Below are 144,179 nucleotides of genomic sequence, written 5' to 3'. Positions count from 1 at the left end.
CAAAAACGCGCAAAAACCGCACCAAAAAGCATCAAAACCTGCATCAAAACAGCACCAAAAACTGCATCAAAACTGCGCAAAAAATTCACCAAAAACTTAATCAAAACAGCACCAAAAACTGCATCAAAAAGGCATCAAAACTGCACAAACAGCGCACCAAAAACTGGACCAAAAACTGCATAAAAACGCATTAAAAACTGAATCAAAAACGCGCAAAATACCGCACCAAATACTGCAACAAAAACTGAATCAGGATATGTGCACACGTTGCAGATTTCCTGCAAATCTGCAGTTTTTTTTTCTGCGCAGAAACGCTGCAGATCTGCAAGTGATTTACAATGTAAATCAATGGCAAAAAAAATGCTGTGCTGATGGTGCGGAAAAAGCTGCACGGAAAACGCAGCAGATTCAAAAAAGGACCATGTCAATTCTTTTGTGCAGATCTGCTGCGTTTCTGCACCCACTCCATAATAGAAATCTGCAGGGGTAAAAAAAGGAAGAAATCTGCACAAAAATCTGCAACGTGTGCACATACCAAAAAATGGCGCAGATTCTGACCTGGCTTTTCTGCCAAGAAATGCAAAATCTGCACTGAAAATTCCACAGTCAAATCTGCAACGTGTGCACATAACCGCAAAACCGCACCAAAAACGCATCAAAACCACTAAAAACGTTGCAGATTTTGTGCAGAAAATTCTGCACCCAAATCTGCAGCATGTGCACACAGCCTAAAACTGACCTGCCAGTATGATTCTCCAGGTCATTACGAGTTCATAGACACCAAACATGTCTAGGTTATTTTTTATCTAAGTAGTGAAAAAAAATTCCAAACTTTGCTAAAAAAATAAATAAAATAATTGCGCCATTTTCCGATACCCGTAGCGTCTATATTTTCTGAGATATCGGGTTGGGTGAGGGCTAATTTTTTGCGTGCCGAGCTGACGTTTTTAATGATACCATTTTTGTGCAGATACGTTCTTTTGATCGCCCGTTATTGTATTTTAATGCAACGTCGTGGTGACCAAAAAAACATAATTTTGGCTTTTGAATTTTTCTTTCTCGCTACGTCGTTTAGCGATCATGTAAAAATTTTTTTATTGAAAACAAGCGGGGGGGGGGGGGGATACTGCCAGCTGACGCACGGTGGCGCAGTGGTTAGCACAGCAGCCTTGCAGCGCTGGGGTCCTGGGTTCTAATCCCACCCAGGACAACATCTGCAAAGAGCTTGTATGTTCTCTCCGTGTTTGCGTGGGTTTCCTCCAGGTACTCCAGTTTCCTCCCACATTCCAAAGACATACTGATAGGGATTCTAGATTGTGAGCCGCAATGGGGACAGTGATGATAATGTGTGCAAAACTGTAAAGCGCTGCGGAATATGTTAGCGCTATATAAAAATAAAGATTATTATTCTGTCAGCTGGCAGAAAGGGGTTAATGAACAATATGTTTCAGTTAAAAAAATGAAGAAAAAAAAATAGCGTTAGCTCCCACACTATTTTCTGTGCCAGAGGGGGAAAGCCGACAGCCGGGGGCCAATATTTGTGGCCTGGGAAGACTTTACTGGCTATTAAAATAGGAGACCCCCCAAAAAATGACATGGGGTCACCCTATATTTTATAGCCAGAAAGGCTACGCAGACAGCTGCGGGCTGATTTTCATAGCCTAGAGAGAGGCCATGGATATTGACCCCCCAGCTATAAAATACCAGCCCGCAGCCGCCCCAGAAATGGCGCATCTGTTAGATGCGCCAACTCCAGCACTTAGCCCCTCTCTTCCCACCCCTGAGTATTGGTGGGATATGGGGTAATAAGGGGTTAATCTCACCTTGCTATTATAAGGTGACATTAAGCCGGGTTAATAATGGAGAGGCGTCAATAAGACACCTATCCATTATTAATTCTAGAGTAGTGAAAGGGCTAAAAAAAGACACAGCCAGAAAAAAGTATTTTAATATTCTTAATTACCATACTCGATCACCTGCAAAAATTTTAAAATAATAATCCGTATACTACCTGTCCGCCGTAGTCCAATTAATAACGAGTGTCCCATGATGATCTCCCCTATAGAACAGTGACATCGGGTGATGTCACTGCTCTATAAGACCTTCAGTGACACACTGACAGGGGACAATGGCTCCTGCAGTGCATCACTGCGAGGTTACTGTAGTCCATTGGTCTCACTTTATGGCAATTGCTGCGTGGGAACTTTCTCACACAGCAATACCAAAAGTGAGACTAGGGACTATTTTCTCACAGGGGCGTAGGAATACATTGTGGGGAATACATTGTGGAAGAATACCTTCCATCATTGTATTCCTGGAGCCCCTGGAGAGTGGTCGCATCAGCTGATGCTGCTGCTCTCCATGGGAGATCGTCGTGGGACACTCATTTTAATTGGATATCTGTGGATCAGGGAGTATAGAGTTTGTTTATTATTTTAATATTTTTTACAGATGACAATGGCTTCGGGAATTTCAAAGTAACAAGTGATGGTGAGTATGTACTCTATGTTTAATGTACTGTATGTCTATATGTATGTTGTATGTATGTACTGTATGTATGTACTGTATGTTGCATGTTGCCTGTTGCCTGTTGCATGTCACATGCTGCATGTCACATTTTGTCACATGTCACATGGTGTCTCATGTCGCATGCTGCATGTTGCATGCTGCATATCGCATGTCGCCTGTCACATGTCGCATGTAGCATGTCGCATGCTGCATATCGCATGTCGCATGTCACATTTCGCATGCTGCATGTCGCATGCTGCATGTCACATGTCACATGTAGCATGTAGCATGCTGCATATCGCATGTTGCATGTCGCATATCACATGTCACATGTCGCATGTAGCATGTCGCATGCTGCATATCGCATGTCGCCGCATTTGTCGCATGCTGCATGGCGCATGTTGTCACATATCGCATGTTGTCAAATGTTGCATGCTGCATGCCGCATGTTGTTACATGTCGCATGATGCATGTCGCATGTTATCACATGTCGCATGTCACATGTTGTCACATGTCGCCTGCTGCATGTCGCCTGCTGCATGTCGCATGCTGCATATCGCATGTCGCATGATGTCACATGTCACATGTTGCATTGTTGCATGCTGCATATCGCATGTCGCCGCATGTCGCATGTCGTCACATGTCGCATGTTGTCAAATGTCACATGTCGCAAGTCGCATGTTGTCACATGTTGCATGTCGCATGATGTTGCATGCTGCATGTCGCATGTTGCATGATGTCACATGTTGCATGTCACATGTCGCATGCTGCATATCGCATGTTGTCGCATGTCGCATGCTGCATGTTGTCGCATGTCACATGCTGCATATCGCATATCGCATGATGTCGCATGTCACATGTTGTCACATGTTGCATGCTGCATGTCACATGTCGTCACATGTTGCATGCTGCATGTCGCATGATGTCACATGTCGCATGCTTCATGTCGCATATCACATGTCTCATGCTGCGTGTTGCACGACGCATGTTGCATGTCACATGTCACATGTTGCATGTCGCATGGTGTATGTTGCATGTCGCATGGTTTATGTTGTATGTCTGTATGTATGTATGTTGTATGTAATGTATATGTGTGTATGTGTTTTTTTTACATTCAACACATTAGCCGGATGATGGGACTACTACTGTCCCATCATTCGCTAATGTGTCACTCACTGCCACTGTAGCAGGCATAACCCAATGGGACTTGTAGTCCCATCAGACAATGCCAGCACAAAGAGACACACACACCAATGACACCCCCCGCCCGAAGCAGACTCCAGCACGGCCAGCAGACCCACCGCACACACCCGCAGACCCCAGCACCGCCCGGCACCCGCACATCCCAGCGCAGCCGCACCACCCAGCGCCCATACTGCCCGGCACCGCCCAGCGCAGCCATGCAGACCCGCGTGCCCGCACATCACAGCACAGCCCCACCCATCCATTACAGCCAGCACAGCCGCACGCGCCCCCAGCACAGCCCAGCAGCACCCAGCCCAGTCATTCTTGATGAGTGACTGATGTCTGTGGCAGCTGGTCACGCCTGCTGCTGACGTCACATCAATTTCCAGAGTCTGGAAATTGACGTGACGTCGGCGGAAATTCGCGGCGGCTGCAGCCTGAGGGTCACGTGACCCGGACTCAGCCGCCGGAATAGCGCCGTTCACAGGCAAAAACGGCAACGGAAGGTATTTACACAATTCATTAGGGGTCCCGGGGGATACATTGGGTGGTTAATTGACAGTAGTGGACAACCCCCTTAACTGCTTGTATTTCTCAAGAAATAATATCACATGCCAAAGTTATTTTTTCATTGCATCTAACATTTATCATATTCAGCTTTCAAAATGTGCTCATGGTTCCATTTCACATGTTTATTTGGGTCACATGTAAAGATAAGCCAAAAAATGTGAGCGGAATTTCTCAAATTTGACAAAAATCCGCATTCCTTAAAATGCTAAATTTTTATAATTCACCTACTCGTGGATTCAACAAAATGGCGGCTGCTGACCACCATTTTACTAAATAATAATAGTCCATCAGAATGTTAAAAAATAGTAAAAACAAATATTCACCTTACCACTCATCTCATCCACTGCTCCTCACTGTCACCCATATGGTTCTCGTTGCATCTTCTAGTTCTTGTTGTAAGTGCTGAAATCCCTGTGCTTCTCACACTGAGCCAGGACTTCTGGCTGTTATGAGACCCAGGACATTTTTCAAGATCATGGTGCAGGTTGTGGCATCTTGATGCCATGACATTACTTGCACTTTCGCAAAACCCTTCTGAGACTCATCAGAGCCGGAAGTCCCTGCACAATGTGAGGGGTTCAGAGATTTCAGTGCTCATAATTTGACAAGGACTGGACGTTGGGGATCAGAGGAACCGGAGAGATGAGCAGTGAGGTGAGCATATATATTTTTTTATTTTTTACATCTAAGGGTTTGTTTCCACGTGCAGGAAACGCTGTGTGTCTGACGCTGCATAGAGCCGCAGCGTCAGACACGCAGCGTCCAGATGTTACAGCATAGTGGAGGGGATTGAATGAAATCCCGTCTCCACTATGCGTGGTAACACGCACGCGGCGGCCCTGCGACTCCGGACATGCTGCGCGTCTTTTCAGATCGCAGCATGTCCGTATAAAGCTCAGGGCCCTATGCGATGGGTGCGATGATGTCGGATGTGTGCTGTGAACACATCCAGCATCATCGCGTCCCAGAAGGGGGCGGGGCTTACCGCAGAGCTGCAAAGGCGCTCCGACGATACCGCCGGCCATCCTGAAAGTGGACACATACCCTTATGCTTCTTATGCTCTGCCATCTGATGTAATACAAATCCCTATATGACCTTTTGTTGACAAATTGTAAATGAGTTTGATCATCCCATCGTTTACATTTCAGTCTGCCTGATTGTATAATTTCCAGTATTGGGGTTAGTATTTAATATAACTTTGTAAATATAGCATTCTAAAGTTCTTAATAATGAAGAGTGTCATTAATGTACATTTTATTCTATGAAATTTGAAATAAAAAAAAATCCTGGAGATACTCAAAATAGATTTATATAAATATCTGAAGGTTTGAATGTATAAATAGTAATACAAATAATAATAACTAACATTAGTGTTAGAATCCCACTTTTGTTAGTTATTATAATAATATTGTATCTTATCTGTAATAAAGCAATGTTTAAAAATTGAAAAAAAAAAAAAAAATTTTCTGAAGTTTATTGAAAAATCATGTAAAAAAGATAAAGCACAATAATTTGTGACAAATACATTTTTTTCTTTTGTTCTTTTCAGTTTTGCTTATGTCTGTAATCTAGGTCCATTTTCCTTTTTCGTTTCCTATCTATATTTAGGTTGAGAGAAAACATCTTACTTGAACTTTTAACCCCTTTTTGCTTGAATCTTTTTCTTCCGCTATTTTAATAGTACAATATTTAGATTTGCCCAATGATTAATAATATTGAGATGTATGACTTGCCATGCACAGGGTCACAGAAAATGTACACAAAGGTTGCACTTGTTATCCCTAGAGAGGACATTTCATTAGGAAAGAAAATCTACTTTTCAGAATTATAATTCTTTGCTTCCTTTCATCATCAGAAACAAAAGTAAATTTCACCGTTTCGTGTATGGAAGAGAAACTGACACATTTGCTGCAGGATCTTCCATTTCCCCCACCTCCCCACTTACCAAATGAAACTAATTGAAAGCAATAGCAAAAGCCACATCTGCAGGCTGCCTTTCACTTTAGGCTCTAGTAGCTGTTTTCATTCCATTGATCCCTGAATAGTCATGCCTGTCAGGAAGCCATATCAACCATTATCATTCTAATTTTACTGGCTTTCTTGGTCCCTAATCTAATTTGCAATGATGCTTAAGTATTTCGCAAGGCCACAGCACTTTCTTCAGAATTTCAACAAGAGCATTAAACCCCCCAATTTACATTAATGAAGTGCACATTTAGTTAGGGAAGAGGGTAAATGGAGGGTCGTTCAGATATAGTTTTGTTTCATAGACCAGTTGTGAGTGTGTGCTTATTTTTTATGTGTCTTTGCCACTAAATACACACATACACCTGCACTCTATATAATACTCACACACTTTATAAGTCTATTGAACTAAATATATACATATACCGGTATGTGCACACACACATATATACACAATATAACTCACTTTATAAATCCATGCCACTACATACACATGCACATCAGCACACACACACACAACATAATACACACTCTTTATAAAACTATTGCACTAAATACACACAGATCGGCACACACACATACACACAATATAGCACACTTTATAATTCCATGCCACTACATACACATGCACATCAGCACACACACACAACATAATACACACTCTTTATAAAACTATTGCACTAAATACACACAGATCTGCACATACACACGTGTACACACACAAACACACACATACTATATAAATCCATGCCACTGTATACACACGCACACTGCACACACACTTTATAAATCTATTACACTAAAGATACATACTTTATAAATCCATTCCACTACATACACATGCACATGCACATGCACACATATCATATAGCACACACACATTTTATAAATCTTTTGCACTAAATATACACGCATACATACACAGGCACTCACATGAGCTCACATACACACATTATAACACACATTTTATAGATCCTTGCCAAGACATACACACGCACACATACATGCACACTTTATAGACCTACGCCACTTCATATACACAGACATCTCCACATCCACACCTATACACACATGCTATATAAAACAAACCATGTAATTGTATAATTGTGTCAACTGTATTCTCTTTATGTGTTGGCATCATCATCATATGAGACTCCATTTGTAATTTACTTTGGGCATACTCTGCAGATGTAAAAATGATCGCCTTTATTTGATCTATGCTTGTTCGTACTTTCCATTTCTTGTTATTAGCTTTAGTTTTAGCTATAAAAGTCCATTTTTTACAGCACGATTACCAGGGAATGGTCATTTTAATCAGGCAGTGTGACCAGATGAACAAAGCAAACGCTTGTTCTTTAGGTTGAAATGTTTAACCCCTTAGGCTACTTTCACACTTCCGTCTTTTCAGATCCGTTGCAATGCGTCGTTTTGGGAAAAAAACGGATCCTGCAAATGTGCCCGCAGGATCCGTTTTTTTCCCATAGACTTGTATTAGCGACGGATCGCGTCGTGTTTTGGCGGACTGTCGTCTGGAAAAAACGTTCAATGTAACGTTTTTTGTTTGCGTCGAAAAAATGTACATCGACGGATCCTGCGGAGTCCGTCTTTGGCTAGAATGGAAGCCTATGGTTGCAGGATCCGTTGCTGTCCGTCAAATGACCATTTGTAAAATGTTATTTTATTTTGTTAGCATTTTAGGAGGTTTAAAAATGTAGCAGTAATTTTTGATTTTTTCATGGAAATGCACAAAATTATTTTTTTTAGGGACCTATCCAGGTTTGAAGTGACTTTAGGGGTCCTATATACTGGAAGACCCCCAAAAGTAATACCATTTTAAAAACAGCACCCCTCAGCATATTAAAATTTGCTGTCACATAGTTTATTAACCCTTCAGGTGATTTTCAGGAATTAATGCAAAGTTTCATGACAGAATTAAAAAATCTATTTGTCGCTAACTTCTGAACAGGCCACTGTAGCCGGAAGACTCTAAAGGCCCCTTCACATTTAGCGACGCTGCAGCGATACCGACAACGATCCGAATCGCTGCAGCGTCGCTGTTTGGTCGCTGGAGAGCTGTCACACAGACCGCTCTCCAGCGACCAACGATGCCGGTAACCAGGGTAAACATCGGGTAACTAAGCGCAGGGCCGCGCTTAGTAACCCGATGTTTACCCTGGTTACCATGCTAAAAGTAAAAAAAAAACAAACAGTACATACTTACCTACAGCTGTCTGTCCTCCAGCGCTGCGCTCTGCTTCTCTGCTCTCCTCCTGTACTGTCTGTGAGCCGGAAAGCAGAGCGGTGACGTCACCGCTCTGCTTTCCGGCTCACAGCCAGTACAGGAGGAGAGCAGAGCGCAGCGCTGGAGGACAGACAGCTGTAGGTAAGTATGTACTGTTTGTTTTTTTTTACTTTTAGCATGGTAACCAGGGTAAACATCGGGTTACTAAGTGCGGCCCTGCGCTTAGTTACCCGATGTTTACCCTGGTTACCAGTGAAGACATCGCTGGATCGGTGTCACACACGCCGATCCAGCGATGTCTCCAGGGAGTCCAGCGACGAAATAAAGTTCTGGACTTTATTCAGCGACCAACGATCTCCCAGCAGGGGCCTGATCGTTGGTCGCTGTCACACATAACGATTTCATTAACGATATCGTTGCTACGTCACAAATAGCAACGATATCGTTAACAATATCGTTATGTGTGAAGGTACCTTAAGACCGCTATTTGCTTGTGAATTGCCATGGCAAACATCAGGACCACACAATCATGATCTCAGCGTGCCCATGGGGATAAAGAGGGAGAAGCCATACTCTTTTAAACATTTTTGTGACATAGTCATTAGTAACAGCAGCATCTATGGGGTTAAACAGATATGGACGGTGGCAACACTGATTGTGGCTGATGCAGCAAGTTGTCAGCTATACTGTACAGCCGACCGCTGCTGGATTGTCACCTGTATGAAGATGCTAGTCTCTTATATCTCAGGTCAGATAAAAGACATTTTGACGGTCATTTATGGGTTAAAAATCATCTTTCTAGGCAGCACTTGTACAACAGTTAACAGGACAGATGCTGCCGAGAACAATGACAGCCTATTTGCACATAAAGATCTATTAATGATCGTTCGGTGCACATCAGAAGTACGGTTGGCCTATCTAAACTGTTTTCTGATATTGGTTGCATCTTTTCTTGCCTCCACTCCGGTTGCTGTTTTTGTTTTTATGCGGTTTTGCATTCTTTAATGGAGAATTTTTTCTATATGTGTAATTAATTTTGTGAACTATTTTTTTCATCAATTATATGTTTTTATTAGAACTCAGGTTATATGTAACCTAAATTTAAATTAAAACAATTTATAAAGCTACGTTCAATTAAGTTGAAGTATGCAAAAAAAGGGGCCTACCAAGAAGGGGACAGTAATATTTTGTCTTTTTTTATTCAGATGTTAACTAATGAAATGTATGTATTATATGAATTTGGTACACATCTTCTACATCTATGAAAACTACAAAGTTTACATCTTATACCTAATTGTTTGCTACTGTATTTTAAAATGTGGTAGGAAGGCTAGGTTCACGTTAATACAGTGCTCTGAGCAAAGCACGATGTCTGGATTTCTGTCAGAATCCGACAAAAACAGGGTCACGACGTGAACCCCAACAGAGCTCCGACAGAGCCATTCACTTCAATAAAGCCGATAGAGTCACTATGAACAATCCTTGGCACACCACGTTTTTGTGCACGTTTGAAAAAGATGAACTCTTCTAAGAGATTTTTCCAGCATACACCCAAAGCATAGGTCCATCTTAAGGTGAAGTTGCCTGTAACTGGTATAAAAAGAGCTTGAAATAAGATTTCAATTGTATCTTGTTTCATCAGCTTAGAGATATATTATGGATTAACAAAAAAACATTTCCTCTCTTCCCATTGTATTTTGCTTCCTGAAGCTTGGAGAAATTAGGTAGTCACAAGTGGTGTGTGCTCTGAATACAACTGAACTGAATAGCATTTACATACAAATGTAAATGATATGTATATTGAAAGGCCTCTCATGCGTTCCCTCTTAAAAAGTATTTACATGCTCACGTGCATAGGACAATCAATATGGAGCATTACGGTGAAGCATATGCAAAAGTCAGTGAATTGGATCTCATTTGCTAAAAGAGCCAAATATGTTCATATTAGACAGATGATTACAAATTGGATATTGCTTTCGCTTTCTTAGAGAATATTTAATGGCTATTTAATTCAGAAGTGCTTACCGATCTTTGGGGTTCTATTATTAAAGCTTTATTCTAATGCGGATGGATTTAATCAATGATCAGGTTTTTTTTTTTTTAATTTCCTAAGTGCAAAACCTGCCACCCAGACCATTTATTAACATTTGCATAATAGCTTATACTACATTGCAGTGGCACCGTTTTACATTAACTGCGTTATTAGGATCCATAACTCTGATTATTCATAAATGACGTTGTGCAGCAGGCAACAGAGGAAACAATGGAATATTTTAGTGTATTTTTATGTATTTTATGAAGCTCGACTATTATGAATTATGTAATGAAACGCTGGCATATTTCTTCTCAATTCAGGTTCATTATGTGAAGATTCACCTTGCCCTATATTGATATATTAAAAGTTGTCAAAAGGGTAATTCCCTAATGTATATATTTTATTCAAACTATAAGAATTCAACTTTTCTACACATCTCTACACAATAGGTAGAATTGCAAAAAAGTTTAAATAAGGTGAAGAAATTAATTTTGGACGCCAGCAATATTCGTATGTAAGGCCACTTCCAATGGAATTACTTTTCAGGGTGATCACTGGTTCGAAAAGTAGTGCATGAGGATCAATCCAGATTATTACTCTTTTAAAGGGAACCTGTCACCCCCAAAATCGCGGGTGAGGTAAGCCCACCGGCATCAGGGGCTTATCTACATCATTCTGGAATGCTGTAGATAAGCCCCCGATGTATCCTAAAAGATGAGAAAAAGACGTTAGATTATACTCACCCAAGGGCGGTCCCGCTGTTGGTCCGGGTCCGGCACCTCCCATCTTCATCAGACGACGTCCTCTTCTGGTCTTCACGCTGCAGTTCCAGCGCAGTCATACTTTGTCTGCCCTGTTGAGGGCAGAGCAAAGTACTGCAGTGCGCAGGCGCCAGGCCTCTCTGACCTTTCCCGGAGCCTGCGCACTGCAGTACTTTGCTCTGCCCTCAACAGGGCAGACAAAGTATGCCTGCGCTGGAGCCGCAGTGTGAAGGCCAGAAGAGGACGTCATCTGATGAAGATGGGAGGCACCAGACCCGGACCAACAGCGGGACCGCCCCTGGGTGAGTATAATCTAACGTCTTTTTCTCATCTTTTAGGATACATCGGGGGCTTATCTACAGCATTACAGAATGCTGTAGACAAGCCCCTGATGCTGGTGAGCTTACCTCACCTGCGATTTTGGGGGTGACAGGTTCCCTTTAATCTATCCCATATCTATCTATCCCATATTTATCTATCTATCTATCTATCTATCTATCTATCTATCTATCTATCTATCTATCTATCTATCTATCCCATATCTATCTTTCTTATGAAACTGAACTTGTTTATTCTCTTATGGACTTTTCTTTATCTTTGGATGATCTGGTCTTTTGCAGGCTTCCGTGCTCCTGAAGAAACTGAAAAATTGCAAGTGTAGAGAGCTGGCTTATTTTTTTCTTTCCATGCTGAAAAATATATGTACAATGCATACACACACTTTTATAATCACTTTCGGGCCTACTGCTGGGACCTTCACCGATCCCTATTACTGGTTTCAGCAGCCCCCATTTTTAAATGTAAGAATATGGATGTGCACCACAGATCCATAAATTGTCTCTGGGAGTGACAGCGGGGCTGTAGCTGTACATGGACAACTCCGTCAGCTACATGGACAAAAAATAGAGCTGTATTGTGCATGATCTATCAGACACAGGACTCCAAAGCCTCCTTCTCAGAATTATGGGGGTCCGACTACTCAATTAGCAACTTCATAAATTACATGATTAGATGTTGTTATGCTTGTCCAATCCCCAAAAAAAGAGCAGCAATAGATGAATGTCTTTCTCCATAGCACGATTATTACTTTGTAGTATACAGTGTGTAGACATAGTACAGAGACGGTGGTTCTCTTTTCTGCTGTTTTGTTTGCTGAAAGTCATAAGGATATGCTGCTTTTTTCTCTTACTATTTTACTGTAAAGATGCAATTACATTGCAATGTAATCATGAAGTGTTGTTAAAAATGTGCACTCAACTTTTATCTTGCCATGCAAACAAGCTGCCGATCTCCCTATAAACGAGCAAAATGCTCGTTCATCGGGTGAAAGGATCTTTTGAGCAGCGCAAAAAAAAATCATCATTCTCAGCAGAGCATCGTTCTGTGTAAACATAACTATCATTGCCGAGAACAATGGCATTCGTTTTCTGCACACAGCATAGATCACTCAGCACTCATTGATTACTTTGGTTTGGCTGTGTAAACAGGCATTTAAAGAACCACCAACTGGTAAAAGTTTACGGTGGTTGCATCATGTCCCCGGTCGGTCCATGTAATCGGAATCTTACAGTACATAATGAACTGGTTAGGGCCAAGTAAAAAAATTATACATTTTTTCCTACTGTTGTGCTTTAATGCCATCACACCAAAAAATCTTAAAACAGGTGGCTCAAGCTTGTGTCAGGGTGAAAAGATATATCTTTATACACTTTTTGTACTTTTATATTCTTATGCTGTGAAACAATAAGTTTTCTCCTTTGCTTGCTGATGGAGATGTAACTGTATTTAAAATGGCTGCCAGTATTCACCTATGCCCTAGTTTCGTTTCTGAGAAGCTAAGTATCATTTCTGCTGAAGTCGAGACTTGAGATATGTGGAGAGAGGAGGATCCACCAGATGACGTCAGGACTAACCAGAAAGACCGGATACCAGACATATATTGCTTAAACCCCGCCTAACCCCGCCTATTGCACACCTTCCCTTAATACACTACATAATGCTGTGTATCAGGAAATAAAGTTCAGTTGCTGTGACCGTTGCAAATACTTGTAGAAGCACGAGCATGCACTGAGATTGAACCAGCTCTTTGTCTGACTCATTCTTACCCGATACCAATGCTCATAGTCTAATTTGGGATGACTGGTGAATGAAGGGTATTGTCGTGACGACCCCGACACTTGTACCATGACAAAATAAATGTTAAAGATAATACACTGCTTTAAATTATTCTTTTTTATTCTATTTTTAATAGACTTTTTCTTAATATATACTTTTTTTTACTTTATTGACAGATGATCAAGAAGCTTATATGGAATAGTCTGAATTCTGCCCTAAAGTTATCCGTCGCTCTGACAGCACGCCACATTTTAGCTTAACAAACGCCACCCACATCAATGAAAATAAATACTAAAGTGTAAAAGCGGGGATTACATAAAATGTGCTGCTTTAGTGGCACAAATTGCTTTAATTATTTTAATTATTGATCAGACTTCAATATGTAGAGTGGCAGCAGGAGGTTAATTAATCACTGTCTGAACTGTACATCTCAAAGAGTGAATGATTTAATGAAATGAAGATGAGAATGGATAATGACAATAGTAGATAGATTGCAAGCGCTGCTCTACACAAGGGATGCTGATAAGAATCTGGAGAGAATAAGATAGATTATTAGCAGATGACGGTCGCGTGGATGAACAGACTGAACATTGGCCCACATGAGACTCCATTTTTTTTATCTAATCTATGTATATGCTAAACAATGGAAAGCATAATGAGGGAGTTAATTTCTAGTTATTACTAATTATACTATTAGTACTCTTAGTATTAGAAAAGACACACACATGTCTGTATAATATGTATATGCATTTATTATGAACGCTACACTTAGTCATGGATATATTTAAAAATCTATGCCATTTTCTGGCTAAAGATTGTTGGCCATGCTCTTTTCTGATACACCACTCCCACTTTTTCAACTTTTCCTTCTTTATCTAATTGATCATTTTTAAGGCTCAGTTTACATCAGTTACTATGACCAGTATGATTTGGAGCCCTATTCTTGCACTTCCAGAATGCCCTTGATAGTCTAGACAATTGTAGTTAGGATCACAAGAACAACTTATATTGCTTGTAATATGCAAATAGCCTAGTATCATGCATCTGTGAGAGGGGCCAGGGCCATAGTTGTGACCCAAAATGATAGCTGCTGGAGAGCACCCTGGCCACCCGACACATACATACACTGTCCCATTTCCAGTTCAGTTACAACAACTTCACAGGGAACATCACAGTACACATCCTTGTCTATTCCTATGCTTTTCCCTATTTCTTCTAGAATGCTCACGGGTCGTTCTGTTTCGTCCGGTACCACAGCACTCCTTCTGTCCAGCTTTACTATCTTTAGGATTCCCCTGTCCATTTCACACCAGACATAAGGGCGTCTGCCAATGTAGTAAGCTGCCACATTTAGGTGCTGCCCCGCATTCCACTGTTGCTGTTTTCCTTCAGTACCCAAGCCCTGGATGTCTGGGCTCCGAACTTCAAACGTTACAGGGCCCACTGTGTTGCCCAGGCTCTCAGGCCCTACTGGACTCTCTGGGCTCCCTGGTCCCACTGATTAAAAACCAAGAAGCTTACTATCTTATCCCACAGTTGGCCCCTCCTAAATTTGACTAGTTCCTATAACTCGGTCTTATCCTGTACTATTCTAATATGCCCCCCTCTAGTGGCTAACCTGCATACCACACTTTCCCTATACAATAACATATGTACATTGTCATTACACAGCTTACGGTTATATACATATTGTGCAACAATATACAAAAACAACATTAATTGTGAAAGAGGGGTGAGGTACAATTCAGTCCTGGTACACCCCTTACACATCATCCCCCCTCTCGCACTGCCTCCAGCTCACTTTCTGTCTTTGAACCAGTTAGAGAAGAAAAAGTTAACTGGTTCTTTGCATCTTCTCACCCTACTACTTGCAACAGTGACCCTATTCCCTCACATCTATTCAGTCCCATTCCCCAACTGTCACCACTCACCTAACTAAAATAATTAATCTCTCTCTCATATAGTATCTTTTAGTGATGAGCAAATATGCTCGCATGAGGTGTAATTTGACCATGCTCATTTGCTAACCCGTGTCTTCGACGTGCTTGAAAAATATGTTTTAGTCACCGCAGCTGCATGGCTCCGGACCTCACCCCTGTATTACTGTAAAATACCGGTGATTGTCTTTCTGCTGTCTCTAACATTATGTCCTCACTGTATATAAAACTGAATCTGTCAAAAACTGAACACCTTGTATTTCCTCCCTCCACTAACCTAACTATGCTACTGCTCCCCAGCAACATGCCCGCTGCCTTGGGTCATATTTGATTCAGATTTTTCATTTACTCCCTACATCCAATCAATCATACACTTATGTCTCCTACACCTCAAAAACATCTCTAGAATTCAACATTTTCTTACCTTTGACTTTGCAAAAACTGTTAATCCTGCTCTTATGCAATCTCATCTGGACTATTGCAACCCTGTACTAATCAGCCTCCCTCCTACTGAACTCTCCACTCTCCAATCTGTCCTTAATGTAGCAGCCAGGATCATATTCCTTTCCAAACGCTACACCGATGCCTCTACCCTGTGCCAGTCATTGTATTAGTTGCCCCTCCACCACAGAGTCCAATATAATCTTCTCACTCTCACTCACAAAGCTCTGCATGGTTCAGCACCACTCTACATCTCCTCCCTTGTCTCAGTCTGCTACCCTACCCATGCCCTAACGTCTTCAATAATCCCAATCCCACACATCTCTCTTCAAGACTTCTTCAGTTCTTCACCAATTTTTTTGGAATGCACTTCCCAAAACTGTTTTATTTGTTCCCAAACCACACAGCTTGAAGCTTGGACTACAAATTCCTTTCTTTAGACTGGCCTATTGCCTCACCTCACTTATGTAATGTTCCCTGTTTTGCTCATACAAAACTTTCTCCGAAATCAGAACCCTTGTAGCATATGTTCACACACCCTCCACACACTTAATAGCCCACGGTGTCTGTACTTGTACACATACTGGCTGGTGACTCGTTCATGCAGCATTATGTAAATACCCTATTTATTACATTAATAGCTCGACCGTACAATAGAAGCACTTTTTTTTCCCACTGACCTTTTGTTTTTCTCCTGCTTCTTCATAGATTGTAAGCTTGCGAGCAGGGCCCTCACTCGTCTTGATATCTTTTGAGTTATGTGTTATTCTGTATGGCGAATATGGTCTGTTCAAGTCCCCTCTAAAAGGTAAAGTGCTGCAGAACATGTTGGTGCTACAGAAATAAAAATTATAATTATTATATAGAGTATTCTGGCAGAGTGTCATTTCACCCTAAACAGTCTGGCCTCAAAGTCTGTAATCACACACCCCTGTACATGTTTAATGTTTTAGTGTTCTAGTCCTGGGTGCCATATGTGTAATTCAGACTATCCCCAATATAGGCCGGGAAGCAAGCCAAGACTGGATAGGAGTTACTTTTGATACTGAGAATATCTCTTTAAATAGGACAAAACTTGCAATGGAGTCTTTAATGGAGACTTTTCCTTGCTTTTTCACATGTAAAAAGTTGTCTACCTTTGGGAACCATTACTCGTGTATTTGGGGCTAGAATTTTGTTTTAAATTGAGTGTCAGTTTAGCCTTTGTGATTGTCTATTGTGGGCTGCAGAATAAGCTAACATAGAATCTACAAGTGAGCTCGGAGATAGGAGATTTTGTTATTCTCCATGGGAGAAGAAAGCCAGCTCACCATAGTATCTTTGATCCGGAGCATGGAATAGCGTTAATGTCGAGGACGGAGATACGGTAGCTGAAGAGGAATGAAAAAGAATTCAATTGGATGCAAAAAATGATTTTCTAATCTTACTAATTAATATCAAGATTTTATATCTGTGAATCTAGATTCTTTTCCATTACTCTACGATTTTGTTAGTTTCTGCCTATTTCTGAACTTCTCAACTGATTTACAGTATGTCCACATGCCACATCAAAGTTGATTTTGCAGAGAAACAAAAAGCCTGTGAAAACCAGGTAGCAAATTTTTAAAGAAATCCAAATGCAAAAAATGATTTTTAGTGCCAAGTCCATTAATTTAAGATTCTAAGATCCTTCTAGTGTTGAAGTAAACAGGCGGATTTTGACCATTTCGAGCAATGCCTACATAGACTAGAAAGCTACAAATGGTTTTCTTGTGTTGACAGTCACTTAAGAAATACACATGAGCACTAAATGGAATGTAACGTCATGTGATCTTTTCCCTCTACCATTTATGAGTCCAAAAATAAAAATAAAAAGGTACTAAAAAGTAATCCTGATTTAGCAACAGTACTGATCCTACTTAAAACACAATAAAACCACAGATCTAGTGTATCTAGTACTCGAAATCTCTAAAATAACTTTCAAATTACTACCCGATATGAACTCCTTCTAACACCTAGACAGCGTATTGACAAACCTAATGTTTCACAAAAAAGCTCTTTGTTATTTAAGAGCCGTCAAAGGTCCTCTCTATTAAACTCCCAGGCAGAATGGAAGAGCCAGCGTTTTGGGTGGTAAGAGATAAAATAATAGGATTTCAGCCTCACTGGAGAAGATATGGTGGTCTGAAAATTCAGTGCAAAAGTAAAGGGGTTTGGGGACTCCTGACTTGAACAATTCAAAAGGAACAAATACAAAAATGTTATAAATTCATCTATTTACTCTTCTTTGACCCTTGCTTCTGCTCCTCTTCACAGTAACTACCCTGGGAAAGACACAATGCTTTCTCCTGTCACAATATTGAGAAAAATTGAATTGGGGAAGAAAGACCACCAGATGCTTTATTGTCTTAGACGTTTCCACATAATTAGCTGGGAATAAAGATCCTCTGCATGGTTCCTTTGCATTGAATGAACTTGGATATTGCAACACAGCAGTGCGTTTTATGATTCATGCTCTGTTATCCAGTAGCTTTTCGTAGACTGCCAGCTACTTTATCACTGCCGGCCAAGACCGAGCCCACAACTTAAAATGCAACAATGCAAAGTTAACTGTGCGTGACAGATGTCCGTGAAATTGTTTAACACACACTCACTCACATATACATATAGAACACAAAGCTGTCTTTTATTGCCTTTTATTGGCCTCCCGCTAGGAGCCATATTCCTAGTACATGCAAGTAAAACTTAAACACCCCGATAAATCAGTTCATTGTTCTCAAAATATCAATGCAACGTTGTATCAGCTGAATAATAACTACATATATAGAATTTGGATAGAAGAGGTGTAGCACATTTTTTATCTTTATGTTGGTTTGTCAAGAGACCAGTAATGGCATGAGACAAGATTTGTGTTTAATAAATTCTAAATTTTCAGTGTATCAGTTTACAGTCTTGTCAACTAATTTCCTTTATTTCTTTTGATCATTTAATGATAAACACAAATATAGATTTTTAATGAGTATTTTTTCAGTTATCATCTCGTTACTGGGAAACCAGTACATTATAATCCAATCACATATCAAATAAAAATCAGTGGTTGGGGGGTGTGGTGGGTTCCATAACTGGGGTCACTATCTACAAGATAATAGAGATGAGACATTTTTTCCCATCATAACCCTAAAGAATTGACTTGCTAGAAAGCTTGCAATGACTTTAGGTATGCTCTAGTAGATGCATAGGCATTTTGCTTCACACAGACGTGATCTAATAATATACATAAATATATAATTAAACTTAGAAATCAAAAATAAAAGTTTTTATGATTGTATGAATTTATTATACATTTTTGATATCTTAATAAATGTAATATTAAGTACAACCTCTGTTGCAAGGCAAATGAGTGAAATGGAATTGTCAATTGTGTTGGGAGCCAGATTTCCAGTGATTTACCTGGTAGCCAGGTTTGTCTCGAAAGAATACTAGTTAATTAATCTGATATTAAGGAAGCAGTCTTTATATCTTTATAGTTTAGAAAACATTATAAATTACAGAAATATATGATAGCTCCCACCACTTGTACGTTTCTTTTAAAGGGAACCTGTCAGCAGTTTTGTCCGATATAAGATAGGGCCACCCCCTTTCAGGGCTTATATACAGCATTTTATAATGCTGTATATCTGCCCCATATCCGACCTGTAAGAGAAGAAAAATAACTTTTATTATACCCACCTGGGGGGCAGTCCGGTCCGATGGGCATCGCTGTTCTTGGTCTGGCCCCTCCCATCTTCTTGTGATGCCGCCCTCCAGCTTGCTTTGTGTGGATGACGCTTCTCTGCATCATCCACAGTCTCCCTGGCACCGCACTCCTGTGCAGGTGCACTTCTCTGCCTTGTTGAGGGCAGAGCAAAGTACTGCCGTGCGCAGGTGCCAGAAAAGATCAAAGGGCCCCGACACCTGTTCACTGCAGGAATTTGCTCACCCTCAGCAGGGCAGATAAGTACCCCTGCGCCGGAGCCCGATTCCAGGGACCCTGTGTGGATGAGACAGGGATGCATCATCCACATGAAGCAAGCAGGAGGGAGGCATCACAAGAAGATGGAAGGCACCAGACCAAGAAGTGCGACACCCCTCGGACCGGACCACCCCGCAGGTGAGTCTAATAAACGTTATTTTTCAGTTCTCCCAGGTCAGGTTGGGGGCTTATATACAGCATTATAGAATGTTATATATAAGCCCTGAAAGGTGATGGCCCTATCTTATATCGGCCAAAACCGCTGACAGGTTTCCGTTAAGGGGTTTTCTGGGTTGAAGAGAAAAGACTGCAGTCACACTACACAGTCAAAGAGTGTGGCTGAAAATGTTTCTCTCCAGACCATAAAACCCCAAATGTGTCACCAGGTTTTTGCAGACTAATCTGAGAACGGCATAATATAGAGACAGAGACTCTGATTCCAGTGATATATTACATACTAGTCAGCTTGCTGTACTTTTGCTGAAATCCGTTTTATCAGCAGGAAATAATCCTAGTACGCCTGCTACCATGTCATCTTCCATATTCATGAGCTCTATATAATGCCATCCACAGCAGTGATTGGCAGCTTTCTGCCTATGCACAGTGTATTCAGTGTGTGCTGCCAATCAATGGTGTGGGCAGGATTATTTTAAGTACATTATACAGAGGAAACAGGTATTTTATCAAAGCCACAGCAAACAGTTCAGTAAATAATACATTGCCAGAATAAGGGTCTCCACCCCTACATCATGCCGCTCTCATATGGGATAGCAACAGATGCCTCTTAACTCTCAATCACCAGAATAGAAAGTAACCTTTATATACAGCCAATTCTCCACTGAGGTTTAGTATGTATCACTAATTCTGTGAATTTGCTGGACCAAGGGGATATATTACTAGAAAACAAAAAGTACAATTTTAATTATATTTACATATTATAGTAGAATATAAAAAAGTTTTGTGGGTTGATTAATAATTTAATATAATAATTTATTAGTGATATTGTAGACTATTGTGTACTATAATTTAAAATTTTTTCAGAAAAGTGGATATGAAAACTCTATTTAAAGTCCAATTACATTTCACAATTTCTGCATGAACCAATAGTTTCCGAGATATCGCGGCAGCGATTAACCGTCAATTAATCTTGTAGACATCTTGCAGGCATGCTAAGTAAGCTTTGAGAGTCATCAATAGGCATGTGAAAGAAATCCCTCGCTTCCTAGAGCCATCATAATCATTGTATTTTTTGATTCTCATCCATGATTATTTAAATTATTAATTGTTTATCCATGAAAAAATGTTCAAAAAGTGGATTTTAGAACTATAGTTTTCGTTACCTCTAGACTACAACAAACATTAATCAAAAATACAAAGCTCTAAAAATAAAATCTGAAAATGTCTGACCTTTAGTGATCAATCAATTCTAAATATGTCTACTTGTTCACTAGTGGGTGCTAAAGTTTCTCCTTACATGAGCACTGCTAAACAAACCCATTTGGGTCAAAGTGTTAGTCCAGGGTTGGGAAGAAGGAGTATGTCCTTTGTAGCTCCAGTTTCTTTTGTGCCAATGAACCCTCTTAGAGATAATTATTTGCCTATATAACTGATGGAGGAAAAGGAGCGATGTAGTCTACATATACTCATTTGTGCACGAATTGCTATTGACCACTTTCACTTATACCACTGAAATCGAGGTTCACAATTTCGGATGTCTAAAGTTTACTGAAAGATCAAATCAATTTTCCTTTACCATGACCTCCTTTAGTCATAATTCAAGAAAGTATTGCTGCTCTCTGGTGCATTTCAGATATTTCTATAGCTTATAAAATCCATCATGGGGTCTTAAAAAAACTTCAAACTAATTGGTTGGAAATCATGTTCACTAGTTTTATTCTAGTCCATCCACGAGTAATAATAGAACAATATATAGAACTGTGCAAACATTTTGACCATATGTAAAAAAAATACTGTGAGAATGCTTGAAAAAATAAAAGTATTAATAGTTTACTTTTATTAATTAACAAAAAAGCTAAGTAAATGAACAAAAGAGAAATCTAAATCAAATCAGTATTTGGTGAAACCACCCATTGGATTCAATACAGCATCTAAGCATCAATTCTTCTAGATACACTTTTTTTTCGTGGAGCTCAGTATCAGCATTGTTTCAAACATCTTAGAAAACTAACCACAGATCTTCTGTAGATGTAGGCTTGTGCAAATCCTTTCTCAGCCTTAAGGACACTATTAATCTTAACTAAATTCCCAGCTCCATTTTCTGAAATACCTAAGTTTGCAAGGAACCATAAGGCTTCACTGTTGACTGCTGACACTCATTATTTTATATCTCTCTAGCCTTCTGACGAACATACTGCCTTCTTTCACAATTATTTTAAATTTTGATTCTTTAGTCCACAACACCTTCTGTCACTTAATTGCAGCCCAGTTCCAAACTTCTTTAAACTGTAAAACCCTTTAATTCTGGTATTTTAATTTTCTTCTCATTACGTCACTTATGGATTGGATTAATTTACTTTATATTTTGATAGATCGGACTTTTACTAATGTAGCGATAACAAATATGTGTTTTTTTAATTTTTTCAATTCCTTTATTTTTAATGGGGCAAAAGGGGGTGATTTTAGCTTTGGTGTGTTATTTCTTTTCTTTTTTTTCTTTTTACTGTGTTTAATAGTTCTCTTAGGGGACTTGAAGCTAAGATCATCTGATAGCTTGTGCTATACATAGCAGTGCATCACGATCTCTCATTAGCTGATGATTTGAAGCTAGAATGCCCGCTCCGCATGTTTGATGCCTGTTACACAGTCAATAAACATGTGGGGATTGCCTGCCTTTCACCATAATGCCATAGCCATCTTAGTAGTGGCATTACTGTGACTGACTAGCCAAATTACATCATCAGGGGTTATAAAAGAACAGGTGCCACCACGCTCAGCACACTGATGCTAATGTACAGCATAGGGACAGTTTATTTGAAGGGAAAGTGGTTGTCCAGGCCTGCGAGTGCACATTTTAACAAATCAGAGCCCTCTAATGTTAATACTGGTGCTGATGCTGAATCATCATATTAACAGTCCTTCTAAGGGCTAATCTTGTGCTTTGCTGTTTGTATCAGAGACATTCTGCATTTAGCTTAGGGAGGGAAACTTGTAGGAGCAGGGAGAGTGGGAGAATACAGCCTCTTGGCAGAGCTTAGGGCTTTGCAGTTCATTGCTATATATATATATATATATATATATATATATATATATTTGAAAAAAATTGAATATAATGTCATCCATAGAGTATTACGTGCTTTGTGTTAAATTTCAGTGGTGTATAACATGCAAGAAAAAGTTAAACTTTTTTCTGGATTCAATTAGCAATCCATAGAGTATTACATATTTTCTGTTACATCTTGGTGGTATATAGCACACCAAAAAGCGTTCAAAAATATTTCTGGATTCAATTAGTCATCCATGTATTATGCGCGTTCTGTTAAATTTTTGGTGGTATGTAACACTCCAAAAAAAGTTTAAATTTTTTTCTGGATTCAATTAGTTATCTGCAAATTACTTCAGTGTTAGCATTCTGGGAGAAGGTCATTGCATACGACCGGCAGCAGAGATAGGGGTTCATAGAAGAGTTTGTAGATCAGTAGAAATGTAACACTTGCCTCAAAGAATGCAAGAGCTGATTGCTGGAACCTGGTCACACTTCTCCAAATGGCATGAGTGTGAACCAAGAAGGAAGGGAGCAGTATGCAAAATGAACAGGCCTGGGAGAGGCTTCTCTAAACGGGGCTACCACCCTAGATAAATTGGACTGTCTTCAGTTTTCCCTCCTATGCGGGAGCAGGTGATGGTGCAGGTGACAAAGGACTCTTTCATCTATTTCTACTTGTCGGGGCCTGTAGCACTACCCGAAACTGGGCTACTTACAGCTCAGCCACCTGGGAATCGGGTTCCTGGAAGAAGGTGGAGGCAGTCCCCCAGCCTCCAGAGGAAAGAGAAGAAGAAGCAGATGACTGAAGAGGATCACTATGCTACCTTCCTTTTAATTGTTGTCCTGGCTTTTGAACTATGAGTGTTAGGTGTCGAGTTCCCGCCTCTGCACAGGGGGAATCTCAAACCATCTCCGCTGCGGTCTCCCATTCTTCTCCAGCCGCAGTGGAGTCTGCTCAGCGGACACATTGATCCCAGCATCTAGCTCAGGCTGATACTGGACAACTTATTACTACTGCCCTTCCATGCTCTGTCCTTGTAGCCAGCAATGTTCAGCAGCGAGCAGGTCTTTCTGGGACTAAGTCCTGCTTTTACCATACTGAGCATGCCCATGGGACGACCTCCCATTGGAGGTTGGGGGTCAAATGCTCAGGTCCTGTTGCGGCTCCTATTGGTACATATGGAAGGTCTTGTACCACTTCTGCTATAAAAGGTTTGCATGGCCGCTCGGCCATGCGCTAGTGTACATTTGAAAACCTGTGTGTGTTGATGAGTAAAAGTCGCTCTTTAAATCATCCCCTCCCTTGTGTATGAGTGCTTGTGTAAGGTGGATGTCTGCTATCTAGCACCCGGCTAAGCTATCAGCATTAAACACACGAATGGAAGACAGCTTTTAACACCAGGGATGGGCACTAGTTGTCTCTGGTGATGCCCTTTGGGCTCTGTAATGCCCCAGCCATTTTCCAAGACTTTGTAAATGACATCATGCGGGATATGCTGTCCACCTCGGTTGTAGTTTATCTGGATGATATTCTCATCTACTCTCCAGATATAGACTCCCACCGGAGAGATGTTTGCAAGGTCTTCGACCTCCTATGGGCTAACTCCCTCTATGCAAAGTTGGAGAAGTGTGTGTTTGAGCAGGAGTCCTTACCTTTCCTTGGCTATATCATCTCTGCCCAGGGATTGGCTATGGATCCTGCCAAGCTACAGGCTGTGATGGACTGGCAGGAACCCCATTCTCTCAAAGCGGTGCAGCGCTTTATGGGGTTTATTAATTACTATCGCCAGTTCATTCCCCACTTCTCAACTTTGGTAGCTCCCTTGGTTGCCCTCACCAAGAAGGGAGCAAATCCCAAGTTGTGGTCGGAGGAGGTCTCCAAGGCCTTTCTCTCGATTAAGTCACACTTCGCTAGCGCTCCCATCTTACATTGCCCTGATGTAGATAAGCCATTTATTATGGAGGTTGATGCCTTATCCGTTGGTGCTGGAGCAGTTATCTTCCAAAAGAATGCTCAAGGTCGGAAGCGTCATTGCTTCTTCTTCTCCAAGACCTTTTCACCAGCGGAGAGGAATTATTCCATCGGGGACAGGGAGTTGCTAACCATGAAGTTGGCTTTCTCGGAGTGGAGACACCTCCTGGAGGGAGCTCGTTTTCCCTTCCAAGTGTTCATAAACTGCAAGAACTTGGTGTATTTACAGACAGCCCAGCGCTAAATTCTGTTCTTCTCCCGGTTCCATTTCACCCTCCATTTTCTTTCTGGGGAGAAGAACATTTGTGCCAATGCTCTCTCTCGCTCTGTAGTGCCATCAGAGGAGGAGGAGCCTTGGCTTATTGTCCCTTCAGAGAGCCTGAGAACTGTGGCTCTGGTTTCGCTAGAGTCTGTGCCCCCAGGCAAGACTTTCGTTCCATCTAATTTGAGACCAGAGGTTCTCTCTTGGGCTTACTCATCCAGGGTGGGTGGACATTTTGGGAGCAAGATGGCATCTGAGCTCTTGGCGAGGACGTACTGGTGGCCACATATGGCCCGTGACGTCAGGGACTAAATTTGCAAGTAGAGGAGCTGCGGAGACACCATCACGTGTTTCTCAACGCAGGCAGTGAATAGCCAGGCCTTTCCCCGGGAAGGAACAACCAAGGGAAGGGCAGCATCCAATAAAGGAAAACATCCAATAAAGGAAAACCACCTATGCCAAGCATGGTATCCATCCACAGACAGCTGTTTCGGGGTTTTTGCCCCTCATCAGTGTGGAGTAGGAAACTGGCTATCAGGAGCAGTGCCTAGTAGAAAGTCTATAAAGCCACGGATGATTGACCTCGTGGAGACCAAAACATCCAACACCGTGGAGACACCATCACGTGTTTCTCAACGCAGTGATCCAGAACACTGCCCCCAAATATGCAAATGCAAGTAGAGGAGCTGCAGAGACACCATCACATGTTTCTCAACGCAGGCAGTGAATAGCCAGGCCTTTCCCCGGGAAGGAACAACCAAGGGAAGGGCAGCATCCAATAAAGGAAAACATCCAATAAAGGAAAACCACCTATGCCAAGCATGGTATCCATCCACAGACAGCTGTTTCGGGGTTTTTGCCCCTCATCAGTGTGGAGTAGGAAACTGGCTATCAGCAGCAGTGCCTAGTAGAAAGTCTATAAAGACACGGATGATTGACCTCGTGGAGACCAAAACATCCAACACCGCGGAGACACCATCACGTGTTTCTCAACGCAGTGATCCAGAACACTGCCCCCAAATATGCAAATGCAAGTAGAGGAGCTGCGGAGACACCATCACGTGTTTCTCAACGCAGGCAGTGAATAGCCAGGCCTTTCCCCGGGAAGGAACAACCAAGGAAGGGGCAGCATCCAATAAAGGAAAACATCCAATAAAGGAAAACCACCTATGCCAAGCATGATATCATCCGTGCCTTTATAGACTTTCTACTAGGCACTGCTCCTGATAGCCAGTTTCCTACTCCTCACTGATGAGGGGCAAAAACCCCGAAACAGCTGTCTGTGGATGGATACCATGCTTGGCATAGGTGGTTTTCCTTTATTGGATGTTTTCCTTTATTGGATGCTGCCCTTCCCTTGGTTGTTTCTTCCGGGGAAAGGCCTGGCTATTCACTGCCTGCGTTGAGAAACACGTGATGGTGTCTCCGCAGCTCCTCTACTTGCATTTGCATATTTGGGGGCAGTGTTCTGGATCACTGCATTGAGAAACACGTGATGGTGTCTCCGCGGTGTTGGATGTTTTGGTCTCCACGAGGTCAATCATCCGTGCCTTTAGGGACTTAATTTGGGCGTGTGTCTCCTGCGCCAAAAATCTGTCTCCTCTGCCATGGCCTGCTGTTCTACTTTACCCCCTGCCGGTGGTAGACAAGCCCTGGGAGATGGTCGGGATGGACTTCATGGTAGCTAAGTCTCATAGCTGTACAGTTATCTGGGTAGTCACCAACCATTTTTCTAAGATTGCACTTGGTTCCGCTTAAACGGTTACCTTCTGCATGTGCTTTAGTGGCGTTGTTTGTCAAACATGTTTTCCTTCTACATGGCATGCCTGACAAAGTTGTCAGTGACCCGGGTCCTCAGTTTGCATCTCGGTTCTGGAGAGAGCTCTGTTGTTTACTCAGCATTGATCTGAATCTGTCTTCTGCTTATCATCCCGAGATGAATGTCTTGGCAGAAAGGGCCAACCAGACTCTGGTCACGTACTTGCGACATTTTGTCTCCGCCAGGCAGGATGACTGGGCATCTTTGCTACCTATGCCAGAATTTGCCTTGAACAATGCTGTAGCCGACTCTACCGGAAAGACTCCATTTCTCCTTAATTACGACCAGCATCCGCATGTCCCTTTGCCCATACCCGTGTCATCCACCGATTCTAGGGTGACAGGCAGAGCGGTGGAGGCACATGACATTTGGGACCGCACACAGGATGCTATCCGGGCCTCCAAGGAGAGAATAAGGATGAGGCTTTCTGCTGATAAACACCCGTGCCCCGCTCCGACGTTTGCTCCTGGAGACATCGTGTGGCTCTCCGCCCGTAACATCAGGCTGCAAGTTGAGTCCATTAAGTTTGCACCTCGTTACATAGGCCCTTTTAAAGTTCAGGAGCAGGTCAACCTTGTGGTCTACCGTTTGGTTATTCCCCCGCACCTTGGTATCACCGACACCTTTCATGTTTCCCTCTTCCCGGTTTTCCGAGTCATCTGCCTGGACATCAGGTTCATCCATGGATGAGTTTGAGGTGAACTCTATCGTGGGGTGCAAGGTGGTACGTGACAAGAAATATTATCTGGTGGACTGGAAGGGTCACAGCCCATAGGACAGAACCTGGGAACCTGTGGAGCACATTCGGGCTCCGCTGCTGTTTGCAGCATTTGAGCGTAGCGAGGTCCATGGAGGGGGGCCCTAGGAGGGGGGGTGTTGTTTGGGGTCGAGTTCCCACCGCTGCAGAGGGGGAATCTCGAGCCATCTCTGCTGTGGTCTCCCATTCTGCATTAGCCGCAGTGGAGCCTGCTCAGCGGAGATGTCGGTCCCAGCGTCTCGCTCAGCCTGATACTGTGCAAAGGGTTACTGCTGCCTTTCCAGGCCCTGCTTTTGTAGCCAGCACCGGTCAGCGGTGAGCAGGCTTTTCTGGGACTAAGTCCTGCTTTGTACACACTGAGCATGCCCACGGGAGGACCTCTCATTGGAGGTCGGGGGTCACACGCTCAGGTCCTGTAGCAGCTCCAATTGGACCACTAGGAAAGTCCTTGTCTGCTGCAGCTATATAAGGTTCGCATGGCCGCACCTTAGCTACCACACCGCTAGTATCCACCTATGTTATGAGCTTGGCTACTTGGTGGTCATGTCTGTATGTGGTCAGGGTTGGCTGAAATAGCCCTTAGAATACCGGCACCTCCAGTGAGGAGTTGTTTGTGTGCTGTGCTGTCTGCATGACCATTCTTTGCTTTGCTCAGTTAGGTAGCTGTGATCCTCTGTGAGGTTAACAGGGCACAGCGTTTTCATATCTTTGCGGTTCTGTGAAGTTAACAGAGTTCGCTTATACTGCCATATAGTGCCGCCAATTACTTTGCAGCAGACATCTCTGCACGGTGGACCCCGGGCTGCGAATGCACCTTGTTGTTATCTTCCTATACTTGGTGCGTTCCGCTAGCCCTAACACCATGTTGAGAGTTATGGGAGCTAGGGCTCTCAGCTGAACACAGTTAGCCTCTCCTATTTTCTATATATCTGGGTCCTGACTGAGGCACATTGTCAGAGATAGCTTATGCTGCATGGCTGGGAGGATAGCAATTGTTGGTTATTGGAGTGGGCATTTGGTGGATTTATCCGTGACTGTTGTTTGGGTTTGTGAGCGTAATAATTCCCTTTCTTCTCCTACTTTGGTTTTACCCCACTGTCCACTCCCCGGTGCATTCCTCTGTTATATGTGAGTGTATATTTGTATGCTTGGTATTTTTTGTTTCCTCTGTTCATGATACCTTGTTTGTCTGGATGGTGTACTATGGTGCACTGCTACTCCCCTCTTCCCTGGGTGGGGGAAGGGAACAGACAAGGACTATTTTAAAGAGGAAATATGGCCTTCTGGTTTCTCACTGGAACACAGTTTTATCAGAAATGATTTGAATTAGCAAATTGGGCCCCCTGGCTGCACCCCAATATAAGGTCAAACAATTTTTAAGTGGAAATTTGGTATTCTAATTTCTCAGTGGAACTTAGTTTTACCAAAACCATTTTGATTAGCAAGTTGAGCCTCATGGTTGCATCTCAGTATTAGGCCTAATGATTTTTAAGGGGAAATCTAGCCTTCTGATTTCTAACTAAAACACAGTTTTATCACAAATGATTTGGATTAGCAAATGGGTCCCCTTAAGACTGCAACATAGTTTTAGCACAATCTAGTTAGATGCTGGGAGATCGATTTCACACAGGAAAGGATCCTATCTAAGGTAGCTAACTGAGAGGTTCAAATTAGCAGCAGTAGCAGCACTAGCAGGAGCGCCTTCTCTGCACTGTGACACTGAGAAAATGGCACCAGCAAAACAAGCTGTCTGCTTTTTATATGAACAGGTACATGTGACTTTGGCAGCCAATCACAAAAGACCTTGAGTCATGATGTTGTGATTGGTTTCTGCACCCTGATTGGCTGCTGGAATGTACACACAATAAATTATTAACGAAAAAAAAGAAAAAAAAATTACATTCATCTTTTTGATCGTGTTTAATTCAACTTGGTTGGACAGTTTTATAGGCAGGGTCGTTTGCGAACGTGGCGACGACATCAAATACGTTTACTTTTTTTTCATTAAAATATTTATTTCTGGGAACAAAATATATATATTTATTATTATTTTGGAATTTTTTGTTTTATTTAGATTTTTTTTACTTTTTTAAAAACTTTAACTAACGCCGTCTGATCGCAATTCTTATGCATTGCAATGCAGCAGCATTGCAATGCATTACAACTGACAGTCTATGCTCACACAAACTTGTTAGATCATGCATTGAGCATGATTTAAAAAAATTCCTGTGCTGAGATAATCTTATAAATGTGCCCCTGTTGTGTACTGTGTAATGGCCGTGTGTGACCGTATAGGGACATGAAGCAAAAGCTGTGGAACATCAGAACATTGGTTTTGCCTGAATCAAATCCTGAAAAAAGGCAGAATTTGGTGAATCTGAATATTTACAGAATTTGTAACAATTTCGATTTAGTATGAATTATCTGTAGTTTTCATACAATGCCACAAAATGAAGGAAGCATGCAGTGACTTTTCTTTTTAATATAAGGAAAAGTGTATGCAATGTATCATACAGTGATAAATAAGAGAATAGTGACAAGCCTGAAGATGCTTGGGAATAAAATCTTGGGTATTCTTTAATCAAGACGACAGTGGTACAGAAAGAGCGAGTGAAGGATCAGCTCATTTTGCAAAGGAGATTGACTCTATATTAATTATCTATGTAGTGATGGAGTTGAACATATTAGTAAACATAAGTTTGGGTAAATGATAGACAAATTGCCTCCTTTCTTTATGGGAGAAAAAGCTAATGGCTTCTTGTAAAAGTGTTGACTCCTCAATAGATGAATATAAAGCATCTCGGCAGGGTGCCAATTAAATACTATGGTGAGGTTGTTTGACTCCCTGTCTGTGCATGTCTGTGGTAGGGCGTTTCTGTGATTGTATGTAACCTGTGAGCATGTACTGTGGGTGGCCTGCCCAACATTTTGGTGGTTTTCTTATTCCCACCCCGTTTACTACGACCCTGGTCAGGCTACTTTTATTCCTCTGACAGCTTCATGAAGCACAAAACATGGAGCAATACATGCCATGAAATTGGCAACAAAGCCAAGCAAAAGAAGGAACAATCCCCTGTCAGGATGTGATCACAATATGGCTGATTGGATCTGGAAGCAGATGCCAGCAGCGGATATTGTTCGAGTGACTGAAAAGACATGACCCCCAAAAGGATAGAAGAAAACGAGGCCCTCCTCATGAACCAAAGGGGAGGGAAGGAGAGGTGAAACCAATGAATAAATCAGACGGTAAGGACCAGGGAATAAAAGGAAATGCTAAAGAGAACTTTTATGAGGCAAAGGAGGGCAGTCCAGTCTGTAAAAGCGCTACCTCCCCAGCTTCAGGAACATTTTCACAGACAATAACTTCTTAACAGATGGGAGCTTCAGTTAAAACTAAAAATACTCGGCTCTCTACACTTTTGTATTCCTGTTTGTTTAGTCTGCTCACAGCAAAGACAGGTGTCTAAAGAAAATAGAGCTACTACAAATGGTTAAAAGCCGGTGTGGTAAAAGGGCCTAAAGGAAATTCAAGAGATGGTTGAGTTTTCTATCAGGCGTCTATCACTGTCTTGAATGACTGATATGTATCGCTGTAGAACAGGGAAGTAAATACTGAAAAACTTTTTTATCTGCACACTGGAAATATCCCAATGTAAAATTCTATCACTTTACATACTTAGCATTATAAAATGAGTGCAAAAGATCATGCTTAAAAATGTAACCCTTAAAATACGGTATATGAAACTCTCACATCACTCATTTGAATGTGATGCAAATAGTATACGTGAAGAATGATTTTAATAGATTTTTGCTTTTTGTATAAGATTTTCAATAAGATTTTTCATTTTGTTCAAGCTCTCCAGCTTCAGTTACCATAATATAATGTATAAGGCAAACTGCAAAATGAAGTTTAGCTTGGAAATCATTATTCGAGATTTGAAAGCTATACAAATGAAATGTTTATGCCAAAAAAGCCTCTTTTTTTTTTTTTTACAAAAATGGATTGCACCATTTATTTTGTACCATTTATCCATTTTAGGTAAATTTTGTCTTTAGGCTGGAACAGCACAATATTGCAGAAGAACCTAAAGATAATGAGGTATAGTAATTCAAAAAGAGTAACGTGAAGTAATACCTAATACTAAATTTTATTTCAACCGTTAAAAAATATTAATTTAGACAAATTCTTCAATACCTGCAACCAGCAGGTCTGCTATTGTGGATTGATGATAACGATATCTAATACACCCTATATGGCCCTTACAGGCCCTATTTTACCCTTTCTTGCAGCGGAGGTTGGCACCGTAACTTGCACACAAAATGGTGCCCCTGCTCACAGTCGGCTCTCTTTAGTTACAACCTAACAGTCCCTATTATAGATTTAAACACACCAAACAAGATATCCAATGCTCGGTGTAAAAAAAGGGGGGGGTGCCGCAGTGATCAGAAAAGAAGAGAAGGGTGGAGATAACTATTAATCAGTGAACCAAAGGAGACTATGTCCTTAAATTAGTGGTTTATACGTTGGTAACAATCAAGCCAAAAAATGTTACCTCTTCAGTAGCCCAATCAATTCAAAAACAGTTGCAAACTACAAACCGGATACCCAGATCAATTCTTGGTTGGAGATTATTCGGTAAGGATAGGGAGATAGCTTGTACTAGCTCACCCTTACACTCACCCTGACTGAGTGTCCCTACCTTGCCGCGAAGGTTGGCACCCTAAATTGGCGCCCCCGCTCAACGTTGGCTCACCCTCACTCACCCTTAACAGAAGCCCTTTTCAACTCTCCAAGGCAACTTATAGATGATAATAGGGGGAGAAAAAAGAGGGGTGGGGGTATGAAAAAATACACATGTCCTAAGCCAGCATAGAGTGACACCACTAAATAACAATTTGCCAAAAGGCAAGTAACCCTAACTAAAGACTTAAAAAAATTGTTTTTTATTGAACTAATCAAGGTAAACATTTAAACTCGCACTGGACAGTGTGATATAGGGGACACTGATACATCAATGGTTAATTATAGATTGAACTCAAGTCCTAAAGAATACTCATTGCCCCATTAATATATTCAATAGAAGGCATATGGATCCAGGTGCGGCCTCTACCTAAATAACATATTTGTCGCCATATCAACCTACACTGCCTAGCGTTATCTAAAAAATTGCCCTAAACCTCCCTGACAAGTTTCGCCAGAGTGATTGACATCATCAGGGGATTGAGGCAGTGTAGCCTGATTTGGCGATTAATATGGTATAAAACTCCAGTACACCTTCACATGCCAAGGGTCGCACCACAAAAAATAGTATCGATCACCCTGATGTAAAATGAATCCACTCAGTGACTATAAGTTTTGTACAGTCCAAGACAATACCCTATTCAGAGCATTGTTGCTACCATTTGAGCAAACAGCCCTGTAGCATGTCCACACAAGATTCTCCCAAACGAAATTATTGCACTATGCCCATTACAGCACCAAAAAATTAGAATAAATCTTATCTGGGATCTGAATGATCAGAAATTACTTCAATGTGTTTCCCTTCCATGGTGTAAGTTAATTAGGAGGCGAATGGTTAATCCAATGTCAAAAATGTAGTGACATCATACAAATAGGACATCCTGGTTGCAGGTGCACAACATTGTCTTGCAACATACATCTTGTCTAAGCTGAAGTAAGCAGTTCAATAATTGTCATTGTAAATTTGGAGCAAATATGTAGCATCTTAAAGGGAACCCAACAGCTACATTTTCTTTTATTAACTAATTACAGCCCTGCATTCATCATGCAATGTTGATTTTGAGCAACCTCAATGCTAAAGGAAAGTTCCCAACATAATTGTAATAGCAGAGTTTTAATCTTGTAGTTCCATATATTTTAATTAGCTTTACTAATAGGAATGACGTGTACTCATAATTGACCAGTCCTGCCAAGACAGCTGATAGATATTACGACCATAGAAGTGAAGTTATAGTCTCTGACGTGCTCCTCCACCTCTTCCGCAAAGGCCCCGTGGCCGTCATGACTTCAGGCATGCACAGTGATCTCCTGCCTATGTGCCACTGCACTGATGTAACACTGTGCAGATCACATGTCTGATCGAATGACCACTTCCCTCTGAAATCTCGCAGCAGAAATGCTGCACTAGTGTAAATAATGGTGAGCTTGCTGGTAGTGGCACATAGGAAGAAGTTCACCACACATGAGCCACTACTTTCTGTCTCACTGCTAAACACAGCAGCGTCGGACATCTGAGATCACAAAGGGAACTGCTTGGTTGGTAAGACTTCGGGTCTGCACAGTGTCACGCCAGTGTAGTGACACAGGCAGAAGATCCCAGTGCTTGCATGAAGATGCCGCAGATGCCAGGCATTTCTGTGATTTAGATAGCGGGAAGGGGGTGGTGGAGCACTACAGAAAACATAACCACGCTGGCTGACCTGGACTGCTGAGAACTGAACACACATTATTCAGATTAGTCATACTAATTTGAATATGTTGCACCACGAGGTTAAAACACTAATTTCACAATCATGACAGCAACCCTCCCTTAACATTGAGGTTGCTAGAAATAAGCGTTACATGACAAATGCAGAACTGTAATCATTTAATAGGGGTAAATCCTGTTGTCAGATTTCCTTTAACCCCTTTATCACATTGGACATGTAGGTACGTCCAAGGTCGCCTAACCCTGTTTGCTGTGGGCTCTGGAGATGAGCCCGCAACTTTTCTGGCACATGTCTGCTGATTTCATCAGCTGATGTGTGCTACTAACAGCCGCGGATGGAATCGCGATCCACCCGCCGCTGTTAACATGATCACGTGGGAGATGTGTCACTAACTCAGCCCATTAACTCCCGTGTCTTATCTGTCTGCATTTTTTTTCTGTGTTCTGTTAGATAGATTAAGGGATTCTCAAGTACTAAAGGGACAGTGGTCATGGAGCGAGGGCACCACATCAAATTTTAGGCTTCCAAACTTCCAACGCTGATACCCCATATGTGGGGGGTAACCACCATTTGGGTGCATGGCAGAGCTCGGAAAGGAAGGAGCGCCATTTGGAATGCAGACTTAGATGGAATGGTCTGCAGGCGTCACATTGTGTTTGCAGAGCCCCTAATGTACCTAAACAGTAGAAACCCCCACAAGTGACCCCATATTGGAAACAACACCCAACAAGGAACTTATCTAGATGTATTGTGAGAACTTTAAACCCCCAAGTGTTTCACTACAGTTAATAGCGCAGAGCCGTGAAAATAAAAAATCATTTTTTTTCCACAAAAATTATCTTTAACACCCAGTTTTGTATTTTTCCAAGGGTAACAGGAGAAATTAGTTCCCAGCAGTTGTTGTGCAATGTGTCCTGAGTATGCTGATACCCCATATGTGGGGGGAACCACCGTTTGGATGCATGGCAGAACTCGGAAGGGAAGGAGTGCCATTTGGAATGCAGACTTAGATGGATTGTTGTTGTGAGTTCCGTTCTGGAGCTCCCTCCTGTGGTTGCTAATGGTATGTTTGCTAGTTCTGCCCTTAGGCTCCCTCTGGTGGTTTCGAGTGGAACTGCTGCTCCGTTAGGTAGCTGTAGCAGCTGCCTTCACTAATCGCCTTGCCTGGGTTTGTTATTTAAACCTGCTCTGGGCTTTGGTCCATGCCTGCTGTCAATGTTCTTGGTTGGATTTGATTCTTCCCTTGGATCAGTTCTTGTCTGCAAAAGATAAGTTTTGCTAGTTTGTTTGTCCATTTGTTTGGACTCTATTGCTTTGCATTTTGTCTCTTTTGTCCAGCTTGTCACTATGTCTTATTTAGGCTAGCTGGAAGCTCTGGGAAAGCAGATTTGCCCCTCCAAACCGTGAGTCGGTGTGGAGTTCATTTTTGTAAACTCTGCGTGGATTTTGTAGTTTTTTAATACTAACCGCACAGTATCCTTTGCTCTCTGTCTATCTAGTTTAGTATTGGCCTCCCCTTTGCTGAATTCTAATTTCATTTCTGTGTTCGTCATTTCCCTCTCCTTTCACAGTCAATATTTGTGGAGGGCTATCTTTCCTTTTGGGGGTTTCTCTGAGGCAAGATAGCTTTCTATTTCCTTCTTTAGGGGTAGTTATATCTTAGGCTGTGACGAGGTGTCTAGGGAGTGTCAGGAACATCCCACGGCTATTTCTAGTTGTGTTGTTAGGATTAGGGACTGCGGTCAGTAGAGATACCACCTTCTCAGAGCTCGTTCCATGTTGCGTTTTAGCCACCAAGTCATTTCAGTGTGGCCTCTTAACCACCAGGTCATAACAGATTGGTCTGCAGGCGTCACATTGCATTTGCAGAGCCCCTGATGTACCTAAACAATAGAAACCTCCCACAAGTGACCCCATATTGGAACTTAGACCCCCAAGGAACTTATCTAGATGTGTTGTGAGAACTTTGAACCCCCAAGTATTTCACTACAGTTTATAACGCAGAGCCGTGAAAATAAATAATTATTTTTGTCCCACAAAAATGCTTTTTTAGCCCCCCAAATCTTTATTTTCCCAAGGGTAACAAGAGAAATTGGACCCCAGAAGTTGTTGTCCAATTTTTCCTGAGAACGCTGATACCCCATATGTTGGGAGAGCTCGGAAGGGAAGGAGCACTATTTTTCTTTTTCAACGCAGAATTGGCTGGAATTGAGATCGGACTCCATGTCGCGTTTGTAGAGCTCTGAAGTGCCTAAACAATGGAAAACCCCATTTCTGACTGAAACCCTAACCCAAACACACCCCTGATGACGCTGTATGGTGGCTCGTTTTTTGCGGGAAAAGATGACGTTTTCAGCGGTACCATGGTTATTTATATCTGTCTTTTTGATCGCGTGCTATTCCACTTTTTGCCTCTGAAGGGGTTAACTAGTGGGACAATTTTATAGGTCGGGTCGTTACGGATGCGGCGATACTAACTATGTGTACTTTTATTGTTTTTTTTATTTAGATAAAGGAATGTATTTATTGGAACAATATATATATATTTTTATTTACTTAGGAAGGTACTTCGCGTATAAATTGGCCAATGTATATCAACCCAATTGCCATGTCGAGGCGTCCTTTGTAATTGGGTCCCTGTCCTGTTTTGTCACCTCTCCTTGGCAAAAATGCCAACAATTTATGGGAACAGTTAACTATTTAAAATCACCTGTGGCTATTGGGAGTGGGAAAACACATGTCCAAAAAGACTTAATAAAAATAGAGAACAAGATCAGCACATCCAATCTAGTGTGAACAGGCGCCAACCAAAAAAACATATAAGTTGAAAAACGATAAAGGTTGCACCATTATTTACCAAGAATGATTTCTCTAGAACATTGAAAATGGATTACTGCCAAAGAAAATAGGAGAAAAGCGCTATATGAAATATTTATCTGCAAAAATTGCTATGAAAAAGGAAGATACTTAGCGCATAAATTGGCCAATATATAGGAGCCCAATAGCCATGTCACGGCGTTTTTCGTAATTGGGTCCCTGTCCTGTATTGCCACCTCTCCTGGCCAAAAAAGCCTACAATTTATGGGTCAGGAGTGGACCAGTTAACTACTTAAAATCACCTGTGGCTATTGGGAGTGGGAGTGCACATGTCCAAAAAGGCTTAATAAAAATAGAGAACAAGATCAGCACATCCAAGCTAGTGTATACAGGCGCCAACCCAAAAAAATATACTTTGAAAAACGATAAAGGTTGCACCATTATTTACCAAGAATGATTATTCTAGAACGTTGAAAATGCATTACTGCCATAGAAAATAGGAGAAAAGCACTTATGGGCACGACAGGGGTTACTAGAAACTCTTCCCTTTCCCCCCTCTGATTCATACAACTGATCTATGGGCCCTGCAGATCTGCTGTCTACAAAAAGGACTTTAATTTTGGTGATCAAACCATTTATTATTGAGGATTCAGTACCTAATACATTGGAAGGGATATTCCCTTGAAGATCGGTCATGGGTTCTGGCCAGTTCTGCGCACGCTGATCAACTGGTGCAGATTTTTCATGCCAAATACCTTGAGAAGCCTGGGAGTCCAGTGGCCCCCTGTTAAGTGGGGGGTACTGTCATGGTATAGGACATGGTTCAGGTCCTGCTCTCTCAGAGTTAATATCGCTGGCCTCTCTTTGGATCAGGGAGTGGTATTTATACACACTCCAGACTAGGATTCCCTGTCAGCTATGCTTTCGTTTAGTTTGTGTGTCTGACCCCTTGAGTGTTTGCTCGGTTTGCATTTGCTTGTTTTGCTCTCCGTGCTTTACTCTGCTTGTTTGTTCTGTTGGCTTTTTGACCTTTGGCTTCCTTTCTGACTTTCCCTCTGTCTCACCCCTCGCTTACCTCGTTATATCCTGGTTTTGATCTTGGCACCTTTAACTAAATTCCAGTGCATATCGTCTCCTCTGCACCCTGTCTGTTGTACTTTTGAACGACATCATTGGTTTTAGCATGTCATGTACTAGAAAACGGGAAAAAAATTCCAAGTGCGGTGAAATTGCAAAAAAAGTGCAATCCCACATTGGTTTTTTGTTTGGCTTTTTTGCTAGGTTCACTAAATGCTAAAAATGACCTGCCATTATGATTTTCCAGGTCATTACGAGTTCATAGACACCAAACATGACTAGGTTATTTTTTATCTAAGTGGTGAAAAAAAATTCCAAACTTTGCTAAAAAAAAAAAAAAAAAAATTGCGCCATTTTCCGATACTTGTAGCGTCTCCATTTTTCATCATCTGGGGTCGGTTGAGGGCTTATTTTTTGCGTGCCGAGATGACGTTTTTAATGATAGCATTTCAGTGCAGATACGTTCTTTTGATCGCCCGTTATTGCATTTTAATGCAATGTCGCGGCGACCAAAAAAACGTAATTCTATCTGCTGATCGCTGCTATGTAGCAGAATTGCACGTGTGATGTGAGCGCCGACCACAGGGTGACGCTCACAGCGACGGGCAATCAGTAACCATAGAGGTCTCAAGGACCTCTATGGTTACAATATACAAGCATCGCCGACCCCCGATCATGTGACGGGGGTCGGCGATGACGTCATTTCCGGCCGCCCGGCCGGAAGCGGTAGTTAAATGCCGCTGTCTGCGTTTGACAGCGGCATTTAACTAGTTAATAGGTGCGGGCAGATCGCGATTCTGCCCGCGCCTATTACGGGCACATGTCAGCTGTTCAAAACAGCTGACATGTCCCGGCTTTGGTGCGGGCTCACCGCGGAGCCCTGCATCAAAGCAGGGGAGCCGGCATCGGACGGTATAGTACGTCCGATGCCGGTAAGGGGTTAATGTGAAAAAAATGAACTTTTTTGAATTTACCAAATGGCTACAATGAAACAAAGAGTGAAAATTTTAAAGGAGTTTGAGTATTTTCCATACCCACTGTATATTTGTAACATTTTTTGGTATTATCTTTGAACATTAATAAAGTTATTTTTTTAGGGGTATTTCTTTCTGGTGGAATTTTTGTTAATGTTACCCCCACCTTTTGTATCTATTTATAGTGTTTTTTTCATGTTTGGTTTCTATAAATTCATAACGACCCAAGGAATCATAATGGCAGGTCAGTTTTAACAAACATTTAAAAGAAAAAAATATTTGTGGAATTGCACTTTTTTCAATTTCAATGCACTTTTTTTCCTGTTTTCCAGTAAATGATATGGTAAAACCAATGATATCATTCAAAACTAAAATCCATCATGTAAAAAACAAGCCCTCACATGGCCATATAGACAAAAAAAACTACTCTGGGAAGAACTGGAGCAAAACAAAAGAAAACTCAAAAATGGAAAGCCAAGGTGGTGAAGGGGGTCCTGTAACTCAATTCATGGTGCCAACACCATGGGCAGCATGAATTAAAGTCTGGCTGCACAATTACAGCCAGGCATGCTTTTCTCTGAAATGCTACAGCATTTAAAAGAACATAAAAAATAGCTCAAAAAGCCACTCAAAATTTGCAACATATTGAGAAGAAACCCCAAAATGCAGGTATAATTGCTATGCTCTTATAATAGAACTACTTTATATATTCTAAAATTTCCACTATGCTTTATGTATAATAGCAGGATTTGATGCTGCATTTGGCTTCAGCAAAAGTCAACCCTATTACGGTTTTGCTTAATGAGCTTTAGTGTTGTTTTTATAAAATCACTGTGTTATCAGCAGATTATCACTAAATGACTATTAAATCTGTTGTTATGTTGTCCTCAATATTCATGAGCTCAGTATATACACATTCTCATCAATTGGAGGCTGGGCCTCCCTGACCTTTCCTGGTGCCTGCGCACTGCAGTACTTTGCTCTGCCCTCAACAGGACAGATAAGTACGCCTGCGCAGGAGCGCGATTCTGGGAAGCCTGTGTGAATGATGCAGGGATGCGTCATCCACATGAATCAAGAAGGAGGACGGCATCGCAAGAAGATGGGAGGACATGAAGATGAAGAGTGACACCATCGGAATGGACCGCCCCACAGGTGAGTATAATAAAAGTTATTTTTCTTCTCTTGCAGGTCGGGTAGGGGGCTTATATACAGTATTATAGAATGACATAGATAAGCCCTGAAAAGGTGGTGGTCATAACTCGTATCGGCCTAACCCGGGGACAGGTTCCCTTTAAGTGAAAAAGCTTTGGACCAGAGAATAATGCTTTGTTTGAAGCTAGAGATGAGTGAACATGCTCAGATAACGTCTTACACGAGCATCTTGGGTGTGCTTATATATTATGTTCGCGCCCCTGTGTTCAGGCTGTCTAAAAAAATGCAAATTTGTCACAAGTGTGTAACGTCAACCTGGGAGATCTAGGGATAAAAGATCACTGAGTATTGTAAATTGCAGATCTTCCATATAGCCTGCGTATTTAGATCCCATATTAAATTAATTTGATTACCTTTGATGCTGAAGAGATTAATAACCCTTTCTATGCTGGTCAGAAACATGCAACTCCATTTCAGCTGCTTCTTATCTGGTTGCTAACTCTACCTATAAAACCTGTCCAGACCCTGTCTGTCCTGCCAGTTAAAGCACTGTTTCTTTGCTATTAGGAATCTCTGTGATGAATAGGAGTTCATTGTTGATATTGGAGATTTGTCTTCCTGTGTTGCGTGCTAAAGATACTGTAAGTAGTTGAAGTTTGGAGTTGGAGTCGTGGTGTTCTGTAGGTTGCTGTTTTACGTGTGTGTTTATCCTGTTCCATTTTCCCATTTAGTTTATTTCTCCCTGTCCCTATCCTTGTCCCTGTTGTTAGTTAGTGCTTTTGTATGATAGAGGTTTTATGTTATCCCTGTTATATCTTTGTGTCTGGATTACCTTTCATTTCTGTCACAGGTCTATCTCTGCATCTGCCAGCACAACTAGATATTGCGCAGTCAGGATAGCTAGTCTGTACAGGAATGGGCAGGGTCAGTTACAGTTTTTAGTGTATAGCCTATTTTACAGAGTCAATTGCTACACAGACATGGCAATACTAGGATCTGTTAAGCTCATTCAGGGTGAGCCGCACTTGAGTGGAGGCGCATTGCGCTAACTTAGTGTGCCCTTCTGCAGTCAGGTAGGTTTAGAACAGGGTCATATTCAGGCTTTTACCAGTCCAAAAAATGATCTTTAAGGGTTAGGTAATAGTCTCCCTGAGTTGTATGTTTTCCATGTGCATGTATTTGTGGAGTCATAACAAATGGCCTCACATTGTCCTCCATACATAATAATGGGCCCCACATAGTTCTCTTTACAGAATAATGGCCTCATATAATCCTCTATACAGTATAATTGTCGCACATAGTCTTCCATGCAGAATAATGGCCCCACATTGTTCTCCATACAGTATAATGGGCCCCACATAGTCCTCCATAAAGAATTATGGGCCCCACATTGACTTCCATAAAGTAGAATGGGCCCCATATAATCCTCCATACAGAATAATGGCCCCACATAGCTCTCCATACAGAATAATTACCCCACACAGTCCTCCATACAGTATAATGGGCCAAACCCAGTTCTCTATACAGAATAATGTGCTCCACATAGTCCTAAATACACAGTATAATGCTTATCCTTCATACAGCGTAATGGTCCCACATATCCCTTCATGCAGAAAAATGGCCCCACATAATTGTCCATATACAGGTCCTTCTAAAAAAATTAGCATATAGTGTTAAATTTCATTATTTACCATAATGTAATGATTACAATTAAACTTTCATATATTATAGATTCATTATCCACCAACTGAAATTTGTCAGGTCTTTTATTGTTTTAATACTGATGATTTTGGCATACAACTCCTGATAACCCAAAAAACCTGTCTCAATAAATTAGCATATCAAGAAAAGGTTCTCTAAACGACCTATTACCCTAATCTTCTGAATCAACTAATTAACTCTAAACACATGCAAAAGATACCTGAGGCTTTTATAAACTCCCTGCCTGGTTCATTACTCAAAACCCCCATCATGGGTAAGACTAGCGACCTGACAGATGTCAAGAAGGCCATCATTGACACCCTCAAGCAAGAGGGTAAGACCCAGAAAGAAATTTCTCAACAAATAGGCTGTTCCCAGAGTGCTGTATCAAGGCACCTCAATGGTAAGTCTGTTGGAAGGAAACAATGTGGCAGAAAACGCTGTACAACGAGAAGAGGAGACCGGACCCTGAGGAAGATTGTGGAGAAGGACCGATTCCAGACCTTGGGGAACCTGAGGAAGCAGTGGACTGAGTCTGGTGTGGAAACATCCAGAGCCACCGTGCACAGGCGTGTGCAGGAAATGGGCTACAGGTGCCGCATTCCCCAGGTAAAGCCACTTTTGAGCTACAGAGAAGCAGCACTGGACTGTTGCTAAGTGGTCCCAAGTACTTTTTTCTGATGAAAGCAAATTTTGCATGTCATTCGGAAATCAAGGTGCCAGAGTCTGGAGGAAGACTGGGGAGAAGGAAATGCCAAAATGCCTGAAGTCCAGTGTCAAGTACCCACAGTCAGTGATGGTGTGGGGTGCCATGTCAGCTGCTGGTGTTGGTCCACTGTGTTTCATCAAGGGCAGGGTCAATGCAGCTAGCTATCAGGAGATTTTGGAGCACTTCATGCTTCCATCGGCTGAAATGCTTTATGGAGATGAAGATTTCATTTTTCAGCACGACCTGGCACCTGCTCACAGTGCCAAAACCACTGGTAAATGGTTTACTGACCATGGTATTACTGTGCTCAATTGGCCTGCCAACTCTCCTGACCTGAACCCCATAGAGAATCTGTGGGATATTGTGAAGAGAAAGTTGAGAGACGCAAGACCCAACACTCTGGATGAGCTTAAGGCCGCTATTGAAGCATCCTGGGCCTCCATAACATCTCAGCAGTGTCACAGGCTGATTGCCTCCATGCCACGCCGCATTGAAGCAGTCATTTCTGCCAAAGGATTCCCGACCAAGTATTGAGTGCATAACTGAACATTATTATTTGTTGGTTTTTTTGTTTGTTATTAAAAAACACTTTTATTTGATTGGATGGGTGAAATATGCTAATTTATTGAGACAGGTTTTTTGGGTTATCAGGAGCTGTATGCCAAAATCATCAGTATTAAAACAATAAAAGACCTGACAAATTTCAGTTGGTGGATAATGAATCTATAATATATGAAAGTTTAATTGTAATCATTACATTATGGTAAATAATGAAATTTAACACTATATGCTAATTTTTTGAGAAGGACCTGTAGTATAAGGGTCCCACATAGGGCCCCTTAGCTCCCATAGTCTTTCATACAGAATAATGGGCCCCACATAGTCCTCCATACAGTATAATGGTTCCACGTAGCCCTCCATACAGAATAATTGCCCAGCATAGTCTTCAATCTACTATATAATTGTCTAAGGGTCACTTCCGTCTTTATGTTCCTCTGTCTGTCACGGATATTCATTGGTTGCAGCCTCTGTCTATCATGGAATCCAAGTCACTGATTGGTCTCGCCAGCTGCCTGTCATGGCTGCCGCGACCAATCAGCGACGGCCACAGTCTGATTAGTTCCTCCCTACTCCCCTGCAGTCAGTGCCCGGTGCCCGCTCCATACTCCCCGCAGTCACTGCTCACACAGGGTTAATGCCAGCAGTAATGGAACGCGTTATGCCGTGGGTAACTCACTCTGTTACCGCCGCTATTAACCCTGTGTGACCAAGCTTTCACTATTGATGCTGCCTATGCAGCATCAATAGTAAAAAGATCTAATGTTAAAAATAATAAAAAAAATAAAAAATTATTATATACTCACCTTTCGCGACGCTCCGGTGACCGTGCCATGCAAGCGGCAGGTTCCGGTGCTAAGGGTGGTATGCGATAAGGACCTGTCATGATAACATCACGGTCATGTGACCACGATGTCATCACAGGTCATGCGCCCCTGCGTGAGAAGGACCTGCCATGACATCACAGTCATTTGACCATGACGTCATCACAGGTCCTGTGCGCCTGCGCGAGAAGGACCTGCCATGACGTCACGGTCATGTGACCGCGACGTCATCACACCCTTTGACCGGAAGCTGCCACGTGCACCTCGCACAGACAGCAGAACTACAAAGGGCCCTCAGATCGGAAGGTGAATATATGTTTATTTTTTATTTTTTAACCTGTGACATACGTGGCTGGGCAATATACTACGTAGCTGGGCAATATACTACGTGGCTCTGTGCTGTATACTACGTCACTGTGCAATATACTACGTGGCTCTGTGCAGTATACTACATCACTGGGCAATATACTACGTAACTGGGCAATATACTACGTGGCTGGCAATATACTACGTCACTGGGCAATATACTACGTAACTGGGCAATATGCTACATGGCTGGGCAATATACTACGTGGCTCTGTGCTGTATACTACGTTGCTGTGCAATATACTACGTGGCTCTGTGCTGTATACTACGTCACTGGACTATATACTACGTAACTGGGCAATATACTACGTGGTTGGGCAAAATACTATGTCACTGGGCAATATACTACGTAACTGGCAATATACTACGTGGCTGGGCAATATACTACGTGGCTGGGCAATATACTATGCCACTGGGCAATATACTATGTAACTGGGCAATATACTATGTGGCTGGGCAATATACTACGTGGCTGGACAATATACTATGCCACTGGGCAATATACTATGTAACTGGGCAATATACTACATGGCTGGGCATATACTACATCACTGGGCAATATACTACATTATTGGGCAATAAACTACGTGGCTGGGCAATATACTACGTGGCTGGGCAATATACTACGTGGCTGGGCAATATACTACGCCACTTGGCAATATACTATGTAACTGGGCAATATACTACGTGGCTGGGCAATATACTACGTGGCTGGGCAATATACTACGTGGCTGGGCAATATACTATGCCACTGGGCAATATACTATGTAACTGGGCAATATACTATGTGGCTGGGCAATATACTACGTGGCTGGGCAATATACTATGTCACTGGGCAATATACTACGTAACTGGGCAATATACTACGTGGCTCTGTGCTGTATACTACGTCACTATGTGGCTGGGCAATATACTACGTGGCTGGGCAATATACTATGTCACTGGGCAATATACTACGTAACTGGGCAATATACTACGTGGCTGGGCAATATACTACGTGCCTGGGCAATATACTACGCCACTGGGCAATATACTATGTAACTGGGCAATATACTACGTGGCTGGGCAATATACTACGTGGCTGGGCAATATAGTATGTGGCTGTGCAATATACTATGTGGACATGCATATTCTAGAATACCCGATGTGCTAGAATCGGGCCACCATCTAGTACAGAATAATAGCCCCATATAGTCCTCCATAGCGTTTTATTACCCACAAAGTCCTCCATACAGAATAATGGGCCCCACATAATCCTCTATACAGAATACTATCCTCATATAGTCATCCATACAGTATAAGGGCCCCACATAGTCCTTATCTTTTTTTTATATAGTGCTAACATATTACGCAGCGCTTTACAGTTTGCACACATTATCATTGCTGTCCCCGATGGGGCTCACAATCTAGAATCCCTATCAGTATGGTTTTGGAATGTGGGGGAAACCAGAGAACCTGGAGGAAACCCACGCAAACACGGGGAGAACATACACGCTCCTTGTGTGTCCTTGGTGGGATTTGAACCCAGGACCCCAGAGCTGCAAGGCTGCAGTGCTATCCACTGAATAATGGGCCCCACATTAAAAAAATACATAAACACTCACCTTTCCTCATACCCTCACTGCTCCAGTCTTGTCAGCAAGTACACTGAAGCTCCTTACTGCTTGGCACAGAGGGCTCAAAATGCATCATGCGCGCTGTCCTGGGATGTCAGATGCAGGGGGAAAATGATGGAGGAGGGAGCGAATGACTTCACTCTTCCGTCATTGCTTTAAACTGCATCTGCATCCTGGATGCCAATATAGATGAAATTTTGATTCCAGGCAGGCATTCAGGGGGTGATGTCAGCATCACGGCCAAGAAAAATTATCCTGCAGTCCAGATTGGGCCCACGGGCCAGAGATTGGCATGTATGTCCTAAGAGAAAAGCTGCCTCCAGCAATGTCTAACAAAAACTTGCTTGTTGTTCAAAACACAAGCATGTTCAATTCAACTCCGCATGCATGTTTATGGGAAATACACCTTCAGATGGCTCTTCAATAACTGCCAAATATAGACCTTTTTGATGATACAGTTAGGGCCAGAAATATTTGGACAGTGACACAATTTTCGCGAGTTGGGCTCTGCATGCCACCACATTGGATTTGAAATGAAACCTCTACAACAGAATTCAAGTGCAGATTGTAACGTTTAATTTGAAGGGTTGAACAAAAATATCTGATAGAAAATGTAGGAATTGTACACATTTCTTTACAAACACTCCACATTTTAGGAGGTCAAAAGTAATTGGACAAATAAACATAACCCAAACAAAATATTTTTATTTTCAATATTTTGTTGCAAATCCTTTGGAGGCAATCACTGCCTTAAGTCTGGAACCCATGGACATCACCAAACGCTGGGTTTCCTCCTTCTTAATGCTTTGCCAGGCCTTTACAGCCGCAGCCTTCAGGTCTTGCTTGTTTGTGGGTCTTTCCGTCTTAAGTCTGGATTTGAGCAAGTGAAATGCATGCTCAATTGGGTTTAGATCTGGAGATTGACGTGGCCATTGCAGAATGTTCCACTTTTTGGCACTCATGAACTCCTGGGTAGCTTTGGCTGTATGCTTGGGGTCATTGTCCATCTGTACTATGAAGCGCCGTCCAATCAACTTTGCAGCATTTGGCTGAATCTGGGCTGAAAGTATATCCCGGTACACTTCAGAATTCATCCGGCTACTCTTGTCTGCTCTTATGTCATCAATAAACACAAGTGACCCAGTGCCATTAAAAGCCATGCATGCCCATGCCATCATGTTGCCTCCACCATGTTTTACTGAGGATGTGGTGTGCCTTGGATCCTGTGCCGTTCCCTTTCTTCTCCAAACTTTTTTCTTCCCATCATTCTGGTACAGGTTGATCTTTGTCTCATCTGTCCATAGAATACTTTTCCAGAACTGAGCTGGCTTCTTGAGGTGTTTTTCTGCAAATTTAACTCTGGCCTGTCTATTTTTGGTATTGATGAATGGTTTGCATCTAGATGTGAACCCTTTGTATTTACTGTCATGGAGTCTTCTCTTTACTGTTGACTTAGAGACAGATACACCTACTTCACTGAGAGTGTTCTGGACTTCAGTTGATGTTGTGAACGGGTTCTTCTTCACCAAATTAAGTATGCGGCGATCATCCGCCACTGTTGTCATCCGTGGACACCCAGGCCTTTTTGAGTTCCCAAGCTCACCAGTCAATTCCTTTTTTCTCAGAATGTACCCAACTGTTGATTTTGCTACTCCAAGCATGTCTGCTATCTCTCTGATGGATTTTTTCTTTTTTTTCAGCCTCAGGATGTTCTGCTTCACCTCAATTGAGAGTTCCTTTGACCGCATGTTGTCTGCTCACAGCAACAGCTTCCAAATGCAAAACCACACACCTGGAATCCACCCCTGACCTTTTAACTACTTCATTGATTACAGGTTAACGAGGGAGACGCCTTCAGAGTTAATTGCAGCCCTTAGAGTCCATTGTCCAATTACTTTTGGTCCCTTGAAAAAGAGGACGCTATGCATTACAGAGCTATGATTCCTAAACCCTTTCTCCGATTTGGATGTGGAAACTATCATATTGCAGCTGGGAGTGTGCACTTTCAGCCCATATTACATATATAATTTTATTTCTGAACATGTTTTTGTAAACAGCTAAAATAACAAAACTTGTGTCACTGTCCAAATATTTCTGGCCCTAACTGTATGTCTTGTGTGATAATGTTCATGATTCAATTAAAAGTGGTTATGATCTATACAGATGGAGGTTTACCAGGCAGGTCCAAGGACTTTAGTCCCTCATTGTATGTTGAATATTGTTATATATATATATAGGTTAAGCCCACAAAAATAGATTTCATTTATGCCAAGAATGAATATTACATTAGTACCATACAAATGACTGAATGGAAAAACAGAAACTGAGAATAACATAGGACATGTCACTTTAAGTTGTGGACACATTTATCTGGGTGTATTTATTGTTCACCTCCTCCTCAAACCTTGAATCAAAAGTTTGGAAGAATTATATCTCATTTAATGCAAAGTCCATTTTTTACAGTTACAAATTCATAATCTAAAGCTCTTATCACCACAGCTTCATTTATCTGACTTTATTGCCTTTCATTTCTGAAAATAATTTACAGCTTGCATTCTGACATCTAAATTAAGAGGGTGCACTAATTCTTGTGCATAACAATAATGAATTAATAAGCTTTTCCCTGCAAAGCCAGCAACGATTAATTATTATGCACACTACAGTAAAGTCACTATTTGTTGGGTAAATTGAGCTTTATCAGCTATTGTTCTAAATGACAATAAAGCCCCAATGAATAAAATGATACCTATTAAAAGCAATGCATAAAAATATTGTAAAAAAATTAGGTTTGACACTTTAGGCTGAATAGTTGGCAATAGATTATTACATCTAACCCTAGACACCTCTATTACGAGACCTTGTGTGCGAGATTAATGAATGAAGCCTAGTTCTGTAAATCTAACGAAAAAAAAATCTGCTGCAGGGCAATAAAATAGCAATTTACATATTAGCACCCACTATATAAAAGAAACTGTCTGTGAAAAACACTGTGTTATACCGAGGATACAGGGACTTAAAGGGAATCTGTCACCCCAAAATTCGCCTATAAGCTGCGGCCACCGGCATCAGGAGCTTATCTACAGCATTCTGGAATGCTGTAGATAAGCCCCCGATATCACCTGAAAGAGAAGAAAAACAGGTTATATTATACTCACCCAGGGGCGGTCCAGGCCTTGGGCCTGCCATCTTCTTACGATGACGTCCTCCTCTTTTCTTCCTGCCGCGGCTCTTGGGCAGATGTAATTTGTCTGCCCTGTTGAGGGCAGAGCAAAGTACTGCAATGTGCTGGTGCCGGGAAAGGTCAGAGAGGCACAGCGACTGCGCACTGCAGTACTTTGCTCTGCCCTCAAAAGGGCAAATCAGTATGCCTGCATCGGAGGCGACACAGGAAGAAAAGAAGAGGACGTCATTGCATGAAGATCGGCTCTGCTACTTAGAGGCAATGCTCAGATCACCCCTATGTAGTAGAATTACAGCTTTGATTTGAGCGACGACCACAGGGTGGCGCTCACAGCAATCTGGCATCAACAGCCAAAGAGGTCTCCAGGAGACCTCTGGTTGTCATGCTGATGCACTGCTGACCCCCGATCAAGTGACGGGTGTCAGCGGTGCGCACATTTCCATCCCGATGGCCAGAAGTGCTTGTTAAATGCCGCTGTCAAAGTTTGACAGTGGCATTTAACTAGTTAATAGGCCCGCATGGATTGCGATTCCACCTGCGCCTATTGCAGGCACATGTCGGCTGTTGAAAACAGCTGACATGTCGCAGCTTTGAGGTTGACTCACAGCCGGAGCCCACCTCAAAGCGGGGGTACTGACCTCAGATGTACTATTCCATCCAAGGTCAGTAAGAGGTTAATGCTTGAACGGGAGTTTGATTCCCCGCCCCGCATGTTTGGCGCTTTGTAGTCAGCCAATGAATATGTGGGGATTGCTTGCCAGTCACTGTAATGCTGTAGCCATCTTAGTCATGGCATTACTGTGATTGGCTGGCCGCATAGCGTCATCAGGTCTATACAGTGGGGCAAAAAAGTATTTAGTCAGTCAGCAATTGTGCAAGTTCCGCCACTTAAAAAGATGAGAGGCGTCTGTAATTTACATCATAGGTAGACCTCAACTATGGGAGACAAACTGAGAAAAAAAAATCCAGAAAATCACATTGTCTGTTTTTTTAACATTTTATTTGCATATTATGGTGGAAAATAAGTATTTGGTCAGAAACAAAATTTCATCTCAATACTTTGTAATATATCCTTTGTTGGCAATGACAGAGGTCAAACGTTTTCTGTAAGTCTTCACAAGGTTGCCACACACTGTTGTTGGTATGTTGGCCCATTCCTCCATGCAGATCTCCTCTAGAGCAGTGATGTTTTTGGCTTTTCGCTTGGCAACACGGACTTTCAACTCCCTCCAAAGGTTTTCTATAGGGTTGAGATCTGGAGACTGGTTAGGCCACTCCAGGACCTTGAAATGCTTCTTACGAAGCCACTTCTTCGTTGCCCTGGCGGTATGCTTTGGATCATTGTCATGTTGAAAGACCCAGCCACGTTTCATCTTCAATGCCCTTGCTGATGGAAGGAGGTTTGCACTCAAAATCTCACGATACATGGCCCCATTCATTCTTTCATGTACCCGGATCAGTCGTCCTGGCCCCTTTGCAGAGAAACAGCCCCAAAGCATGATGTTTCCACCACCATGCTTTACAGTAGGTATGGTGTTTGATGGATGCAACTCAGTATTCTTTTTCCTCCAAACACGACAAGTTGTGTTTCTACCAAACAGTTCCAGTTTGGTTTTATCAGACCATAGGAAATTCTCCCAAAACTCCTCTGGATCATCCAAATGCTCTCTAGCAAAATTCAGACGGGCCCGGACATGTACTGGCTTAAGCAGTGGGACACATATGGCACTGCAGGATCTGAGTCCATGGTGGCGTAGTGTGTTACTTATGGTAGGCCTTGTTACATTGGTCCCAGCTCTCTGCAGTTCATTCACTAGGTCCCCCCGCGTGGTTCTGGGATTTTTGCTCACCGTTCTTGTGATCATTCTGACCCCACGGGGTGGGATTTTGCGTGGAGCCCCAGATCGAGGGAGATTATCAGTGGTCTTGTATGTCTTCCATTTTCTAATTATTGCTCCCACTGTTCATTTCTTCACTCCAAGCTGGTTGGCTATTGCAGATTCAGTCTTCCCAGCCTGGTGCAGGGCTACAATTTTGTTTCTGGTGTCCTTTGACAGCTCTTTGGTCTTCACCATAGTGGAGTTTGGAGTCAGACTGTTTGAGGGTGTGCACAGGTGTCTTTTTATACTGATAACAAGTTTAAACAGGTGCCATTACTACAGGTAATGAGTGGAGGAAAGAGGAGACTCTTAAAGAAGAAGTTACAGGTCTGTGAGAGCCAGAAATCTTGATTGTTTGTTTCTGACCAAATACTTATTTTCCACCATAATATGCAAAAAAAATGATAAAAAAACAGACAATGTGATTTTCTGGATTTTTTTTTCTCAGTTTGTCTCCCATAGTTGAGGTCTACCTATGATGTAAATTACAGACGCCTCTCATCTTTTTAAGTGGTGGAACTTGCACTATTGCTGACTGACTAAATACTTTTTTGCCCCACTGTATAAGACCCTTGACGCCACACTCGGCACAATATACTCCTGACACAGGAAGCGTAGGGAGAGGTGCTGGTGAGAGGGACAGAATCGTAGTTGCGTATTAACCAGGGATTCAACCACATTTATAATTCTGTTAAGTACAACAACAGCACTTTTTAGGGCTAATTGTAATCAATAGTAATACTACTGTTAGCAGCACTTAGGGAGACATTGTGCTGAAGAGATCAAGTAGGTCAGGATAGCGTTAATTGCATGTACTTTAAATTGCAGCCTGCAACTGATACCAGTACCTCTTTTCAGGGCTAATAATATTATTTTTGTTCTTAAGTCTGCAAATTATTCTGATCAGGGAAATATTACACATAATTTTTACTGCAGCAGTTATGCGCCAAAGGCATACAACCAGACTTGGTTGGCTCTCAAAAGCATTCATATTTTGATACTGCAGTCTCATACGACCATCTCAATTAGGCAAATTTGCCTAAGTTGTGCCTCAAAACTCCCAAAGTAAGTTGTTTGTTAAAAAAATTGCATTGCTATATTTATTCTGCAGTCTGATATGTCCGAGTGAGATGTGTAAATTTGCCTGCCTTTGTAATAAAGCCTTTAAGCTGGGAAATTTTATCATGCTACATTTGGGTCTAAAACCCCCCTAAAAAAGAAATTGTTACAAATATTGCATTACTATATTTGTACTGCAGTCTCTCACGTTCGTCTGAAGTGGGCAAGTTTTGCTGGCATTGTAATACTGCAATTTTTTTCAGCAGTGATATTTTATATGGCATTTACCATGCTAAATTTGGGCCTCAAAGCACACACAAAAAAACTTTGTCATTGTCTGCAATGTTTTCACAACAGGGATGTATCATACATTATTTAAAATGGGTAAGGTCAAGTGTGTGGTAAGGGATGGGGAAGTGGATGTGATGCTGAAGGTGAGCACAGAGGCCGAGGACATGGGCAAGGTGAATCCTTGCCTGCTGCGGGAGCACAACAAACACGCACATCATGTCGATCTAGCTTTCTGCACCACATTGGAAGGGGATGCAGAACACTAATCTTGAAGCCAGACCAGTGTGAAAAGGTTGTTGGATGGATAACAGATAATGCTTCAGGTTTCAGTAGCTGTGATTCTGCACAACATAATCCTCACTCTTATTCTCCTTCTTCCCACCATTCCGAGTGCCCAGAGACAAGTGATCCCACACTGGAACACTCCAAAGAGCTGGTCACATTTCCATTTATAGAATCTGGCCTCTCGCCCTGTCAGTTCCCACTGGGACATGAGGAGAACATATGTAGTGATACTCAAATAGTTCAGTAGCTCCACTCACAAGAAGGAAAATACAACTACTTTTGCAAGAGCTGGATGATGATGAGACTCATTGCCAGGAAGTGGTGTTGTTACGTTAGCAAGTCAGGAGGAGGACCAGGCTGTGGAAGTGGAAGACGAGTTGGTGGAAGATGAAGTCACTGACCCAACCTGGGAAGGTGACATGCAGAGTGAGGACAGCAGTGCACAGTGGGAGGGATCCACTGCACCATAACAGGCAGGAAGAGGCAGTTGGGTGGCCAGAGACACAAGGCTAGCAACTGGTCCCTAGAGCACAGCACGGGTGAAGTTGCCAAGCCAATGGTTAGGTGTTCCTGAGTTTGGTGCTTTTTTAAAGACATTCAAGTTAACATAAAAAAAATCCATTTGCAACATCTGCCGTGCCACCATCAGCCAGGGCAGCACAACTATCAGCCTGACCACTGCCAGCATGCTAAGGCACATGCAAGCAAAGCACCCAACTACTTTGCCTGACCGTCGGGGTCCGGAAACAGTGTGTGCAAGTGACACCACTGCCTCTTGCCCTGTTCTATGGGTACACAAATTCCCTGTCCATGAAGATGCTACTCACCTTGCACCTGTCATTGCACACTTGCAACCACTGTCAACAACCACATCCACCTCCTTGTCCTAGTGCAGAGTTTAGTTATCAATACCCCAGTCCTTGGAACACAAAAGTAAATACGCTTCCACCCACTTACAAGCTACAATGCTAAGATTGCCTGCCCTAGAAATGTTGCCAAATAAGCTTGAGGAGTTGAAACCTTTCTGCAACCTCATGGTGGCAGCAGTCCCTTTGTACCCAGTCCCCAGCCGCCACTCTTTCTCCTAGTGTGCCGTCCCCGCTTTACACAAGCACATATCCTATAACATCAACCTTGATCACCTCTTTTACTGGGAAGGCCCATTTAACCACGTAAACCTGGACAATTGCTTGTGGCCAGGGATGCTACATTTACCTGACGGCACACTAAGTGAACATTGTGGAAGCCGGGACACAGTTGGACCCTGGAATGGAATAAGTTCTACCTACACTAAGGATTGCAGGCTCTGGTTCAATCAAGGTTGCTCCCACCTTCTACAGCTGTTTTTACACCTCCTCCTCCTCCTCACCCTCCTTCTCACAAAAACGTCAACATCAGTGCAACCTGGAAGCACTGCAGCACTGCCTCTGCGAAAGGCAAGAAGCTGTGCTGAAGCTAATCTTCTTAGGTGACAAATAACACACCACCAGGGTCGTTGAAAGGTCTAAAAGACCAGACTGATATGTGGCTATTAGCCCTTAACCTACAATCAGGCATGGTCATGTGTGACAATGGCCGTAACCTAGTGGCAGCTATGAAGTTTGGTAACCTCGCACACATACCCTGCCTGGCCCATGTGGTCAAATTAGTGGTTCAGCGGTTTCTCAAAAAGTACCCAGATCTGCCTGAGTTAATTGTGAAAGTACGCCACTTATGTGCCCATTTCCGCAAGTCAGCTACAGCTGCAGCCACCCTGGCAGTACTGCGGCAGCATTTGCAATTTTCAGCTGAACAATTGGTGTGCAATTTCATCTAACCTCTTTTTCTGATCTTTCATGATACATTGGGGGCTTATCTACAACATTACAGAATGCTGTAGATAAGCCCCTGATGCTGGTGGGCTTAGCTCACCTTCGAATTTGGGGGTGACAGGTTCCCTTTAAATAATGTATTGACACAATGCTTATTTTTTACAGATTGGACCTGATATTACTGCAAGGGCATTGCAAGAGCATTTAAATATTAGGGGCATAAGCTCAAAACATTCTTTAAATAGTGTAAGTGCCTGTTAGTACTCCAAGCGTATTGCCAGAGGAGAGGAGTGAAAATCCAGGGCCATAAGCCCAAACACAATTATACCACACAAAACTTAGATTTATTGAAAACGGAACAGCTATAAAGTAAGCTTTCAAGTAACACTAAACAAAATAACTACACAACAACTACACAAAAATAATAAAAAATTTGGCAGTTCCTCTCTTAATTTTATCCCATCTACTAATGTTATTTTGCATCATATTGCAAGTAAATGAAGACATGAAAAACATCTTCATATTTTGCCCAAGGAGATTAGCTGCCCCCCCCATAACCCATCTCCAGACTATCCACCGACTGGCTGTAAGAAAACTGGCAGCAAAAGAAGACCTCCACCCACTCACACTTTAGTGTCTAAAATAGGATACAAAGGCCATTAAGCCTCATGTTTTGGCTTATCCAAAGACATATGAAATATCTAATGGAATGGAAACTTCCTTAGATTAAAAAGGATTTCTATTGGTAGAAATTGGAAACAACCATTTGGAGGATAATTCTTTTGTCCTCTATATAAACACATTAAAAATATGGAGAAAATAAGAATGATGCACATTAATATTTTATTAATATTTCTTAGTCATTGGATGATATAGAATCTATTATATAAATTTACTTAACAACTAATTAATAGTTTTCTAAGCAAGCAAGAAAACTGCCATATAATTGAGAATGCATTTCCAGCATTAAAGAGGGTATTATCTTGATAAATGACTTTGCTCCTTTCTTAAAAGAAAGTGGTCCAAAACTTTGATAAACGACCCCTCCAGCCTTTACATTACAGTGATTCAGCTTTTCACCCATAGGCATCATTTGTCAGCTTGTCAGGATTATCCTATATGGTGAAAGTATATCGGTAGACATATTATTTTCTTTGTGTCTCCCCAGTATTACAGGTTAAGGGTTAATACGTGCATTTCAGAATGAATGCATACATTTCAGAATGGTCAAACCTACAATTTATTCTATTCTTTCATACAATCTTGGAGGTTATAACTTTTGCGCAATTAGACAATTCTAGGAGTAGATAGTGAAAATTCAATGGAATCATTTCTCAAGTACCTGGATGTCTACAAAGTCAACTTTTTACGATACTGTTAAAAAAAATTATGGAATGCTTACATTTTAAAGTTATGCATTGTTAGAATTCATACATAGCATATCGAGCCCATTTACCTTAGTTGCTTATTTTCCAAATGCATAGTGCCAACAGCATAGCCCTGAGTGCTGTACTTTGCTAGCCACTGTTATACAGTGGCCCCTGAAAGCCATTAAGTGTCTAGAAATTGTTCTTTTACCATGTAGAGCTAAACAATGTCTAGTTTCATTTTTTGTGCATACAGAGCGGCATGGTGCCCTCATAGTGCTAATCTAGCCAGTGCGATATGGCGTCTTATTGTGTTTACCTAAAGCTTTTGCTTAAACAGCACCCTACCTTATCAACAAGCATCCTTTTATTAAATATGTGTACTGCTTTATTTGCACATACAGAATACAGTATACACAAGAGAAATGTCTCTAAGAGCAGTTCCAAAATATAAGGGTATGTGCACACGTTGCAGATTTGCCTGTGGAATTTTCTGTGCAGATTCTGCTTCTCTTGGCAGAAAATGCAGTTAAAAATCCACATGGATTTGATGTGTTTTTGATGCATTTTTGACTCATTTTTGATGCGGATTTTCATGCGGATTTGTGTGCGTTTTTGAAAGCTAAATAAAGATCTATTATTTAACAAAAACAAGAATTGTGATATCAACCTCTTCATTTACATACTCCATTGAAGAATAATGTTTGCACACACAGAAAGACAGATAGAAAAATTGGAACAGCACATACAATTAAATGGGTGCACAGACCTCCAAGCAACTAATCCATATACTTGCCAAATATACAGGAACCAAAAAAAAATGGAAGGCAGCACTCCAGGTTTTAGCAAAAATATAAGTGGACTTTATTGGCGCGGTGAAACGTTTCAACTTCCAAAAGCTGCTTGAGTGCTCTATAGGCCTCCAGTGACACACTGACAGGAGACAATGGCTCCTGCAGTGTTATCACTAAAGAGGTTACAATATATGGAATGAAGTGGTAGTTCCAGCTCCTTAAAATTCAAAGTCTTTATTTTCCAAGTTAAAACTTCATAATCATCAAAGAATTCTTGTACATCAAGGATGCATAGGCAGTGAAAAAGAAAGGTATAAGCAACGCGTTACGATCAACTAAGATCTTTATAACAGCTTAATCCTGCATCTACCTTCTAGTTCTCGTCATAAGCTGTTCCATATACTCTTACACAGCTGATTTGATCACCTGGTATTAATTGCAGAGTCTGCACCTATCAAAATTTCACAGAAAAATTATAAATTTTTAAAACATCATAATACATATAAATGACATAATACATACAACAACTATTTACAAATAATGGTACATTAATTCATTTCTCCTATTCAGGCCACTTGGATATCTTGTTTTTAGATTATAAATCCAAAATGCCTCTCTGGTTAAGAGGCGTCTTTTTATATTTCCACCGCGCGGTGATTTTTTTATTTGTTCTATACCTTGGACTTTCATTGCTGACATATTTCCAGCGTGGTGGGTTATAAAGTGTTTTGCTACCATGGAAATATTGCGATTATTACTATTTCCTTTTAGTGTGTTTCTCAAATGTTCGGATATGCGCGTCTTTAATTTTCTTGTGGTGCAACCCACATTTGTTAGATTACAGACAATTACTCACAATCTATTTTATAGACCACATTAGTCGTATGACAATTTATGAATTGCTTTATATTATACATTGATGAATTTTTCTTGTCAGTGAAGGTTTTACTTGTAAGCGCATGTTCACATGTGCTGCACGATGTGGTTCCGCACTTGTAGAAGCCATTGACTTCCAGCCATGTCCTTGATTTGGTTCTGGTCAGAAATAGTCCCGGGGAGATGAAGTTTCCTATTGCATTAAATTTATAGAGTAGTTTTTTGGTTCCACTCTTTTATAAACTCTTCTGTATATACGATTGTAGGAACTTTTTTTTATCCTCAAGCCCCTTGGTATCATGTCCTTCGCTACATAGTTTTTTAATGTGGTATAATTCCACCAAATTCTGGTTTCTTGTTTAGAGCGTTTTTCCAGCTCCATCATGTTATTAGTAAAGTCTATGGGGTCAGTTGTTTCCCCTGGGATACCTCCAAACACATGTGCGACCTTTTCAGATCTGTTTTTAGTGCGCATAGTGGCCATCATAGGAAAAAAAAATAAAAATTATAATAAATTTAATGCAACTCTTAATAAAACATGATGAAGCAAAACTTCCAGAAATTCAAAAAAGTGTTGAAGAAACTAACGGCTTGATAAATGAATATAAGAGTTTGTCACAATTTGAATCCTCTCTATTCAAAATGAAAGAGAATGTAACTACATTAGAGGAGGATATAATGAGCAGAAAAAATACAAGTTTGAAAGAGACTTAACCCCTTAGTGACAGAGCCAATTTGGTACTTAATGACCAGGCCAATTTTTGCAATTCTGACCACTGTCACTTTATGAGGTTATAACTCTGGAACGCTTCAACGGATCCCGCTGATTCTGAGATTGTTTTTTCGTGACATATTGTACTTCATGTTAGTGGTAACATTTCTTCGATATTACTTGCGATTATTTATGAAAAAAATGGAAATATGGCGAAAATTTTTAAAATTTTGCAATTTTCAAACTTTGTATTTTTATGCCCTTAAATCAGAGAGATATGTCACAAAAAATGGTTAATAAATAACATTTTCCACATGTCTACTTTACATCAGCACAATTTTGGAAACAAAATTTTTTTTTGTTACGGAGTTATAAGGGTTAAAAGTTGACCAGCAATTTCTCATTTTTACAACACCATTTATTTTTAGGGACCACATCACATTTGAAGTCATTTTGAGGGGTCTATATGATAGAAAATAATGAAGTGTGACACCATTCTAAAAACTACACCCCTCAAGGTTCTCAAAACCACATTCAAGAAGTTTATTAACCCTTTACGTGCTTCACAGGAACTGAAACAATGTGGAAGGAAAAAATGAACATTTAACTTTTTTTTGCAAACCTCTTAATTCAGAACCATTTTTTTTATTTTCACAAGTGTAAAAACAGAAATGTAACCATAAATTTTGTTACGCAATTTCTCCTGAATACGCCAATACCCCATATGTGGGGGTAAACCACTTTTTGGGCACACCGCAGAACTTAGAAGTGAAGGAGCGCCGTTTGACTTTTTCAATGCAGAATTGGCTGGAATTGAGATCGGACGCCATGCCACGTTTAGAGAGCCCCTGATGTGCCTAAACAGTGGAAACTCCCCACAAGTGACACCATTTTGGAAACTAGACCCTTAAAGGAGCATATCTAGATGTGCGGTGAGCACTTTGAACCCCCATGTGCTTCACAGAAGTTTATAATGTAGAGCCGTGAAAAAAAAAATCGCATTTTTTCTACAAAAATGATCTTTTTGCCCACAAATTTTTATTTTCACAAGGGTAACAGGAGAAATTAGACCACTAAAGTTGTTGTGCAATTTCTCCTGAGTACGTCGATACCCAATATGTGGGGGTAAACCACTGTTTGGGCGCACCGCAAAGCTTGGAAGAGAAAGAGTGCCGTTTTACTTTTTCAATGTAGAATTGGCTGGAATTGAGATCGGACGCCATGTCGCGTTTGGAGAGCCCCTGATGTGCCTAAACAGTAGAAATCCCCCACAAGTGACCCCATTTTGGAAACTATAGACCCCCATGGAACTTATCTAGATGTGTGGTGAGAACCTTGAATGCCCAAGTGCTTCATAGAAGTTTATAATGCAGAGCCGTGAAAATAAAAAATATTTTTTTTTCCACAAAAAAGATATAGTAGCCCCCAAGTTTTTATTTTCACAAGGGTAACAGGAGAAATTGGACTGCAATAGTTGTTGTCCAATTTATCCCGAGTACGCTGATGTGCCATATGTGGGGGTAAACCACTGTTTGGGCGCACGGCAGAGCTCGGAAGGGAAGGAGCGCCTTTTTGGAATGCAGACTTTGATAGAATGGTCTGTGGGCATTATGTTGCGATTGCAGAGCCCCTGATATACCTAAACTATAGTAACCCCCCACAAGTGACCCCATTTTGGAAACTAGACCCCCAAAGGAACTTATCTAGATGTGTGGTGAGAACTTTGAATGCCCAAGTGCTTCACAGAAGTTTAGAATGCAGAGTCGTGAAAATAAAAAATATTTTTTTTTTCACAAAAAAGATATTGTAGCCCCCAAGTTTTTATTTTCACAAGGGTAACAAGAGAAATTGGACCCCAGAAGTTGTTGTCCAATTTATCCCGAGTACGCTGATGCCCCATATGTGGGGGTAACCCACTGTTTGGGCGCACGGCAGAGCTCAGAAGGGAGGGAGCACCATTTGACTTTTTGAGCGCAAAATTGGCTGTCGTGTTTGGAGACCCCCTGATGTACCTAAACAGTGGAAACCCCCCAATTCTAGCTCCAACCCTAACCCCAACACACCCCTAACCCTAATCCCAACCTGATCCATAATCCTAATCACTAACCCTAACTAGAGTTGAGCGACCTTGACCTTTTTAGAGTCGAGCCGGGTTTTGCGAAACCCGACTATGTCCAAAGTCGGGTCGAGTGAAATCGGCCGATTATGACGTAAAGTCGGGATCGACCGAAACACGAAACCCAATGCAAGTCAATGGGGCAGCATAGTCGGCAGTGAGTGGGGGCCAGGAAAACACCTAGAGTGGCCATTTTAATGTCAAAACCATCCATTCTTCTTAATGAAGCTTGTCAAGCGTAATTTACCTTATAATAATTGGAAGGCATTTGAAATTGGGGGTCATTTGGCTAAAGTTGTGGGGGGTAGGGCTGGTTCAAGTAATTAGTGGGCCCAGGAAATCTGGACCACGTCACGGCAGTGGAGCAGGGAGAGGTAAGTATTTCAACTTTGCAAGTGCTGTGAACCTGAGCAAGCAGGGGGGGCCCACTCGTTGGCATTGGCACTGGCACAGGGCCCCTCAAAGTACAGCGGTGTGTTTGCACGGCGGGGGCGCCTCCCACCGGCAGCAACACTTTTGCGTACTATGAGAGGCCCTGTGCCAGTGACGTCGCCAACTAGTATTCCTCCCCCCACCTGATGAAGGAACCTGCACTTTCATCTGCACCTTCCTCTTTGTCCCCGTGTAAGGTGGTATGGTATGCGGGAAGAGCAACCTGACTTTCAGCAGGGTCACAATGTTGTTGTGTAGCGTGCACGGGGAATGTTGCGTTATGGGTCAATGTACCAGCAGACTCATCTATCACTGGCTGGGCAATGGGCACGATGAAGTGGAAACACAGATATAGGCCCAAAGAAGAAAGTGGGCTAAATGCAGTTCAAAATTGGTAACACAGGAATAACCAGGGGGCATTGCAGTGGAGGACAACTGGAATGAGAGGCTGACACAGAGAGTAGGGCCAAATCAGTAAGTAGTCGAAATGCAGTTCAAAATTGGCAACCGTAGTAAACAGGCGGCACAGCTTTGTTCAGTGGAGGAGAACAGCAAGGAGTGGCAGACACCGATAGTAGGCCCCAAACCAACTAGTACGCCAAATGCAGTTGTTCCATTTAACCACAATTTAATGAGAGCCTGAAGATAGAAGCTCAGGAAAGGCAACCTGGGGAACACCTTGGAGTGTAACACACCATCTCTCTCCACCCCATACCCATTTTGTATGGCCTAATGCAGTGTACTTTTCTACAACTACTAAACGAGAGTCGGAAGACCGAAGCAATGGCAAGGAAACCTGGGGAACACCTTAGAGTGTAACACACCCTCTCTCTACACCCCATACCCAATTTGAAGGTCTAATGCAGTGTAGTTTCCAAGAACTACTAAACGAGAGCCGGAAGATCGAAGCTCAGGAAAGGCAACCTGGGGAACACCTTGGAGTGTAACACACCCTCTCGCTACACCCCATACCCAATTTGAAGGCCTAATGCAGCGTAGTTTCCAACAACTACTAAACGAGAGCCGGAAGATCGAAGCTCAGGAAAGGCAACCTGGGGAACACCTTGGAGTGTAACAAACCCTCTCTCTACACCCCATACCCAATTTGTAGGCCTAATGCAGCGTAGTTTCCGACAACTACTAAACGAGAGCATGAAGATCGAAGCTCAGGAAAGGCAACCTGGGGAACACCTTGGAGTGTAACACACCCTCTCTCTACACCCCATACCCAATTTGTAGGCCTAATGCAGCGTAGTTTCCGACAACTACTAAACGAGAGCCGGAATATCGAAGCTCAGGAAAGGCAACCTGGGGAACACCTTGGAGTGTAACACACCCTCTCTCTACACCCCATACCCAATTTGTAGGCCTAATGCAGCGTAGTTTCCGACAACTACTAAACGAGAGCCGGAATATCGAAGCTCAGGAAAGGCAACCTGGGGAACACCTTGGAGTGTAACACACCCTCTCTCTACACCCCATACCCAATTTGAAGGCCTAATGCAGTGTAGTTTCCAAGAACTACTAAACGAGAGCCGGAAGATCGAAGCTCAGGAAAGGCAACCTGGGGAACACCTTGGAGTGTAACACACCCTCTCGCTACACCCCATACCCAATTTGAAGGCCTAATGCAGCGTAGTTTCCAACAACTACTAAACGAGAGCCGGAAGATCGAAGCTCAGGAAAGGCAACCTGGGGAACACCTTGGAGTGTAACAAACCCTCTCTCTACACCCCATACCCAATTTGTAGGCCTAATGCAGCGTAGTTTCCGACAACTACTAAACGAGAGCATGAAGATCGAAGCTCAGGAAAGGCAACCTGGGGAACACCTTGGAGTGTAACACACCCTCTCTCTACACCCCATACCCAATTTGTAGGCCTAATGCAGCGTAGTTTCCGACAACTACTAAACGAGAGCCGGAATATCGAAGCTCAGGGAAGGCAACCTGGGGAACACCTTGGAGTGTAACACACCCTCTCTCTACACCCCATACCCAATTTGAAGGCCTAATGCAGTGTAGTTTCCAAGAACTACTAAACGAGAGCCGGAAGATCGAAGCTCAGGAAAGGCAACCTGGGGAACACCTTGGAGTGTAACACACCCTCTCGCTACACCCCATACCCAATTTGTAGGCCTAATGCAGCGTAGTTTCCGACAACTACTAAACGAGAGCCGGAATATCGAAGCTCAGGAAAGGCAACCTGGGGAACACCTTGGAGTGTAACACACCCTCTCTCTACACCCCATACCCAATTTGAAGGCCTAATGCAGTGTAGTTTCCAAGAACTACTAAACGAGAGCCGGAAGATCGAAGCTCAGGAAAGGCAACCTGGGGAACACCTTGGAGTGTAACACACCCTCTCGCTACACCCCATACCCAATTTGAAGGCCTAATGCAGCGTAGTTTCCAACAACTACTAAACGAGAGCCGGAAGATCGAAGCTCAGGAAAGGCAACCTGGGGAACACCTTGGAGTGGAACACACCATCTCTCTACACCCCATACCCAATTTGAAGGCCTAATGCAGAGTAGTTTCCAAGAACTACTAAACGAGAGCCGGAAGATCGAAGCTCAGGAAAGGCAACCTGGGGAACACCTTGGAGTGTAACACAACGTCTCTCTACACGACGGAAGGGCTGATTCTTAGGAAGGAAGGCTGTTGGAAATAAGCATTGCGCGTCCGAGGGTGATTATATTCTTATTAGGTATATACTCACCCTCGGACGCGCCCTGCTTCTTTATTTGGAATGAATGTTTATTTGCAATGTGGTGTTGACTTTCTCTATTATTTTGGTAATTAATGATTTTATTATTTTCATTATTTTGCATCTTCTCGGCAATAATATAAAGAAGACGCGACAGGACAACACTCGGTGGATGCCATATGTGTGTTTTCAATTTAAAAAAACTTTCAGTTAACTACTTGCAGGAGAAAGTAATTGTAGCTGGTGGCCATTTTTAGTACTGTACCAGATTTTAGTTGTGTGTTTGTTTTTAATGTTAAAATGTCTGCATTTGATATCTCACCAGTATTTTCTTTTTTATAAGCAAAATACTTATTTTTATATTTTCTGATGTTGGTTCCAGGGGTACACGGCCAGCAGTGCCCTGGTCAGTGTAGTAGTAGTTGAAAGAATGGACCGCAGACAGGCATCGAAGGCCTAAAATAATAACACATGGCTGTAGGCAATTTTAAATTGGTTCCAGGGGTACACGGACAGCAGTGGTGTGGTCAGTGGAGGCCTAGTGGAAGGAGTGACCGCAGACAGGCATCGAAGGCCTAAAATAATAACACATGGCTGTAGGCAATTTTAAATTGGTTCCAGGGGTACACGGGCAGCAGTGACCTGGTCAGTGTAGTAGTAGTTGAAAGAATGGACCGCAGACAGGCATCGAAGGCCTAAAATAAAAAAATTGGGCTGGCTGTAGGCAATTTTAAATTGGTTCCAGGGGTACACGGGCAGCAGTGGTGTGGTCAGTGGAGGCCTAGTGGAAGGAGTGACCGCAGACAGGCATCGAAGGCCTAAAATAATAACACATGGCTGTAGGCAATTTTAAATTGGTTCCAGGGGTACACGGGCAGCAGTGACCTGGTCAGTGTAGTAGTAGTTGAAAGAATGGACCGCAGACAGGCATCGAAGGCCTAAAATAAAAAAATTGGGCTGGCTGTAGGCAATTTTAAATTGGTTCCAGGGGTACACGGGCAGCAGTGGTGTGGTCAGTGGAGGCCTAGTGGAAGGAGTGACCGCAGACAGGCATCGAAGGCCTAAAATAATAACACATGGCTGTAGGCAATTTTAAATTGGTTCCAGGGGTACACGGGCAGCAGTGACCTGGTCAGTGTAGTAGTAGTTGAAAGAATGGACCGCAGACAGGCATCGAAGGCCTAAAATAAAAAAATTGGGCTGGCTGTAGGCAATTTTAAATTGGTTCCAGGGGTACACGGACAGCAGTGGTGTGGTCAGTGGAGGCCTAGTGGAAGGAGTGACCGCAGACAGGCATCGAAGGCCTAAAATAATAACACATGGCTGTAGGCAATTTTAAATTGGTTCCAGGGGTACACGGACAGCAGTGGTGTGGTCAGTGGAGGCCTAGTGGAAGGAGTGACCGCAGACAGGCATCGAAGGCCTAAAATAATAACACATGGCTGTAGGCAATTTTAAATTGGTTCCAGGGGTACACGGACAGCAGTGACCTGGTCAGTGTAGTAGTAGTTGAAAGAATGGACCGCAGACAGGCATCGAAGGCCTAAAATAAAAAAATTGGGCTGGCTGTAGGCAATTTTAAATTGGTTCCAGGGGTACACGGACAGCAGTGGTGTGGTCAGTGGAGGCCTAGTGGAAGGAGTGACCGCAGACAGGCATCGAAGGCCTAAAATAATAACACATGGCTGTAGGCAATTTTAAATTGGTTCCAGGGGTACACGGACAGCAGTGGTGTGGTCAGTGGAGGCCTAGTGGAAGGAGTGACCGCAGACAGGCATCGAAGGCCTAAAATAATAACACATGGCTGTAGGCAATTTTAAATTGGTTCCAGGGGTACACGGACAGCAGTGGTGTGGTCAGTGGAGGCCTAGTGGAAGGAGTGACCGCAGACAGGCATCGAAGGCCTAAAATAAAAAAATTGGGCTGGCTGTAGGCAATTTTAAATTGGTTCCAGGGGTACACGGGCAGCAGTGGTGTGGTCAGTGGAGGCCTAGTGGAAGGAGTGACCGCAGACAGGCATCGAAGGCCTAAAATAATAACACATGGCTGTAGGCAATTTTAAATTGGTTCCAGGGGTACACGGACAGCAGTGGTGTGGTCAGTGGAGGCCTAGTGGAAGGAGTGACCGCAGACAGGCATCGAAGGCCTAAAATAATAACACATGGCTGTAGGCAATTTTAAATTGGTTCCAGGGGTACACGGACAGCAGTGACCTGGTCAGTGTAGTAGTAGTTGAAAGAATGGACCGCAGACAGGCATCGAAGGCCTAAAATAAAAAAATTGGGCTGGCTGTAGGCAATTTTAAATTGGTTCCAGGGGTACACGGACAGCAGTGGTGTGGTCAGTGGAGGCCTAGTGGAAGGAGTGACCGCAGACAGGCATCGAAGGCCTAAAATAATAACACATGGCTGTAGGCAATTTTAAATTGGTTCCAGGGGTACACGGACAGCAGTGGTGTGGTCAGTGGAGGCCTAGTGGAAGGAGTGACCGCAGACAGGCATCGAAGGCCTAAAATAATAACACATGGCTGTAGGCAATTTTAAATTGGTTCCAGGGGTACACGGACAGCAGTGGTGTGGTCAGTGGAGGCCTAGTGGAAGGAGTGACCGCAGACAGGCATCGAAGGCCTAAAATAATAACACATGGCTGTAGGCAATTTTAAATTGGTTCCAGGGGTACACGGACAGCAGTGACCTGGTCAGTGTAGTAGTAGTTGAAAGAATGGACCGCAGACAGGCATCGAAGGCCTAAAATAAAAAAATTGGGCTGGCTGTAGGCAATTTTAAATTGGTTCCAGGGGTACACGGACAGCAGTGGTGTGGTCAGTGGAGGCCTAGTGGAAGGAGTGACCGCAGACAGGCATCGAAGGCCTAAAATAATAACACATGGCTGTAGGCAATTTTAAATTGGTTCCAGGGGTACACGGACAGCAGTGGTGTGGTCAGTGGAGGCCTAGTGGAAGGAGTGACCGCAGACAGGCATCGAAGGCCTAAAATAATAACACATGGCTGTAGGCAATTTTAAATTGGTTCCAGGGGTACACGGACAGCAGTGACCTGGTCAGTGTAGTAGTAGTTGAAAGAATGGACCGCAGACAGGCATCGAAGGCCTAAAATAAAAAAATTGGGCTGGCTGTAGGCAATTTTAAATTGGTTCCAGGGGTACACGGGCAGCAGTGGTGTGGTCAGTGGAGGCCTAGTGGAAGGAGTGACCGCAGACAGGCATCGAAGGCCTAAAATAATAACACATGGCTGTAGGCAATTTTAAATTGGTTCCAGGGGTACACGGACAGCAGTGGTGTGGTCAGTGGAGGCCTAGTGGAAGGAGTGACCGCAGACAGGCATCGAAGGCCTAAAATAATAACACATGGCTGTAGGCAATTTTAAATTGGTTCCAGGGGTACACGGACAGCAGTGACCTGGTCAGTGTAGTAGTAGTTGAAAGAATGGACCGCAGACAGGCATCGAAGGCCTAAAATAAAAAAATTGGGCTGGCTGTAGGCAATTTTAAATTGGTTCCAGGGGTACACGGGCAGCAGTGACCTGGTCAGTGTAGTAGTAGTTGAAAGAATGGACCGCAGACAGGCTTAGAAGGCCTAACATAACAAACTTGGGCTGGCTGTAGGCACTTTTAAATTGGTTCCAGGGGTACACGGGCAGCAGTGGTCTGGTCAGTGGAAGTCTAGTGGAAGGAGTGACCGCAGACAGGCTTCCAAGGCCTAACATAACAAACTTGGGCTGGCTGTAGGCACTTTTAAATTGGTTCCAGGGGTACACGGGCAGCAGTGGTCTGGTCAGTGGAAGTCTAGTGGAAGGAGTGACCGCAGACAGGCTTCCAAGGCCTAACATAACAAACTTGGGCTGGCTGTAGGCACTTTTAAATTGGTTCCAGGGGTACACGGGCAGCAGTGGTCTGGTCAGTGGAAGTCTAGTGGAAGGAGTGACCGCAGACAGGCTTCCAAGGCCTAACATAACAAACTTGGGCTGGCTGTAGGCACTTTTAAATTGGTTCCAGGGGTACACGGGCAGCAGTGGTCTGGTCAGTGGAAGTCTAGTGGAAGGAGTGACCGCAGACAGGCTTCGAAGGCCTAACATAACAAAATTGGGCTGGCTGTAGGCACTTTAAATTGGTTCCAGGGGTACATGGGCAGCAGTGTATGGTCAGTGGAAGTCTAGTGGAAGGAGTGACGGCAGACAGTCTTCGAAGGCCTAACATAACAAAATTGGGCTGACTGTAGGCACTTTTAAATTGGTTCCAGGGTAACACGGCCAGCAGTGGCCTGGTCAGTGTAGTAGTTGTAGAAAGAAGGGACCGCAGACAGGCTTCGAAGGCCTAACATAACAAAAATGTCAAAACAATGGTATTGTCAGTGCCAGGCATTGAAGGATGTCAGCGGCTAGACTACACATTGGTGAAGCTGTGAGAGATAATTTTGCTAGTGGTAGAGCACTGTTTGAGCTGGGGGGGGGAACTGTCTTGTGGCCGGCGGTACAGGCACAGGGCCCCTCATATTACAACGGTGTGTCTGACGTTGGGTGCGCACCACCACCGCCAGAGACACTTTATTGTACTATGAGGGACCCAGTGGCAGTGCCGTCGACCAAAAGCGGCCACACCCACCTCTTCAGACAAACAGCACTCTCAAGGGTCCAAGCGCAAAGTGGCGATAGCACGGCCCCGTGTGGGGAGTTTGGCCATTTCGTGAGGTGGAAACATGTCGTATGCTGGACAATCAGGTGAAGAAAATTACGAGATTGGAAAAGTCATTCAGAATAGTCCACAGGCAAGACCTTTTCATAGGAAAGCTAGGTGTCAGCCGGGCAGGGTGGGGCAAAAGATTTTGAAATCCAGTTGTGGTTCATTTTAATGAAGGTTAGATCATCTACATTTTGGGTAGCCAGACGAGTCCTTTTTTCTGTTAGTATTGAACCTGCAGCACTGAATACTCTTTCTGATAGGACACTAGCTGCCGGGCAAGCAAGCTCCTGCAATGCATATTCTGCCAATTCTGGCCAGGTGTCTAATTTGGATGCCCAGTAATCAAATGGGAATGACGGTTGAGGGAGAACGTCGATAAGGGATGAAAAATAGTTTGTAACCATACTGGACAAATGTTGTCTCCTGTCACTTTGAATTGATGCTGCAGTACCTGTCCTGTCTGCGGTCATAGAAAAATCACTCCACAACCTGGTCAGAAAACCCCTCTGTCCAACGCCACTTCTGATTTCTGCCCCTCTAACACCTCTGGTCTGCTGGCCCCTGGAGCTCGTGTGAGAACGATCACGGGCGCTGTGTGCAGGGAATGCCAGAAGCAAACGGTCAACAAGAGTTGATTGTTTTGTTGCTAATATTAGTTCCAAGTTCTCATGTGGCATAATATTTTGCAATTTGCCTTTATAGCGAGGATCAAGGAGGCAGGCCAACCAGTAATCGTCATCGTTCATCATTTTTGTAATGCGTGTGTCCCTTTTGAGGATACGCAAGGCATAATCCGCCATGTGGGCCAAAGTTCCCGTTGTCAAATCTGCGGTTGTGCTTGGTTGAGGGGCAGTTGCAGGCAAATCTACGTCACTTGTGTCCCTCAAAAAACCAGAACCCGGCCTTGCCACGCCACCAATTTCCCGTGCCCCCGGGAAAGCTTCCTCATTAAAAATATACTCATCCCCATCATCCTCCTCATCCTCCACCTCCTCTTCGCCCGGTACCTCGTCATGTACACTGCCCTGACCAGACAATCGCTGACTGTCATCAAGGCTTTCCTCTTCCTCTGGTGCAGACGCCTGATCCTTTATGTGCGTCAAACTTTGCATCAGCAGACGCATTAGGGGGATGCTCATGCTTATTATGGCGTTGTCTGCACTAACCAGCCGTGTGCATTCCTCAAAACACTGAAGGACTTGACACATGTCTTGAATCTTCGACCACTGCACACCTGACAACTCCATGTCTGCCATCCTACTGCCTGCCCGTGTATGTGTATCCTCCCACAAAAACATAACAGCCCGCCTCTGTTCGCACAGTCTCTGAAGCATGTGCAGTGTTGAGTTCCACCTTGTTGCAACGTCTATGATTAGGCGATGCTGGGGAAGGTTCAAAGAACGCTGATAGGTCTGCATACGGCTGGAGTGTACAGGCGAACGGCGGATATGTGCGCAAAGTCCACGCACTTTGAGGAGCAGGTCGGATAACCCCGGATAACTTTTCAGGAAGCACTGCACCACCAGGTTTAAGGTGTGAGCCAGGCAAGGAATGTGTTTCAGTTGGGAAAGGGAGATGGCAGCCATGAAATTCCTTCCGTTATCACTCACTACCTTGCCTGCCTCAAGATCTACAGTGCCCAGCCACGACTGCGTTTCTTGCTGCAAGAACTCGGACAGAACTTCCGCGGTGTGTCTATTGTCGCCCAAACACTTCATAGCCAATACAGCCTGCTGACGTATGCCAGTAGCTGCCCCATAATGGGAGACCTGGTGTGCAACAGTGGCAGGTGCGGATGGAGTGTTTGTGCGACTGCGGTCTGTGGACGAGCTCTTGCTTCTGCAGGAGGACGAGGAGGAGGAGGAGGAGGGGGTGCGAACGGCTACAGACAACTGTTTACTAGACCGTGGGCTAGGCAGAACTGTCCCAAACTTGCTGTCCCCTGTGGACCCTGAATCCACCACATTTACCCAGTGTGCCGTGATGGACACGTAACGTCCCTGGCCATGCCTACTGGTCCATGCATCTGTTGTCAGGTGCACCTTTGTGCTCACAGATTGCCTGAGTGCATGGACGATGCGCTCTTTAACATGCTGGTGGAGGGCTGGGATGGCTTTTCTGGAAAAAAAGTGTCGACTGGGTAGCTCGTAGCGTGGTACAGCGTAGTCCATCAGGTCTTTGAAAGCTTCGCTTTCAACTAACCGGTAGGGCATCATCTCTAACGAGATTAGTCTAGCTATGTGGGCGTTCAAACCCTGTGTACGCGGATGCGAGGCTAAGTATTTCCTTTTTCTAACCATAGTCTCATGTAGGGTGAGCTGGACTGGAGAGCTGGAGATCGTGGAACTAGCGGGGGTGCCGGTGGACATGGCAGACTGAGAGACGGTGGGAGATGGTATTGTTGCCGCCGGTGCCCTAGATGCAGTGTTTCCTACTACGAAACTGGTGATTCCCTGACCCTGACTGCTTTGGCCTGGCAAAGATACCTGCACAGATACAGCAGGTGGTGCGCTAAATGGTGGTCCTACACTGCCGGAAGGGATGTTGCGTTGATGACTAGCTTCATTGGCCGAGGGTGCAACAACCTTAAGGGACGTTTGGTAGTTAGTCCAAGCTTTCAAATGCATGGTGGTTAAATGTCTATGCATGCAACTAGTATTGAGACTTTTCAGATTCTGACCTCTGCTTAAGGAAGTAGAACATTTTTGACAGATGACTTTGCGCTGATCAATTGGATGTTGTTTAAAAAAATGCCAGACTGCACTCTTTCTAGCATCGGATACCTTTTCAGGCATTGCAGACTGAGCTTTAACCGGATGGCCACGCTGTCCTCCACCAGGTTTTGGCTTTGCCACGCGTTTTGGGCAAGATACGGGCCCGGCAGATGGAACCTGTGGCGATGTTGATGCCTGCTGCGGCCCCTCCTCCTCCTCTGCTTCAGAACTGCTGCCGCCTGCACCCTGTTCCCCCAATGGCTGCCAATCGGGGTCAAGAACTGGGTCATCTAATAACTCTTCTTGTACCTCCTGCGCAACTTCGTCTGTGTCACCGTGTCGTTCGGTGGTATAGCGTTCGTGATGGGGCAACATAGTCTCATCAGGGTCTGATTCTTGATCAGCACCCTGCGAGGGCAATGTTGTGGTCTGAGTCAAAGGACCAGCATAGTAGTCTGGCTGTGGCTGTGCGTCAGTGCACTCCATGTCAGATTCAATTTGTAATGGGCATGGACTGTTAACTGCTTCACTTTCTAAGCCAGGGACGGTATGTGTAAAGAGCTCCATGGAGTAACCCGTTGTGTCGCCTGCTGCATTCTTCTCTGTTGTTGTTTTTGCTGAAGAGGACAAGGAAGTGACTTGTCCCTGACCGTGAACATCCACTAACGACGCGCTGCTTTTACTTTTACCAGTTTCACGAGATGAGGCAAAAGAGCTAGAGGCTGAGTCAGCAAGATAAGCCAAAACTTGCTCTTGCTGCTCCGGCTTTAAAAGCGGTTTTCCTAATCCCAGAAAAGGGAGCGTTCGAGGCCTTGTGTAGCCGGACGACGAACCTGGCTCCACAGCTCCAGACTTAGGTGCAATATTTTTTCCCCCACGACCACCTGATGCTCCACCACTACCACTACCCTCATTACCAGCTGACAATGAACGCCCCCGGCCACGACCTCTTCCACTAGACTTCCTCATTGTTTTAAAAACGTAACCAAACTAACGTTATTTGTTGCAGTCACACAACTTACACGGTGAGCTATAACTTCAGTATGATTTAGCTAACCCTTTACAGGTTGGTGAGACCACAGCGAAAATCAGGCCCAATGTTACACACTCTTTTTTTGGTGGCTGCAAATTAGAGAGATGCCCCACACGCAGGACTGTCACTGAAGCACAAATGTTAATATTAATGTCACACTATTATTTTTTTTTTATTTTTATTTTTTTCAGGAACACTTTAGAAACCCCCCAAAAAAAAAAAAATAGATTTTTGCAGGGAGAATTTAGAAAACAAATGTAACAAACTATATGCTTTCTATGGGCCACTGAGTGAGAGATGACGCACACAGGAATCAGGAGTGGCACACAAGCCCAGAGGCCAATATTTTTCTACCAATGATTGATGGAGTTATTTTCTCTGGTAGATTTTGGAACCCAAATCAAGGAAAAAAAATGTAGGCTTTCTATGGACCACAATTGGAGAGAGAGAGAGAGAGAGATGGCACACCCAGGAGTCAAGACTGGCACACAAGCAGAAAGGCCAATATTAATCTCCCACTGTTTTTTTTTTTTTTTTTTTTTCAGGGAGACTTTAGAAAAAAAAATAATAAAAAAAATATGATTTTATCAGGAAGAATTTAGAAACCAAATAAAATAAAATGATTTTTTCAGGGAGAATTTATAAAACAAATAAAAACAAAAATAGGCGTTCTATGGCCCACTGACTGAGAGATGACGCACACAGGAGTCAGGAGTGGCACACAAACCCAGAGGCCAATATTTTTCTACCAATGATTGATGTAGTTATTTTCTCTGGTAGATTTTAGAACCCAAATCAAGGAAAAAAAATATAGGCTTTCTATGGACCACAATTGGAGAGAGAGAGAGAGAGAGAGAGAGAGAGAGAGAGAGAGAGAGATGGCACACCCAGGAGTCAAGACTGGCACACAAGCAGAAAGGCCAATATTAATCTCCCACTGTTTTTTTTGGTTGTTTTTTTTTTTTTTTTTTCAGGGAGACTTTAGAAAAAAAAATAATAAAAAAAATATGATTTTATCAGGAAGAATTTAGAAACCAAATAAAATAAAATGATTTTTTCAGGGAGAATTTATAAAACAAATAAAACCAAAAATAGGCGTTCTATGGCCCACTGACTGAGAGATGACGCACCCAGGAGTCAAGACTGGCACACAAGCAGAAAGGCCAATATTAATCTCCCACTGTTTTTTTTGGTTGTTTTTTTTTTTTTTTTTTCAGGGAGACTTTAGAAAAAAAAATAATAAAAAAAATATGATTTTATCAGGAAGAATTTAGAAACCAAATAAAATAAAATGATTTTTTCAGGGAGAATTTATAAAACAAATAAAACCAAAAATAGGCGTTCTATGGCCCACTGACTGAGAGATGACGCACCCAGGAGTCAAGACTGGCACACAAGCAGAAAGGCCAATATTAATCTCCCACTGTTTTTTTTTTTTTTTTTCAGGGAGACTTTAGAAAAAAAAATAATAAAAAAAATATGATTTTATCAGGAAGAATTTAGAAACCAAATAAAATAAAATGATTTTTTCAGGGAGAATTTAGAAAACAAATAAAACCAAAAATAGGCGTTCTATGGCCCACTGACTGAGAGATGACGCACACAGGAGTCAGGAGTGGCACACAAACCCAGAGGCCAATATTTTTCTACCAATGATTGATGTAGTTATTTTCTCTGGTAGATTTTAGAACCCAAATCAAGGAAAAAAAATATAGGCTTTCTATGGACCACAATTGGAGAGAGAGAGAGAGAGAGAGAGAGAGAGAGATGGCACACCCAGGAGTCAAGACTGGCACACAAGCAGAAAGGCCAATATTAATCTCCCACTGTTTTTTTGGTTGTTTTTTTTTTTTTTTTTCAGGGAGACTTTAGAAATAAAAATAATAAAAAAAATATGATTTTATCAGGAAGAATTTAGAAACCAAATAAAATAAAATGATTTTTTCAGGGAGAATTTAGAAAACAAATAAAACCAAAAATATGCGTTCTATGGCCCACTGACTGAGAGAGAGAGAGAGATGGAACGCTTAGTACTGGCACACAAGCCCAAAGGGCAATATTAATCTCCCTTTTTTTTTCCAGGGAGAATTTCTGAAACCCAAAAAAAAAATAAAATAGGCTTTCTATGGCCCACTATTTGTGAGAGAGATGGGACGCTCAGGACTGGCACAGATGGCACGCTCAGGACTGGCACAGAAGCCCAGAGGCCAATATTAATCTCCCTTTTTTTCTGGGAGAATTTATAAAACCAAAAAAATATTTAAATAGGCTTTCTATGGCCCACTATTTGTGAGAGAGATGGCACGCTCAGGACTGGCACAGATGGCACGCTCACAACTGGCACACAAGCCCAGAGGCCAATATTAATCTCCCTTTTTTCAGGGAAAATTTATAAAACAAAAAAAAAAATTAAATAGGCTTTCTATGGCCCACTATTTGTGAGAGAGATGGCACGCTCAGGGCTGGCACAGATGGCACGCTCAGGACTGGCACACAAGCCCAGAGGCCAATATTAATCTCCCCTTTTTTTCAGGGAGAATTTATAAAACCCCCAAAAAAAATAAAATAGGCTTTCTATGGCCCACTATTTGTGAGAGAGATGGGACGCTCAGGACTGGCACAGATGGCACGCTCAGGACTGGCACAGAAGCCCAGAGGCCAATATTAATCTCCCTTTTTTTCTGGGAGAATTTATAAAACCAAAAAAATATTTAAATAGGCTTTCTATGGCCCACTATTTGTGAGAGAGATGGCACGCTCAGGACTGGCACAGATGGCACGCTCACAACTGGCACACAAGCCCAGAGGCCAATATTAATCTCCCTTTTTTCAGGGAGAATTTCTAAAACCCAAAAAAAAAATAAAATAGGCTTTCTATGGCCCACTATTTGTGAGAGAGATGGGACGCTCAGGACTGGCACAGATGGCACGCTCAGGACTGGCACAGAAGCCCAGAGGCCAATATTAATCTCCCTTTTTTTCTGGGAGAATTTATAAAACCAAAAAAATATTTAAATAGGCTTTCTATGGCCCACTATTTGTGAGAGAGATGGCACGCTCAGGACTGGCACAGATGGCACGCTCACAACTGGCACACAAGCCCAGAGGCCAATATTAATCTCCCTTTTTTCAGGGAAAATTGATAAAACAAAAAAAAAAATTAAATAGGCTTTCTATGGCCCACTATTTGTGAGAGAGATGGCACGCTCAGGGCTGGCTGGCACAGATGGCACGCTCAGGACTGGCACACAAGCCCAGAGGCCAATATTAATCTCCCTTTTTTTCTGGGAGAATTTATAAAACCAAAAAAATATTTAAATAGGCTTTCTATGGCCCACTATTTGTGAGAGAGATGGCACGCTCAGGACTGGCACAGATGGCACGCTCACAACTGGCACACAAGCCCAGAGGCCAATATTAATCTCCCTTTTTTCAGGGAAAATTGATAAAACAAAAAAAAAAATTAAATAGGCTTTCTATGGCCCACTATTTGTGAGAGAGATGGCACGCTCAGGGCTGGCTGGCACAGATGGCACGCTCAGGACTGGCACACAAGCCCAGAGGCCAATATTAATCTCCCTTTTTTTCTGGGAGAATTTATAAAACCAAAAAAATATTTAAATAGGCTTTCTATGGCCCACTATTTGTGAGAGAGATGGCACGCTCAGGACTGGCACAGATGGCACGCTCACAACTGGCACACAAGCCCAGAGGCCAATATTAATCTCCCTTTTTACAGGGAAAATTTATAAAACAAAAAAAAAAATTAAATAGGCTTTCTATGGCCCACTATTTGTGAGAGAGATGGCACGCTCAGGGCTGGCACAGATGGCACGCTCAGGACTGGCACACAAGCCCAGAGGCCAATATTAATCTCCCTTTTTTTCAGGGAGAATTTATAAAACCAAAAAAAAAAATAAATAGGCTTTCTATGGCCCACTATTTGTGAGAGAGATGGCACACTCAGGACTGGCACACAAGCCCAAAGGCCAATATTAATCTCCCACTGTATTTTTATCAGGGAGAATTTATACACCCCACAAAAAAAAATACAGAAAAATGAAAAGGCTTTCTATGGCCCAAAAGATTCACAGAATCTAGAGGTGGAAAGCATCTGCACCGATACCCCAATTTTTTTCATATTGGATCTGGGGCCAGAAAAAGTGGCGTCCAAGCAGAATACAGACACTCATCACCAGACGTTAACCCCTGGGGATGGAGGTGATTCAGGTATGGCAGGCAGCTACTATCTCCCTGCCTGCAGTAATCTCAGCCAGGTATGGCAGGCAGCAATAAGGAGTGGACTGATGCACAAATGAAATAAAAAGTGTGGACAAACAAAAAAGATAGCTGTGCAGAAAGGAAGGAACAAGAGGATTTGTGCTTTGAAAAAAGCAGTTGGTTTGCACAGCGGCGTACACACAGCAATGCAGCTATCAGGGAGCCTTCTAGGGCAGCCCAATGAGCTACAGCGCTGAGGGGAAAAAAAAAAAACAAAAAACTTCCACTGTCCCTGCACACCGAGGGTGGTGTTGGACAGTGCAAATCGCTGCAGCACAAGCGGTTTTGTGGTTAATGGACCCTGCCTAACGCTATCCCTGCTTCTGACAAAGCGGCAGCAACCTCTCCCTAAGCTCAGATCAGCAGCAGTAAGATGGCGGTCGGCGGGAACGCCTCTTTATAGCCCCTGTGACGTCGCAGACAGCAAGCCAATCACTGCAATGCCCTTCTCTAAGATGGTGGGGACCAGGACCTATGTCATCACGCTGCCCACACTCTGCGTTTACCTTCATTGGCTGAGAAATGGCGCTTTTCGCGTCATTGAAACGCGACTTTGGCGCAAAAGTCGCGTACCGCATGGCCGACCCCGCACAGGGGTCGGATCGGGTTTCATGAAACCCCGACTTAGCCAAAAGTCGGCGACTTTTGAAAATGTTCGACCCGTTTCGCTCAACCCTAACCCTAACCATAATCACAACCCTTACCCCAAAACAACCCTAATGTCAACCCTAACCATAACCCTAATCAAAACCCTAAATCCAACACACCCCTAATCCTAATCTCAACCCTAACCTCAAACCTAACCCTAATCCCAATACACCCCTAATCACAACCCTAACCTTAACCCTAATCCCAAACCTAACCCTAATCCCAAGCGTAACCCTAATGCCAACCCTAACCCTAATACCAACCCTAATCCAAACCCTAACCCTAATCCCAGCCCTAACCCTAACTTTAGCCCCAACCCTAGCCCTAACTTTAGCCCCAACCCTAACCCTAGCCCTAAGGCTACTTTCACACTTGCGTCGTTTGGCATTCCGTCGCAATCCGTCGTTTTGGACAAGAAACGGATCCTGCAAATGTGCCCGCAGGATGCGTTTTTTGCCAATAGACTTGTATTGCCGACGGATCGTGACGGATGGCCACACGTCGCTTCCGTCGTGCACTGGATCAGTTGTGTTTTGGCGGAGCGTCGGCACAAAAAAAGTTCAATGAAACGTTTTTTTGTACGTCGCATCCGCCATTTCTGACCGCGCATGCGTGGCCGTAACTCCGCCCCCTCCTCCCCAGGACATAGATTGGGCAGCGGATGCGTTGAAAAACTACAGCTGCTGCCCACGTTGTGCACAATTTTCACAACGTGCGTCGGTATGTCGGGCCGACGCATTGCGACGGCCCCGTACCGACGTAAGTGTGAAAGAAGCCTAACCCTAAATTTAGCCCCAACCCTAACCCTAAATTTAGCCCCAACCCAAACCCTATATTTAGCCCCAACCCTAGCCCTAACCCTAGCCCTAACCCTACCCCTACCCAAACCCTAACCTAACCCTACCCCTAACCCTACCCCTAACCCTACCCCTAACCCTACCCTACCCCTAACCCTAACCTCACCCTACCCCTAACCCTACCCCTAACCCTACCCCTAACCCTAACCTAACCCTACCCCTAACCCTAACCCTACCCCTAACCTAACCCTACCCCTAACCCTACCCCTAACCCTACCCCTAACCCTAACCCTAACCCTACCCCTAACCCTAACCCTACCCCTAACCCTACCCCTACCCCTAACCCTAACCCTAATCCTACCCCTAACCCTAATTTTAGCCCCAACTGCTGTTCTCCTGCCGGCCGGCCGGCAGATGGAGACAGATGGCGGGCGCACTGGGCATGCGTCCGCCATGTTCTTCTGCCGGCGACCAGGAGGAGCAGCAAGAGGATCCAGGGACACAGGTGAGTATTGTAGGGTCCCCGAATCCCCCTATTTCTCTGTCCTCTGATGTGCGATCACATCAGAGGACAGAGAATTACACTTTACTTTTTTTTTTTTTTTGCGGTCGCCGGTAAACAGTTAATTACCAGCGATCGCAAAACAGGGGTCGGTAAAACCGACCCCGATCATGCTCTTTGGGGTCTCGGCTACCCCCGGCAGCCGAGACCCCAAAGATTCTCCCGGTGCCGGCCGGCGGGCGCACTGCGCATGCGCCCGCCATTTTAAAGATGGAGGCGCCCACCGGGAGACACGAGGAGCATCGGGGGAGCTAGGTGAGTATTGGGGGGCCACCTGGGACCCCTTTTCTCTGTCCTCCGATGTGCGATCACATCGGAGGACAGAGAAATTAAAAAGAGATCGCTTTTTTTTTTTTTTGCGATCACCGGTAAACGGTTAATTACCGGCGATCGCAAATGCGGGGTGGGTTAAAAACCCCCCGAATCATGTTCTCTGGGGTCTCGGCTACCCCCGGCAGCCGAGACCCCGGAGAAAATCGGCCTGTGGGGGGCGCTATTGACTTTTTCCACAGCGCCGTTAATTAACGGCGCTGTGGTTTAAGTACCCTTAGCGGCCGCCGTTAAAAGGCGTATCGGCGGTCGCTAAGGGGTTAAAGGATTACTCCACAAATAAAGTCTAAGATTTGGATCAGTGGGAAAATATATAAAAAACCCCTAGATCTATACTCAAACACAGCCAGTCTCTCAAAAAAATCTATTCAAAGACCACAGGTGGGGTTCACATCGTCTGACCCTGTCTCTTCAGACGCAAACTTCAGTGCATCAGATTTATCCCTGAACAACACAACAATGGATAATAAAATGAAAAGCCATAAGCGGTCAAAAAACGTCAAAGGCGAGGAGGGAGGAAACACGAGAAATCCATCGGGAGTAACAACCCGCTACAAAAAGAAACTGAAGTATTGAATGTAATCAATCTGTCTACACAGGAATTAACAACAGATCAATTAGAAGCTTTATCATTAGGTCTTAATTTTGTGCCAGATATGGAATTTAATTTGTTCAACACCATATTACATATAAACAAATTTATTCGCAATTTGACCATCAAAAAACATTTTCTAACAGAAGAAGATACTCAGGAAGCAAAAATGAAAGAGGATGTTATAAATGAATTTGAAAACTTGGATTACAAGGAACAAATGGCACTCAATGCCTTCAAGAATTATCCTCTCAGGAGAAACAAAAAGGAAATTAATCAATCAGAAAAATTCATTACAAAAAATCCATACTTTTATCCAATACAAACCAGAGTTGAAAGTATGGACAAATTCCAAGAGGCACTAGAAAATGACTTGAATGACTTGAAAGATAGACAGAAACAACATAATCACAACAAAAATAATAATTTGTCAAAGAAATTAAGACAAGCGCTACAAAGCTTGAAAGAAATGAAAAATATAATAATTAAAAGAAGTGATAAAGGAGGATCTATTGTTGTGCTCAATGCAGAAGTCTATAAACAAAAAATGTGTGAAGTACTATCAGACACAATGACATATGAAAAAATAATGAGAAATTCCATCAAGACATTTGATGAAGATATAAATCAAATTATCCAGGAAGGTCTTAACCTGGGAGTCATAAATAAAAAACAGGCGGACTATTTATTAGTACCAACATTGCCAATACTGTATGGACTTCCAAAGGTACATAAAACCAGCGGCATACCACCAATGAGACCAATTGTCTCAGGTCTAGGATCCATGAACGAGCACTTGTGTGAATGGGTCGACACACTTGTTTTAAGACTACCAGGATATATTAAAGTCTCCAGGGAAGTCCTGAAAACTTTTTCCAAAAAACGTGCAAAGCCAATACACATCTCTATGCTGCGATGTCATATCGCTTTATACATGCATACCACACAAGCTGGCAATGAGAGCCTTGGATTCCATATTGAAAAATACAGTGAATATTCACAAGATTTAAAAAAAAATTGTTGCAGGTTGTTTTTTTCTGCTAACCCACAATATTTTTTCTTTTGATGATGATGTATTTCTACAGAAGACAGGTGTCCCGATGGGGGTTAAATATTCCCCGTCTTTGGCCAATCTGACTATGGCCTTTTGGGAGTACAAATATATATATTCTGTGGATAATCCTTATTCCGGGGGCGTGGTCTGGTATGGCAGATACATCGATGACTTGCTCATCATATGGGGGAGAGATGTGTCTGCCATACCAGACTTCGTTAAATACATGAATAACAACAGTTTTAATATTAAATTCACTCACAGGTATGATAGTAAACATATTTCATTCCTGGATCTGGAGTTACTAGGCATATAAGGTCATACCATTATTAGCAAAATGCATATAAACCTATCAGTGGGAACACTGTCCTGCATGCTATAAGTTGCCACCCCAAACACACCATCAAGCCGATACCAGTGGGGGAGTACACTAGACTAAAAAGAAATTGTAGCAGAGCAGATGATATGAATAAAGAATTTAAAGAACTGGAAATTAAATTAGGTGCAAGAAAATATCCCAGATGGTCTTTAAAAAGAGTAGAAAATATAGTGGGTAAAAAAGATAGAGAAAGCATGTTAGCACCTAGGAGACAGGATAGGAAATTAAAAGATCACAGAAAAAAGAAACCATTCATCTGTTTACAATATAGCCCACAATTCAAACAAATAAAACATATTATTAATAAACGCTTGCCAATTCTCTATGAGGACACTACACTAATCAATATATTGGGGGAAGGCATTAATGTGGTAGCTAGGAGAGCACCTACAATAGGAAACTTAATCTCCCCGGGGCTATTTCTGGCCAGAACCAAATCAAGAACTTGGCTGAAAGTCAATGGCTTCTACAAGTGCGGAACCACATCGTGCAGCACATGTGAACATGCACTTACAAGTAAAACCTTCACTGACAAGAAAAATTTATCAATGCATAATATAAAGCAATTCATAAATTGTCATACGACTAATGTGGTCTATAAAATAGATTGTGAGATCTGTAATTTAACATATGTTGGTTGCACCACAAGAAAATTAAAGACGCGCATATCCGAACATTTGAGAGACACATTAAAGGAAATAGTAATAATCGCAATATTTCCATGGTAGCAAAACACTTTATAACCCACCACGCTGGAAATATATCAGCAATGAAAGTCCAAGGTATAGAACAAATTTAAAAAATCACCGCGCGGTGGAGATATAAAAAGACGCCTTTTAACCAGAGAGGCATTTTGGATTTATAATCTAGAAACAAGATATCCAAATGGCCTGAATAGGAGAAATGAATTAATGTACCATTATTTGTAAATAGTTGTTGTATGTATTATGTCATTTACATGTATTATGACGTTTTAAAGATTTGTAATTTTTCTGTGAAATTTTGATAGGTGCAGCCTCTGCAATTAATACTAGGTGATCAAATCAGCTGTGTAAGAGTATATGGAACACCTTATGAGAACTAGAAGGTAGATGTAGGATTAAGCTGTTATAAAGATCTTAGTTGATCAAAACGCGTTGCTTATACCTTTCTTTTTCGCTGCCTATGCATCCATGATGTACAAGGATTCTTTGATGATTATGAAGTTTTAAATTGGAAAAAAAAGACTTTGAATTTTAAGGAGCTGGAACTACCACTTCATTCCATATATTGTCTCCACTGCTCGTCGGGTCAGGATGAGTTCTGCGCACCTGTGGTATCGGTGAGCTGGCAGAGGCTTAGCCTCTTTTTATTTTCTTTTACTAAAGAGGTTACCTGAGTTCATGTTCTCACTTTACGGCAACATTGCATAAGAATTTTCCCACACAGCTGTGCTGCAAGTGACAGTACGAACTGTACTGAACTCCCGGCGGTGGAGTGATACAGTGTGGAGGATTTCCTCCTATTACTGTGCCATCATAATTCATAACTTGGCCCCAAGAGTCTAAAACCCCTAAATATAAGCATGTGGCCATTTCACTACATATGAGCTAATGGCAAGTGCATGTCAATGAGATAGGGCAAAAATAATTTTCTATTGTGTTTTCTATTTTCACTAACATTTATTTTATTAAAAGCAACTTTGGTGTTTAGTGTACTGATACATTTCTTGATAGGAAACCTGTCATGTCCTAAAATGCTATTAACCTGGACATATGTGGTTAATCTGCAGGTTAATAGCATTCCAAATCCATGCAGCCACCATACTGAAAACCTGGCTACTGAGAGGAAGTGAAATTTATTCCTACTCGCAGCCTCCAGCTTTCAGTCATAAAGGCACATGTGGCATGGTTTTGATGCTGTATTCCTGAACTGATAGTGGTTCTGGTGATGCATTCAGGTACTGATGGTGGTTCTGGTGCCATATTACTGTACTGATGGTGGTTTTGGTGACATATTCCTATTCTGATAATGGTTCTAGCTAGGGTTGAGCGAAACGGGTCAGCCATTTTCAGAAGTCACCGACTTTTGGCAAAGTCGGGTTTCATGAAGTGTGTGGGGTCGGCCATGAAGTCAGCGATCTTCTGAATCCGATACCGACTCCCGATATGTTTAAGATATCGGGAATTGGTATCGGAATTCAGATTTAAGTGTAAAATAAAGAATAAAAATAAAAAATATTGCTATACTCACCCTCGGACGTGCCCTGGTTGTAACCGGGAGCCTTCCTTCCTAAGAATCAGCGCTTGAAGGACCTTTCGATGACGTCACGGCTTCTGATTGGTCGCGTGACGCCCATGTGACCGCTCACGCGACCAATCAGAAGCTGTGACGTCATCGAAAAGTCTTTCAAGCGCTGATTCTTAGGAAGGAAGGCTGCGGGTTACAACCAGGGCGCGTCCGAGGGTGAGTATATTCCTATTAGGAATATACTCACCCTCGGACGCGCCCTGGTTATAACCCGCAGCCTTCCTTCCTAAGAATCAGCGCTTGAAGGACCTTTCGATGACGTCACGGCTTCTGATTGGTCGCGTGACGCCCATGTGACCGCTCACGCGACCAATCAGAAGCTGTGACGTCATCGAAAAGTCTTTCAAGCGCTGATTCTTTGGAAGGAAGGCTGCGGGTTACAACCAGGGCGCGTCCGAGGGTGAGTATATTCCTAATAGGTATATACTCACCCTCGGACGCACCCTGGTTGTAAACCGCAGCCTTCCTTCCTAAGAATCAGCGCTTGAAGGACCTTTCGATGACGTCACGGGTCACGGCTTCTGATTGGTCGCGTGACGCCCATGTGACCACTCACGCGACCAATCACTAGCCACGACGTCATCGAAAGGTCCTACAAGCGCTGATTCTTAGGAAGGAAGGCTCCCGGTTACAACCAGGGCGCGTCCGAGGGTGAGTATAGCAATATTTTTTATTTTTATTCTTTATTTTACACATTAATATGGATCACAGGGCCTGAAGGAGAGTTTCCTCTCCTTCAGACCCTGGGAACCATTAGAAACCCAATGCACTGCATTGGGTTTCATGTTTCGGCCGACCCCGACCCCGACTTTTCTGTAGGATCGGCTGATTTCACTCGACCCGACTTTTGAAAAAGTCGGGTTTCGTGAAATCCGACCCGATCCTATAAGAACAAAAGTCACTCAACCCTAGTTCTAGCAACACATTTATGTAGTGATAGTTGTTCTGGTTCTGTATTCATATACTTTTGATGGCTCTGTTGCTGAAATATAGGGATGAAAGTTCTGGTGTTATATTCATCATCAGAACCTTAATCAGTTTATGGAGTTGAAATCAAAATCATCATCTGTATGTATATAGAACACCGAGCCATCAATGGTACATAAATACCATTCATTGTGAATCTCTAAATGACCCAATGTTGTCCTAAATGCCTAATGATGATAAATATAAATATCCATCTGTGTTTAATCAAGTCTCCGTATAAATGCACCTACTTTGTGATAGTCTCAGGGTTCTGTTTGAAGCACAGAGAGCATCATAAAAACCAAGGAGCACAACAGGCAGGTCCATGATACTATTGTGGACAATTTTAAAGCCGGATTTGGATACAAAATGATTTCCAAAACTTTAAAAATCCCAAGGAGCGCTGTGCAAGCAATTATATTGAAATGGAAGGAGTATCATACCACTGCAAATCTACTAAGACACATACGTCCCTCTAAACTTTCATCTCAATCAAAGAGAAGACTGATCAGAGATGCAGCCGAGAGACCCATGATCACTCTGTTCTTACAGCATGTGGTTCGTTTACATGGCATTCCAGAGAATATCGTTTCTGACAGAGGTTCCCAGTTTGTTTTGAGGTTTTGGCGAGCCTTTTGTGCTAGGATGGGCATTGATTTGTCTTTTTCCTCGGCTTTCCATCCTCAGACTAATGGCCAGACCGAACGAACCAATCAGACCTTGGAAACATATCTGAGATGCTTTGTTTTTGCTGATCAGGATGACTGGATGTCCTTTTTGCCTTTGGCTGAGTTCGCCCTTAATAATCGGGCCAGCTCGGCTACCTTGGTTTCGCCGTTTTTCTGCAACTCTGGGTTCCATCTTCGTTTCTCTTCAGGGCAGGTTGAGTCTTCGGACTGTCCTGGTGTGGATACTATGGTGGACAGGTTGCAGCAGATTTGGACTCATGTAGTGGACAATTTGACCTTGTCCCAGGAGAAGGCTCAACGTTTTGCTAATCGCAGACGCTGTGTGGGTCCCCGACTTCGTGTTGGGGATTTGGTTTGGTTGTCTTCTCGTCATATTCCTATGAAGGTTTCCTCTCCTAAGTTTAAACCTCGTTTCATTGGTCCGTATAGGATTTCTGAGGTTCTTAATCCTGTGTCTTTTCGTTTGACCCTTCCAGATTCTTTTTCCATCCATAACGTATTCCATAGGTCGTTGTTGCGGAGATACGTGGCACCTATGGTTCCATCTGTTGATCCTCCTGCCCCGGTTTTGGTGGAGGGGGAGTTGGAGTATATTGTGGAGAAGATTTTGGATTCTCGTGTTTCAAGACGGAAACTCCAGTATCTGGTTAAGTGGAAGGGTTATGCTCAGGAAGATAATTCCTGGGTCTTTGCCTCTGATGTCCATGCTCCCGATCTTGTTCGTGCCTTTCATATGGCTCATCCTGGTCATCCTGGGGGCTCTGGTGAGGGTTCGGTGACCCCTCCTCAAGGGAGGGGTACTGTTGTGAATTCTGTGGCAGAGCTCCCTCCTGTGGTCACAAGTGGTACTTCGGCTGATTCTCTCTATGAGCTTCCGTTGGTGGAGGAAAGTGGTACTGCGGCTTCTGAGTTTCCTTCCTCAGGTGATGTGGTGAAGTCGTTAGGTGCTGCTCTATTTAACTCCACCTAGTGCTTTGATCCTGGCCTCCAGTCAATGTTCTAGTATTGGACTAGCTTCCTCCTGGATCGTTCCTGTGGCCTGCTGCTCTGCATAGCTAAGTTGCTCTTGTGTTATTTTTTGTTTGCTGTTTTTTCTGTCCAGCTTGTTTATTTGTTTTTTCTTGCTTGCTGGAAGCTCTGGGATGCAGAGGGTGTACCTTTGTGCCGTTAGTCGGTATGGAGGGTCTTTTTGCCCCCTTTGCGTGGTTGTTTGTAGGGTTTTGTGTTGACCGCAAAGTTACCTTTCCTATCCTCGCTCTGTTCAGAAAGTCGGGCCTCACTTTGCTAAATCTATTTCATCTCTACGTTTGTCTTTTCATCTTAACTCACAGTCATTATATGTGGGGGGCTGCCTTTTCCTTTGGGGTATTTCTCTGAGGCAAGGTAGGCTTATTTTCTATCTTCAGGCTAGCTAGTTTCTCAGACTGTGCCGAGTTGCATAGGGAGCGTTAGGCGCAATCCACGGCTGCCTCTAGTGTGGTTGGAGAGGATTAGGGATTGCGGTCAGCAGAGTTCCCACGTCTCAGAGCTCGTTCTATGTTTTTGGGTTATTGTCAGGTCACTGTATGTGCTCTGACTTCTATGTCCATTGTGGTACTGAATTACCAAATCATAACAGTACTGGAGGCCTAAGTACTAATAATTCTCAATAGAAGGAAAAAAGAAGTTCTGAGACCATTTTTTTTTTCTCTGCACTGTGTTTTGCCTTTTTTTTCCCCTAGACATTTGGGTGGTTCAGGACACAGGTATAGCGATGGACATTAAAGGTCTGTCTTCATGTGTGGATCAGCTCACGGCAAGAGTACAAAATATTCAAGACTTTGTGGTTCAGAATTCTATGTTAGAACCAAGAATTCCTATTCCTGATTTGTTTTTTGGAGATAGAACTAAATTTCTGAGTTTCAAAAATAATTGTAAACTATTTCTGGCTTTGAAACCTCGCTCCTCTCGTGACCCAGTTCAACAAGTTAGGATCATTATTTCTTTTTTACGTGGCGACCCTCAGGACTGGGCATTTTCTCTTGCGCCAGGAGATCCTGCATTAAGTAATATTGATGCGTTTTTCCTGGCGCTCGGATTGCTGTACGATGAACCTAATTCAGTGGATCAGGCAGAAAAAATTTGCTGGCTCTGTGTCAGGGTCAGGATGAGATAGAGGTATATTGTCAGAAATTTAGAAAGTGGTCCGTACTCACTCAATGGAATGAAGGTGCGCTCGCAGCTATTTTCAGAAAGGGTCTCTCTGAAGCCCTTAAGGATGTCATGGTGGGATTTCCTATGCCTGCTGGTCTGAATGAGTCTATGTCTTTGGCCATTCAGATCGGTCGACGCTTGCGTGAACGTAAATCTGTGCACCATTTGGCGGTATTATCTGAGCATAAACCTGAGCCTATGCAGTGCGATAGGACTTTGACCAGAGTTGAACGGCAAGAACACAGACGTCAGGATGGGCTGTGTTTCTACTGTGGTGATTCCACTCAAGCTATCTCTGATTATCCTAAGCGCACTAAGCGGTTCGCTAGGTCTGCCACCATTGGTATGGAACAGTCAAAATTTCTTTTGTCCGTTACCTTGATCTGCTCTTTGTCATCTTATTCTGTCATGGCATTTGTGGATTCAGGCGCTGCCCTGAATTTGATGGATTTGGAGTATGCTAGGCGTTGTGGGTTTTTCTTGGAGCCCTTGCAGTGTCCTATTCCATTGAGAGGAATTGATGCTACGCCTTTGGCCAAGAATAAGCCTCAGTACTGGACCCAGCTTACCATGTGCATGGCTCCTGCACATCAGGAGGTTATTCGCTTTCTGGTGTTGCATAATCTGCATGATGTGGTCGTGTTGGGGTTGCCATGGCTACAAGTCCATAATCCAGTATTAGATTGGAAATCCATGTCTGTGTCCAGCTGGGGTTGTCAGGGGGTACATGGTGATGTCCCATTTCTGTCTATTTCGTCATCCACCCCTTCTGAGGTTCCAGAGTTCTTGTCTGATTACCGGGATGTATTTGATGAGCCCAAGTCCGATACCCTGCCTCCGCATAGGGATTGTGATTGTGCTATCGATTTGATTCCTGGTAGTAAATTCCCAAAAGGTCGACTGTTTAATTTATCTGTGCCTGAGCACGCCGCTATGCGGAGTTACGTGAAGGAGTCCTTGGAGAAGGGGCATATTCGCCCGTCATCGTCGCCATTAGGAGCAGGGTTCTTTTTTGTGGCCAAGAAGGATGGTTCGCTGAGACCTTGTATAGATTACCGCCTTCTAAATAAGATCACGGTTAAATTTCAGTACCCCTTGCCGCTGTTATCTGATTTGTTTGCTCGGATTAAGGGGGCTAGTTGGTTCACCAAGATAGATCTTCGTGGTGCGTATAATCTTGTGCGTATTAAGTGAGGCGATGAATGGAAAACTGCATTTAATACGCCCGAGGGCCATTTTGAATATCTAGTAATCCCATTCGGACTTGCCAATGCTCCATCAGTGTTTCAGTCCTTTATGCATGACATCTTCCGAGAGTACCTAGATAAATTCCTGATTGTATACTTGGATGATATTTTGATCTTCTCGGATGATTGGGAATCTCATGTGAAGCAGGTCAGTACGGTGTTTCAGGTCCTGCGTGCTAATTCTTTGTTTGTGAAGGAATCAAAGTGTCTCTTTGGTGTTCAGAAGGTTTCATTTTTGGGGTTCATTTTTTCCCCTTCTACTATCGAGATGGACCCTGTTAATGTCCAAGCCATCCATGATTGGACTCAGCCGACATCTCTGAAAAGTCTGCAAAAGTTCCTGGGCTTTGCTAATTTTTATCGTCGCTTCATCTGCAATTTTTCTAGTATTGCTAAACCATTGACTGATTTGACCAAGAAGGGTGCTGATGTGGTCAATTGGTCTTCTACTGCTGTGGAAGCTTTTCAAGAGTTGAAGCGTCGTTTTTCTTCTGCCCCTGTGTTGTGTCAACCAGATGTTTCGCTTCCGTTCCAGGTCGAGGTTGATGCTTCTGAAATTGGAGCGGGGGCTGTTTTGTCGCAGAGAAGTTCTGATTGCTCGGTGATGAAACCATGCGCCTTCTTTTCCAGGAAGTTTCCGCCTGCTGAGCGAAATTATGATGTTGGCAATCGAGAGTTGCTGGCCATGAAGTGTGCATTCGAGGAGTGGCGTCATTGGCTTGAAGGAGCTAAGCATCGCGTGGTGGTCTTGACTGATCATAAGAACTTGACTTATCTCAAGTCTGCCAAGCGGTTGAAACCTAGACAGGCTCGTTGTTTGCTGTTTTTTGCCCGTTTTGACTTTGTGGTTTCGTACCTTCCGGGCTCTAAAAATGTGAAGGCAGATGCCCTGTCTAGGAGTTTTGTGCCCGACTCTCCGGGTTTATCTGAGCCGGCGGGTATTCTCATAGAGGGAGTAATTGTGTCTGCCATCTCCCCTGATTTGCGGCGAGTGCTGCAAAAAATTCAGGCTAATAAACCTGATCGTTGCCCAGCGGAGAAACTGTTTGTCCCTGATAGGTGGACGAATAAAGTTATCTCTGAGGTTCATTGTTCGGTGTTGGCTGGTCAACCTGGAATCTTTGGTACCAGAGAGTTAGTGGCTAGATCCTTTTGGTGGCCATCTCTGTCACGGGATGTGCGTTCTTTTGTGCAGTCCTGTGGGATTTGTGCTCGGGCTAAGCCCTGCTGTTCTCGTGCCAGTGGGTTGCTTTTGCCCTTGCCGGTCCCGAAGAGGCCTTGGACACATATCTCTATGGATTTTATTTCAGATCTTCCCGTCTCTCAAAAAATGTCAGTCATTTGGGTAGTTTGTGATCGCTTCTCTAAGATGGTCCATTTGGTACCCTTGTCTAAATTACCTTCCTCCTCTGATTTGGTGCCATTGTTCTTACAGCATGTGGTTCGTTTACATGGCATTCCAGAGAATATTGTTTCTGACAGAGGTTCCCAGTTTGTTTTGAGGTTTTGGCGAGCCTTTTGTGCTAGGATGGGCATTGATTTGTCTTTTTCCTCGGCTTTCCATCCTCAGACTAATGGCCAGACTGAACGAACCAATCAGACCTTGGAAACATATCTGAGATGCTTTGTTTCTGCTGATCAGGATGACTGGGTGTCCTTTTTGCCTTTGGCTGAGTTCGCCCTTAATAATCGGGCCAGCTCAGCTACCTTGGTTTCGCCATTTTTCTGCAACTCTGGGTTCCATCCTCGTTTCTCTTCAGAGCAGGTTGAGTCTTCGGACTGTCCTGGTGTGGATACTGTGGTGGACAGGTTGCAGCAGATTTGGACTCATGTAGTGGACAATTTGACCTTGTCCCAGGAGAAGGCTCAACGTTTTGCTAATCGCAGATGCTGTGTGGGTCCCCGACTTCGTGTTGGGGATTTGGTTTGGTTGTCTTCTCGTCATATTCCTATGAAGGTTTCCTCTCCTAAGTTTAAACCTCATTTCATTGGTCCGTATAGGATTTCTGAGGTTCTTAATCCTGTGTCTTTTCGTTTGACCCTTCCAGATTCTTTTTCCATCCATAACGTATTCCATAGGTCGTTGTTGCGGAGATACGTGGCACCTATGGTTCCATCTGTTGATCCTCCTGCCCCGGTTTTGGTGGAGGGGGAGTTGGAGTATATTGTGGAGAAGATTTTGGATTCTTGTGTTTCAAGACGGAAACTCCAGTATCTGGTTAAGTGGAAGGGTTATGCTCAGGAAGATAATTCCTGGGTCTTTGCCTCTGATGTCCATGCTCCCGATCTTGTTCGTGCCTTTCATATGGCTCATCCTGGTCATCCTGGGGGCTCTGGTGAGGGTTCGGTGACCCCTCCTCAAAGGGGGGGTACTGTTGTGAATTCTGTGGCAGAGCTCCCTCCTGTGGTCACAAGTGGTACTTCGGCTGATTCTCTCTATGAGCTTCCGTTGGTGGAGGAAAGTGGTACTGCGGCTTCTGAGTTTCCTTCCTCAGGTGATGTGGTGAAGTCGTTAGGTGCTGCTCTATTTAACTCCACCTAGTGCTTTGATCCTGGCCTCCAGTCAATGTTCTAGTATTGGACTAGCTTCCTCCTGGATCGTTCCTGTGGCCTGCTGCTCTGCATAGCTAAGTTGCTCTTGTGTTATTTTTTGTTTGCTGTTTTTTCTGTCCAGCTTGTTTATTTGGTTTTTCTTGCTTGCTGGAAGCTCTGGGACGCAGAGGGTGTACCTCCGTGCCGTTAGTTCGGTACGGAGGGTCTTTTTGCCCCCTTTGCGTGGTTGTTTGTAGGGTTTTGTGTTGACCGCAAAGTTACCTTTCCTATCCTCGCTCTGTTCAGAAAGTCGGGCCTCACTTTGCTAAATCTATTTCATCTCTACGTTTGTCTTTTCATCTTAACTCACAGTCATTATATGTGGGGGGCTGCCTTTTCCTTTGGGGTATTTCTCTGAGGCAAGGTAGGCTTATTTTCTATCTTCAGGCTAGCTAGTTTCTCAGGCTGTGCCGAGTTGCATAGGGAGCGTTAGGCGCAATCCACGGCTGCCTCTAGTGTGGTTGGAGAGGATTAGGGATTGCGGTCAGCAGAGTTCGCATGTCTCAGAGCTCGTTCTATGTTTTTGGGTTATTGTCAGGTCACTGTATGTGCTCTGACTTCTACGTCCATTGTGGTACTGAATTACCAAATCATAACACTAAGGGTTCTATCTATTAGGCCACTCCTCACATAGGGTAAAACTGGAGGGTTGGTTAGGAAGTTAATGAGAGTCAGAAGGAGGAGAGGAGAGTTCCTGGTTGGGGACCGATGAGGAAAGGTCTCCCGGTCGAGCTGGCTAGGGTGATCTCTGGTCAGATCAGACTGAAATCTGAGGAGAGAAAGAAGGACACAGAGCTGCGCCTGCAACCCATGCGGCAACATCCTAAGAAAGGACACAAAAGGAATTGTGCTGTAGTGAGTGAGAAAAGAAGTCATAGCAACAGGAGTGAAACATCAGTGGGAGACCAGCTAGAAGCAGGCTGCCTCCATCTGAAGCGCAGATCCGGTGGCCAGAATACCGAGGGAGTAAAGAGCTCTATGCCGTTACTTCAGAGACTGGCAGGGCAGTTAATTCCAAGTTGGCCCTCCAACCTTTATACCTAAGAAGACACAGTGGCAACTTGTGGGGGACGGGGCATCTCTAGGGTCCCTATAAACAAGCCTCAGACCATCAGTCATACGGGTTTTGTCCTATCCGTACCACCTGGGGGACAGAGAGGAGTAACAACAGTGAGGACCTTATGGTAGCTTATGCAAGTAGGGACCTACTACGTTACTGTGCGCAAGGGGAAGGCTATTGAATTCCTCCTGGGCTAGAAGACTCTGGATTTGCCTTCAGACCGGCCGGACTCTGCCTACCCTGTGGTCCCTACCCTGGACTGTGGATGCTGAATCTTCAGTAAAAGGTAAAGAGACTGCAACCCTGTGTCTTCGTTATTCACTGCACCTTGCACCATCCACCATCTACACTCTGGGAAGCCCTGGGAATACACTTCACCTGTGGGAAGGTATACCATCTAGCTGCCTTAACATCACCCCAGCGGACCCCTAAGCAGCGTCGGTCGTCCTGACCGAATACCACAGGTGGCGTCACGAACATTATCCTATACACTTTTGCCCTTTTATTGGATGCCCCTCACAGGGCCACGGACCGGGTCAAGCCACCGTGACATCCCCACTGAGTACAGAAAAAGGGCCCAGATATGAGTACCCCATTGCCCTAATGTGGGGGCGATCCACACAAATCTGGCCTTTATGGAAGAGTGGCAAGAAGAAAGCCATTTCTCATAAATATCCATAACAAGTGTGGTTTGAAGTTTGCAACAAGCCACCTGGGAGACACACCAAACATATGGAAGAAAGTGCTCTGGTCAGATGAAACCAAAATCGAACTTTTTGGCGCAACAATGCCAAACGATATGTTTGGCATAAAGGCAAAACAGCTCATCACCCTGAACACACCATCCCCACTGTCAAACATGGTGGTGCCAGCATCATGGTTTGGGCCTGCTTTTCTTTAGCAGGGACAGGGAAGATGGTTAAAATTGATGGGAAGATGGATGGAGCCAAATACAGGACCATTCTGGAAGAAAACCTGTTGGAGTCTGCAAAAGACCTGAGACTGGAATGGAGATTTATCTTCCAACAAGACAATGATCCCAAACATACGTTTACAAATAAACGTATACAGGTGTTAGAATTGCCAAGTCAAAGCCCAGACCTCAATCCAATCGAGAATCTGTGGAAAGAGCTGAAAACTGCTGTACACAAATGATCTCCATCAAACCTCACTGACCTCGAGCTGTTTGCCAAGGAAGTATGGGCAAGAATTTCAGTCTCACGATGTACAAATCTGATGGAGACATACCCCAAGCGACTTGCAGCTGTAATCGCAGCAAAAGGTGGTGCAACAAAGTATTAAGTTAAAGGGGCCGAATAATATTACACGCCCCACTTTTCAGTTTTTGATTTTCCTCAAAAATTTAAAATAACCAATACATTTTGTTCAACTTCACAATTGTGTTCCACTTGTTGTTAATTCTTCACCAAAAATTTACATTTGGTATCTTTATGTTTGAAGCATGATATGTGGGAAATGGTTGAAAAGTTCTAGGGAGCTGAATAGTTTCATAAGGCACTGTATTCTAATACAGCTCTGGCAAACATTAAGAGACCACTGTAAAATTTTCAGTTTGTCTGATTTTTCTCTTTATAGGTCTATTTTTGAGTAAAATGTAAAATGTTCTTTTATTCTATAAACTACTGACAACATGTCTCCGAAGTTCCAAGCAATACATTTTGTATTTGTTTTCTGAAAATGAAAAATGGTCAAAATAACAAAAAATGCATTGCTTGCAGACCTCAAATTATGCAAAAACAAAAAAAACAAGTTCATAATCGTTTAGAAACAACAATACTAATGTTTTAACTCAGGAAGAGTTCAGAAATCAATATTTTGTAGAATAACCATGATTTTTAATCACAGTTTTCATGTGTCTTGGCATGCTTTCTACCAGTCTTTCACACTGGTTTTGGGTGATCTTATGCCACTCCTGGTACAAAAATTGAAGCAGTTCTTTGATGGCTTGTGACTATCCATCTTCCTCTTGCTTAAATTCCAGAGGTTTTCAATGGGGTTCAGGTCTTGAGTTTGGGCTGGTCATGACAGGGATTTGATGCGGTGGTCCTTCATCCACACCTTGATTGACCTAGCTGTGTGGTATGGCACATTGTCACATTGTCCTGCTGGAAAAAACAGTCCTCAGAGTCGGGGAACATTGCCTGAGTAGAAGGAATCAACTGTTTTTCCAGGATAACCTTTCATGCGGCTTGATTCAAATGTCCTTCGTAAAGAACAACCTGTCCAATTCCAGCCATGCTGAACCATCCCCAGATCATCATCTGGTCATCTAATGGTTAGACGGAGACCTGGAGAGGCGTATAAGTCACAGTGTCTTGCACTCACTGTGAAATTTGGTGGAGGATCGGTGATGATCTCGGGATGCTTCAGCAAGGCTGGAATTGGACATTTAGAATTGCTACACGTAAAACATATCTGGGAAAAAGGATAATCCCCTTGGTCTGAGTTTAGTTGTATTCTTCATTGATTTGTTACAACTGGGGGCTACATGATTTTTAAGGGTCATATTCCTCCTAAAAATGACCCCTGGATTTGAGGGTAGAACCTTTCACATTAAATAACACTTTGAATAATGGACTAATGTTTGGACAATGGAGTCCTGATCGATTTGAAAGACTTGTTGAAGGTTGTTACAAAGCTGTATTTAAATTTGCTATTACCAGTGTGAGAGCAGGATTTATACTTATCTATCCTGACTTCATTGTGGAAATTCTACATATATTCTTTTCTGCTTTCCAAGATGGAGTGTGAGCCAGTATGTGTGTGTGAGATAACAGAGGTTCCTCAGAAATGTCTTTGTCTAAAGGTACCGTCACATTAAGCGACACTGCAGCGATATAGACAACGATGCCGATCGCTGCAGCGTCGCTGTTTAGTCGTTGTGTGGTCACTGGAGAGCTGTCACACAGACAGTTCTCCAGCGACCAACGATGCCGAAGTCCCCGGGTAACCAGGGTAAACATCGGGTTACTAAGCGCAGGGCCGCGCTTAGTAACCCGATGTTTACCCTGGTTACCATTGTAAATGTAAAAAAAAAAACACTGCATACTTACATTCCGGTGTCTGTCGCGTCCCCCGGCGTCAGCTTCCCTGCTCTGTGTAAGCGCCGGTCGTAAAGCAGAGCGGTGACATCACCGCTGTGCTCTGCTTTACGGCCGGCCGGCGCTGACACAGTGCAGGGAAGATGATACCGGGGGACGCAACAGACACCGGAATGTAAATGTGGCACCCCTAGGGGTATTTGCCACAAAAATAGTTACTGACAGTAAATGCAAATACTAAAATAGCAAGACTGCACTACCACCTCCGGCCAGAAGGGGGAGCTCCAGAGACTCCCCTTGATCCATTCTGGTCTGAGAGAAGAACTGGCAGTTGGGCTAAGGAGCTGAAAGTGAGAGGTCATACAGTTGAATCTCTAACAGCCCTGTGACTGTTACCAGGCCTAAATCACCGGCCTGAGGAGAAGAGGGATAGAGAAAAAGGACATTGTGAGAACCGGGTAGCATTAATCACTACCCAGAACAGGCGCAAAGACGGATACCGGATCCGTGGCTGTATTCATTACATATAATACAGCAACCGGAAAAACGTGAGGTGATATCAGCTTCACTAGGGTCGGACGCAGCAACAGACACAGAGTTCAGCGGTACTCCTGGAGGGGGTAAGACGATAAAAGGACTCGGGTTGCCCGTCGAACCAGGACCCGGAGGGGACAGATTGGGCCGGCAGCCAGTTCACATACAGCAGCAGGGCCACACAGATATTGCGTACAATAAGAGGCGAAGACCCCGGCAGGGTCAAAGTAACTCAGAGTTCCCATACAGACTCCGGTGACAGGACTGGTTGTAAATCCTTTTTTGTTAAAGTAAACTGGTTAAACGTTTCAGTGCCTCAGTCTTTCATTTGGACAATAGCCATCTATCCAGGATTGGGATCATCACCGCTGGGAGAACCTGCTGCTGATCAAGTAAGTGCCTGTTCCCTCACGATACCCTTTACACTGTGCATTGCCTGAGGCCACAGCACCGGGTCAAGCCACCCGTGACACCCCCCTCAAGAGACAGACCCCATTGGTCCGGTGCTGGGTACCCCGGTCTCTTGGGCGTCACAATTTGCGTCACGAACAGGATCTAGCCAGCCCATATACCGGGTATTGTGTGCCGTGATTGGAGCCCAAAACTGTGAAAACTGGGATGAAAAATCTTGAAAATTGACTTTATTAAAGAAAAATCCATTCCCCATTGAAAACTATTGAAAGTGACTTTTCCCCATTGGTTATAATGGAGTAAAGATGGCCGCCATCCCCTGAGGTAATCACTTCATAACCGTTAGGCACGAGACTGTTAATTGAGCTACGCCATCACCTGAGCCCCAGTCTAACTGAAAAACTTCAGAATCCGCCATTACAGAGCGCGGTGGGTGGGAGCAGCAGGGGGCGTGTCATTGTGGGCGGCACCAAGCTGAGCGCTCTGACATCAGAGCAAGGGGAAAATCGATCCTGCTGCACAGCGGAACGAATCTACACTATCCCGACGGAAGCGGAGGACCGGAAGGGTCCGGATTAACTAAGGGGGCACGGTATGTCGCAGCACGGAGACGCCGCAGCACTCGGCAACGCTAATGCAGCTGAAAGACAGAGTGTCAATAGAGAGTCCGGCAGCGCAGCGGTGCAAGGAGTGGCGCCCATCATGCCGGTGCTGATGCCATATACCCCGGGTGGCCCATGGCTTCCAATGTATGAAGGTGAGCCTAATACCCTTGACGATTTCAGAGAAAAGATGCTGGCCCATTTTGACATGTTCCCTGTGGGTGAAGTTCAGCGTGTTAGTCTCCTGATGATGCAGTTAAGTGGCCATGCTAAGCGAGAAGTCACAGCATGGGCAGCTGATCTAAAAGGCACTGTTGAACGCATATTTGCTGGATTAAAAGCTACATTTGAAACCACGGCCAGCAGCAAAGCTAAAATACAATTCTTTAGTTGCAAACAAAAAGCTAATGAGGGCGTGAGAGACTTTGCCTTAAACCTGCAGGAAGCCCTTAAATCACTTACACTGGCTGAACCCATTTTTAACACCGGAGCGGATAAACTGCTAAGAGATCAATTTATTGAGGGACTCTACACCCCTTCTCACCGGGGGCATGTGAGCATGCTTGTTTTTAAAAACCCTGAATTGACATTTGCCCAATTAAAGGAGAGCGTTATACGTCTCCAGCTGGCAGAGGCACCTCGGGATCAGGATCCTGCGCAACTCATGGCAGAGGCTCCTCAACAACATGGAGTACCAGTGACATCAGCTATGTCCGGGGCCATTGCTAAGCCCCTGGGGCCCAGTACTAATGAGGCTCTTCAACAAAAGCTTGACTCTTTAACTGATGTTGTTGCTTCAATGGCTAAAACCATGCAGGAGATGAGAGGACCCAAGATGGAGTTGTCAAACCGTAGAGAAGGTGTTCCATGGATGAGACCCCGGAGATACCCGACATGGAGAGGACGACCCCGCGACCGCTACCAACCGGATGGACAGCCCATTTGCCGCCGTTGCCAGCAGCCAGGCCACTTTGCACGAGATTGTGATTTAAACGGGAATCCCCTGGGAATGCGGGCCGCTTCGCAGGAATGAACTTTCAAGGCCCAACACCCTGGCACGACAGGTACATCGGAGGACGACCCATTATCCCTATCGTGCTGGACGGAATTCCCCTCAACGCTTTGCTGGACACAGGTTCCCAGATTTCATCTATACCGTATATCCTTTATAAGAGGTACTGGGCTGATGCAGATATTGATAAAGGGCCCTCTGATGTTGAACTAGATATATGGGCCAGTAATGGTAAGTTGGTACCGAAACTAGGATTCAGGGAGATGACCATAAAGATTGGTAAAGTAGAATTGAAGAAACAGGGTATAATTGTTGTTGATGTTGACCGGCGGAACTGTGAACCAACTGTATTGATAGGAATGAATGTGTTAGAGAACTGCTTTTCCGAAGTCATTTCTGTCTTACAGCAAATTGCTGAAACTGCCCAATCCTGCCAGCAGAGAGTTCTCCGGAGGGAAATAAAAGTATTGATGTTAAGGCAACAGGTAGAAGTTGCAGGTGGAGAAATCGGCAGTGTGAGGGTAAGTGATCCAACATCTATTGTAATCCCACCAAAAACAGAAATGCTGGTATGGTGTAGAGCAGCCATTGGTACTAAGGGACGAGATTATCAAGCCTTAATAGAACCAGTGTACACCGACAGCAGGCCCACTATACTCACAGCACGAGGGATAGTCGAGGTACACCGGGGACGAGTGCCGGTACGACTTTTGAACTGTGGAGAGGAAGAGGTCACTTTGCCAAGGTGTGCTACAATGGCAAAGCTATATACTGTTGACAACAATGCCATCACAACCATTGAGCCCTTAGAACCAACCTGTCAGGTGGAAGGCAATTGCTCAGATGGAGAAATGGAGGATTGGTGCCAACAGCTACACGTGGGCATAAATTCAACACCTACCCATCAAAAACAAGGGGTGTATAGGCTAGTGACGGAATATGAACAAGTCTTCAGTAAACACCCATTGGACTTCGGACGGATAGAAGGGGTAGAACACACAATCCCCACCAGTGACCATCCCCCAATAAAAGAAATATATAGACCCATACCGCCCGCTCACTATCAATGTGCAAAAGATATGCTGAGGGAGATGAAACAGGCCGGGGTAATAAGAGACAGCTGTAGCCCCTGGGCGGCCCCTCTAGTGATTGTCAAAAAAAAGGACGGAACCATGAGAATGTGCGTAGACTACCGGAAGATTAATAACATCACCCATAAAGACGCCTACCCCTTGCCTAGGATAGAAGAGTCCTTAACTGCTTTGAAATCTGCTAATTATTTTTCCACCTTAGACTTAACAAGCGGGTATTGGCAAGTCCCTGTGGCTGAGCGAGATAAGGAAAAGACGGCATTCACCACACCAATGGGTCTATGTGAATTTAATCGCATGCCGTTCGGACTCTGCAACGCATCCGGTACCTTCCAGCGGCTGATGGAATGCTGCCTCGGACACAAGAACTTCGAGACCGTCCTCCTGTACCTAGATGATGTGATCGTCTACTCAAAGACTTACGAACAACACTTAATAGACCTGGCAGAAGTGTTCGAAGCCTTATCCAGGTATGGCATGAAAGTCAAGCCATCCAAATGTCACCTTCTCAAGCCAAAGGTACAGTACCTGCGACACATCGTGAGTTCGGAGGGAGTAGCACCAGATCCCGAGAAAATAAGCGCCATAAGGGATTGGCCAAGACCTACCAGCGCAAAAGAAGTGAGACAATTCCTGGGATTGGTGGGTTACTATCGCAGATTTATAAAAGGATTTACCAAGTTGGCAGCACCCTTGCAAGACACCTTGGTAGGGCAGACGAAGAAACCTTCAAACCGAAACCCTCCTTTTCAGTGGAACGACGAAAGGGAAGACTCCTTTGAACAACTAAAGAAGGCACTAACCGGAGAAGAGGTTCTGGCATACCCAGATTACCATCAACCTTTCATCCTCTACACCGATGCCAGTAATGTGGGACTAGGGGCGGTGCTGTCACAAAAGCAAGAAGGTCGGGAGAAAGTCATCGCCTTTGCAAGTAGAAAGCTCCGGCCTACTGAAAGAAATTCAGAAAATTACAGCTCCTTCAAATTGGAACTACTGGCAGTAGTTTGGGCTGTGACTGAACGTTTCAAACACTATCTGGCCGCTGCAGAATTTATTGTCTATACTGACAACAATCCGTTGACCCACCTGGACACAGCCAAATTAGGTGCGTTAGAACAGCGATGGATAGCCCGGTTATCTAATTACAACTTCAAGATCAAGTATCGAGCAGGTCGCAAGAATGGAAATGCCGATGCCCTATCCCGGATGCCACACTTGAGAGATGTAGAAGAAGAAATGGGGGAGCTTGAAGAAATTGAACTACCAGCCTTCCATCATCCCAAGGCAAAACATCATCAGTCAAGTACCTATCAGAAACAACAAGAGGTGAATTTAAATCCGTTAGCACACCATAGATGGGCTGACACCCAAGACAGCAATCCGGCTGTGAAGTTGGTGAAGGAACTGTTAACTGAGCAAAGTGCATATCCCGATGAGGATGCCCCAGAAGAGACGCATCAACTCTGGAAAGAGAGAGGCAAAATGTTCCTGTATCAAGGGAAGCTCTGTAGGAGGTACACCAATCCGAAAACACATGAATTGGTTTGGCAGATTATCGTGCCTAAACAAGATGTCAAGATGGTCCTCGAAGCTTACCATAATGGTGCTGGTCACTTCGGTTTGAAAAAGTTAGAAGTACTTCTAAGAGAAAGATTTTATTGGGTCGGGATGAGAAAATCAATCGAACAGTGGTGCAGAAATTGTGGCCCGTGCAACCTCAGAAGAAACGATCAAAAGAACCAAAGAGCACCACTGCAGCCCATAATCACCAAACAACCACTTGAACTTGTAGCCATAGACCACGTGAAGTTGACACCAAGCCGGTCTGGCTATGTCTATGCCTTGACCATCGTGGACCATTATTCACGCTTCTTGGTAGTAGTACCCGTAAAAGATCTGACAGCAAAAACAGCAGCCAAAGCGTTCCAAACGTACTTTTGTAGACCCCATGGATATCCGGAACAGGTTCTCACCGACCAAGGTACAGCCTTTGAATCAGAGATCTTCAGAGAATTCTGTAATATGTATGGTTGCAAAAAGATCCGGACGACGGCCTATCATCCACAAACAAACGGCTTATGCGAGAAGATGAACCATATTGTAATAGAACTACTAAAGACTTTACCTGAGGCAGAAAGGAATCAATGGCCAGAGAAATTGCCTGACTTGGTGGATCTGTATAATCATGTCCCGGTGAGTTCCACCAATTGCACCCCAGCTTACCTTATGCGTGCAAGACCCGGCCAATTACCAATCGATCTAGAAATGGGAATTCTGAAACCAGACGCAGAAGTCCAAGACTCCAATTGGGATATCATACGGCAAAAGCAGTATCGCCAAGTGCAAGAGAGTGTGGAAAGAAGCCTTCAGCAAACTAGAGAAAGACAAGAGCGAACTTTCAACCAGAATGCTCTAGCGACCCCATTAAGACCAGGTGACCAAGTGCTCAAGAGAAATCGTCGAACCAATAAACTGGACAATCAGTGGGAAGCCGTACCCTACACAGTTTTACCAACAAGAGTGGATAATCCTAAAATGTGTCTCATTAGCAAAAACGGAGGCTTAACATCTGTACTAGTGTCAAGAGACAATCTTAAATTATGTCCGGAAGCATTGAAAGAGCCAGACGTTGTCCAGCCAGAACCAGAAGTTATTCAACCCATACAGGTTCAACCAGTAAAGGAAAAAGAAGAGGAAGTGTATCACACCTGTATAGGAGACTTTCCCAAAACCCTACTAACATACCATGGTGCAGTAGTGGTTCCCATGGTGGCCTTTTACCCAACACCAAACCCAATACCAGAAGTCCCAAGACAGGAAGAGGCTGACCCCGTACTACAGGAGGTTCCAGGCCAGGAAGAACAGATTCCTGGTCAGAGTAATCCCATTCACGGTGGACTTGCCAACTCCATAGTCGTGGAATTATCTTTAGCAGAGCGGGCAGATACTACATCCGCAGTAGACAGTAGTACACCACATGAAGAGACACCGCTATTACGTAGATCACAGCGTAGTACCCAGGGTCAATTACCGGCCAGGTATGCAGATTACCAACTATAAAGCTCATAATGTGAATTGTATATATGTTATGCCGTATATAGTTAAACAGAAAATGTAGTATAGTCATTGTTATCAGTCTGCAACGTTTAAGCCCAGTGCCTACAGAGACTTGTCTGTATGAACTTCTTGCATATTCTTGAACTTTTTATCAGCCCGGAGGCACTAAATCAAAGCTCCGGAAAGACTGCTTTTTGAACTTTGCTCCTCGCTCTTTTTGAACTTTCTTTAGACTTTATATTGATAACTCCGTTGGAAAAATGGAACTAAATTCCTGGACACTAAGTACAGTGCCTTTCCTAATACCTTCAAGGATAGAACTGTATTAATGGACGCTATTTGAAGTGACTTTGTACAGAACTATATTTTTGTTTCCTCGAGTGGTTTTTGTAACTTTTCATTTTTAAGACTCTGTACATATTAATTGTTATTTCAAAATGTTATTGTCCCACAGTCCCGGAGTACTGTTCTTAACTAAGGGGGAATGTGGCACCTCTAGGGGTATTTGCCACAAAAATAGTTACTGACAGTAAATGCAAATACTAAAATAGCAAGACTGCACTACCACCTCCGGCCAGAAGGGGGAGCTCCAGAGACTCCCCTTGATCCATTCTGGTCTGAGAGAAGAACTGGCAGTTGGGCTAAGGAGCTGAAAGTGAGAGGTCATACAGTTGAATCTCTAACAGCCCTGTGACTGTTACCAGGCCTAAATCACCGGCCTGAGGAGAAGAGGGATAGAGAAAAAGGACATTGTGAGAACCGGGTAGCATTAATCACTACCCAGAACAGGCGCAAAGACGGATACCGGATCCGTGGCTGTATTCATTACATATAATACAGCAACCGGAAAAACGTGAGGTGATATCAGCTTCACTAGGGTCGGACGCAGCAACAGACACAGAGTTCAGCGGTACTCCTGGAGGGGGTAAGCCGATAAAAGGACTCGGGTTGCCCGTCGAACCAGGACCCGGAGGGGACAGATTGGGCCGGCAGCCAGTTCACATACAGCAGCAGGGCCACACAGATATTGCGTACAATAAGAGGCAAAGACCCCGGCAGGGTCAAAGTAACTCAGAGTTCCCATACAGACTCCGGTGACAGGACTGGTTGTAAATCCTTTTTTGTTAAAGTAAACTGGTTAAACGTTTCAGTGCCTCAGTCTTTCATTTGGACAATAGCCATCTATCCAGGATTGGGATCATCACCGCTGGGAGAACCTGCTGCTGATCAAGTAAGTGCCTGTTCCCTCACGATACCCTTTACACTGTGCATTGCCTGAGGCCACAGCACCGGGCGGGTCAAGCCACCCGTGACACCCCCCTCAAGAGACAGACCCCATTGGTCCGGTGCTGGGTACCCCGGTCTCTTGGGCGTCACATAAGTATGTAGTGTTTTTTTTTTTTTACATTTACAATGGTAACCAGGGTAAATATCGGGTTACTAAGCGCGGCCCTGCACTTAGTAACCCGATGTTTACCCTGTATACAAGTGAAGACATCGCTCGATCGGCGTCACACACTCTGATTCAGCCATGTCAGCGGGAGGTCCAGCGACAAAATAAAGTGCTGGCCTTCTAGCTCCGACCAGCGATGTCACAGCAGGATCCTGATTGCTGCTGTGTGTCAAACACAACAATATCGCTATCCAGGACACTGCAACGTCACAGATCGCTATCGTTATCGTTCTAAAGTCGCTGAGTGTGAAGGTACCTTAACAGAAAACATAGGAAAGTTGGATATGCTAAACTAATTAGTAGAGACACACCTAACTTTCTAGTTGGGTGTCGAGGGAATCACCTATAGCCAATGAGATGTATGTATGCTAATGCCAGCACATATTTAGAGATAAGATGAGCCAAAGATATTGTTACAATACATGAATACTAATAACCTATAATACCCTGACCAAGGCAGGTAATAAAGAGAGATCTGCTTGGATGCTTAATGTATTAGTGTGGGTCTTCTGTACATGTATTTGAATTTTACAATTTAATTTGTAAGAGGCACAATGTCTCAGAACATCCCACATTATGTGGCTACGACACCAGGTTCAGATTTGATCTTCTTATCGTTTCCAAATGTACTGGTGTTGCTTTTAATTAGATATTTCATTTTGTTGTTTTTTTTTAAAGGCAATCTCTATGTGATTTTTTGTGCAACTAAACACATCTTCAAGAATATTTTTAAGGTATCCTTTTTCAAATAATCTCATTTTGAATATCTTTGATTCGCTCAAAAATCTGTATCTAGAATACAGTTCTTCATAATCTTCCAATATTTTCCACATGGAATATTTTTGAGCCATTAGGAAAGGTGATTATTTAGAAAATTCATTATAGCTGTTGATAGCAACGTTTTTGAAGGGTGATGAAGTTACAATATTCCCCTTACTGTTGTTTAATATTTTTAGGTCTAAAAAATTGATGCTATGTTGGAAAAAAGAATGGGAATGTTCCCTAATGATTTCTATTCAGTTCACCCACAAATTGTTGTGCTTCAATTTTGGAGTCAGACCATATGAAAAACAAATCATCTATAAATCTTTTAAAAAATAACATGTGACCAATTGGCAGGAGGGACTGCCTGATAAAGAGTTACTTAAATCTATATATAAATAGCAAAAAGGGAAACCTAAAATATAACATTTAATAAATACTAATTAAAAAACTATACGACACAACAATACATATAATGACAAACTCATGTATTGACCAACAGGTCAATCAGACAGAGAACTGATAAACAGTCCAAAGAGAAAAAAAAATAAAAAATCAGTAGTAAATTTGGAACCCTACACAACCTTCAGGGCTTATTATCGTAATATGCACCCAGTCAAGTAAAGCAGAGGAAACCAACATAACAAGTATATACTACTGTGAAAAAAATATATAACTTGAGGTTCTATATAAGGTGAACGGGGAAAATACCACTATCTATCACCAATAAGAAACCTTCAAATACATGGGGATACACATAAAGCTATTGGAACAATCTCACCCAGATGTGATGCTGCAGCATATTGAAATGTGCTCCCCATGTCAAAATCAGAGTCCTATGGATCAGGTTCCGACCATCTAAGATCCGTTGGACTCCCGGACCACTTCCTGCGTAAAAGACCACCTCCCTACGCGTTTCATCTCAGGGAAGAATCCTCAGGGGACACGGCAGTCAGTACGTGGTCAGGATTTGATGGAGTGCTCAACCAAGACAAAAAAATCTCCAGGGAGCCTCTCAACAAACCACCCAAGAATGGCGTCTCTTTTATATGGTGCTCCTATCAGGGATAATGCCTATTCCTCCAGAACAGCTGAGATTCAGCCAATCAATCCTGGGCCTATAACCCACATACAGCGGTCCAACTAACCTCATTGGTGAATCAGGGTTAATGGCGGCGGCATGAACTCCACGTGGGATACACAACAATGAGGGTGTGTGTTAGGTACACTTCCGTCTCTCAGTGAAGAGCACGCACCTCTGACTCAAAACAATAAGTCATGGACATGCGCAGTGACTCTGGAACGCAAGCAGCATTAGTGTTGTCGGAGCGTGCGCATCCGCCTCAACATAGTGAGTCACAACCCTGCGCCTGGAACGCAAGCAGCGGCTAGTATATTTCTGCCCAGGCGCGCACATATGACTCACCAGAGTGAGTCACAGCCATCCGCCCGTGCTACAGACAGGAGGGGGGCGTGGATCACACTGTGGCTAATGCAGATACCAGGTTCACAGTTCTGACGTAAGGTGTGATCAACACCCTGATGGTGCTGCATAAATCAATAGTCAGTAGACATGCGCAGTGACTCTGGAACGCAAGCGGCATTAGTGTTGTCGGAGCGTGCGCATCCGCCTCAACATAGTGAGTCACAACCCTGCGCCTGGAACGCAAGCAGCGGCTAGTATATTTCTGCCCAGGCGCGCAGCTCATAAAGAGATTTGTGTTACTGGGGGAGAATCATGACCCCATAGTGCAACCCCTCAACTGCTGATAGGTATCAAGACAAGAGAGACATGATCTGTTCCTCAGGGATAGTTTTTTCCATCCGAGATGGTATTCAATGGCTTTCAACCCCAATACATGTTGAATATTGGAATTCAATGAATTCACATCTAAGGTAAGGAAAGAATAAACGGGAGAGAAGGATAATTTTTGAATTTCAGTGATTAGATAAGTGGAGACCCATATGTGTGAAGGTAGTTCACAAACAAATGGTTGTAAAAATATATCAATATAATCAGAAAGATGGGCGGTAATAGATTTAATACCATATATTATTGGATGTCCAGTGGGATTTTATGAATCTTAGGCATAAAGTAAAATTATGCTGGTTGGTAATATTTTATGGAGAGAAAATCTTTCTCTTCTTTCTTTAAAAGACTATTCTTAAAAGTACTATTTATCAGTTCATTGTATTCCAAAAAATAGTGTATGGAGTTATCCTGTGAATATTTGTCATAATATATTGTATCACTCAAGATACATATGGCTTCATCTATATAGTGTAGGAAGATATCTGCATAATAAGAAATCAGAATTAAAAAAGTTGGCCTGGTCATTAAGGTTAAAATTGGCTCACTCATTGAAGGGTTAAAATGCATTTATTCCTTCAAAAAATTGCTACTGAATACAATACTAGAAAAGTGTATCAGATTTTTCTAATCTTATCCACACTTTGCCTTAATTTTTGGCCAGAAATTGATTTTTTTATAGCATGTTACTTTTAACTGGATATTTACTTAATTTTTTTCATTGCAGATTTTCATATACATTTAAGAGGAACAAAATACCAAAAACAAGCCGACATTATAGTACAAAGTATTGTGATGGTAAAATTCAATTTATTTAGTTAATCAGGTAAAATAAAAGAAGAAATGTCAATGATTGGAGTAAATTAAAATCACATAATAGACAAGGATGCACACCCAGGAAAGTAAAAACTGTAGGACTTGGTACCAGTGCCAAAATGATATGCACAGCATGAGAAATGAATATAAAATATATAAACAAATTATGCAAAATATTTGCAAGTGAGTAAAGTGCTGTTTGCAATAAAACCAAACTAAAGATTACCATGGGTTCCTCTACTATATAATTGTCTAAGGGTCACTTCCGTCTGTCCTTCTTCCTTTCTTTCTTTCCTTCCTTCTTTCTTTCTTTCCTTCATATTCATTCGCTGATTGGTCTCGGCAGCTGCCTGTCATGGCTGCCGCGACCAATCAGCGACGGGCACAGTCCGGAAGAAAATGGCCGCTCCTTACTCCCTGCAGTCAGTGCCTGTCGCCCGCATACTCCCCTCCGGTCACCGCTAACACAGGGTTAATGCCAGTGGTAATGGACCGTGTTATGCCGCTGGTAACACACTCCATTACCGCCACTATTAACCCTGTGTGTCCCCAACTTTTTACTATTGATGCTGCCTATGCGGCATCAATAGTAAAAAATGTAATGTTAAAAATAATAATAAAAAAAAACCTGCTATACTCACCCTCCGTAGTCGCTCGCACCGGCCGCCATCTTCCGTTGCAGGTTCCGGTGGCAAAGATGGTATGGGAGAAGGACCTGCCATGACATCACGGTCATGTGACCGCGACATCATCACAGGCTCTGCGCGCCTGCGCTAGAAAGACCTGCCATGACGTCATGGTCATGTGACCGCGACGTCATCACAGGTCCTGTGCTCATACCAACCCTGAGACCGGAAGCTGCCGTGGACTACAAGGGGCCCTCGGAATGGTGAATATATGTTTATTTTTTAACCTGTGACAAACCTGGCTGGGCAATATACTATGTAGCTGGGCAATATACTACGTGACTGGCCAATATACTACGTGGCTCTGTGCTGTATACTACTTCGCTGTGCAATATACTACGTGGCTCTGTGCTGTATACTACGTCACTGGGCAATATACTACGTAACTGGCCAATATACTACGTGGCTCTGTGCTGTATACTACGTAACTGGCCAATATACTACGTGGCTCTGTGCTGTATACTATGTAACTGGCCAATATACTACGTGGCTCTGTGCTGTATATTACATTGCTGTGCAATATACTACGTGGCTCTGTGCTGTATACTACGTCACTGGGCAATATACTATGTCACTGGGCAATATACTACGTGGCTCTGTGCTGTATACTACGTCACTGGACAATATACTACGTCACCGGGCAATATACTACGTGGCTGGGCAATATACTACATCACTGGGCAATATGCTACGTGGTTGGGCAATATACTACGTGGCTGGGCAATATACTACGTGAGTTGGCAATATACTACATGACTGTGCAATATGCTACGTCGCTGGGCAATATACTATGTGGTTGGGCAATATACTACGTTGCTGGGCAATATACTATGTCACTGGGCAATATACTACGTCAATGGGCAATATACTATGTGACTGGGCAATATACTACGTGGCTGGGCAATATACTACATGACTGGGCAATATACTACGTCACTGGGCAATATACTACGTGGTTGGGCAATATACTACGTGGCTGGGCAACATACTACGTGACTAGGCAATATACTACTTCACTGGGCAATATACTACGTGGCTGGGCAATATACTACGTGACTGGGCAATATACTACGTCACTGGGCAATATACTACGTGGCTGGGCAATATACTACGTGACTGGGCAATATACTACTTCACTGGGCAATATACTACGTGGCTGGGCAATATACTATGTGGTTGGGCAATATACTACATGACTGTGCAATATACTATGTGGCTGGGCAATATACTTCGTGGCTGTGCAATACACTACGTGGACATGCATATTCTAGAATACCCAATGCGTTAGAATCGGGCCACCATCTAGTAGTTAATAAACAGGTGTATGCTATTTGTATATCAGGGCACCAAATAACAGCCTACAACATATGTGTTGTATGAAAGAAGAGGATCATATATGAGTATAGAAATAATTACAATGTGGAAGGTAACTCACAGTGGTAAACGCGTGTTTCAGCACGATGCCTTCGTCAGGTCCGGCTCCTTGGTCGCAGTGATATTACTTTTACCTGTCCTTATATTTTAACTTAGCTAATTATATTAGAAACCCTGCCACCATGAAGCATTTCTTTGCTCTTTTGCTTCACATTTGAGAGGAGTAGCTTAAATCCACATGAACAATGGTGTGGAGTTTTTTGTCTGCTGAAGATAAAATGCAAGTGAAGAATTGAAAAACACAATGGAGATACCGCTGCTGGTGATCCCTTCAGTTCCATCAGTGCTTCTATACCATTCCCAAAGCATCCTGACCTCCTGTGGTGGCTTCCATCCTAAAGGTACCTTCACACTCAGCGACGCTGCAGCGATACCGACAACGATGTCGATCGCTGCAGCGTCGCTGTTTGGTCGCTGGAGAGCTGTCACACAGACAGCTCTCCAGCGACCAACGATCCTGAGGTACCCGGGTAACCAGGGTAAATATCGGGTTACTAAGCGCAGGGCCGCGCTTAGTAACCCGATGTTTACCCTGGTTACCAGCATAAAAGTAAAAAAAACAAACACTACATACTTACCTACCGCTGTCTGTCCCCGGCGCTCTGCTTCTCTGCACTCCTCCTGCACTGACTGTGAGCACAGCGGCCGGAAAGTAGAGTGGTGACGTCATCGCTCTGCTTTCCGGCTGACCGACGCTCACAGCCAGTGCAGGAGGAGTGCAGAGAAGCAGAGCGCCGGGGACAGACAGCGGTAGGTAAGTATGTAGTGTTTGTTTTTTGTACTTTTACGCTGGTAACTAGGGTAAACATCGGGTTACTAAGCGCGGCCCTGCGCTTAGTAACCCGATGTTTACCCTGGTTACCAGTGAAGACATCGCTGGATCGGTGTGACACACGCCGATCCAGCGATGTCTGCAGGGAGTCCAGCGACGAAATAAAGTTCTGGACTTTCCTCAGTGACCAACGATCTCCCAGCAGGGGCCTGATCGTTGGTCGCTGTCACACAGAACGATTTCCTTAACGATATCGTTGCTACGTCACAAAAAGCAACAATATCGTTAACGATATCGTTATGTGTGAAGGTACCTTAAGTGGCAGCCTCAATAGATCAAAACAATCTGCAGCTGCAGCAAGATCCACATGATTTTGTGCTGATCTCCAGCTCTAGACCTCTTTGTAGATACTTGTGGATTTGCTGCTGAAAGTGTCAGCACCAAAACTGTAATGTGAGAACATACCCTGACACATGTGGATTTCTTTGCTAATTTTAAATCCTATTTCCAGGCTTTCTCAACAGTGTGATGATATGCATCAGAATTTACAAAGCGTTTAAGCCAAAGCTTAAAAATCATGAAGACCTAAAGTAGACCTGCGAATAGGTTAAAGTTGCCAGAAATATGGGTTTTTTCATTTACTACGAAATATTGTGATCTTTAACAAAGGGCGTAACAGATTTCTCTGGGGGGTTGTCTTTAGACTGCTCTACTTTATTATCTTTTGAACAACTCACCCTTGGTAAGGACCATAAAATGAAGCACAGCATAAAAATGCCTCTATCTCTGGAATTGTATGGTGGAGTTAAAGGTATTGGCTGATCTTAGGCTACAAGTTTGCATTCATATTCTATGTCTCTACGGACCTTCTATTTGTCACAGTGATCACTGCGCTGTGAGTATTCTCCGGTGCTGGAGCAACGAGCAGCGGGTTCTTGACTGCAAGTATGAGATTTGCCTAGGCAGTCACATGCCGACTAGTCATGCGCGGCCTTCTGTCAATGCTGTGTACTGAGCGAGGCTGAACATATCTAGTCGGAATGTGGCTAAAGTATTTTAAATCGCATACTTGTGTTCAGATGACCGTCCACTCTTGACCCCATCCCATTAAGTGACTGCAGACTTGTAGACTAAGGCCGGCTTCACACTTGCGAGTTTTACGGACGTAAGAGCGCAGAAACTACGTCCGTAAAACTCGCAAAAAATACGGCACAATTATTCTCTATGCCCCTGCTCCTATCTGCCGTATTTTACTGATCAGTATTATACGGCTTTCTACGGCCGTACAAAATCGCAGCATGCTGCGTTTGTCACCGTACTGCGCAAGAAATACGCCAATGAAAGTCTATGGAAGCGTGAAAAATACGGATTTCACACGGACAAGCAGTGTGACTTGCGAGAAATACGCAGCGCTGTTACAGAGAAAAGCCAGTAATTCAGTGCGGTGTACAGTAAAATCACACTGACAGCTTACAGTCCAATAGGTAGAATAAATGTGTACACATAGAATAGGTATATATATATATATATGTCAGTGAGACACATATATGTATATATATTAATATTTATTCCAGCGCTATACAGCTTGAAAGCCGGTAATTCAATTACCGGCTTTTTCTTTCTCCTTCCTAAAAGCCGACATGATTTGAGACATGGTTTACATACAGTAAACCATGTCTTCTCTCCATTTTTTTTGCAGATTCCACACTACTAATGTCAGTAGAGTGTATCTGCAAAATTTGGCCGTTCTAGCTCTTAAAATAAAGGGTTAAATGGCGGAAAAAATTGGCGTGGGCTCCCGCGCAATTTTCTCCGCCAGAGTAGTAAAGCCAGTGACTGAGGGCAGATATTAATAGCCTGGAGAGGGTCCATGGTTATTGGCCCCCCCCTGGCTAAAAATATCTGCCCCCAGCCACCCCAGAAAAGGCACATCTGGAAGATGCGCCTATTCTGGCACTTGGCCACTCTCTTCCCATTCCCGTGTAGCGGTGGGATATGGGGTAATGAAGGGTTAATGCCACCTTGCTATTGTAAGGTGACATTAAGCCTAATTAATAATGGAGAGGCGTCAATTATGACACCTATCCATTATTAATCCAATTGAATGAAAGGGTTAAATAAAACACAAACACATTATTTAAAATTATTTTAATGAAATAAAAACAATGGTTGTTGGAGTATTTTATTCTACGCCCAATCCAATCACTGAAGACCCTCGTTCTGTGAAAGAAAAAACATAATAAACCAACAATATACTTACCCTCCGCAGATCTGTAACGTCCAACGATGTAAATCCTTCTGAAGGGGTTAAAACATTTTGCAGCAAGGAGCTTTGCTAATGCAGGCTGCTCCTCGCTGCAAAACCCCGGGGAATGAGTCTAAATATAGATCAATGAGCTATATTTAGCTTCATTTGCGGTGAGGCGCCCTCTGCTGGATGTTCATAGATCGTGGGAAATTTCCTAGAAAGCTCCCAGGCTTTCTAGGCAAGTTCCCACGATCTATAAACAGCCAGCAGAGGGCGCCTCACCGCAAATGAAGCTAAATATAGCTCATTGATCTATATTTAGACTCATTCCCCGGGGTTTTGCAGCGAGGAGCAGCCTGCATTAGCAAAGCTCCTTGCTGCAAAATGTTTTAACCCCTTCAGAAGGATTTACATCGTTGGACGTTACAGATCTGCGGAGGGTAAGTATATTGTTGGTTTATTATGTTTTTTCTTTCACAGAACGAGGGTCTTCAGTGATTGGATTGGGCGTAGAATAAAATACTCCAACAACCATTGTTTTTATTTCATTAAAATAATTTTAAATAATGTGTTTGTGTTTTATTTAACCCTTTCATTCAATTGGATTAATAATGGATAGGTGTCATAATTGACGCCTCTCCATTATTAATTAGGCTTAATGTCACCTTACAATAGCAAGGTGGCATTAACCCTTCATTACCCCATATCCCACCGCTACACGGGAATGGGAAGAGAGTGGCCAAGTGCCAGAATAGGCGCATCTTCCAGATGTGCCTTTTCTGGGGTGGCTGGGGGCAGATATTTTTAGCCAGGGGGGGGCCAATAACCATGGACCCTCTCCAGGCTATTAATATCTGCCCTCAGTCACTGGCTTTACTACTCTGGCGGAGAAAATTGCGCGGGAGCCCACGCCAATTTTTTCCGCCATTTAACCCTTTATTTTAAGAGCTAGAACGGCCAAATTTTGCAGATACACTCTACTGACATTAGTAGTGTGGAATCTGCAAAAAAAATGGAGAGAAGACATGGTTTACTGTATGTAAACCATGTCTCAAATCATGTCGGCTTTTAGGAAGGAGAAAGAAAAAGCCGGTAATTGAATTACCGGCTTTCAAGCTGTATAGCGCTGGAATAAATATTAATATATATACATATATGTGTCTCACTGACATATATATATATATATACCTATTCTATGTGTACACATTTATTCTACCTATTGGACTGTAAGCTGTCAGTGTGATTTTACTGTACACCGCACTGAATTACCGGCTTTTCTCTCTAACAGCGCTGCGTATTTCTCGCAAGTCACACTGCTTGTCCGTGTGAAATCCGTATTTTTCACGCTTCCATAGACTTTCATTGGCGTATTTCTTGCGCAGTACGGTGACAAACGCAGCATGCTGCGATTTTGTACGGCCGTAGAAAGCCGTATAATACTGATCAGTAAAATACGGCAGATAGGAGCAGGGGCATAGAGAATAATTGTGCCGTATTTTTTGCGAGTTTTACGGACGTAGTTTCTGCGCTCTTACGTCCGTAAAACTCGCAAGTGTGAAGCCGGCCTTAGGCCGGATAGCCCATTTAAAAAAAAAGAAAAAGCAGTAAAAAAAAACTAAATAGAGAATACTCATGAGCAGCAGGAATAAAATAGGAGCAAACATTGACCAATGTTGAAATTGTCAAATGGAATACTTTTCTACTTATATTTACAGCTGAATTCATAATAATCATTATTATACTATGAAAAAACAACAAACAAAAAAAAAAAAAGAAAACCCTTGCCAGCACAGGAATTATTCCATGCAGTGGAATTTTGATATACCACAATCCCTCATGTCGTGGCTTTACATGTAGAAGTACTGAACGCAGTTATTTAACATTGCTGTATTCATTGTACTAGGCATCAGAGAGCCGCTTGTCAAGCGAGAAGGAAGAAGTGATTAACGGTATTCATCTTCCATGATGGTTCATCGCTCCTCCCCTCCGGTAACCTTTAATATATTCATTGCCTTATTTTCATACATGTTGATTGAAGAGAGCTTTATCTTGTAAGCAGTGGGATTGTCACCCAAAGTAGATGTAAAATCTGTATTCTCACCAATGTCTAAAGCATTGTTTTCCAGCGGTGCAGATCATGTGGCACAGATTATTAATAGCCCTGGTCTGTACACCACTTGACACAGCGCTCCAGCTGTCATTCTGCTCTCTGGCTCATATGATTCTTACATTGGTGGAGTGCCAGGCTCAGGCCTATTCCATCAGTCAATGTCACCCACAAACCAGTGATGAATAGCTCGCCTGTCGCTGTGGCAAGGTCTGGGTGCTCATTCACACCCGCCTGACTTTTACCAACTTCTACACACACACCAGCTGAGACCTGTCCCAGCTGATACAGACCCGGCTGACCTGAAAACAATCCGCCCCCCTTCTGGATTAGTTAAAAATGAAACAAATTCTAATGTGATCATGTCACTAATTATGCATTTAATTCAGTTATAAGGAGCTAATGGCTCCCTCAGTGACAGCTTTTACTGCTAAAAGGCAATTCATTCCTGAAACTGAGAAATCTAATTACACAAAATGCTTTGTCCTAATCTTTTCAGAGAATAATCTTATTTGTAGACATTAACATCCCAGATGCTGCTGCTGTTTGTCCATTATGACAGTGTTTGTCCTGAATAATGTATAAATAGCTCTTTCTGGACAGTTGCATGTCACTAAATCAATACAATTTGCTGCCTTCTGTTACATTAAGTCGGCATCGGCAAGCTGGAGAAAATTAACCTTTTTTTTTTTTTTTCTGCTCACAAGCCTTCAGAATGAGAAACGAGGCACATGCCAAAAGATGACTGTCATTCACTCTGACACAAGTTGGTTAAAAGTTAATAAAAAGAATGCAATAAATTAGTATGGTATTCCCTTAAGGAGAAGGAAGCCCAGCGCGCAACGGGATGCTGCCATTCAAATTACCAGTGTTTAACCCTTCACGTAATGTTGATTTTTTTTATCATGGCACCCAATAAACAAGCTGTCTTACTTGCTTTTGGCCTTAGAGACCAAGCATTATTTTTTTTTATATTTCCCTTGTTGGATTGAAAGCACCATAACTTTAAATTGTCTTAAAAAAAATGTGTAAATAAGAGATCTAATTTTTTTTTGCAAGATGAGTTGTATTTTCTAAGACATTGCCTTGTATGTTTTTTTTATTGGTTTAGGCAGAAAAATATTTTTATTGAAAAAGTGAAAAAAGTAAACTTTATTAAAATCTTTTTTTTCTCCCTCCCCAAGTTCCTACAAAGGACATAAAGCTTTGAACATTTTAGTGATTATATAAATATATGGCTATAGTATTCCAATGTATTAATTGTAAGCGTACTTTCACAACAGATTTATCTGCTGTGCAATTTCTGCAGTTGAATATCCACAGTGTCAAAATGTCATTTAGGCTACGATCACAATATCAGTTTTTGGTCAGTATTTCACATCAGTTATTTGTAAGCCAAAACCAGGAGTGTGTCAAAAATGCAGAATTTTTGCACGTGTTTCTATTTTTCTTTTTTTCTCTGATTGTACCCTCCTTATTTTGGCTTACAAATACTGAGGTAACATACTGACCAAATACTGATAGTGTAATCATAGCTTTAGGAAGTGTTGATTTGCTGCACATTTCTGGTCAATTTATGTTGCAGATTTATTTTCTCTGCAGCATGTGATTTAGATGTTTTAAAATACTTAAAATATAAAAATAATTATATTTTGCACTTAGATCTGCATTTTGCACTGTTAGTTACCATTTAAAGATGAATTCTCATTAAAATGTTTGTTTGATAGTTGTTTTGGTGCTGAATTCATGTACTGATTGTGGTTCTGGTGCTATATTCATGTACTGATGATGGTTTAAGTTCTGTATTCATGTTATGATGGTTTTATTGCTGTACTCATATACTCAAGGAGGTTATGGTGCTGCATCAATGTAATAGTTACATCATTCTGGTGCTATGCTCATGCACTGATGATGATTCTGGTGCTATATTCTTGCAATGATGATGGTTCTAATTATATAGTCATGTACTAATGAATTTTTATGCTATAGTGATATATTCCAGTACTTATGGTGACTATGGTGATGTATTCATGTACTGATGGTGGTTCTGGTGCTGTATTCATGAGCTGAAGATGGGTCTGCTTCTGTATTAAAATACTGATAGTAACTCTGATGATGTATTCATGTACTACTGGTGGTTCTAGTGATGTAATCCTGTGCTGATCGTTGTTTTGGTGTATAGTGATGTACTGATATTGTCTTAAGTGATTATGGTTTGCCTGCTGCAGTCATTTACTGATGGTGGTTCTGGTTACTGCATTCCTGTGCTTATAGTGATTCTGTTGTTGTATTCATGTAATGTTTGAGGTTCTTGTGCTGTATTTCCATATTGGTCTTGGCTTTGGTTCTGTTTTCATTCACTAACATTTCTGGTTCTATATCCCTCTACTGTTATTGGTTCTGATCCTGTACACTTTTAGGAATCTAACAAGTTAGGAATTGCTATATCTGCATTAATTTTGGGAGCATTAATCTTTTGTATTTTTGTATTTTAAGGCTTCCTTCACTTCCATTTTTGGCTCTTCTGTAAAGCTCGGACCATGTTTTGTCCTATAAACTGCAACACTGTAATATTGCAGTATAAAGTATAAGCAATCAGATGATCACAGGTTCAACACATGTAGTAAGGGCATGGCACTACTGACAGCAGGTGCACAAGTAGGAGCCCAATCCGTAGTATAATATATATGAAGAACTTGCCACTCTTGATGTAGAAAAAAGATGATTTATTTGCTATCCACAATGAATATATATGACGTTTTGGTCTCAGTTTAGATATTCTTCAGAAATACAGATTGCCACAGAAGAATGTAAGACTCAATCCTGAACCTATACAGGATACAGTGCATCTGGTATGGCATCTATAGAAGACATTCTGACTTCCATTCCTGCCATACCTTTAGTGGTATTCCCACTCACATTCTATACTGTATAGGTTCAGCATTGAGTCCTATATTTTTCTATGGTAATCCATATATCTGAAGAAGGTCTAAACTGAGACTGAAACATTATATATGTTCACTGTGGATTGCAAACAAATCATCTTTTTTCCACCTCATTTGAGTGACAAGTTCTTCATAGAGATCACAGATTCAAGACTAGAAAATAAAGTGAGAATAAAAACATTTTTTAAAAATGTAAAAAATATAGAAATTTTAGTCACTTCAATTCTCGTTTGTTAAAAATGAAGAAATTATAAAAATATACTGTATTTGCTGATGCCGCATCTGTAATTTTACCGTCTATTGATTTTCTCAAAATATATAATTACTTTATGGTAAGGGTGATAAAATCTAAACACCCGAATTGCAGTTTTTGTCACGTCACCACCCTTTGCAAATGCAATTAAAAGCATTTAGGATGTCATTATGTACTTCAAACTGATTCCATTAAAAACGTCAGCTCAGTATGCAAAATGAAAATTCAGGTACAGATCCATCGACAGAAAAAAAATGTTAAGGTCTCAAAAATTTGCATCAGAAATCAATCTTTTTACAAAAAAGTCTATGAAAGTTTGGTATCATTATAATCGCACTTGCCTGGAGAATCGTGTTTACAGGTGATTTTTACCATACAACCATAAAAGCAATACCCAAAAACAATGATAGAATTGTGTTTATTAAGTGAAGATTTCTATTTCACTGTCGGGAGTGATGTCAATTAAATTTTTGGCAGAGAATGCAGGAAAGCTAGAATCAGCCTGTCAGCTATTTAAGCTGACTATCGATTGGCATACCATCAGCTGATCATGCATGCCTGACGTCACACTTAACAGACATTTCTTGATGTCATATTGATGATGTACATACCAACATTAGTAGTAGAAATGTCGGTCATGTGATCCAGTTCTCTTGATTTTATATTGACGGTGGGAATGTGCATGTATGGTGGTAATCGCAGTCATGTTACCAAAACACTAGAATGGCGTGGATATCCGAATGATGTATAGAATGTTAGATAGTAACAACAACTTGTTGGCATCACTTTTTGTATATATCTCCATTGGGCTACGACAGTGTAATAGAGGTACCCATTGCATATAATACTGATTTGTTGGGATGAAGTAAAGGTACCGTCACATTTAGCGACGCTGCAGCGATATAGACAACGAGCCGATCGCTGCAGCGTCTCTGTTTAGGTCGCTGTAGAGACGTCAAACACAGCAGCTCCAGAACGATGCAGGAGCGATCCAGTGACGTACTTATCGTTCTCGCTGGTTGTTAGCTCCATGAAAAACCATTGCAGGCATCGTTGCTTTTGCTGTCAAACATGACGAATCACGCCGACCTGACGACCAAATAAAGTTCCGGACTTCTAGCTCCGACCAGCGATGTCACAGCGGGATCCTGATCGCTGCTGCGTGTCAAACACAACAAGATCGCTATCCAGGACGCTGCAACGTCACGGATCGCTGTCGTTCTCGTTGGCAAGTTGCTCAGTGTGAAGGTACCTTAAGGGGTCTAATGGATGGTGTTTGCCATCTCCTTGATAACCTGGGTAAGTTACATTGTGTGAGTAGCTTATCATGATTGTATTGTGTCTGTCTGATTTTTGCCACTTTATCCTGAGCAACTATACCTCTAAATAGAAGTGGGTACTAGGTATTTAGGTATAGATCTGTTCCATTCTGGCCTTGCTCACATTCACATATACAAAATGTATCTGACTGAACTCCTATTAAGTTGAACAAGTGGAATCCACATGATTGAATGTATGTCATGCGAGTGCTGTGGGCAATTATTTTCTCGCCAAACATCTGTATAATATCCATATAACATGCATTTGCAATCCATATGAAATGCGTTTTTAACATCTTTTATATACTATAATACTCTATGTAACTTAAAGCTAGTTTACAAAAGTAATAAAGCAATGTTACATAAAGATAAAGATAGATGATAAAAAGATATTAGATATATAATAATTAGATAATAGATAGGTACAGTAGATAGATGTAATAGATAGATATCCTGCACATGTATAATTTCACAAGCTCCCTACTTATTATTAAACGTGCACCATTTAGTACCTTTCATGTAGCACCAAAGGGTGTTTAACCTTTCTTAACCTAAAAATTATATATAAAAAATGATGTCAGGTCACCTCTATTTTTGTTAGCCAGCAAAGGTAATGCAAACAGCTGTAAGCTCATATTATCAGGCTGGAAAAGCCTCTGGTTAGTGGGCCCTTCCCAGCCTAAAAATGCAAGCCCGCAGCTACTCCAGAAGTGGCACATCACATGTGATGCTCCAAATCTGATGCTTTGCCTTTGCTCTTCTCGATTTGTCCTGGTGCGTTGGCAAGCGGGATAATGGGGCTTGGAGTTGATGCCAGCTGTGAATTGTCAAAAAACACAGTTGACATCAAGCCGTGATGTTAGTAATGGAGAGGTGTATATCAGACACCCCCATTACTAACCTAGTAATAAAAAGTAAAAAACTCACACATAAAAATAGTTTATTCTAAAAAACACTCCCCAAGGTTTTCCCTGGTTCACCAATTTATTTAAAAAAAGTACATGCAGGTCTGTCGTAGTCCAGAAAATATGACTTCTTCCACAAATGGAAGACTTTAAAACATTAAAAGAGAAATAAAAACAAGACACTGCCCCTCGTTCCCCAATTTATTATATTAAAAAAAGGTCCCACACAGGCCCGACGTAGTCTAGTGATTCCCACAATGTTCTCTGATTCCTGAAATAACCTCCCCTAAGAGTTGGCATACAAAAACCACAACTAGGGCCACTAAAAGTTTTTCCAGGCCTTAAAGGAATTTTCCCATGAACAAAGTACATTTTAATTAATTGATCTTGGAATAAAAATAAGTTCCACATTTGGATATGTTAAAAAAAATTCCTTGTGCTGGGGTAATCTTATAAATGTGCCCTTGCTGGGTACTGTGTAATATCCATATTTTACTGTGCTGGAATATGGTCTGATCATACAACAGCTCCTGGGCAGGGGAGGTAGACAAAGAGTATACATGTAAGGGACATATGGAGCTTCTTTTTTTAAAAAAAAAATGTTTAATCTTTTTATTTATTTATTTTTTTACATAGCACTAACATATTCCGCAGCGCTTTACAGATTGCCCACATTATCATCGCTGTCCCCGTTGGGGCTCACAATCTAAATTCCCTATCAGTATGTCTTTGGAAGCTGTCCGTAAATATTACTTGTAATGTCTTTGTAAGTGTCCATGTTGTGCATTTCCCTGCTATGTATAATTACTGTTACACCATGTTCCAAATTATTATGCAAATTATGCTAATAAAAGTCATCACCCGTTAGAGTATACATCGAATTTTATTGAAGAAACCTCCCAATGATAACAGTATAATATCCAAAATAAATAAAAACTCAAAATGCACTGTTCCAAATTATTAGGCACAGTAGAATTTCTAAACATTTGATATGTTTTAAAGAACTGAAAATGCTCATTTGTGGAATTTGCAGCATTAGGAGGTCACATTCACTGAACAAAAAAGCTATTTAACTCCAAAACCTCCTAACAGCCAAGTTACATGTTAGCATAGGAACCCTTCTTTGATATCACCTTCACAATTCTTGCATCCTTTGAACTTGTGAGGTTTTGGAGAGTTTCTGCTTGTATTTCTTTGCATGAAGTCAGAATAGCCTCCCAGAGCTGCTGTTTTGACGTTAACTGCCTCCCACCCTCATAGATCTTTTGCTTGATGATACTCCAAAGGTTCTCTATAGGGTTGAGGTCAGGGGAAGGAAGATGGTGGCCACACCATGAGTTTATTTCCTTTTATGCCCATAGCAGCCAATGACTCAGAGGTATTCTTTGCAGCATGAGATGGTGCATTGTCATGAAAGAAGATGATTTTGCTCCTGAAGGCACGTTTCTGCTTTTTATACCATGGAAGAAAGTTGTCATTCAGAAACTCTATATACTTTGCAGAGGTCATTTTCACACGTTGAGGAACCTTAAAGGGCCCTAACAGCTGTTTCCCCATGATTCTGGCTCAAAACATAACTCCTCCATCTCCTTGCTGACATCGCAGCCTTGTTAGGACATGGTGGCCATCCATCAACCATCCACTACTCCATCCATCTGGACCATCCAGGGTTGCTCGACACTCATCAGTAAACAAGACTGTTTGAAAATTAGTCTTCATCTATGTCTGGGACCACTGCAACAGTTTCTGCTTGTGAACACTGTTTAGGGGTGGCTGAATAGTAGGTTTATGCACCACAGCAAGCCTTTAAAGGATCCTACACCTTGAGGTTTGAGGGACTCCAGAGGCACCAGCAGCTTCAAATAACTGTTTGCTGCTTTGTAATGGTATTTTGGCAGCTGCTCTCTTAATCCAATGAATTTGTCTGACAGAAACCTTCCTCATTATGCCTTTATCTGCAGGAACTCTGTCTGTGCTCTGTTACAGTCACAAATCTCTTCACAGTATGATGATCACTCTTAAGTTTTTGTGAAATATCTAATGTTTTCATACCTTGTCCAAGGCATTGCACTATTTAACGCTTTTCAGCAGCAGAGAGATCCTTTCAATTTCCCATATTGCTTGAAACCTGTGGCCTGCTTAATAATGAGGAACATAATTAATAATAAGTAGTTTTCCTTTAATTAGAATCACCTGGAAAATGAATTATCACATGTGTTTAAGATTGATTTCAGTGATCCATTGAACCCTGAGACACAATACCATCCATGAGTTTATTTGAAAAACAAAACAATTAAATCTTTATGACACTTAAATCCAATTTGCATAATAATTTGGAACATGGTGTATAGTTGTAGGGATGGCATAGTACCTTAGTTTGGCACCTAGATGGGGGTGCAGAGTTATTCAGCTTGTAAATAGTTAAGTGGGAGGAGCTAACGGCAGTTAATCTGGGAAACATCTGGAAATTTGAATCAGTTGGGCGGGAGCGCCCTGTCAGGGCAGTCAGCTCTGCCGAAGCCCAAGATCCAGTCAGGCAGCATCAGGGCCAGGAAGGCTATGAGAAAAAGAAGGAAGGCATTGAAAGGGTCACTGACAGCGCAGTATAAGTGGGACTGTGGATGTAGGTGCTAGGAAAGAACTAAGCAGTATGGACAGGTCACTCAGAATATGGCGGCTTGCTAAGTGGATGGATGTACTCAGGACCAGGACGAAATGGTTTAGAGGAATCCCTACTAAAGTAAGACTGGGCACAGAGGATGCTGGAAGACCGGTAAGCACGGTCCATTCCGGAAGCAGGCTTAGTAAAGATGAAGGAAAGACAGAGCAAGAGACGAAGCTGTGTAATGCAAACCCTGAAGTAAATGCTGACAAGGAAAGAGAGGAAACAGGGACAGAGAAACTGTGTATTGTAAAGCCTGCTTTAAATGCCGAAAAGAACCGTTATGTGCCTGTTTCAAGTAAAGTTCATTGTTCAAGTGTTCAACAGGACTGTGACTCTGATTATTCGGCTTCAGCTGAGGAAAACGTGCAGATCTTTATAGGAAGCCCCAAGGGAAAAGGAGCAGCAGATACGCTGACTGAGAGTTGTGGAGTGTATGTGAGGGAAGGTCTGTGTGTGCAAGAGACTTTTACCTCAGCCACGGCTACCACCCTGGCCGGCCCTTACATACAGACATTAAAGAACAGGATCGCATCTGATCATGTTTATGAGGAAAAGCTGCCTGTTTTTTTCTGTAAATCAGGTTTATTAAGTGAAATCGCATATAATGATTCATTTCAAGTTGAAATAGTAACAAATAGATACAGCTTGAGATAACATTTGGCATTTCTTAATACTGTAACTAGGAGAAAATACAATTAACTTTTTCATTCAATCCTATATGTTATATAATGGCTCCTTTGTCTCCTTTAGTATAAATAAGCTATTCTGGTAACTTTTCAAAGAGAATCAGAAAGAATCAATAAGTAGATTCTAGAGCATAAACTCAAGAACGCTCTACCCGTTAACCATGTTATAGACTATTACTATTGGCGATGGAATTCACAGTTATAAGATTCCAATTCTCAGGAACCCGTACTATTAACTAGATTTAAATGTAATGCTGGAGTAGGGTATCCAAATAGTTTCCTGTTCATAACCATAATATAATTGTAACCAATTTTATGATTAGTAGAAGAGAAATAGAAAGTAAGGAAGAACAGAAAAAGAAAAAGAAATAGGAGGGGGAGGGAGGGTACGGCTTCCGCTATCCTGCCCAACTCAGCCATTAGTTAGTATTAATGCATATTTGTTCACTGCCCAAGAGATATATGCCCAAAGGTATCGATAATATACTCCAGAATTAGCTAAGCCAAGTAGTCAGCTCTGTGGTCTCTCTAAACACTATCCAAGGGGTCCATATGTTTAGTACTTTATCCAAAGATCCCGTGTCCTGACCAACCAGTTGTTCCATTCTAAAGAGATGGTTTAGTTCTGCTACAAGTTCAGATCTTGAAGGGAAATTCGATTGCTTCCAGTAACGGGGTATTAAATTGCGTGCAGCTGTCAAGAAATGTCTAAGAAGGCCTTTCTTAAATTTGGCTATGGAGAGATCACAAATAGACAGCAGAGCCACCTCCATTGTAGTTCGGACCTTATGAAGAGATAATTTATTATGGAGATAAAAAAACATCCCCCCAAAAACCCCTAATGGGTGTGCAAGACCACCAAATATGTGTATATGATCCCTTCTCCCTCCAACATCTCCAACACGTATCTGGAGTAGCGGGGAACATAATATGAATGCTGTCTGGGCATCTGTACCAACGAGCTAAGAGTCTGTAACTTCTCTCTTGATAATCTGCACATAATGAGGATCTGAACGTGTGGAGAAGACTCTTATTCCTGTCTTCTAGCGTAAATGATTTATTCAGGCCATTTTCCCATTTCGAAAAGAAAACTGGAGGATCAAATGTAGACATCTGATACCCCTGGAACATTTTATATAAAAGTGATACTGTGTGTGATGGAGGGTCCCCATCCAAGCAAGCCGACTCGAAAGAGGTAAGTGGTCAGAATTAGTGTTGAGCATTCCGATACCGCAAGTATCGGGTATCGGCCGATACTTGCGGTATCGGAATTCCGATACCGAGATCCGATACTTTTGTGGTATCGGGTATCGGTATCGGATCAATAGGGATGTGTAAAATAAAGAATTAAAATAAAAAATATTGATATATTCACCTCTCCGGCGGCCCCTGGACATCACGCTGGTAACCGGCCGGCTTCTTTGTTTAAAATGAGCGCGTTTAGGACCTGCGAATGACGTCGCGGCTTCTGATTGGTTGCGTGCCGCCCATGTGACCGCCACGCGACCAATCAGAAGCCGCGACGTCATTCTCATTCACTAAACTCCTAATTCTAGGAATTAAGGACCTGCGAATGACGTCACGGCTTCTGATTGGTCGCGTGGCGGTCACATGGGCGGCAAGCGACCAATCAGAAGCCGCAACGTCATTCACAGGTCCTAAACGCGCTCATTTTAAACAAAGAAGCCGGCCGGTTACCAGCGTGATGTCCAGGGGCCGCCGGAGAGGTGAGCATATCAATATTTTTTATTTTAATTCTTTATTTTACACCTCACTATGGATCCCAGGGCCTGAAGGAGAGTTTCCTCTCCTTCAGACCCTGGGAACCATCAGGATACATTCCGATACTTGATGTCCCATTGACTTGTATTGGTATCGGATATCGGTATCAGCGATATCCGATATTTTTCGGGTATCGGTCGATACTATCCGATACCGATTGTTAGGGCTAGCGGAACGCACCAAATAATAAGACTGATAGTGTACGGTGCGTTCGTAGCCTGGGGTCCACCGTGCAGAGATGGAACCTGCTGCTGAGTAATGACGGACTATATGGCGGTACTCATAAGTATACTCGCGTGGGTTAAACTTCCCCCAATGTGAAGGAAGCGATCCTGTTGCGTCACAGGATCGCGGTACCGCACATAGAAGGCGAGCAAGCAGTCAGCGAACTTAACCCCAACTAGGACTGAAGCCCGATTAGACCACTTGCTGACACAACACCGCAACAGGGTGTGTTAGGCAACTCTTATAATTAGAGCACCAAAGTGTGAACTGTGCCGTGCTGGCAGGCACCACTAAGCACCCAGACGTGGGTCAGGAAGCGCACTACTGGCGCGTGGCGCCGCACTGGCGGTCACAGCAATAGACGCTGATACGTGTGTGACACGTTGAGTGATTTGTCGGGCGCTAGTTAGCAGCCATACTCCATACACGAACAGTCATACAATAGGGTAGGGGTATTTAATGAACGACTTGCACTCACAACAAACACACGTATTCAATTGTACACTAGCGCATGGCCGTGCGGTCATGCGCAGTTTATATAGTTGCAGCACAGGAAGTGGCCACAGAAACTTTGCCCTTCCAAGACCTGCCAAGAGGTCCAATGGGATGTGCTGCAGAGCCTGAGCACATGACCCTCGATCTCCAACGGGAGATCTTGCCCTGGGCATGCTCAGTGTGCGCAAACAAGGACTTAGTCCCAGGAAAGTCCGCTCGCCGCTGACCAGCACTGACTTTAATGGCAGGAGCTGAAGAAGCAGCAGTAACTCTCTGTACAGAGTGAGAGCGAGCAAGACACTGGGAGCGACGTCCCCGCTGAGCAGACTCCACTGCGGCCGGAGGAGAATGGGAGACCGCAGCGGAGACGGATCGAGATTCCCCCTGTGCAGCAGAGGAAACTCGACTCCTAACACCGATACTTTCAAGTATCGGACGGTATCCCTCAACACTAGTCAGAATAGATCAACCTGTCTGGATATTTTGAGAACATAGCCTCTAATTTGTTCATAGAAAAGCCATACCCCGGGGGGAGTTTCTGCCCCTCCAAAGAGGGATTGCAAGGGTTTTATAGAAGATTGAGTAATGTAATCATAGACTATTGGGTGGCTATCTTTGTGTTTATGAAGGAATATAACTTTATCTAAGCCCGCAGGGAAGTCTTGGTTGTCAGAAATCGAGGTCAAGGGGCCTGGTGTGGATGAAATATTGAGCTTTAGATTATTGCGTTTAACAAAAAGGATCAGATTTCTCGTAAGGAAGGGGAAGCTCCCACCCTGAACTTTAGTATTTCCACTCTGCCAGATGCTTGCTTTGGGATCGGTCGTTGAGATCTTTGACTCTAAGTCTACCCACTTTTTTATGTTTATGATGGTATAGATCTAAAAGGCAGGTTCTGAGAGAGTCATGATTGTAGAGCTGAAAGTTAGGGAGGCTCAATCCTCCTTCTTATTTAGGTCTGCTTAATAGTTGGTACGACAAGCGAGGGCGCCTGCCTGACCATATATATCTTGTAATTGCAGTCTTGAGTCTGGAGAAAAAGGAGGCAGGCAGGACCATAGGGATGGTCTGAAAAAAATAAAGAAGACGTGGTAATAAATCCATTTTTATTGTATTAATCCTCCCAAGCCAGGACAAATAAAGCTGCCTGTTTTTAAGCAATTTTTTCTCACAAAGATTACGTGATGACCCTGACAATGGCATGATAACATGCAAAGAGGATCGACTAGTCTGGGGAAACTAATGCCCCAACGACTAGTCTTCACACGTCAGTGGCTCCGGTACGTGAGGTGACAGTTTCCTCATGTACCAGAGCCACTGACACACGTAGACACAGTTAAATCAATGCATCTGTGCAGATGTCATTGATTTTTTGCAGTGTTCGTGGGAGCGCACGGATTACACGGACCCATTAAAGTAAATGAGTCCGTGTAAAACACGTACCGCACACGGACTTTGTCCGTGTGTAGTCCGTGTGTGCCGTGCAGGAGACAGCGCTACTGTAAGCGCTGTCCCTCCCACTGGTGCTGAAGCCGTGATTCATATCTTCCCTGCAGCAGCGTTTGCTGTAGAGAAGATATGAATAATCGTGTTTAAAATAAAGCTCCATGTGCCAATCCCCCTCCCACCCCCTGTGCGCCCCCCCTCCCGCTGTTATTAAAATACTCACCCAGCTCCCTCGCTGGCTGGCGCTGCTTCCTGTCCTGGCCGCACCTTCTACTGTATGAGCGGTCACGTGGGGCCGCCCATTACAATCATGAATATGCAGCTCCACCTCCCATAGGGGTGGAGCCGCATATTCATTACTGTAAATGAGCGGCCCCACGTGACCGCTCATACAGTAGAAGGTGCAACCAGGACAGGAAGCAGCGCCAGCCAGCGAGGGAGCTGGGCACATGGAGCTTTATTTAAAACATAATCTTCTCTTCAGCAAACGCTGCTGCAGGGAAGATATGAATTGCGGCTTCAGCACCAGATGCAGGGGACAGCGCTAAACTTTAGCGCTGTCTCCCGCACGGTGCGTGTGGTACCCAGTGGGCACACGGGCGGCACACGTGTGCCGCACATGTGCCACACTGATGTGCCACAGAAACGCACCGGCACACGGACACGGATAATTCCGGTACTGATTTTTCCGGTACCGGAATTACCTGGACGTGTGAGACTGCCCTTAGAAATACTTTTTTGAAACATGGATTTAAGTGAATAACATTATAAAAGGGCTGATTAGTCAGGGAATTTAGTAATACATATACAAATGCTGCTGAGTTGGAGGGCATAGGGGACCTGACAGGTGCGCTTTAACTATGAGAGCTAACTAGAGGAGTATTTGCCACTATCCCATTCATTAGATTGGAATTGCAGAGTTCAAATACACTTTCCTATAGAATTGCAGTTTTTCTGTAAAAATCTGATTCTATTCAGTTGAACTGATAGGAACCAATTTTTTTGCCCACCAATAAACCTGAATAGGCAAGTTTCATCTAAAATACCGAAGAAACTAGCGCACACTGCCATTCTTTCCACATTTTAGGACAATGGATACAAAATACCCAAAACACACCTCTGAAGAGATTAATATAAAAAATAATCTTAATTATCAATATTAACCCCTTTACCCCCAGGGGTGGTTTGCACGTTAATGACCAGGCCAATTTTTACAATTCTGACCACTGTCCCTTTATGAGGTTATAACTCTGGAACGCTTCAATGGATCCCAGTGATTCTCACAAAGTTTTCTCATGACATATTGTACTCCATGAAAGAGGTAAAATTTCTTTGATATTACCTGCGTTTATTTGTGAAAAAATGGAAATTTGGTGAAAATTTGGAAACTTTCGCAATTTTCCAACTTTCAATTTTTATGCAATTAAATCACAGAGATATGTCACACAAAATACTTAATAAGTAACATTTTCCACAATATACATTTTCTACTATACATCAGCACAATGTTGGAACCAATTTTTTTTTTCTTAGGGAGTTATAAGGGTTAAAAGTTGACCAGCAATTTCTCATTTTTACAACACCATTTTTTTTTAGAGACCACATCTCATTTGAAGTCATTTTGAAGGGTCTATATGATAGAAAATATCCAAGTGTGACACCATTCTAAAAACTTCACCCCTCAAGGTGCTCAAAACCACATTCAAAAAGTTTATTAACCCTTCAGGTGTTTCACAGGAATTTTTGGAATGTTTAAATAAAAATGAACATTTAACTTTTTTTCACAAAAATTTAATTCATCTCCAATTTGTTTTATTTTACCAAGGGTAACAGGAGAAAACGGACCCCAAAAGTTGTTGTACAATTTGTCCTGAGTACGCCGATACCCCATATGTGGGGGTAAACCACTGTTTAGGCGCATGACAGAGCTCGGAAACGAAGGAGCGCCATTTGACTTTTCAATGCAAAATTGACAGGAATTGAGATGGGATGCCATGTTGCGTTTGGAGAGCTACTGATGTGCCTAAACATTGAAAGCCCCCCACAAGTGACACCATTTTGGAAAGTAGACCCCCTAAGGAACTTATCTAGATGTGTGGTGAGCACTTTTACCCACCAAGTGCTTCACAGAAGTTTATAATGCAGAACCGTAAAAATAAAAAATCATATTTTTTCACAAAAATTATGTTTTCGCCCCCAATTTTTTATTTTCCCAAGGGTAAGAGAACCCCCAAGTGTTTCACTACAGTTTATAATGCAGACCCGTAAAAATAAAACAAACATTTTTTCCCACAAAAATTATTTTTTAGCCCCCAGTTTTGTATTTTCCTGAGGGTAACAGGAGAAATTGGACCCCAAAAGTTGTTGTCCAATTTGTCCTGAGTACGCTGATACCCCATATGTGGGGGGAGGGGGGACCACCGTTTGGGCACATGGGAGGGCTCGGAAAGGGAAGGAGCGCCATTTGGAATGCAGACTTAGATGGAATGGTCTGCAGGTGTCACATTGCGTTTGCAGAGCCCCTAATGTCCCTAAACAGTAGAAACCCCCCACAAGTGACCCCATATTGGAAACTAGACCCCCAAGCCCTAACCCTAACCCTAGCCCTAACCCTAACCCTAACCCTAGCCCTAACCCTAACCCTAATGGGAAAATTAAAATAAATACATTTTTATAATTTTGTAATTTTTCCCTAACTAAGGGGGTGATGAAGGGGGGTTTGATCTACTTTTATAGTGGGTTATTTAGCGGATTTTTATGATTGGCAGCCGTCACACACTGAAAGACGCTTTTTATTGCAAAAAATATTTTTTGCGTTACCACATTTTGAGAGCTATAATTTTTCCATATTTGAGTCCAGAGTCATGTGAGGTTTTGTTTTTTGCGGGACGAGTTGACGTTTTTATTGGTAACATTTTTGGGCACGTGACATTTTTTGATCGCTTTTTATTCCGATTTTTGTGAGGCAGAATGATCAAAAACTTGCTATTCATGAATTTCTTTTGGGGAAAGCCATTTATACCGTTCCGCGTTTGGTAAAATTAATAAAGCAGTTTTATTCTTCGGGTCAGTACGATTACAGCGATATATCTCATTTATATCATTTTTTATGTTTTAGCGCTTTTATACGATAAAAACTATTTTATAGAAAAAATAATTATTTTGGCATCGCTTTATTCTCAGGACTATAACTTTATTTTTTTGCTGATGATGCTGTATTGCGGCTCGTTTTTTGCGGGACAAAATGACGTTTTCAGCAGTACCATGGTTATTTATATCTGTCTTTTTCGTCGCGTGTTATTCCACTTTTTGTTTGGCGGTATGATAATAAAGCGTTGTTTTTTGCCTCGTTTGTTTTTTTTCTTACGATGTTTACTGAAGGGGTTAACTAGTGGGACAGTTTTATAGGTTGGGTCGTAACGGACGCGGCGATACTAAACATGTGTACTTTTATTGTTTGTTTTTTTATTTAGATAAAGAAATGTATTTATGGGAATATTTTTTTTTCTTTATTTAGGAATTTTTTTTTATTTTTTTTTTTACACATGTCGAAATTTTTTTTTAACTTTTTTACTTTGTCCCGGGGGGAAGGGGGACATCACAGATCGCTGATCTGACAGTTTGCACAGCACTCTGTCAGATCAGCGATCTGACTTAGAGCACTGCAGGCTTACCAAGCCCCAAGCGACTTGGTAAGCCACCTCCCTCCCTGCAGGACCCAGATGCCGCGGCCATTTTGGATCCAGGCCTGCTGCAGGGAGGAGAGGTAACATTGCGTTGCTGCGGGGGTCTCAGGGAAGCCCGCAGGGAGCCCCCTCCCTGCGCGATGCTTCCTTATACCTCCGGCACACCGCGATCATGTTTGATCAGGGTGTGCTGGGGGTTAATGTGCCAGGGGCGGTCCGTGACCGCTCCTGGCACATAGTGCCGGATGTCAGCTGCGATAGGCAGCTGACACCCGTCCGCGATCGGCCGTGCTCCCCCCGTGAGCGCGGCCGATCGCGTATGACGTACTATCCCATCGGTGGTCATACGGGCCCACCCCACCTCAACGGGATAGCACGTCATATGTCAGAAAGGGGTTAAAAGTTCAATGCATCAAACATCTTATTTAATTTACCGTTGATAAGAAAATGAATAAAAAAAAGAGATTCATTACAACCTTCAACTGTGAATGGCATACAATATGTTGAATTCTAATTAAACACTGGCCAATACTCAATACAGATCCCATATTAATCAGGAAAATCCCAGAGACTCCCCTCATGACAGCCAGAAGAGGAAAAAACTTAATCGATCTTTTGGTGAAGAGCCACATCCCACCATAAATCCCTTTGGTGTAAAAAAAACCAAGAGTGGTATGTTTCCTATGTGGAAATTGTCTTGCATGTAATAACAATAACATTATACGATCAAAATCTTTCTTATCAGCCAATGGTACTCGTGAATTTGCTATTACTCATTACATCTCTTATTATGTACATTCTTTCCCACATTGAATAATTCTTAACAAAAACAGAATTTTGATTTTGTGCTGTTCACAATAAGTGGCTTAATATAACTACATTTTCAAAATGGGAGTGATGCACTAAATATTTTGAATATATTGTGTTTTATTTATGCACTGTATGTGGGTCTGTTATCCATTTTTTCATATGATCTCTAATGTGATTTTTCTCTTCTTTTTGTCAGTCACCCTTCATTATTTAGTTTGTGAAGTCTTGATATTCTTTTTCTTTGTTATTTTCCATTTCTTTCAGTATGTTGGTATTTTTATTACATATCTATCCAAAATGGCAGCATACTCCGCACTTCGGGTTCATGGTGGTTCACCTTAGCACTCGCAGTATCTTTCTGATAATAAACACTTACACTCCAAAATGGCCATGGCCAGTGTATTCCTTAACCCCTTAGTGACAGAGCCAATTTGGTACTTAATGACCGAGCCAATTTTTGCAATTCTGACCACTGTCACTTTATGAGGTTATAACTCTGGAACGCTTCAACGGATCCCGCTGATTCTGAGATCGTTTTTTCGAGACATATTGTACTTCATGTTACTGGTCACATTTCTTCGATATTACTTGTGATTATTTATGAAAAAAACAGAAATATGGCGAAAATGTTTAAAATTTTGCAATTTTCAAACTTTGTATTTTTATGCCCTTAAATCAGAGAGATATGTCACGAAAAATAGTTAATAAATAACATTTCCCACATGTCTACTTTACATCAGCACAATTTTAGAAGCAAAATTTTTTTTGTTAGGGAGTTATAACGGTTAAAAGTAATTTCTCATTTTTACAACACCATTTTTTTTTAGGGACCACATCACATTTGAAGTCATTTTGAGGGGTCTATATGATAGAAAATAACAAAGTGTGACACCATTCTAAAAACTACACCCCTCAAGGTTCTCAAAACCACATTCAAGAAGTTTATTAACCCTTTACGTGCTTCACAGGAACTGAAACAATGTGGAAGGAAAAAATGAACATTTAACTTTTTTTTGCAAACCTCTTAATTCAGAACCATTTTTTTTATTTTCACAAGTGTAAAAACAGAAATGTAACCATAAATTTTGTTACGCAATTTCTCCTGAATACGCCAATACCCCATATGTGGGGGTAAACCACTTTTTGGGCACACCGCAGAACTTAGAAGTGAAGGAGCGCCGTTTGACTTTTTCAATGCAGAATTGGCTGGAATTGAGATCGGACGCCATGCCACGTTTAGAGAGCCCCTGATGTGCCTAAACAGTGGAAACTCCCCACAAGTGACACCATTTTGGAAACTAGACCCCTTAAGGAACTTATCTAGATGTGTGGTGAGCACTTTGAACCCCCAAGTGCTTCACAGAAGTTTATAACGTAGAGCCGTGAAAATAAAAAATCGCTTTTGTTTACACAAAAATGATCTTTTCGCCCACAAATTCTTATTTTCACAAGGGTAACAGTAGAAATTAGACCACAAAAGTTGTTGTGCGATTTCTCCTGAATACGTCGATACCCCATATGTGAGGGTAAACCACTGTTGGGCTCACCGCAGAGCTTGGAAGTGAAGGAGCGCCGTTTTACTTTTTCAATGCAGAATTGGCTGGAATTGAGATTAGACACCAGGTCGCGTTTGGAGAGCCCCTGATGTACCTAAACAGTGGAAACCCCCCACAAGTGACACCATTTTGGAAACTAGACCCCTTAAGGAACTTATCTAGATGTGTGGTGAGCACTTTGAACCCCATGTGCTTCACAGAAGTTTATAACGTAGAGCCCTGAAAAAAAAATCGCATTTTTTCTACAAAAATGATCTTTTTGCCCACAAATTTTAATTTTCACAAGGGTATCAGGAGAAATTAGACCACTAACGTTGTTGTGCAATTTCTCCTGAGTACGTCGATACCCAATATGTGGGGGTAAACCACTGTTTGGGCGCACCGCAGAGCTTGGAAGAGAAGGAGTGCCGTTTCACTTTTTCAATGTAGAATTGGCTGGAATTGAGATTGGACGCCATGTCGCGTTTGGAGAGCCTCTGATGTGCCTAAACAGTGGAAACCCCCCACAAGTGACACCATTTTGGAAACTAGACCCCTTAAGGAACTTATCTAGATGTGTGGTGAGCACTTTGAACCCCCATGTGCTTCACAGAAGTTTATAACGTAGAGCCCTGAATAAAAAATCGCATTTTTTCTACAAAAATGATCTTTTTGCCCACAAATTTTAATTTTCACAAGGGTAACAGGAGAAATTAGACAACAAAAGTTGTTGTGCAATTTCTCCTGAGTACGTCGATACCCAATATGTGGGGGTAAACCACTGTTTGGGCGCACCGCAGAGCTTGGAAGAGAAGGAGTGCCGTTTTACTTTTTCAATGTAGAATTGGCTGGAATTGAGATTGGACGCCATGTCGCGTTTGGAGAGCCCCTGATGTGCCTAAACAGTGGAAAGCCCTCACAAGTGACACCATTTTGGAAACTAGACCCCTTAAGGAACTTATCTAGATGTGTGGTGAGCACTTTGAACCCCCATGTGCTTCACAGAAGTTTATAACGTAGAGCCCTGAAAAAAAAAATCGCATTTTTTCTACAAATATGATCTTTTTGCCCACAAATTTTTATTTTCACAAGGGTAACAGGAGAAATTAGACAACTAAAGTTGTTGTGCAATTTCTCCTGAGTACGTCGATACCCAATATGTGGGGGTAAACCACTGTTTGGGCGCACCGCAGAGCTTGGAAAAGAAAGAGTGCCGTTTTACTTTTTCAATGTAGAATTGGCTGGAATTAAGATCGGACGCCATGTCGCGTTTGGAGAGCCCCTGATGTGCCTAAACAGTAGAAATCCCCCAAAAGTGACCCCATTTTGGAAACTAGACCCCCCCATGGAACTTATCTAGATGTGTGGTGAGAACTTTGAATGCCTTAGGCTAGGTTCACACTAGCGTTGCGCCGCCCTGCGTCGGCGACGCAACGCGCGACGCACGTAAAAACGTTTTGCACGTTTTGCGACGCGTGCGTCATTTTTGATGAAAATCGGACGCACAGAAAATGCTACAATGTAGCGTTTTCTTGCGTCCGACGCTAGCGTCGGAAACGACGCACGTGGCAAAAACGCCACCAAAACAACGCACGCGTCCCCTATGTTAAACATAGGGGCGCGTCGCCGCTGCGTCGCCGCTGCGTCGCCGGCGCAACAGCGACGCACATTGGCGGAACGCCAATGTGAACGTAGCCTAAGTGCTTCACAGAAGTTTATAATGCAGAGTCGTGAAAATAAAAAATATTTTTTTTTCCACAAAAAATATTCTTTAGCCCTCAAGTTTTTATTTTCACAAGGGTAACAAGAAAAATTGGACCCCAAAAGTTGTTTTCCAATTTGTCCTGAGTATGCTGGTACCCCATATGTGGGGGTAAACCACTGTTTAGGCGCACGGCAGAGCTCGGAAGGAAGGAGCGCCGTTTTGGAATGCAGACTTTGATAGAATGGTCTGCGAGCATTATGTTGCGTTTGCAGAGCCCCTGATGTACCTAACCAGTAGAAACCCTCCACAAGTGACCCCATTTTGGAAACTTGACCCCCCAAGGAACTTATCTAGATGTGTGGTGAGAACTTTGAATGCCCAAGTGCTTCACAGAAGTTTAGAATGCAGAGTCGTGAAAATAAAAAATATTTTTTTTTTCCACAAAAAAGATATTGTAGCCCCCAAGTTTTTATTTTCACAAGGGTAACAGGAGAAATTGGACTGCAATAGTTGTTGTCCAATTTATCCCGAGTACGCTGATGCACCATATGTGGGGGTAAACCACTGTTTGGGCGCACGGCAGAGCTTGGAAGGGAAGGAGCGCCGTTTTGGAATGCAGACTTTGATAGAATGGTCTGTGGGCATTATGTTGCGATTGCAGAGCTGTTATGACCTGGTGGTTAGGAGCACCCGGAATGACCTGATAGTTAAACCTCATACAGGATGAGTTCTGGGATGTGGGAACTCTGCTGACCGCAAGCCCTAATCCTATCACACACTAGAAATAGCCGTGGAGCGCTCCTGACCAGACCTAGGAGCCTCGTCACAGCCTAAGAGCTATCTAGCCCTAGAGATGGAAAATAAAGCCTACCTTGCCTCAGAGAAATTCCCCAAAGGTAAAGGAAGCCCCCCACATATATTGACTGTGAGTAAAGATGAAAGTCACAAACGCAGAAATGAAACAGGTTTCAGCAAAGGGAGGCCAGACTTACTAAATAGACAGAGGATAGGAAAGGTAACTTTGCGATCAGCACAAAAACCTACCAAAGACCACGCAGAGTGTGACTCACGGTGCGGAGGGGCCACTCTGCATCCCAGAGCTTCCAGCTAGCAAGACAAAATCATGATAACCAGCTGGACAAGAAAACAGTGAACAAATAATGACTATCAGGAACTTAGCTTCTACAGGAGAAGGCAGGTCACCAGAGAGATCCAGTAGCAAACTGAACAAATGCAAAAACATTGACAGCTGGCATGGAGTAACGATCTGAGAGGAGTTAAATAGAGCAGCCAACCAAAGGATAAACCTCGTCACCTGTGTAAGGAACCTCAGAAGCAGCAGCTTCACTCATAGCCACCAGAGGGAGCCCATAGACAGAACTCGCCGAAGCAACATTCACGACCACAGGAGGGAGTTCGACAACTGAATTCACAACAGTACCCCCCCTTGAGGAGGGGTCACCGAACCCTCACCAGAGCCCCCAGGCCGATCAGCATGAGCCAGATGAAAAGCACGAACAAGATCGGCAGCATGAACATCAGAGGCAAACACCCAGGAATTATCTTCCTGACCATAACCCTTCCACTTGACCAGGTACTGAAGTTTCCGTCTCGAAACACGAGAATCCAAAATCTTCTCCACCACATACTCCAACTCCCCCTCAACCAACACCTGGGCAGGGGGATCAACGGAGGGAACCATAGGCGCCACGTATCTCCGCAACGACGACCTATGGAACACATTATGGATGGCAAAAGAAGCTGGAAGGTCCAAACGAAATGACACAGGATTAAGAACTTCAGAAATCTTATAAGGCCCAATGAAACGAGGCTTAAACTTAGGAGAGGAAACCTTTATAGGAACGTGACGAGATGACAACCAAACCAAATCCCCAACACGAAGCCGGGGACCAACACAACGCCGGCGGTTAGCGAAACGTTGAGCCTTCTCCTGGGACAATGTCAAATTCTCCACCACATGAGTCCAAATATACAATCATGAATCTATCTAGGTACTCTCGGAAGATGTCATGCATAAAGGACTGAAACACAGATGGAGCATTAGAAAGCCCGAATGGCATAACCAGGTACTCAAAATGGCCCTCGGGCGTATTAAATGCCGTTTTCCATTCATCACCCTGTTTAATTCGCACAAGATTATACGCACCACGCAGATCTATCTTGGTGAACCAACTAGCCCCCTTAATCCGAGCAAATAAATCAGACAGCAGCGGCAAAGGATACTGAAATTTGACTGTGATCTTATTAAGAAGGCGGTAATCAATACAAGGTCTCAAAGAACCATCCTTCTTGGCCACAAAAAAGAACCCTGCTCCCAATGGTGACGACGATGGACGAATATGACCCTTCTCCAAGGATTCCTTTATATTACTCCGCATAGCGGCGTGCTCTGGCACAGATAAATTAAACAGACGGCCCTTAGGAAACTTACTACCAGGAATCAAATTAATAGCACAGTCGCAATCCCTATGAGGAGGTAGGGCACCGGATTTGGGCTCTTCAAATACATCCCGGTAATCTGATAAAAACTCAGGGACTTCAGAAGGAGTGGAAGGCGAAATTGACAGCAATGGAACATCACCATGTACCCCATGACAACCCCAGCTGGACACAGACATAGATTTCCAATCCAACACTGGATTATGGACCTGTAGCCATGGCAACCCCAAAACGACCACATCATGCAGATTATGCAACACCAAAAAGCGAATATCCTCCTGATGTGCAGGAGCCATGCACATGGTCAATTGAGTCCAGTACTGAGGCTTATTCTTGGCCAAAGGCGTAGCATCAATTCCTCTCAATGGAATAGGATTGTTGTGAATTCTGTGGCTGAATTCACTCCTGTGGTCACAAGTGGTATTGCAGCCTCTGGGCTTCCTCCCTCAGGTGTTTTGGTGAGCTCGTTGGCTGCCTTGCTATTTAACTCCACCTGAGTCTGTCTTCCTTGCTCCTTGTCAATGTTCCAGTGTTGGATCTGAGCTACTGCATCTTTCCTGTGGCCTGCTGCTCTGCTAGATAAGTGTTACTTTGTTTTTGTTTCCGTTTTTTCTGTCCAGCTGTGCTATTCTCTTTTGCTGGAAGCTCTGAGACGCAAAGGGTGCACCGCCGTGCCGTTAGTTCGGCACGGTGGGTCTTTTTGCCCCCCTTTGCGTGGTTCTGCTTTAGGGTTTTTTGTAGACTGCATAGTTCTCTTTGCTGTCCTCGCTCTGTCTAGAATATCGGGCCTCACTTTGCTGAATCTATTTCATTCCTACGTTTTGTCTTTTCATCTTGCTAACAGTCATTATATGTGGGGGGCTGCCTATTCCTTTGGGGTATTTCTCTGAGGCAAGTCAGGCTTGTATTTCTATCTTCAGGCTAGTCAGCTCCTCAGGCAGTGCCGAGTTGCATAGGTAGTGTTAGGCGCAATCCACTGCTGCTTTTAGTTGTGTGAGGATAGGTTCAGGTATTGCAGTCTGCAGAGATTCCACGTCTCAGAGCTTGTTCTATTGTTTTTGGGTTATTGCCATATCACTGTATGTGCGCTGATTACTGCACACTGTGTTGCCTGATAGCACAGCATAACAGTACAAGGAGCCAAACCAATGATTCTCAATAGAGGGAAAAAGGAAGTCCTGACATCATTTTTTTTTTTCCTCAGCTCTGTCTTCAGTTTTTTTTTTTTTCCCCTAGACATTAGAGTGCTTCAGGACACAGCTGTGGACATGGATATTCAGGCTCTGTGCTCCTCAATGGATAATCTCGTTATAAATGTACAAAAGATTCAAGATACAATTGATCAGAAATCTATGCTAGAACCAAGAATTCCTATTCCTGATTTGTTTTTTGGTGACAGAACTATGTTCCTGAGCTTCAAAAATAATTGTAAGCTATTTCTGGCCTTGAAACCTCATTCTTCTGGTAATCCTATTCAACAGGTTTTGATTATTATTTCTTTTTTGCGCGGCGACCCACAGGACTGGGCGTTTTCTCTTGCGCCAGGAGACCCTGCATTGAGTAATGTTGATGCGTTTTTCCAGGCGCTTGGATTGCTTTACGATGAGCCTAATTCAGTGGATCAGGCTGAGAAAAATTTGCTGGCTTTATGCCAGGGTCAGGATGATGTAGAAGTATATTGTCAGAAATTTAGGAAGTGGTCAGTACTCACTCTGTGGAATGAATCTGCACTGGCGGCTTGGTTCAGAAAGGGTCTCTCTGAAGCTCTTAAGGATGTCATGGTGGGATTTCCTATGCCTGCTGGTTTGAATGAGTCTATGTCCTTGGCCATTCAGATCGGTCGTCGCTTGCGTGAGCGTAAATCTGTGCACCATCTGGCGGTATTGTCTGAGAGTAAACCTGAGCCTATGCAGTGCGACAGGACTATGACTAAAGTTGAATGGCAAGAACACAGACGTCTGAACAGGCTGTGTTTCTACTGTGGTGATTCCACTCATGCTATTTCTAATTGTCCTAAGCGCACTAGGCGGTTCGATAGCTCTGCCGTCATTGGTACTGTACAGTCCAAATTCCTTCTGTCCATTACCTTGATATGCTCTTTGTCATCGTATTCTGTCATGGCGTTTGTGGATTCAGGCGCTGCCCTGAATCTGATGGATTTGGATTATGCTAAACGTTGTGGATTTTTCTTGGAGCCTTTGCGGTGTCCTATTCCGTTGAGAGAAATTGATGCTACACCTTTGGCCAAGAATAAGCCTCAGTACTGGGCCCAGCTGACCATGTGCATGGCTCCTGCACATCAGGAAGTTATTCGCTTTCTGGTACTGCATAATCTGCATGATGTGGTCGTGTTGGGGTTGCCATGGCTACAAACCCATAATCCAGTATTAGATTGGAACTCTATGTCGGTAACCAGCTGGGGTTGTCAGGGAGTACATGGTGATGTTCCATTTTTGTCTATTTCGTCATCCACCCCTTCTGAGGTCCCAGAGTTCTTGTCTGATTATCAGGATGTATTTGAAGAGCCCAAGTCCGATGCCCTACCTCCGCATAGGAATTGTGATTGTGCTATCAATTTGATTCCTGGTAGTAAATTCCCTAAGGGTCGTTTATTTAATTTGTCCGTGCCTGAACACACCGCTATGCGCAGTTATGTGAAAGAATCCCTGGAGAAGGGACATATTCGCCCATCGTCATCACCATTGGGAGCAGGGTTCTTTTTGTAGCCAAAAAGGATGGTTCGCTAAGACCGTGTATTGATTACCGCCTTCTTAATAAGATCACTGTTAAGTTTCAGTATCCCTTGCCATTGATATCTGACTTGTTTGCTCGGATTAAGGGGGCTAGTTGGTTTACTAAGATTGATCTTCGTGGTGCGTATAATCTGGTGAGAATCAGGCAGGGAGATGAATGGAAAACGGCATTTAATACGCCCGAGGGTCATTTTGAGTATCTGGTGATGCCGTTCGGATTTGCCAATGCTCCATCTGTTTTTCAGTCTTTTATGCATGACATTTTCCGTGAGTATCTGGATAAATTCCTGATTGTTTACTTGGATGACATTTTGATCTTCTCTGATGATTGGGAGTCTCATGTGAAGCAAGTCAGAATGGTTTTCCAGGTACTGCGTGCTAATTCCTTGTTCGTGAAGGGATCAAAGTGTCTCTTCGGTGTGCAGAAAGTTTCATTTTTGGGGTTCATCTTTTCCCCTTCTACTATCGAGATGGATTCGGTTAAGGTCCAGGCCATCCAGGATTGGACTCAGCCTACATCTCTGAAAAGTCTGCAGAAATTCCTGGGCTTTGCTAATTTTTATCGTCGCTTCATCTGTAATTTTTCTTGCATTGCCAGACCATTGACCGATTTGACCAAGAATTGTGCTGATTTGGTTAATTGGTCTTCTGCTGCCGTGGAAGCTTTTCAGGAGTTGAAGCGTCGTTTTTGCTGTGCCCCTGTGTTGTGTCAACCAGATGTTTCTCTTCCGTTCCAGGTCGAGGTTGATGCTTCTGAGATTGGAGCAGGGGCGGTTTTGTCACAGAGAGGTTCTGGTTGCTCAGTGTTGAAACCATGTGCTTTCTTTTCCAGGAAATTTTCTGCTGCTGAGCGTAATTATGATGTGGGCAACCGAGAGTTGCTGGCCATGAAGTGGGCATTCGAGGAGTGGCGTCATTGGCTTGAGGGAGCTAAGCATCGCGTGGTGGTATTGACTGATCATAAGAATCTTACTTATCTCGAGTCTGCCAAGCGCTTGAATCCTAGACAGGCCCGTTGGTCGTTATTTTTTGCTCGTTTTGATTTTGTGATTTCGTTCCTTCCGGGCTCTAAAAATGTGAAGGCGGATGCTCTGTCTAGGAGTTTTGTGCCCGACTCTCCGGGGTTATCTGAGCCGGCGAGTATCCTCAAGGAAGGAGTCATTGTGTCTGCCATCTCTCCTGATTTGCGGAGAGTGTTGCAGAAATTTCAGGCTAATAAACCTGATCGTTGTCCGGCCGAGAAACTGTTCGTCCCTGATAGGTGGACTAGTAAAGTTATCTCTGAACTTCATTGTTCGGTGCTGGCTGGTCGGTCATCCAGGAATCTTTGGTACCAGAGAGTTAGTGGCTAGATCCTTCTGGTGGCCATCTCTGTCACGGGATGTGCGTGCTTTTGTGCAGTCCTGTGGGATTTGTGCTAGGGCTAAGCCCTGCTGTTCACGTGCCAGTGGGTTGCTTTTGCCCTTGCCGGTCCCGAAGAGGCCTTGGACACATATTTCGATGGATTTCATTTCTGACCTTCCCGTTTCTCAAAAGATGTCGGTCATTTGGGTGGTCTGTGATCGCTTTTCTAAAATGGTCCATCTGGTGCCCTTGGTTAAATTGCCTTCCTCCTCTGATTTGGTGCCTTTGTTCTTCCAGCATGTGGTTCGTTTGCATGGCATTCCTGAGAATATTGTTTCTGACAGAGGTTCCCAGTTTGTCTCGAGGTTCTGGCGAGCCTTTTGTGGTAGGATGGGCATTGACCTATCTTTTTCCTCGGCCTTCCATCCTCAGACTAATGGCCAGACCGAACGAACCAATCAGACCTTGGAAACATATCTGAGATGTTTTGTTTCTGCTGACCAGGATGATTGGGTGTCATTTTTGCCGTTGGCTGAGTTCGCCCTTAATAATCGGGCCAGCTCGGCTACCTTGGTCTCTCCATTTTTCTGCAATTCTGGGTTCCATCCTCGTTTCTCTTCAGGACAGGTTGAGTCTTTGGACTGTCCTGGTGTGGATTCTGTGGTGGACAGGTTGCAGCAGATCTGGACTCAGGTAGTGGACAATTTGACCTTGTCCCAGGAGAAGGCTCAGCTTTTCGCTAATCGTAGACGCCGTGTGGGTCCCCGACTTCGTGTTGGGGATCTGGTTTGGTTATCTTCTCGTCATATTCCTATGAAGGTTTCCTCTCCTAAATTTAAACCTCGTTTTATTGGTCCGTATAGGATTTCTGAGATTCTCAATCCGGTGTCTTTTCGTCTGACCCTCCCAGACTCCTTTTCCATACATAATGTATTCCATAGGTCGTTGTTGAGAAGATACGTGGCACCTATGGTTCCATCTGTGGAGCCTCCTGCCCCTGTTTTGGTGGAGGGGGAATTGGAGTATACTGTGGAGAAAATTTTGGATTCTCGTGTCTCTAGACGGAAACTCCAGTATCTGGTCAAATGGAAGGGTTATGCTCAGGAGGATAATTCCTGGGTTTTTGCCTCTGATGTCCATGCCCCAGATCTTGTTCGTGCCTTTCATGTGGCTCATCCTGGTCGGCCTGGGGGTTCTGGTGAGGGTTCAGTGACCCCTCCTCAAGGGGGGGGTACTGTTGTGAATTCTGTGGCTGAATTCACTCCTGTGGTCACAAGTGGTATTGCAGCCTCTGGGCTTCCTCCCTCAGGTGTTTTGGTGAGCTCGTTGGCTGCCTTGCTATTTAACTCCACCTGAGTCTGTCTTCCTTGCTCCTTGTCAATGTTCCAGTGTTGGATCTGAGCTACTGCATCTTTCCTGTGGCCTGCTGCTCTGCTAGATAAGTGTTACTTTGTTTTTGTTTCCGTTTTTTCTGTCCAGCTGTGCTATTCTCTTTTGCTGGAAGCTCTGAGACGCAAAGGGTGCACCGCCGTGCCGTTAGTTCGGCATGGTGGGTCTTTTTGCCCCCCTTTGCGTGGTTCTGCTTTAGGGTTTTTTGTAGACTGCATAGTTCTCTTTGCTATCCTCGCTCTGTCTAGAATATCGGGCCTCACTTTGCTGAATCTATTTCATTCCTACGTTTTGTCTTTTCATCTTGCTAACAGTCATTATATGTGGGGGGCTGCCTATTCCTTTGGGGTATTTCTCTGAGGCAAGTCAGGCTTGTATTTCTATCTTCAGTCTAGTCAGCTCCTCAGGCAGTGCCGAGTTGCATAGGTAGTGTTAGGCGCAATCCACTGCTGCTTTTAGTTGTGTGAGGATAGGTTCAGGTATTGCAGTCTGCAGAGATTCCACGTCTCAGAGCTTGTTCTATTGTTTTTGGGTTATTGCCATATCACTGTATGTGCGCTGATTACTGCACACTGTGTTGCCTGATAGCACAGCATAACATAGGATACTGCAAGGGCTCCAAGAAAAAACCACAGCTCCTGGCAAACTCCAAGTCCATCAATTTCAGGGCAGCGCCTGAATCCACAAATGCCATAACAGAATAGGACGACAGAGAGCAAATCAGAGTAACGGACAAAAGAAATTTAGACTGTACCGTACCAATGGTGACAGACCTAGCGAACCGCTTAGTGTGCTTAGGAAAATCGGAGATAGCATGAGTGGAATCACCACAGTAAAAACACAGCCCATTCCGACGTCTGTGTTCTTGCCGTTCAGCTCTGGTCAAAGTCCTATCACACTGCATAGGCTCAGGCCTATGCTCAGAGAACACCGCCAGATGGTGCACAGCTTTGCGCTCACGCATGCGCCGATCGATCTGAATGGCCAAAGACATAGACTAATTCAGACCAACAGGCGTGGGAAATCCCACCATGACATCATTAAGGGCTTCAGAAAGACCCTTTCTGAAAATTGCTGCCAGGGTACATTCATTCCACTGAGTAAGCACAGACCACTTTCTAAACTTCTGACAGTACACCTCCGCTTCATCCTGACCCTGACACAAAGCCAGCAAGATTTTCTCTGCCTGATCCACTGAATTTGGTTCATCATAAAGCAATCCAAGCGCCAGAAAAAACGCATCAACATCACGCAATGCAGGATCTCCTGGCGCAAGGGAAAATGCCCAGTCTTGAGGGTCACCACGCAACACAGAAATAATGATTTTTACTTGTTGAGCGGGGTCACCAGAGGAGCGGGGTTTCAAAGCTAGAAACAATTTACAATTATTTTTGAAATTCAAGAACCTAGATCTATCCCCAGAAAATAAGTCAGGAATAGGAATTCTAGGCTCTAACATAGGACTCTGAACCACGATATCTTGAATGTTTTGTACCTTTGCAGTGAGATGATCCACACAAGAGGACAGACCTTGAATGTCCATATCTACACCTGTGTCCTGAACCACCCAAAGGTCTAGGGGAAAAGAAAGACAAAACACAGTGCAAAGAAAAAAAATGGTCTCAGAAGTTCTCTTATCCCTCTATTGAGATGCATTAATACTTTGGGCCAGCTGTACTGTTATGAACTGGTGGTTAGGAGCAATGACCTGATAGTTAAACCTCATACAGGACGAGCTCTGGGATGCGGGAACTCTGCTGACCGCAAGCCCTAATCCTATCACACACACTAGAAATAGTGGCTGTGACGAGGCGCCTCGTCACAGCCTAAGAGCTATCTAGCCCTAGAGATGGAAAATAAAGCCTACCTTGCCTCAGAGAAATTCCCCAAAGGTAAAGGAAGCCCCCCACATATATTGACTGTGAGTAAAGATGAAAGTCACAAATGCAGAAATGAAACAGGTTGCAGCAAAGGGAGGCCAGACTTACTAAATAGACAGAGGATAGGAAAGGTAAGTTTGCGATCAGCACAAAAACCTACAAAAGACCATGCAGAGTGTGCAAAAAAGACCTCCGCACCGACTCACGGTGCGGAGGGGCCACTCTGAATCCCAGAGCTTCCAGCTAGCAAGACAACATCATGATAACCAGCTGGACAAGAAAACAGTGAACAAATAATGACTATCAGGAACTTAGCTTCTGCAGGAGAAGGCAGGTCACCAGAGAGATCCAGGAGCGAACTGAACAAAT

The sequence above is a fragment of the Ranitomeya imitator genome, chromosome 1, assembly GCF_032444005.1.
Source record: "Ranitomeya imitator isolate aRanImi1 chromosome 1, aRanImi1.pri, whole genome shotgun sequence".
NCBI lineage: Eukaryota > Metazoa > Chordata > Amphibia > Anura > Dendrobatidae > Ranitomeya > Ranitomeya imitator.
The sequence above is the reverse complement of the archived record's forward strand: the minus strand, read 5'-3'. Positions refer to the sequence as shown.